This window comes from Nelumbo lutea, chromosome 4, assembly GCF_056320005.1.
Source record: "Nelumbo lutea isolate HS-2025 chromosome 4, American lotus-T2T, whole genome shotgun sequence".
Classification (NCBI taxonomy): Eukaryota; Viridiplantae; Streptophyta; class Magnoliopsida; order Proteales; family Nelumbonaceae; genus Nelumbo; species Nelumbo lutea.
Window position 1 is genome coordinate 100,394,386 of NC_142687.1, and position 144,179 is coordinate 100,538,564.

At 38.2% G+C, this 144,179-nt stretch overlaps 5 protein-coding genes and 2 long non-coding RNA genes across 22 annotated transcripts in view; 4 read left to right on the forward strand and 3 right to left on the reverse strand.

Annotated features, from left to right (window-relative positions):
- Nucleotides 1–4,767, reverse strand: part of LOC148862197 (BTB/POZ domain-containing protein At1g30440-like) — a 7,379-nt gene extending 2,612 nt beyond the window's left edge. Inside the window, exons 1-3 of one of the 5 annotated variants that reach the window (XM_088982052.1) lie at nt 3,326–3,395; nt 1,058–1,127; nt 41–130 (exon numbers count right to left, since the gene is read on the reverse strand). In XM_088982052.1, coding sequence (XP_088838178.1) covers nt 41–85 — 45 coding nt within the window. In that variant the 5' untranslated portion in view covers nt 86–130; nt 1,058–1,127; nt 3,326–3,395. Of the gene's footprint in view, nt 1–40; nt 131–762; nt 892–1,057; nt 1,128–3,325; nt 4,608–4,645 lie in introns of those variants that run through there. The other 4 variants (XM_088982054.1, XM_088982050.1, XM_088982053.1 and 1 more) reach the window with 4 other exon arrangements.
- Nucleotides 4,768–34,577: 29,810 nt separating this feature from the next.
- LOC148862198 (uncharacterized) lies at nt 34,578–35,584 on the reverse strand. The gene is made up of 2 exons (XR_016113217.1): nt 35,202–35,584; nt 34,578–35,079 (listed from the first exon to the last, which is right to left on the reverse strand). It is a non-coding gene; the product is annotated as an uncharacterized LOC148862198 (long non-coding RNA).
- A 5,290-nt stretch (nt 35,585–40,874) lies between these two features.
- On the forward strand, nt 40,875–87,748 carry LOC148862199 (cold-responsive protein kinase 1-like). 5 transcript variants are annotated; one of them, XM_088986813.1, is made up of 9 exons: nt 40,978–41,152; nt 47,853–48,096; nt 58,911–59,008; nt 63,312–63,454; nt 66,229–66,344; nt 66,492–66,702; nt 66,779–67,016; nt 69,030–69,180; nt 87,138–87,748. In XM_088986813.1, exons 4-9 carry the CDS (start codon nt 63,382–63,384, stop codon nt 87,525–87,527), a joined length of 1,179 nt encoding a protein of 392 aa, XP_088842939.1. In that variant the 5' UTR covers nt 40,978–41,152; nt 47,853–48,096; nt 58,911–59,008; nt 63,312–63,381; the 3' UTR covers nt 87,528–87,748. The 5 variants fall into 5 exon arrangements, with proteins under 5 accessions (XP_088842936.1, XP_088842937.1, XP_088842938.1 ...); XM_088986811.1 differs by lacking the exon at nt 47,853–48,096 and having other exon boundaries at nt 40,905–41,152; XM_088986812.1 differs by lacking the exon at nt 58,911–59,008 and having other exon boundaries at nt 40,930–41,152.
- Nucleotides 75,728–76,775, forward strand: LOC148862200 (uncharacterized). The gene is made up of 2 exons (XR_016113447.1): nt 75,728–76,288; nt 76,492–76,775. It is a non-coding gene; the product is annotated as an uncharacterized LOC148862200 (long non-coding RNA).
- A 5,030-nt stretch (nt 87,749–92,778) lies between the features above and the next one.
- Nucleotides 92,779–99,784, reverse strand: GAUT10 (galacturonosyltransferase 10). 3 transcript variants are annotated; one of them, XM_088981927.1, is made up of 4 exons: nt 99,619–99,784; nt 99,355–99,503; nt 96,587–96,794; nt 92,779–94,441 (listed from the first exon to the last, which is right to left on the reverse strand). In XM_088981927.1, exons 3-4 carry the CDS (start codon nt 96,734–96,736, stop codon nt 92,987–92,989), a joined length of 1,605 nt encoding a protein of 534 aa, XP_088838053.1. In that variant the 5' UTR covers nt 96,737–96,794; nt 99,355–99,503; nt 99,619–99,784; the 3' UTR covers nt 92,779–92,986. The 3 variants fall into 3 exon arrangements, with proteins under 3 accessions (XP_088838053.1, XP_088838052.1, XP_088838051.1); XM_088981926.1 differs by having other exon boundaries at nt 99,586–99,722; XM_088981925.1 differs by having other exon boundaries at nt 99,355–99,691.
- Nucleotides 99,785–99,945: 161 nt separating this feature from the next.
- On the forward strand, nt 99,946–105,323 carry LOC148862202 (F-box/LRR-repeat protein At3g03360-like). Of its 3 annotated transcripts, none has more exons than XM_088986729.1 (4): nt 99,946–101,136; nt 102,823–103,963; nt 104,535–104,705; nt 104,814–105,323. In XM_088986729.1, exons 2-4 carry the CDS (start codon nt 103,820–103,822, stop codon nt 105,129–105,131), a joined length of 633 nt encoding a protein of 210 aa, XP_088842855.1. In that variant the 5' UTR covers nt 99,946–101,136; nt 102,823–103,819; the 3' UTR covers nt 105,132–105,323. The 3 variants fall into 2 exon arrangements, 1 of the variants encoding a protein (XP_088842855.1); XR_016113419.1 differs by having other exon boundaries at nt 102,823–104,705.
- Nucleotides 105,324–114,514: 9,191 nt separating this feature from the next.
- Nucleotides 114,515–133,375, forward strand: LOC148862203 (protein FAR1-RELATED SEQUENCE 9-like). Of its 4 annotated transcripts, none has more exons than XM_088986009.1 (8): nt 114,515–116,178; nt 116,394–116,478; nt 129,760–132,166; nt 132,230–132,322; nt 132,390–132,467; nt 132,579–132,620; nt 132,709–132,768; nt 133,021–133,375. In XM_088986009.1, exons 3-8 carry the CDS (start codon nt 129,776–129,778, stop codon nt 133,045–133,047), a joined length of 2,691 nt encoding a protein of 896 aa, XP_088842135.1. In that variant the 5' UTR covers nt 114,515–116,178; nt 116,394–116,478; nt 129,760–129,775; the 3' UTR covers nt 133,048–133,375. The 4 variants fall into 4 exon arrangements, with proteins under 4 accessions (XP_088842135.1, XP_088842136.1, XP_088842137.1 ...); XM_088986010.1 differs by having other exon boundaries at nt 115,963–116,178; nt 132,591–132,620; XM_088986011.1 differs by lacking the exon at nt 132,230–132,322 and having other exon boundaries at nt 115,963–116,178.
- Nucleotides 133,376–144,179: the final 10,804 nt, after the last annotated feature.

Here is a 144,179-nt window from a genome sequence, read left to right on the forward strand (position 1 = left end):
AGAAAATAAGTTTCACATTCACTTTTTCATTCTGTTTTACCTCCTTTATTTCTTCATCCTTGTCTTCTCTTCTTCTCTTGTTCATTTAGCTTTTTTGTGGGGGTGGGGGGAAGTTGAGGGGCCACTGCATCTATCCAGGGATTCAGTACTTGTTAGTTTGGTACAGTGACTAGTATTACTACACATAAAATAGTTTATTCCGAGCACTGCCTAAAGGGTGACAGTATTACTACACATTTTCTACTCCCATAAATTAACAATGGACATGGCACTGCATTACCACCATCCGTTTTCATTTCTGGGCATCTACAATGTGGTTTCTGGTACAGTGCATTACAAACAATGATGTGTTGCATTTGGGCTGTCCCAAGAAAACGGAAGATCAAATTCAATTTTGGTGGCTGTACCTTGGCCCTCGGGAAACCATGGGCACCAGGCATCAATGGGGTGTTTAAAGACTATTTTGCTATGAGCTCCCAGGGCCCCGCAGAAGGAGGAGCTTCACTGAAAGCTGAAATGCTTCCTTAAATACATAGATTCAAGTTAGCCTTCTCGTTTAGCTGGAATATTATTGTAGTTAAGGTGATTTCCAATGTTATTTATTGAATGAATGAAAATGGAAGCTAAACATTAGCTAATTTTTCGAAGAGCTCATTCAGCTGAATACCCAGATCTACAATCTGGCTAATGGTCTTGCAAGGAAAGAAAGTTGATAAGCAGAACTAGATCTTTAAGCACTGAGCATAAGGTCCAAGGACATACCAAAAGGGCTGGTCAGTGTATTTCTTTTTTATGCTTGTTGAATTCTCCATTTTGTCAGCAATTGATGTATTCTATAGTTCAATTGTTCCCTTATCAGCAGGTTTATTCCTCTTTTCATATCAAAAAGTCTATTTGATCAGTGTTAATGATCAAAAACAAATCATGATGTTTGTTGTGCTGCAGCACATGTATCAAGTGTAGTACGTTAATCAATAAATGAATAAGCTAAGCAAAACAGCAATGAATATTATATGTACTAACAATATGGAAATTTTATATTTTATGGTTAAATTACCTTGTGGAGAAGGAAAGACATATCTTCAACTTCAACAACAACATCACTGGGAAGTCCAGTCGTACAGAACCTAGAGTTATTTCACCAAGAAAAGTCAACTTATAGTGTCAACTTATGACATGAGATCTCTTAAATAGATAATGTTGTAATAGTGTTGAAGACGCAAAACACAAAGGAAACACACTGCATATACACATGATAAACTAGAAGCATCATTTGGCATTGCCACCTTTAGGAACAACAGGTCGATTCTACAGACAAACTATATCCAGCACAACCTTAGCAATTAGGTCCATTCATTACAAGAGGCGTGCATACTGTATAGGAAAGAAATGCTTCAAAGCCAACCATCAACACATGCACAAATATGCATTCATAAATACACTATATAGAACATTATGATATGATTGAAGAATTTAAGTATATTCTATTTTATATATATTTCTAATTACAATAACATTCCTAAAAATTGGTTTAGGTGATACCTTAGCAAAAGAAGGGACTTGAGGGAGTGTTTGTACTGGGCAGTGCTGTAATGTATGTTGTTTGTTGTTTCAACTTTCTCTACTAGGGGTTGACTTCTATACTTGAAAAGTTCCTTAATGAAGTTAATGTTTCCAATAAAAAAAAAATCCTAAAAATTGCGAAAGTTTTAGAATAATCAGATGGAATGATAAGACATTAGGTGCAGCATAGTGTTAGCATTTTAAACTTAAGGTAATAAATAATTATTGAAATAAATATTTGTGCCTAGTTTTTAAGATAGGGCCTCCCTATCATTTCAATGGTACATCGGTTTTGTTCATTCTTTTTCATTTTATTTATTGATTGTTTGATGTATAGGGAGCAATTGTAACTTATGATTGTAGTAACATATTATCTTAGGTTATGTCATATGGCAGTTAGTATTCTAAATTGGCATAGACCAAAACAATATAAAGTTTGACCTATTGCTTCACTTCAATTACCGCCAAAATTGAAATGTTTCAGCCGAAATTCAAAACTCTGGTTGGAGAAACCCATAACCATGCACGCTCTCTTCCTAGATATAGGATACAGCAGTTAGGAAATCTGCTAGGATGCCAGCTAGACCATTACCATGTCTGTATGCAGGATTAAACTATTATAACAAAAAAAATAAAAAAGAAAAATAAAGTGTGAATCGACTAGAATATCCAAGTCTTCACATCTATCACTTTATTCATGGTGACACTGTATGTGAATTTCTTGTCATTTGTGTGCCAGTTCAAATTCTGCATTTTTTCATCAATAGATTAATATCATCATCATCATCATCATGAAATATCCAATTAAAATAAAGGATCGCAGGATGCTAAGTTGACCCTAACAATGTTATAATTTGAAGTGATGCAATCCATTAAAAGAGGTATATTGTAGTGATTGAAGGTTGGCAACATTGACAGCCAACTATTTTGACCAACTTAATTATCCAATATGTATCCAAAAGCTGACCGTAGTCACTGTACACTTATGACCAATGATTAAGATTCTTACTGCACTAAACAGAATTGAATGGTGAAACAGGATGCATGTAGCCAACCACATATAGTTGGGACTAGGCTTATAAGGTGATGATGATTAAGATTCTAATTGCATTGCAAGGATTCAAGATGCATCCATCAGATGTTGGATCAAAAAAGATAATCAATTGAAAATACACTCCAGAAAGAATTTGTACCAGATGACATAGAGAAACATCATCTCTCTAATTACAATAAGATTGTTACCAAGAACTACAACATCCTTCACCTTAGGAAAGTTTTTTATTCAATTTGCAATAAGCCTACACAAAGATAAGGTTTGGTGCACCACCAGAGGCTCACCACATTCAGGCTGCATATCTTCAACCACCAGGGATGTAGGTAGGTAGGTAGTAAAGGCAATACACCTAAATAAATGTTGTTAAAACAGAACTCGTTAACAATGTCTGCACTACAGACTACAGAGAACGGTTCCCTCAAGCAGATTCTTATTTTTATTTTATTATTTTTTGGCATTCCCTAAAGGCAACATAAATCTAAAACGGAAATAAAAAACCAAGTTTTAGTTCAACAATATATGAAGTTACTCAAGTCAAACTCAAAACCAAGATCCAAGCTACAGCCAATCCAAATATTTCTTTTAATCTCATTCTGCCCACTTCAAACCCATCTGCATGCCCACCTCAGCTGAATGCACAAACAACAACCTCCTAAGATCATACACAAGACAGAGTTCATAAAAGACTGGAATGCAAAGGGAACATACCAGGCCTGCCCTTGCCGTTGGAATGCATCGGTTTTGGAACCCAGCTTCATACAGGCCATTTCAGGAAAAGGAAAATGGGAAGAAATATAAAGTAAAAGATGGGCTTCGAACAGAGGTTATTTCAAGTGTAGCTAAAACTTCTGCAACTTTTAAATACCTTTAAATAAACCCTCCAATTTTAGGATGCTGAAGCAGAAAACCGCATCCAGAGAGTAAAGAACCTGAGCTATCCTTGGTTCAGAACAGAGTGCAGGAAGACTTGCTCAGAATCACTCCAGAAAAGCTTAAACCCATCCTAAGACCCCGTCGCTTAATCATTCCCTGTACGCTGACAACCAACCCAAGTACATTTCAGGATTTTTAGTCAGAATAACTCAACCACCCTGAACTGCCCCAACGAAATTACAGAAGAACAAAAAGACATCAAAAGAGACAAAGCCACTTATAAACACATCAGCTAAAATCACCAAAAGTTCCAAAATCCCGAAATCAGTCTCTCAAACTTGGGAAAACGACCAAAAATCTCACTTCTTCTTTAGAAGGGAAAACAGATACTTGCGTTCTCACCACAAACACTGCCGAATTCTGAAAATCTAGTTGTAAAAACCACTAATCTCAGGCCAAAACCACCTTAATCTTCAAGGAGATTCAGTACAAACCCACAAAATGTCCCAACAGACCGAAAACTGACTTCAAGGGCATCGAAAAGTCATCAAATTAGCACCTTCAACAATACAAATTTGAACAACCCCCGAAACCTTCGCCCCAAAACAATTACAAGAGGGGAATGAAGACCCACCACAAAAACCACCAATCCCAGTTTGAAACGACACCCCTGAGAAAAAACGCCAGTGATCAAACACCCACTTTAGGCCAAGTCCTCCAATTTCCCCGCTCAAAAACCCGGACCAAAACTGAACAAAAATGAGACAATGAGCGAAAACTCAGAAGTTCTGAACAAAATAAATAACCTTCTGCTGTTCTAAACCCACCACCACTTCCAAGATTCTAAAACTCAACCCCATATAGAACAGAGAGCTTAGACTTCCCAAACCCGTCCAAGGAAAAAACAAAACAGAAGAAAATCTCCACGCTTGGCTCTAACGTCATTACGTAACATTTAACGCATCATAAAGCAAAACCCATCTGTCAAAAAGGACAGAAAAAAGAGCTTGGAAACCATCTCTTTTTCTTTTTAACACTGTACTATGGCTGCAACTCTGTAGACGGAAAACAACCTCGACAGGTGGTGGGTTATTGCCTCTTGACCTTAGACATATAAACATATTCATTTCTTTATAGAACACGATTTTAGAGAACCTTTAAACAAATTGTCTCCTACGAAATCGGATTGGATGCTCGTAAAGACCGTGCCAACACCGTTCGCACAATCCCTTGCAGTAACGATCTCTCCGGTATTTCGAGTTCGGATCTCCTGTTCACGCAAACTCTGCTTACGTCTACCCGCACAACATCGCAGCTATTAGGGATGTCTATGAAAAACCGAAAAATTGAACCAAACCGTAAAATACGATTAACGGAATCGATTGGTTCTTTTGAAAAACTGAAGGATCAGTTTCGTTTTTGGTTAATCAACAAAAAAAATCGATGGTTAATCGAATCGATCGGTATATATATTTTTATGTATATTTTATATATTTTTTTAATATATGTCACATATTTTTTATGTATTATATATAAATATATATTCATTATATATAAAAATATATACTTATATTATATTTATAATGATCTATTTATAAAGATATTATATATATTATATATTTTTCAAATATTTATAATATATTATATATCATTTATTATTTATAATATAATATTATACATATATTTATATAATATATATTATAAATATAAAAAACTGAAAAACTGAAGAACCGAACCAGTCAAAAACCGAAACTGACGGATCAATTAACCGGTGGTACCAGTTCGGTTTTAGTTTGGAGAATTGGAAAAACTAGTACCACCGGTTCGGTTTACAAAAAAGTGCCATGGTTCGATTAACTGAACCGTGGACACCCCTAGCAACCACACATGGAGAACAATAATCGAGTTCGAACCGAGCCGAGTTTGAACTTCTGAGCTTAAGCTCAAGTCTTTAATTGGAACCACACTCAAGCTAGATGACACCTTGACCACTGAGGAAGACTTCGGCTCGGCACCTTGGTCACTAAGGGAGATCTCAGCTCAACACCTCGACAACTGAGGCTGGAAGGAGTACAAATGCAAATATGTAGAGTGCAAAACCTTATATTTTGTATTTTATATGTATTTGCATTTGTACTCTTTCTAAACTAAGCCTGAGGGAGACCTAAGCTCAACACATTGTCAACTAAAGGAGACCTCAACTCGACACGTCGCATATTAGGGAAACATCAACTCGACACTTCAACAACTGAGGGAGACCTCGATTTGGCACATCGGCAATTAAGGGAGACCTCGGTTCAAAATCTCGGCTCGGCACCTCGACTATTTGAGAGACCTACAATCAAAGGTAGTAGAGCTCAAACTTTTGAGCTTTTGAGCTTTTGACTCGAGCCGAGCTCGAGCCTGATAGTTTATGAGCAAGCCCCTACAACGTAGGGCCCCCTTCGCTAGTTCATTTCTTTATAGAACACGACTTTAGAGAATCTTTAACCAAATTGTCTCCTACGAAATCGGATTTAATGCTCATAAGACCGTGCTAATACCATTCACACAATCCCTTGCAGTCTTGCATTAACGATATCTCCTATATTTCGAGTTCGGAACTCTTGTCCACACAACATCGCAGCCGCACATGGAGAACATCTCATCCTCCTAAATAGTATTATGCAGGGGAGATGTTACCAATTCATGGGGGTAGTGTGTTGTGGGTAGACACGGGCAGGAGATCTAGACTCTGAAAAAACATACAAGAATTTGAGACAAAAATAAGTTATGGTGCAACTTGACTCAGTTCAATCAAAACTTTTGTATAAGTTGAGTTTAAGTTTTTGAACTTAAGGCTTGGGCCAAAATATTTGGGCCTAATCTAGGGCCAGGTTGAGCTTGGATTGAGGTCTTGAGTAGCCTGAGGCCAATATGGCCCAATTTGAGATTATCCAACATTTTATGATATACCTATATATATATATATATATGTTTATCAATATACTCTACCTAGAAATTGAATTGAGATGTTGTGTTAAGCTTAGGTTGGTGTTGAGTTGGTAAACCCAGGCTTAACCTTGAATTGGACCAAGCATGAGCTTAGGTTGGGCTTAGGTTGACCCTCAACCTAACCCATGCCACTTGCACCCCAAGAAGGAGAATTTTGACATTCTTATTTGTATTAATTTTTGTTATTTTTAAATGGATTAGGGGATTTTGAATTAATAATAATTAAGTTTAAAACTAATTTTGTTAATCCTTTAATTTTATCACAAATTTGTAATATGATGTTTTTTTCTAAATGAAACTTAAATAGATATCAAATTATAATATTTAACTTTGAAACTAAAATTTTCTTATTTGTTATTTTATTAATAAACATGTTAGGTTTAAGTCAGGTATGTTCACTAAAAAGTTGCTCCTATATGGTTGGGCTAGGTTTAAATTAATATAAGGTCAAATTCGGTTTAAGTTGAGCTAGAGCTACCATAAAAATGTCGAGTTCACTTTTCTTTTTGGAAGGGACTTAGATTTGTAATCCTGGGCTGTGATACATATTCTGATATTTCTTTTTTTTCCCACAATTTTTTTTCCAACCTATAATTTATTTGCTTCTTTTACACATGCTTCATGTTTTGTTGCGTTTACTTTTGCCTATTTGCAAGTTAAATTCATAATTGTTATTTTTTTGTCATTTAATTAGGCTTTTATACTTTAAACATTTCTTAATTGCTTTGTGTTTGTTTCATAGTTGATTTGGGATGACCTTGGCCATTGACAACCCTAATTAGATTCTCTCTTAAGATATTGCATATCCAAGTGAAGAGGATTTGAACCCACTTTGGGGTAGGATCCATACTAAAAAGTGTTTATACAAAAGGCAAGTACAAATGGGTGCTATTAGACCTGTTCATGGGTCGGGCTTGGGCTGGGGTTGGGCCGAGCTTTTACTCTTCATGAATAGAAATTTGTTAGGCTCGAGCCCGAGCCCGGCCCGACCAATGGGCCTACAACTTGGGCCCGAGCCTGGCCCTAATAAAAAGCCCGAAGTCCGACCTAATAAAAAGATTGGGATTTTTCCCTATTCAAATGGACATTATCTATTTTAATTCAGATGGTTTTTTTCTATTCAAATGAGCAACAGGCCTACAAGATGGTTTTTTTTTTCCCCTTTCTTTTACGTTTTAAAGCACAACTTTACATTCTTAAATCAAAAAATCTATTCAAATGGACATAATCCATTTTAATTTCATTATTTTTTTTCTTACAATCAAGTGAATCAACAACCTTCTTTAAGGTTGTTTAATATATTCCTTGTTGTTTGGTTGTTTCTATACAATCAAGGCAAATCTGGAATAAAACATATGATAATCCATTTTTAACTCCTATAAAGATTCCATTTTAATTCCATGTTTTTCTTACAATTAAGTAAATCAACAACATTCTTTAAGGTTGTTTAATATATTACCTGTTGTTTGGTTGTTTCTATACAACAAAGGCAAACCTGAAATAAAACATATGAGACAAGGAAAACCTGAAAATAAAACACATGAGACCAAATCATATAGATTCATATTCCTACAAATAGCATGACACACTAAAACTAAATTCATATAACTTCAAGTTCACTTTCCTCCAAAATCATAAAAAAAAATCAAAATAAGACAAACAAAATCCATAAAACATATTCTCCATCCATTCTTGAATTCACCAACAAGATGGAATATTCCAATTATCAAGTTCTAAGCCATTCTAAAAAATAAAATAAAAAACCACTTCATTGCCCATATCAAACAAAACATGTTTTAGCCATCTCCATTCACTCTTGAATTCACCAACAAGATTGAACAATCCAATTTCCGAGTTCCAAGCCATCCTACAAAAGAAAATAAAAGATAAATTCAGTATCCATGTCACATATGTAATTTGTTATCATGTCAAATGACAAATAAATAACAAAAAATATATGTTATTATAATACCTAAAACATATCATCAAGTTCAACATTTTCATTATCATCATCACTACTATTTGATCCTTCATCCTCTTCTAACAAGCTTGATCCTGAAGAAGCCCCTAACTAGCATGACCCCCCTGCATACAATTGGAAAATCTATTAGAAAAAAATTCAATGAATCATATATTTTAATAAACAATAAATAAAAAAGTTACCTAATACAAAGCCTTGTGCATGGAGCCAATCTTCAAGACAAACCAAAGCTTGAACTGTCTTGGATTTAAGTGAACTTCTCCAATGATTGATCACCTTCTTTCCAATGCTAAATGCAGATTCTGATGCAACTGTGGAAATAGGAATAGCCAAAATATTTTGAGCCATTGATGCCAATTTAGGATACTTAAGTGAACTCTTACTCCAATACTCCAAAACATTAACATCTACCTTGATATCAAGGTTTTGTTCCTCCAAGTAAAGATCCAACTGAGTTTTTTCACTTTGAATCTTTTTTTTTTTTAATTGAAAAATTTCTCATAATCCTCAAACCCATCATCGTCATCATTTCTCTCACTCATGTCAAACTGACTAAAAGATCCAATAAAGGAGGTGGAGGAAATATTTTCTTTGTATTCATCAAACAAATCATGGAGGGTTTTAATTATAGCATTAACATGCTCATTGGCTTCATTCTCATAAAGTTTATCAAAACAATACTCCATTAATCTCATCTTGCAACGAGGATCCAGCACAGCAGCACAAGACAAAATCATACTATATTCAGCCTAATATTTATCAAATTTCTCCTTCATATTTCTAACAATGTCAGTCATAAAATTCTGAGATTCCTTACTCACTAACATTAAAATGTCTGTGAATCATTCACACTTCCTTGAAATAAATGTTTGACGTATGGTACTTAGTGGCAGAAAACATGCAAGTAACATCATAAAAAACCTTTAAGAATTTGTGAAGCTTATCCACCTTTCCCCATTCTTCTTCCGAAAGCATAAACATTTTGAAAATATTATCCCTTTGCCCCCAATGTTATAAGACTTGCTTATAATAAATGGCATGTTCAAGCATCAAATAAGTTGAATTCCATCTCACACACATATCTAACATCAATCTTCTAGATGTGTTTAAGTGAAAACTTTTTTCAACAAGTTCATAAAATCTTTGCTTCCGGGCAGCTAATTTCTTTATATTTTTCACACCATCACGAATCTTAGAAATAACATCATCAACAATGTTCAAACCAGCTTACACAATAAAATTCAAAATATGGATACAACAACGAACTTTGAAAAAATCACCACCACACACCAAAGATTTATGTATTGAATATCTCAATTTCAAAGAGTTAGCCATCACATCATTATAACTAGCATTATCTAATGTGATGCTAAAAATTTTCTGATCAATATTCCATTCGCTTAAGCACATGGCCACCTCATCTGCTAAAAATAGTCCATCAAAAGGAGGTGCCAAAGCTTTATCTAGACATGATATCAGAAGTCCATCAAATAGTCCATCAAAAATAGTCCATCCAATTATCAGAAGTTAAACAAATCCGACCAAGTGTATTAGACAAATCACTTTTCACACCCTCTCTCTCTTTCACATAACTAGACATGATATCTCTTTTAGTAGTATGCCTACTCACATTTTTAAATTTAGGATTTATAGATTGAATAAAGAATCTAAAACCAGGTTCTTCAACAGTAGTAAAATGGTGTTTTTCGCATACAAGAAAAATTGATAATGCCCTACGAGACTCTTGCTGGTCAAACTTGTAGTTTTTAAAAGAAGTACTTCCATCAGTGTTTGATTGATTAGTTATTTTGTATTGTCTAATATCCTGAATTGTACGTGTAGGGCAACGTTCTAAATGACGCTTCAAGTGAGTAGTTCCCTTACTTGTCTTACCTTGTAAGATTTTCTTACAGTGCTTACATCATGCCTTCTCCGATTTAATCTTTTCCATTTGTTCCCACACCTTAGATGTCAATCTTTTCTTAGTGGAAGTCTGGTCAAACTCTTGATAGTTATCGTCAACTATATCTACTTCTGTAGCCGCACTTTCAATTGCCATTGACATGATAGTAATTATTAAATATGAAATAACCTGCATAATTAATTCTAACTTTATCAATAAGACAAGCATATATTAAATAAAAAACTAAAAGAAAAATAATTTATAAAAAAAACTAAAACAAAAATAGAGTCAATTTTATCTACTAAGAAATATATGGGACCAAATCAACAATATATCTGAATTCAATATAAATAAGAATTTATTTACATTAAAAAAAATATATAAATTCTGAATTTGCGAAAAAATAAAAAGGAAAACCAATTGCATATTATTCAATATAAATTCTGAATTCAATAATCAATATAAATCAGAATTTATTTACATTAAAAAAAGAATATAAATTCAATATAAATTCTGAATTCAATAATCAATATAAATCATAATTTATTTACATTAAAAAAAGAATATAAATTCTCAATTTGCAAAAAAAAGGAAAACCAATTACAGATTATTCAATATAAATTCTAAATTCAGTATAAATCAGAATTTATTTACATTAAAAAAAAGAATATAAATTCAATATGAATTCTGAATTTGCAAAAAAATAAATAAAAAGGAAAACCAATTGCAGATTATTCAATATAAATTTTGAATTCAATAATCAATATAAATCAGAATTTATTTATATTAAAAAAAGAATATAAATTCTGAATTTGCAAAAGAAAACCAATTGCAGATTTGCAACATTACCAAAGCCAAATACAATGTTTTTGCTTTAGGAATTAGGATAATCAAATCTAATAGTTTCAACACTTTTAAAAGACAAACTAAGCCAATAAATATGTGTAGTGAATCCCTAATGCATCAGGTTGTTTTTATCATTCTCTAACAAATCTCTAATAGCATTCAGACAAACAATAGCATTCAGATTTTGGACAAACAATAGAATTCGGCTATGTAAACAGTAAACACTAAACACTAAATAATAATTTCGTAATACAATAAAATGGCAAAGAGGACTCACTGCTAGTGACTGTGTTCGTCGGAGCTGAGTTCGCGGTGAGCTGCGATTTTAACAGTGAAAAGTGTATCAGTTCGCATATGAGAGAGAAAGAGAGAGATAGATAGATAGATAGATATAGAGAGAGAGAGAGAGAGAGGGAGAGAGAGGACTTACCGCCGCCGTCAGTGCCTGTATTCGCCGCCTCGCTGGTGTCTAAAATTTGAAAGAGAAGAAGTGAGAAGAGGAACGAGAGAGAGAGAGAGAGAGAGAGAGAGAGAGAGAGAGAGAGAGAGAGAGAGAAGGAGAGGACTCACCACCGGAGTTGTTGCGCCGGTGAATGTTCACCGCCTCGCCGGTTGTGTGGCTACCTAAGAGTGTGAGAACTGAGGAGGATGTGAAGAGAAGAGAGGTTCGATTGAGGGAAAAGAGGTGAAAGAGAAGGGTTTTTACTTTTTAGGATATTAGGGTTTTTTAAGTTTAGTTTATAGGTCGGGCCAGGCCAGGCTATTTTGGAAAATCCCGAGCCCGGCTCGAATTTATTGCGGGGCAGGCTTTTTAGCTCGAGGTTAAGCCTGTGGGCTCATTTGCATGTTCAAGCCCATTCGAGGGCCTGGCCGGGCCGATCCGTCGGGCCACCGGGCCCATGAACAGGTCTACCAATGATAAATTGTATGACAAAATTCTTAAACTACCCTTATGGTTTAGCTAATTGATTAACTCTACTCTTACTATTTATATATTATCTTAAAGTGCCCTTATTGTTTTTGACAATTGTCTAAAACCTCCATTGTCATTAACTTTCCGTCAAACTCCATTCACATGTGGCATTATGTGACTAATAATTTTTTTAATTCCTAAAATACCTTTCCTATGACATATTCATCATTCTCAACCTTGAGACCAAAAGCAGAGCAGCGGTGACAAGAATCCCTTCTCCAATTCTTCTCTATCCTCTCACTATCTCCTTCTTTCCCTTTCTCCCCTCTTCCCTTCCATCTTCCTTTTGTGCCATAGGGCCTTTGTTCATTGTCTTCTATGACGAGAATAGAGGAGTTGCAGCAGTGGTGCACCTCTCTCGTTCTCGATGCTCACCAACCATGCCTACCAGATCTGGCAAAGCGCAGCACCGGATGGTACAATATGATACGACCTGCCTCTAGAGTTGGACACAAGTCGCCTGGAGCCAGAATTCTGAAAGAAGAATTCTAAAATGCCATTAACGAGTATCACAATCAGATATCACCTAGTAGATCTCTGCATCTCAGCATTCCTCAAAAGAGCTTCGAGTACAGATTTCTCAACCTAGCGTCACAACTTAGGTGAATGCTTCTTAGAAGAGCTCAGCAATGAAGAGCTTGGAAACCAAAAATCTCACCTAGATTGCTTCCACTCTTTTATCTTTCCTCTGCCAAAAAAAGGAACAAACCAAAACTTCATACTCACACCTTCTGGAAAACCACCATGACACCTTTACTAGAGAATGGATCAGACACAGCTTCCTGCCTCTCTCTCAACGAAACAAAAACTCTTCGCATTCCCCACCAGCCTTCTTGTTAGAGAATATCAATATATTCAAGGACCTCACCTAATAGCTTAAGATTTTAGGTTGAATGGTTCTTTGAGATGATATCAAAGCCATTTTGACTAAGTGGTCTAGTGTTCAATCCTCACAACCCCCATTATAACTAAATAAATTTCAGCACAAGGTATGGGTGAGCTTGTGCTTGTTCACGCTTCCAGCCCAATAGGCTTTCATGTGAGGGGGTGTATTAGAGAATATCAACCTATTCAACACCTAGCAGCTTAAGCTTTTAGGTTGAATGGTTCTTTGAGACCTCTTCTCTCTCCAATCTAAGAAACCCTTTAACTTCATCAATTAATGTTGTTGATACCCTCCTATTGTACCATACAATCAATTTGCAAACTGAAATCAAGAATAAAAATTCACCTTTTTATTTTTCAAGGTATGAGAAACTAAAATATTGAACCATACATGGTCATTACATCTGTTTCAATTTTATTAGTTCCCATTAATGGTGCATGTGGATTTTGTCTTCGCAAAGACCAGTAGCTCTCTTCTCCAGTATTGTTGCATGTGGATTTTGAGGAAAATAGGTGATGAAGAGAGAGCATCAAGAGAGTGCAAGTGGATAAGGTGGGAGTAGACGGTATTCAATGGCAGCGGTGGGAGTGGATGAGTTGTTGGAGGTGTTGGGACACAAGGTTTGGTTGTCGAAGGTGGCGGAGGTGGCGCAAAAGTTAGAGTAGTTGGATATGGTGTTGCGCAAAAGTTGAATCTTCTTTCATCACCACCCTAGCGCACGAGTGAGCAGTAGTGGCACGCATGAGCCAACCGACACCGCATATGGCATCGAGGAGTCGATCCCCTTGGTTAACATGTAGTAGATTGATTTGATGGCCATCTCTTCACAACGACAGGTAGATGGGCGGATCATAAATCCCCCTTTGGAACCCCTAAACTTGAGAGGTTCTCTTCTTTATTTCTCTCACTCTCTTCTTGCCTCCGTTCTCCTCTGTTCCACCATCCACCAGCAACGGTGTACCTCCAGTATCACCCCTTCCTTCCTTCTCTCCACTAAATCCCCCTCCGAATCCTCTACCAGATTTAATAAAAAAGGAAAACCATAACAAAAAACTAATTCAGTGATTGTTATTATATAGAGGAGTTTGTGACAAACAAACTCGCCAACTGTACATCAAAAAACACACTCAGAAAAAAAAAAAAAGTTGAACATGTGATTGAGTCTACAAGAATAGAAAAGGTGCGTTGCTGCTGCAACTCCTATTGCAGGGTAGGAAGATGGAAGGGAAAATTTTTCATCAATTGGTTTTGATTTTGAAATGTTGAGGAACAGTGGAGGACAAATTTGATATTTAATTTCTTTTCATTAACTAGTGACGTCAATTGTTAGAAATAGTGAAGGTACTTTAAGACAATATTAAACAGTAATGGTAGAATTAGTCAATTAGCTAAATGATAAGGGTAATTTAAGAAATTTGCCCTAAATTATATTTTATTTATAATTAAAAGTTATATTTGTATCTATTTTCATTATTAGCCATTTTGTGTTCTTTTTTATATATTTTTCTAAATTGAATCTCATGTTGATATTTCCAATACTTTGGTTCCTTGTCTTATTTTGCTCTTTCCACTTGCTGAGAGCTTGGTGCAATAGAAACTTATATTTTTTTATTACCGAAATGTTACCTTATTCTAACTAGTGTTTTGTGAGTTTGGAACCAAGGTGCAAATTTTAAATGATTGATCTCATATATTTTTTTCTTAATTACTATGGTTGGTTTCTAGAATTTCTATTGTATGATGAGGATTGCATGAAACACATGGCTTTAAGATGAAACAATTGCCTTTTAGAATGTCTAAAAGGGAGTATGTATAGGTATGATAGGAAGGGGAGTTACCCTTTTCATGGCTCAACATTTTTTATTCAATTTACATCATCTCTAAAAGTCCTCTCATGGTGACATGAGATTTATACAAGGTTTCTTGTAATAATACTTATTTTCTTGAAGAATCTTAAAGCTTGCTTCCTAAATTTGGGTTAATTATAGAAAAGTTTAATTTCAGGATTTTGGGCATGTTGGAATACACCTGCATCAGCCCAGATCCATTTAATAATGGAATATTGGAATATGGATAAGGCTGAATATAATAATGGTCTTTTTCCGTTTGATAACCAAAAGCCAGAAAGATGAGAAGATGCATGCACGAAAAGACTCAAAAAGACCGAAAATGCTGAATTTTGAGGAGCATCAAATGAAGCTTTTCTGGTCTTTTTGTGTGATATATATTCTCTTAATGTGTTTTTAAAAGCTCAGTAGACCAAGCTGCATAGTAAATAGTCTTTGTCTTTAAAGACAAGACCCCAAAAGCTCAATATATCTTTTGACCATCTAAATTATTAGAAGATCTTTCTAAAGATACTTGCCAAACGAAACCAGCCTAATTGAAAATTTGGAGATTGTTCCAATTTGACATAAAACTACCAGTATTAATACTCTATCAAGTGAGCATGTCCAATTTTCCTCTTCTATTTTTTATTGGATTCTAATTCAGCTAGACAAAACACCTTTTTTTTTTTAAGTATTAATACCTTTATAGTTGAAAGTGTTTGTTCGAATGGCTGTCAAGCTCAGATCTCCCTGGATGTCAAGATATTAGATCTCTTTTTGATTAGGTGAGGTGCCTTCTTATATCAAACTCTTATTGGAGATTATTTAAAAAAAAAAAAAATTAAGTCTCGAGATTTCATTATGAGGAGCTCTTCATGTAATTAGGTCTTCATAATTGCACTAATTCATGGTGAAGGAAATAACAAGTTTAGACCAACCACATGATTAACAACACATTTAATGGAATTGGTTTTAATAATCATGTTGGAATTTGTTGATGAATACATAAAGTAATAGTTTGTTTAGAAGAAACTTTTGTACTAGTTTTTGAATAGATTCTATGGTGATGAGGACCATACAAACTAATTAGAGAGATTTGGTATACATTGTCGGCATTAGATGTTGTGTTATTTGTGGTAAGATAAAAGTAAATTAGTAGCCAAATACCAATTATTAGGAATGGCAATGGGGGCGGGGCGGGGATGGGAGCCTCTTCCCATCTCCGTCCCCATGAAAATCCCCATTCTCATCCTCACGGGGATGTTCATTTTCCGTGATTTTTTATAATGTTAATTACTTTGTTTTTATTTTTTAGTTTATTTAAAAAAATAAAAATAAAATAATTAAAATTTATAATCCTATTATAAAAGATTCATACATATTAAACCATATTTTTAAAAATATTAATATATATATATATATAAAACGTATGCATACATATATACATATATATTAGTGGGAACCCTACGAGGCGGGGATCGAAGTCCCCCCATGGGGCAGGGAGTGCTCTCCCCGTTCCCACTAACGGAAATGAAAATTTTCTCATTTCACTCTTGTGGGGGAAAATCATCTCTATCCCTGCCCCATTCAGGGTGGATCCTCATAAGGATCAGGAAAAAAAGAAAAATTTGCCATCCCTACCAATTATTATCTATTTACACAAGAGTTGGTTAATGATGTTAATTAGAGCCACTGATTTGTGATGTCATCAATTCATTTGAATGTTTCTCTGCATCCAAATATAATAAATGTGTTTAAAAATGTTTGTAAAATTAAATAAGAGACAAAGGGAAGAAATATTAGAAATGGGTTTTGTGTTGGTGAAGTTGTACAACGGTAGTATTTACATATTGAGGGAATGAGGGTGGGCTTAGTTCCTGAATCCTGATCACTCAGTGATAGCTTCACCTTCATCTGACATTTTTATGTAATGGATTTGCTTTTGTCATATTTTTGCAAGCATGCAAGAATGGGTGATTTTTTTTCTTTTTCTTCTTAATTTTCAGATGATGGACCTAGTTTACAAGATAACTGGCTTTTTGTGGAGAAGATTACCTAGGCTGTCAATGGATTGGGTCCGATCTGACAAACCCGATAGACCCGAACCGATTGGATTGGTTCCAGGTCTTATATATTATCGGATTATATTATATCAAGTCCTAAACCAATTCAGACCCAGCCGGGGATATATATAATGTTTAATTTATTAAATTAATATATATATAATATTTTTAATAAATTTATTAATAATTACATTCATTGATTCAATTCTGGGTTTAAAAATTACAGATTCTATCAGGTCCAGTTCAGTTACGGGTCCCTTATCGGTGCCAACCCGCAGACAGAACTACTGATTACGCTGTTTTACTTTTACATTATATTGAATGGCAAAATTATCTTTTTCGTTTAAACTTTAAACTGTTTTACATTCTTGAGTATTAGGGGTGTCCACAGTTTAGTTAACCAAATCAGTCCATTTGTCCATTTCTTTAAACCGAAATTAAACTGGTATCATCGGTTAATTGGTCTGTTAGTTTTGTTTTTTAACCGATTTGATTCTTTGGTTTTTTATATTATATAAATATATATAATATTTTATTATAAATAATAAATGATATATTATAAATATTTTAAAAATATATAATATAGATAATATATTTATAAATACCTTATTATAAATATAATATAAGTATATGTTTATATATATAATGAATATGTATTTATATATAATATATAGACATATATTAAAATATATATATATATATATATATATATGTATATACCAGGGTTAATCATTAATTTTTTTATAGATTAACCAAAAATTGTATCGATCCTTCGATTTTTTTAAAATTCCAAACTGAAACTGAATCAATTGGTTTGATTTTCTAGATTCGGTTAGTTTTTTTTTTTTTTTCGTGAACACCCCGAGTACATACATGAACATGAGCCCTGCAAACAATAAACATGCCCGTGCAGTGCTTTAGCACGGACCGAGGAAATAAAAAAACCACTAACCCGTTCGTCCCAGCTTGACCATGTGGAATTCTGGCTTCTTGCTTCCCATTAGAAAACAAAACAATTAATGAAAAATTAAATGCTATCAAATTCTTTTGTGAGAATCGAGAACAAGACTTTTCTTTGAAAAAGAAAAATACAAAAGAAATGGGACCAGCTCGGTATGCTTTGATATTGGAGAAATGACATGTTTCCAATTCTCTGCAGGAAAGCCGAGATCGCAAGAGTATTTCGAGAAATGTAAGACTTTTGTATCTTAATCCAAATTACCATTACATCGGCCGGATTAGGACTGTCAATGGGTCGGGGCCGGTCCGATGGATCCGAATTTATTAGGCCGGTTTTGGTTCTAAGAATGGGAATCGGCAGATTGGCTCTGGATTCTGATATGTGTTTGGATTATTGATTCGGATAAATGTAATAACCAATCAGGTGTTATTTATCAGAATTCATGAGTGGGTTTTGATAGGTCAGAACTCTTTTAATATCATATATTTATCGCATCAGAAATATTAAATAAATTATATATAATATACACATAATATATATAATGTATAATATATGTATATATGTTATATTTAATTTATATTAAATGTGTATATTTATTTATTTACTTATTACAATATATCGGATTAGACCTGATAGTCCCGAGAATCAATCGGTTTGATTCCGGATCAAAAAATTACACACTGCGTCTGATTCGGTTCCGATTCTAGATGATCCTGCCCCAGACCCGAGCTCTAATCGACCCCTTTTCCTTCAATATGAAAATGACGCTTTTGCCCTTTAGTAGACTCGGCCATCATTTTTCTACTGTTTTCTACCCTGTTACTTTCTCTTCCTTTCTGCCAATAGTTCTGTATTAGCAAATAGCAATGAGCATAAAGAGACTCAGAAAGGCGAAACCCCAATTGTGTTGCATGTTTGGATATCCCCACTAATATACCACCCAATTAAGTGGAAGTCATCAACAATCATTCCAATTTATTAAAAAAAATAATCCAATGCCTATTATATCGTAACAATCGTATCGGGACAGAAAACAGAGCAAGAAATTCTCATTCATATGTTTTGTTTACATGTACACAGATATATAGAGAGAGAGAGGTGATGAGTCACCAACTTTGCCCACGTGGCTACGTGGTAGATTACAGCTGTCGGTTGGTTATAACCAACCATAGTATTCTAACACCCCCTCTCAAGTTGGAGCAGCCTGGATGCCCAACTTGGACAAATGAGAAAAAAAAAAAACGATCTGTGGAGATAGCTTTGGTGAAGAGATTTGCTGGTTGTGAGGTGCTAGAAACACGAGTGGTTGTCTATTTGCCCCGTTGGATGAGATCATGGACAAAGTGACAATCAATTTCAATGTGTTTGGTGCATTCATGAAAGACGGGATTGGCAGCAATATGTAATGCGGCTTTGCTGTTACAATGAAGAGTAGGGGGTGTGGAGAGATTGACTTGTAGTTTAGTAAGAATCCTCTTTAACCACACTAACTCAGAAGAAGTAACGGCCATGGCTTTATACTCTGCTTCAGCAGAGGAGCGAGAGACAGTGTGTTGCTTCTTGGATTTCTATGATAGAGGAGAATTTCCAAGTAAAGTCAAATAGCCTGTGGTGGAGCGACAAGTCAAGGGGCAACTGACCCAGTCAGAATCACAGAATCCATGGAGTTGGGGAGGACTAGAGGCTGAGAAGAAAACGCCATAGTGTGACGGTCTGACACAGGCTTAGCCTTGCCTACGCTTGGCAGGCTTACGTTAGGGACATGCCCGTCATTTTCGCCTGTAAGATTTTTGGGAGAATTGATGTCATCTTCAGGCAGACCACCAAAAGCTTAACGTACTCTTTGAGGAGGGGTGGTCGACCTCCTTGGGTGCCTAACCTTGGCACTCCTAGACCATCATCCCCTTGCAGGGCGGCCCTAGTTAACGGCTAGCATGGCTACCAGGGTTCCTCATGGGCGCACACTTGCTCATGGGGACAGTGTTGGACCGGCACTGCGCTTCCGATACTCAAGGGAGGCTTGGCATGCGGGCTTGGCTCAAGCACGTTCCTTCACAACGCCAGTCCCTTGCCCAAGCTGAGTGAGCTACCCCGTTGCCCTTGGCGCACGGGTGTGTTCCGGCCCAAGCGGTTGCCTATCATCATGGCACACAAGTGCCTGTCATCATCGGCTTACAGGAGACCCATCACATCGGTGCCAAGTCACCTCATCGGCGCATGGTCACCTTCCATTATGGTTGTCCCCCTTTGGCACGTAAGCGGCGCCTCCCATGGACCGGTTTGAGCCAGGAGAGTGCCCCGGCCATTGGACTTGAGGTCATGATCCAGTGCTACTGACCTTGGTGGAGCCATCCCATCGGGCAACTCCTAGCCTCTATGCGTTACAAAGGCTTGTTCTGGCCTGCCTTGGCCAGGATGCCGCACGGGTTCTTCCGCTGTAGAACTACCCCCGTGACAGTTGGTATCAGAGCAAGTTGGCCAATTGCAGCCGCAGTTGGTTTTCAGCAGATTAGCCCAGAGCCAGTTGAAGCGGTCCCTAGGCACTTCCACCCAGGATCGAGCAGAATTCAGATCAGGCCTGGAAAGAGGCCATTTCAGTGTTTGTGTCCCTATTCCAATGACACTAAAACAGCTTCCCTTGCGGTTGCAGACACATTGGTTCCTGTCCTCATGCGGGGGCAGACGCGTGAGTTTTGATAGGAATGTGGGTACATTGCCCGAGCATATTGCTTATCAGGCCTAGCAAGAGGCCATTCATTGTTCGCGTTCCCATTCCAATGACCCTAAAACAACTTCCCTTGCGGGTGCAGACGCATTGGTTGTTGTCCTCATGCGGGGGCAGACGCGTGGACCTTGTTAGGAATGTGGTTACGCTGGCTGTTGGAGCATGGCGTCCCTACACCGGCAAAGTTTCAGGTGGACATGCTCAGTTTTCTGGTTGAACACTTGCAGCAGCAGAAGCTCATCACAAGGCGAGTGCATGTTCGGCAACTCATGGGTAAAAGTTGCAACACTCGCACAGGTTGCGGTCAAATCTCCTTGAGGCAGCAGTAGTGGGGCCCCCTCAGAGTGAAGATGTAGCCCGAGTCGGCGAGGCGAAGCGTAGTTTCGAGGGTTAGGAGAGCATAAGCCATGGCTAGGTTTGAGTAACCCGCACAGGGCGGGGTGAAGTCTACAAGCCAGCATGGTGAAAGGGTACCCAGGTCATCGCCAACAGGAGGAGTAGACCTATCAGCATGTTTGGTAGCATCACTGAAAAGCTACCAAGAAGATGGTTGAGCCTTGAGGTAAGATGATACATGGGGCGGACCTCCGCGAAGCACCACACACAATTCTTCGAGGGCCCTTCTTTCACAAATCAACGGCATAGCCATTGCGCGGTTTGAGTAACCTCAACATTGGAGGGGTGAAGTCCAAGCAGGCCGGCAATGGTGAAACGGTTCCGTCCCCATAAATGGACACCAACATAGGCAAGACCCGGGTTGACCAGGTGAGCCCAGGAACTGGTGGAGAAGTGGATGGCGCGGGACACAGACGCGCATTCACATGAAGACCATTGTCGAGGTTGACAATGGATTGAATGGGGGAGCCTGTGACGGTCTGACACAGGCTTAGCCTTGCCTACGCTTGGCAGGCTTACGTTAGGGACATGCCCATCATTTTCGCTTGTAAGATTTTTGGGAGAATTGATGTCATTTTCAGGCAGACCACCAAAAGCTTAACGTACTCTTTGAGGAGGGGTGGTCGACCTCCTTGGGTGCCTAACCTTGGCACTCCTAGACCATCATTCCCTTGCGGGGTGGCCCTAGTTAACGGCTAGCATGGCTACCAGGGTTCCTCATGGGCGCACACTTGCTCATGGGGACAGTGTTGGACCGGAATTGCGCTTCCGATACTCAAGGGAGGCTTGGCATGCGGGCTTGGCTCAAGCACGTCCCTTCACAATGCCAGTCCCTTGCCCAAGCTGAGTGAGCTACCCCGTTGCCCTTGGCGCACGGGTGTGTTCCGGCCCAAGCGGTTGCCTATCATCATGGATTACAGGTGCCTGTCATCATCGGCTTACAGGAGACCCATCACATCGGTGCCAAGTCACCTCATCGGCGCATGGTCGCCTTCCATTATGGTTGTCCCCCTTTAGCACGTAAGCGGCGCCTCCCATGGATCGGTCTGAGCCAGGAGAGTGCCCCGGCCATTGGACTTGAGGTCATGATCCAATGCTACTGACTTTGGTGGAGCCATCCCATCGGGAAACTCCTAGCCTCTATGCGTTACAAAGGTTTGTTCTGGCCTGCCTTGGCCAGAACGCCGCACGGGTTCTTCCACTGTAGAACTACCCCCGTGACAATAGGTCACGGTACCTTTGATGTAGCATACCACTCACAAAACTGCATCAAAATGTTCTTGTTTGGGGTCTTGCATGAATTGACTTAAATAGTTGACAGCAAAACAAATTCCGGTCTTGTTGTTGTTATGTAGATGAGTTGACCTATCAAACATCAATACTGGGCTGGATCTGAATATGCTGGACTGGAGGTGTCGGTGAAATGCCTTTGGGGTTTCATGGGTGTAGAACAAGATTTGCAATCCATCATATTTGTGTCTTGGATGATGTCAAGAGCATATTTCTGTTTACTGAGAAAGATGCCAGCACTTGATCTATATACCTTTAGTCCAAGAAAAAAATTAAGTGGGCCCAAATCTTTGATCCCAAACAGACTATCTAGGTGTCGCAGTGAGAATGCAAGTGGTGTCATCTCCTATGATGATGACATCATCAACATATACCAAAATAGCAACAAAGGAGCATCCAGACTAAGTGTGAAGAGAGAATGATCAGATGGTGATTGCTTGTAACTCAAGGATGACAGTGACAATGTGAATTTCTCAAATCACATTCGGGAGGCTTGCTTGAGGTCGTAGAAAGACTAGTTTAATTTACAAACATGGTTGGGAAAAGCATGCTCAAAGCCTTGCAGAATGGTCATGTAGACTTCTTCATGGAGATCTTCATGAACAAAAGCATTGTTCACGTCTAGCTGATGGAGATCCCAACCTTTGATGGCTGCAATTGCGAGTAAAGGTGTCATGATAATCAAGGCCTTCGATTTGAGTGTAACCTTTTGCAACAAGCCACGCTTTGAAACGCTCTATAGTACCATCAACCTTGTTTTTGATGTAGTAGACCCACTTTGACCCTATGGGTTTTTTGCCAAGAGGTAGTGGTATAATGGACCAAGTGTTGTTTTGTTCTAGGGCTGCAACTTCATCGACCATTGCTTGGAACCATCGCGGATCTTTGGCTGCTTGGGAATAGGTCTTGGGTTCATCTTGAAGGGAAGTGAGATGGGATTGGGCTAGTGAATGAGGAAGTTGATAAATGTAGTCATGGAGATGAACATGGACAGTGGTATTGTGGCATAGGCGGGTGATGGGTGATGATGGAGAGTCCACTGGGTGATGGGTAGTGATTTCAAGTGTGTCAATGTGGCTATGTGGAAGTGGTGCTGGTGGTGTATGATTGATAGCTTGAGTAGGTTTAGTCATGGGAGGTTGGCATGTGTGGGTTTGGTGTTGGGTAGTGTCAATGGAGGTAGGTGGGCTAGGGTAATCACAATCGTCTAGGGTGGTAAAGGAATGACAGATGTGTTGGGTTGGGTAAGTAACGGGCCCATTATTGAATTGGAAAAGATTCTCATAAAAAATGATGTTTCTTGTGGTGAAGATTTTATGGGTTTCTAGGTTGTAAACTCTGTAGCCACGTTGATCATGTGGGTAGCCCACAAAGACACAAGGATGGGTTGAAGGGGCAAATTTGTCATGTGGACGTGGTCGTAATTGGGCATAACAAAGGCAACCAAAAACTTGTAGGTGATGGTAGGATGGGGATTTGTGAAATAAGGCTTCATATGGAGAGACATTAGATAGTAATGGAGTGGGTAGTAGGTTTATGATATAAGCTACAGTGAGTAGACATTCTCCCCAAAAGGCAATGGGAAGGGAGGCTTGAAACATCAATGCCCATGCCACTTCCAATAGATGACGATGGTTTCTTTCTGCCACCCCATTTTGTTGGGGTGTGTCCACACATGAGGTTTGATGTAGTATCCCTTGTGAAGCAAGATAATGTTGAACCGGCCCAAATAAGAATTTAGAGCCATTATCACTACGAATTTGTTTAACAGAAGCATTAAACTGTCTAGTGACCATTGCACAAAAAAAAAATCAAGTACTGACCAACCTTTGACTTGTGCTTTAATAGGTATACCCAAGTACATCTTGTGTTATCATCTACCAAGGTAAGAAGATATCTAGCACCACAATGAGAGGGGGTTTTGTAGCCTCCCCATATATCACAATGTACCAAAGAAAAAGGTTCTTTGCTGCGAGTGCTGCTAATCGGAAATGGCAAAGGAGCTTGTTTGGTCCCACGACATGCATCACAACATAGCTTCTTCAAATCAGAAATGGAGATCCCATGAATGAGAGCTAAACGAGATCGAGAGGCATGCCCCAAACGCATATGCCAAATTGAAGAACTGACAGTGGTGGACTGATGAACACTAATCGAATGACCAATGGTGGTGGAGTGGTGGAATCTGAAATGGGATAACCCATTGTGGAGCTCACCCATCCCAATCATAGTATTGGAGAGTGGTGGAATCTGAAATGGGATAACCCATTGTGGGAAGAAAATGGCAATGCAATTTAGCTGTTGTGTAATCTTGCTTACAGACAAAAGATTGCAATGAAATGTGGGAACATACATAACATTTTGAAGGATATGTGACTCAATGGTGATGGATCCACACAAATTGTGTTTTTATATTATTAAGATTCCTCTTACGGATTCCAACCATAGGAGTCGATGATTTTGATCCTGACACTAACGTCATTCAACCAAATTAATAAAAAAAAATTAGGAAAACAAATTGTTGATTTTATCTTTGGGTTTTGTTCTTAAAAGGTTGATTATTGATATGAGAGTTGATGTGATATTTTTAAAACCTATGTCCATATGGAAGTAGTAAACGGTTTCCAACAAATTCCATCAAATAAATATGTATTTGCCTATATACCTTCCATTTATTTATTATTTGTATTTTGATTTATTTGCAAAATTGAAAAAAATAATAATGAAATCGTGACAATTAGGCGCCATTAAGTACTACATCAAAATAACACTGAATAAATGCTTAATGTTTGGAGGAAGTGTTAAAATGAAACTTCCCTTAATGGTAAGCGTACAGATAAATCAATGCCAACTTTTACAAATCTCTATGCATAAGAATCAGCATAATAGACTAAATGCTGAAGTAGCACCTATTTGACGACATTTATTGAAAAAGCGTCCACAGTTCTAAACACGGACTAAAACAGTTGCAAACCACATTGGGTGTTTTTGTATTATATGCAAACTAAATGGTAGGTTTCAAAAAATACATGAAATAAGAGGAGCCTTAGCAAATGACTCTTTATTTTTTTTTTTTCTTTTTGGGTCAAGAGGAGGAACTATATTAGACTTGGGGCTAATGCTATTCACAAAATAGTTAGAAGTTAGGATTGACCAAACCGACAGGATTTAACCCGATTTGATCAGTTCTAAAAAATGATTAATCGGTTTCAGATTAAAAAAAATGTAGATCAGAGGAGGAGTCGACCGATGTATCACTTTCAAATTTGACATATTAATGGGATGTCAATTACAATTTTTATTATGACACAGGGTCCTCGATGCCACGGTGTCAATTCAATATGTCTTCTACCATTGTTGTTTATCACTTAGGAAATTTGAAGTCCTTATCCATTTATCCCAAAAATAAAAGCAAGTCCCCCATAACAGCAATAAGTGTGAAAAGATATGTAACCGACTAAAATGACAATTCTGTTGAGGAAGATACACTATAATAATAGAAATAAGTGTGAAAAGCAATCCCATAATAACAAGAAATTTTTATTTAAGTTTGTGTGTTAATCAACAATAATAATAATAAATAAATAATTCAGTCAAGTAACAGAAAAATGCAAATAGAAGCCACCATACAATAGAACACCAGAAATTTTATATGAAAAACCTAAAATCGAGGAAAAACCACGAGACCTATGGTCCATAAAAGTTTTCCACTAATTAAAAAATTAGTGGGTACAATAATCTTCTCTAGTTGCAACTAGAGGTTTACAAACATCAAAGAAATAATCCTTGGCTCACAAGTACAACATTAACATCACAAAATGCAAGGTGGATTCAACAAAAATAAAGGTTTGGATCTCACCAAGTTGCTAGTTGTAAATCTGAATTGAGAAGAAGAAGGAAGAATCTACAAATCTGAACCGGAATGGGATTTTTAACTCCAACACTTAATTTCATTAAGAATGAGCTTGAAAACACATCCGAACTTGGCCTTGAATGAACTAGGAATCAGCTCTTTCTTCTCTTCTTCACAAAACTCAAACCCAGAAAACCCTTGGTTCTCCTCTTTCTGTTTCTCCTCCTTCGCGTCTTGCTAGGTGGTTACAAATGAGAGCACACCAAATAAAAAAAAGGTGGGATCCTTTTTGGCTTCCACAATACGACTCCTTTTGAGATCATGAAAAGGTAGGGTGAGCCCCTCATATGGGCGGAACCCACACCCAACAATTCTCCCCCTCCAGCTCATATGGGGGCTTCACCAATCTAATATAACTTAGCCTGGTCCTAGATACAATGCATTTGGACTTGAAGGGATTTTCTCTTCGAGTCCAAATTAGGTTACTAGGTGCTAAGTTGGAGTAAACTTGCAACCGACTAAAGTGACAATTCTCTAAAAGTTTTTTCTTTGTTAGAAAAATAAACATAAATGTAAAGCTTTCAGCCTTGCATTCGAAAATCATTCAGTTTCCGTCTCAACCCTTTTCTCAAATCTGAACTCTCTCTATATGAATCATCACCAAGCATTTGTTAGGATGGACAAATGACCCAATGGCTATGGTTTTCTGAGGAAAATACAGTAAAAAATCATCCCTTGAAAATGGCATTTAAACAATGAAGTGCTAGCAACGAAGAACACTCAATGCTCTTTCCAAACAATGTTAGATTTTGCAAGAATGAAGCTTATATGTTGGTTATTCTTGGTTAAGTTTATCATTCCTGTGCATGTGTCGACAAAGTAATACAAATTTTTTAGGGTAATTTAACTTTTGTTTTCATTCTTTGTTTTCTCTTCTTATTTTTTCTTCTATTTTTTGTTAAAGATCAAGCTGAAATGCATTAATTACTTCAAGGGGATTGTCCATTACATCATCAGAGATATTAACCAAGGGGGGAAGTTGTTAGACTCATTAAAAAGGAAAATGTCTACTTTTGTTCGAGATGTCACCTCATTAGTTATGTTGTTGAACCTTCTTGGAGTAAAGGAAAGCTAAGAGTCTTTGAAATGGTTGGTTCCAGTCAAACACTTGGTGCCAATAACAAAAAGAGGGATGTGGATAGTGTCTACTGCATGTGAAAAATGGTTCCAGTGGCAAGTTTGGCATCAAATTTCACCCAAATTTCTTGTTGTGGCCACTCACCATACTGACCAACTTCTTGTTGTGGTTACAACTTAGGAATAACTCAAGCCATGGCAAGAGCTCTAACATATTACTATAGCACGAATTGCAGTTGGCCTTAAGCCACTAGAAAGGAGGAGAAAGCCAGCTCTGGTTACCCTCATCAAAGTTTTTAAAATCGGCTCAGACAACAAACCAGTTAGGGGTCCTATTCTTGGGCAAACGATTCAACCGTTAGAACTGAACATATGGCCCCCTTTGACAAAAAAAACCGGCCAAACTGTTGAACGGTTCAAATGCTTGGGTTAGCGGTTTTCTAGCCAAATCAACAGTTTTGGGGGAAATAATGGTTCTGGGATAAAACAGAACCGGTCACTAGACTGGTTCCCAGTTTTTTCAGTCCGATCATCCAATCTAGTATGGTTTTGAAAACCACGACCCTCATTATGATCACTTTGAAATCCAGGATGAGGATGATGTACTACATTGTTGCTCTGAAGTAGCAATGTTGAGGTCACTCTGATTGCCCTCGTTCTATTTGTTTTTTTTCTTCTTTTGAGTTTTGAATGTATATATTTTTTCCATAGAAAAAGGGTTTTCATTCAATTGATTGCAGGTGTACTCCAACCCAACATCTAATAATGTGTCAAAATGTGATTGGACTTGAAGAGAAAATCCACTGGATTCGGAGTGACTTAGGCTTGCGTCCTCAATCCTCATCAAATCAATTTCATTTCAGATATGTACAACAAACCTATTGTGTTATTTGAACTTCTTATTTCGATTAAGGGATTAAATTGATCGAGTATATTTAAAAGTTTTATTATTTTATATGTATATCGGTTGGTTTCAGATAATCAAATAAATAAACTGATAGTGTCGATTCGGTTTAATACATGTAAATTAAACGAACCGACCCATGTATAGTCCTACTTAATGCACTCTCTAGCCAAATTTGGTTTCACTTGTTTTACCATATGTTCTTTGGAACCAAAAGTGATCGAAATTGAGTTTTCTAATTGAATGAATTGCCCATGGGTAACAAAGGAGTATAAGAAATAGGGGTCGAGACAGAATCCACAACCTAATGTAGATTTTAGGGGGGGGGGGGGAATAAATATGGATGGGCCATTGGAATAATCAACTATACTTTTTTGGGTAGTTAATACATCTTCTCAATAGGGCATTTTGCATGTTTCAACTATCGTAGTTAATTGGATTAAAAAATTGAAGAAAATTTGAACACCGAGAAGGCGCTAGGGGACATTTAGTTGTTTTCCCTCCATCCAAGTTCTCTTCTCTGGCTATAACCTCCCCACTCACCGCCTTTCTTCTCACCTACCGCCCTGCGGTTGAGTGTAAAACTGATTCCCTTCTTAGCTCTAGCTGGAAAATCTGACCCTTCCAACTCCCCCCCCCCCCCCCCCCCGTCCTATTCTCATCTACATGGAAATGAATGGAAGTATCATGGAAGAAGCGTAAGACCTCCAACTGGGAAATGATGAAAGATTGGATAGTCGATACCTCCTCGTCTGCAAAGTGTTCACCCAAAAGTCAATAAATCACTTTGGAGTGAAGAGCATGCTCTTAAAAGCCTGGGGCCATATCAAAGGTTTTGAGGTCAATAACCAGGTAGGTGACCATTTCTTGGTTTTTTCCCTTAAAAAAAGAAATAGAGAAAGGGTTTTCATCACCTGATACTAACTTGCAAATATGAAGATGGTTTGGGAATAGATGAAGTGCAGCTCCAACACTACACTACTTGGATGCAAATCCATGACTTACCTTTGGACTAGTTGATAGAGTCTATGGCAAGAAAGTTTGGCACCACTACTGGGAAAGTTTTGAAAATCCAAAAAATAAGCAAGACCATCCATGGAAGGATTATTTGAGGGTTCAAATACAATTAGATATTAAATCATCGGTCAAGTCAGGATACTACCTCTGTAGGAAAAATAGAGAACCTCATTGGATAGAGTTTTGGTATGAAAAATTCCCTACTTTCCGTTACCAGTGTGGCTATTTGGGACATGACGAGAAACACTATCAAAGCTCGGTGGACGAACATGAGGAGTTTGATAAAGACTCGGAAAGTGAAGACTTAGGAGGTTTGAAAAGAAGATACTCCCCTAGGAGTTTTGGGCCATGGATGTGTGTTGAGTTCTTCTACAATAAAAAAAAAATTGAGCGGCAATGGTCCGAGAAAGAAAAAGGTGGGATAGAGCACAAAAAACCAAAATAGTGGTAGAAGGCCAAAGACAGCCTTGCAAACAAACTGGCACCGGAGACAAGGATGGAGAGGGGTCATCCTCCAAATCCCCGGGAAGCTTCTACTTTGACCCACCCTCCCTAATAGAGGGCGGTGGGTACAAGACACATGGCAATATGTTGTTGGTCAATGATGGTACACAGGATCACTATAAAGTTGTTAAGGAGAGGTACGTGCTTCAAAATATCCCCCAACAAGAACATGACCACCTATATGGAGGCAAAAGCTACAACATGTTGGTGTGCCCCCTCCCCTCATTAGATTAGTTGCCAGGTCAGGAAATCATTTCTTGCATAGAAAACTTATTTTTCCTTTTGTAAACAACTTTACAACATATCACCTCTAAAGGCCCCGCCAATATGGAACGACGAATGCAAGAAACTCTTCCAACAATAAATGTCTTTACCCCTATAATCCAAAGAAACTCTTCCAACAAAAAATGTCTTTACCCCTATAATCCAAAATCACTTTTCCACTGGCTCAAGCCAAATGGAAGGAAAGCCCAACAGGAAAAGACCCATCCTGGAGGAATCCAACTCAAATAACAAGGAAAGTAAAAGGCAAAAAGTAAACAATTCAAATGAAAAAGGGGCCTAAGGACCTACAAATGGTTAGGCAGGTAATCGAGCAAAGGATAAAGGAAAGCAGATTGCTCCAAAAATAGGCAGACCTCGCTACATGAAGAAAAACTCCTTGATGATGGATGCCAGGAAAAATCAAACAGCGACCCTAGAGGAATAACAGGGTTGCCAGTCACCATGAATCTCTTAATTTGGAATTGCCAGGGTCTGGGGAAAACCTTGGCAATTCAAGCTCTTTGGGACCATTTGTAGACCCACTCCCCACAATTAATTTACCTCATGGAAACAAAAATACTCTTGGAGACTGAAGTGCCCTTTGGAGGCTTATGGTTTTCACCAGCTTATAATAGTGGAACCATATGGTACTTCTAGTGGTTTTATTGTAGCTTGAAAATCTGGTGTAATGGTTCATTCCCTCTCAATGTTAGGAAATATTATCGACACTAAGGTAAATGCAAATGCTATAAAATCATCATGGTGATGCACTTTTGTTTACGAAGCTCCTCTCAAAAGTCAATGACGCCAAGTTTGAAATGAGACTAGAGAAATTGGGTCATCTATAACCTCCCCTTGGCTGGTGGGGAGATTTTAATGAGATACTTCACCTAGAGGAGAACAGGGAGGGCGTTATAAGAATATGGTCTTAGTTTTATCTTTCAGCTCAATGCTAAATGATTGCAACTTGATGGATTTAGGAAGCCATGGAAATCGGTTCACTTGGTCAAACCATCGTTCAGGAGTGGGCCTTATTCAACAAAGATTGGATAGATTCCTTGCAAATTCAGAATGGAGACTAGACTTCCCAGATGCTATAGTGTTTAATGAAACTATAATAGGGTTAGATCATGGCCCTGTAATTCTCCAATACTCTCCCCTCCAGTGGCGTGGTTTCAGACATTTCCGATTTGAAATGGCCTGGACCACCCATCAACAATGTGAAGAAGTCATCCAACAACCTTGGAATGACTGTGATGACAAAACCTTGGGCTATAAATTGGGAGTTTGTCGTCGGAGTCTAAAATAGTGGAACAGAAGCTCTTTGGTCATATTCGTGCAATGATCAGAAACCTCAAGACACAATCACTTGACTAGAGCACTGACAACTCCATGGAAGAGGAACATTTGCTCCGGGAATTAAAGGTGGAGATGCATAGAGAAGAATTCCTGTGGAAACAAAAAGCAAGAAATATATGGCTGAAAGAGGGAGACAGGAATAACAAATTTTTTCATCAATTAGTGATCCTTCGAAGACAGGTAAATTGAATCTACTACTTAAAAATGAACATGGACATTGGGTGAAAAATGAAAAAGACATAGAGGAGGTCATTTATAATTATTTCAAAAGTTTATTCACCTTAGGATCATAACATTTTACACAGCATTATGGATGTTCACCTAAAATGTTTAGATGAAGAAACAATAGATGCTCTGAGTCAACCACTTTCACAAGAGGAAATTCATAAAGCAGTTTTTGAAGTGGGAGCTCTCAAAGCCCTAGGCTCTTATGGTTTCCTAGGAATTTTTTTTCCAAAAATATTGGAGCATTGTAGGAAAGAAGGTGGTGGAATCGATCCAGATCTAGTTTCATACAAGCATTATCCCTGAATCGGTAAATTTCACAAGCATCACCTTGATTCCAAAGTGCAATCACCTTGAGGAGGTAAGTCATTTTTGGCCCATTATTCTTGCAAATGTCACCTATAGGATTCTTGCAAAGTGCATTGTAAATAGGCTGAAAAATGTAATGCCAATGTTAATTGATGAGAACCAAAGTGCTTTTGTGCAAGGTCGAATGATCTCTGACAATACCGTCATGGCACATGAAACTTATCATTTCCTAAAGCAAAAAAGTAAAGGGGAGAGCATGCTATATGGCGATTAAAATAGATCTTAACAAAGCTTATGATCGCCTGGAAAGGGGTAAGATAAAACCTTCTAGAGGCATTAGGCAAGGAGACCCCATCTCCCCTTACATCTTCATCTTGGCCATGTAAGTTCTCTCAGCGACAATTCATGAAGCCACTCAGAATGGAGTTCTCAAAGGAATGCAGATCCGAAGAAGAGCACCTCCTCTATCTCATATGTCTTATGCAGATGATTGCATTATGTTTCTTAAAGCTGATATCCAAAATGCCACTCCTTTTGCAAATCCTTGTGGTAGCTCATAAATTTTAGTAAATCTGAAATTTATTTTAGCAGGAATATTCCCCAAAATTTTAGAAGAATCATATGTCAAGTGATGAAAATAAATGAGAAGAAGCTAAACTCAAAGTATTTGGGCCTTCCCACCATTGTGGGTGCGAACAAGAAGGAAGTTTTCAATACCACGTTTGAAGCAAAGTACAGAATTGGAAAAGCAAGTTGTTATCCCAGGTAGGGAAAGAAACTCTAATCAAAATAGTCGCAACAGCTTCTCCAATGTACTACCTAAGTCACTTTCGAATCCCCACAAAAATGTGTTCACAGTTCAATAGTCTACTCTCCAATTTTTTCTGAGGGTTAGAAAGAAAATGAAAGAAAGCTTCAGTGGATCAGGTGGGAGAGTTTGTGGGGGAAAAGAATATTGGAGGGCTCGGTTTCCAAGATTTTAAATCTTTCAATTGGGCTCTGTTGGCAAAACTAGCATGGTGTCTCATTCAAAATCAGAAGGCACAAATGTTAAAGATGATATACTTCCCAAGAAGCTCCTTCCTCGAGAATCATAGGGAAACCAAGATTCTTGGCTCTGGCATATGAGAGGATCCATGGCTTCCCTCATCTACAGATTTTAAAATCCAATCCCCCCGCCCATCAAACTGTGAGATTTCAAAAGTAAAGGATTTAATACTTGAGAACCCCTGCCAGTGGAACTTGCAATTGATAGAAAGAACTTTCACTAATACAGAAGCCAAGCATATTTGCATGGAAAATAAACAGAGATAGTGGAAGTCATCAGAGATCCACCCATCACCATCGACAGGTTGACCATCAAGTATGGAAAATGATTTGGAGTTTAAAAATTCCATTGAAAATGTGAAATTTCTAACATAGAGTATTGATGTTTAGGTAGCAAACTGATGCAACAATCAAATTTTTCCAAAGGAGGAGAAATTGAAATGGGCAGCACTCTTTGGGATTATCTACTAGAAAATTTGGTTGGCTAGAAATGAATTTATTTTCAGAGGATCTCATCTATGATTGGAACTTTTTCCCCCCTGAAGACAGTCCAAAACACGTCCAAAACACCACTGTAATCCTTAATGTTTAAGGTAAATTGTGATGCAAGCTTTGACAAGTCTTCGGGCTGGGTGGACATAGCTTGTGTCATCAGGAATTCAAATGGGACGTCGTTGGAGCACGGGGTTTAAGAGTCCCGTGTATTTCAGTCCTAGATGCAGAAGTAAGAGCCACAAGACTCGGATGTGCGGAACCGCTTAATCAAGGCAGTGCCAACAGAACATAGGTTCTCCCCCCTACATGCATTGTAGTAGCCTTTCCCGGCATTTTACTCATGTAACTTTCCAGCATTGTAACCGGCGGGCAAACCGTCTGGCTCATGCCATTGCAAAAGCTATGAAGACTTCAGGAGGTAGTGGCATTGAGTCGTTACTTTTCCCCGTTGGTTTGGACCGTTTTGGTGAATCTCTTATGAAGACATGTATCCCCCCATTTGATTTTAAATGAAAAGCTGCTTATCTCCTATTTAGGAAAAAAAAATTATCACAATTAATTGACATATCTTAGATATTTTTGTCTAAAGATTTGAAAACTCTTGTTTCTGCTTTCAACAAGTATTTCTTGATTATTAACTCTTTTTTAACCTAAAAACATCCTAAGAATTAAAACCATTAAATTTTGTAGTTTCTAAGGTTCATTAACACAATCTTATTAAGTATAAATAACTTAGCTCTAATACTTTTTTTGGCCCACAGAAATTTACTAAAGAATGCCGCCAACGAGGCTTCAAAAAATCAAAATACAAACTTCTGGAACCAAACAAAGGTCAAAGGTGAAATAAAGACAAGTATATCTCCAATCCATGGTTGGAATAGATCCGCAAAGAATGGCAAAACTCCACACATAACAATCGTTACTAGAGACAGAAACTGCCATCCATAGCTACCTTCGCCGGAGAACTGTGAACGGAAACTCACAGATAGAGGTATTCAAAGAATGGAACCATTTATTTATTGTTAGGAAAATAATGAGATCGATCAACTTATTTAGGAGTCAACATATATATATTAGCTAGCTCATTTCCACTTTTCATGCCAAGTCGAACTGAATCCACTATAAATTAAATTAATGATGCTGTATTAGGTTCAAATTCTGTTTAAAATTAAAATGAAAATAATCTCATTTCATGTGTCAATTAACAAGAATCATACACAGATAGAGGTATTCCAAGGCGTATCATACACACAGCTATTCATAAGTTGTGAGGCTGAGAGCTGTCTGAACCATTTTCCTTTGTCGGTGATCGAACCACTTTGAGAGAGGATTTGCCTAAGCTTTTATCTCGTCGACGACGACTTCGGTACGAGCTGCTGCCTGAGCTTTTCCTTCGTCAGGGGCTGCCTCAATATTTCCCTTGTCAGGAGGATCTGCCTGAGCTTTTCCCTTGTCGACGACTTGGACTTGGGTAGCGGCAGGAGGATGATCTTCCTGAGATTTTTCCATGTCAGCTGGCGGAGCTTCTTGAATCTTGCTATAAATCGGAGCAAGTGCGGATGCTGCCTTGTCAAGTTGATAGTTTAGACGGTCGAAACCAGGTTGACCGCTTGAGGAATCATCCACCACTTGAGATAACAAACGGAGAAATTAAAAGCGTTCTGAGCTTCGCTTCTGAAACATAAGTTTTAATGGTGTAATGAATAAACAATAACAAATTATGACTACTCAGAGACGTTAATTCCTGTACCTAACATATTCAGCTGGAGCTGATCAACATGAATGTCGACATTCTGGGGTGGAGTTTGACGTTGTGAATTTGAGTTGGGATGGAGATATTTCTTTTTCAGCTTGGAAAAGCATTTCCCCCCACAAATCACACACCATCTTAACGCCGCTGCTGTGAAGGTCAGAATTTCTGCTATCATGACGATACGATACTCTCTACGTCCAATAATCAAATCAAATCAAGTTTGGTCTTTCAATTCCCAAATTCCGTGCCATCAAAAGTTTAAAGCAGAAAGCATGAAAATGAACTGTTTTTTCATCATATCCAGAGAAAAACCAAATTACAGATCTAGAAACAATTACATACCAAATTGCTGAAGTAATTAACAAAATTAATGCAGAGCAATTACTTACCTTGAGGTAATTTGAATCAATGCTCAGCATATATATAGAGAGAGAAATTAACACCAAGTCTTCTATAAATATATATATATATATATATATGTCCTGAACGGACAAAGCTTGCATTCAGACAAATTGGTCACACGGCATCCATAGGTGTTTATATCAAAGCCACGTATTTACAGGCTCTACATGGTATATAGGCAGCTGGGTCTTACCTACTGCAGCTTCACCCCGGCCGGCTTCCAGTTTCAAGCTTCTCACACCCACCAAAACCCAACTGTTCTGATATATGCATGCCAAGCACAAAGAAGAAATTTGGCTTCGATCGACAGACGACCACCTGTGCTGTCAACAGAGGAATCTACCCAGATGACACGTCAGTTCGCACAGTTCGGTGTTGGGATGTATGGGTGAGTGAACAAACGTATACTTGTCATGAATGGGACTATGTGGTATGGGAGGGAGCCTCGCTCGTTGATGATGACTAATGAGTAGGAAGAAGTTTCCAGCAGTAGTATATATGTACGTGGTAGCTTACTGGAACCAACGTGTGGCAGGGTGCATATATGCGCTTTAAAGGACTTAAAGCTCTTCAGTTCAGGTGTACATCGATCTGATGATCTATTGCCTTTTGTAATTAAGGTAAAGGTGGTTAATTTCCCTTTGTGACCGAGTAGACTTTGAACAACTAAACAAAATAAATTGGAATTTTTACTTCTATATAAACTTAAAAAAAGTAAACTTAATTAATTGCAGCTAATTAAATTCAAATAGTTGGGAAGACTTTGTTGAGTTAAATGCAAAACTAATTGTTAGAATATCAAATGCAAAATTAACTATTGGAGCATTGAAAGAAAAATTAGTTGTCAGAACTTATCTTTTAATGAATTAATTGTTACAAATTCACTAACAACTAGCTATATAATTTTATGTTTGTTGGAGCATAATTATGGATTGCATCAAAACACCATGTCAATGAAACACAGTTTTCTCAAAAAAACACCTTTCAAGAAACAACATTGGGTCTAAATACTACCTTAATCTTCCCTTGACTTTAACTCTCACTCATGATATCCCGAATATTCTTATTCTTTTTGTGGATGAACTTGTCCTTTTCATATTAGTTCTTTTGATGATACTTGTAAGGTGCACATGCTTTGCATTCCAAAATTTTTTACGATGATGATGGTGATGATTAGAGGTGCAATTTGGGTGGGTTGCGTCAGGTTGAAGGTCAATCCAGGCCCAACCCTAAAGGTGTGAACCTTGGGCTCAGACCTAGCCCAACCCGAGGTTAAGCCTAATTTTATCAATTGAGACCCAACTTGAGCTTAACTCAACATAATTCAGGTTGGTTTGGGCTTGAGTTGGACAGAGTTGGGTTAGTTGGGCTCGGGTGAGATGGTTGGGTTTAAAAGAATTTATGTACATAATTTTACATATGCATCTTTTAATGGACTTAATAACCCAATTTAAGAGTAGAATTAATTGAAAATATGTACAAATTTCATTTACAAATGTTTGTTTACATACTTCATACATATATTAGTAATTAAAAAAAGATATTTTATATAAATATAATACACACACACACGCTCAGGTTGGGTTGGGTAAGGCCTGAGTTTTCTGGCCCAAGCCCAGCTAGCCTACAACCCAAAAAACTGAAGCCCACCCAATGCAAAAACTAAGGTTGGGTCGGGTTAGGTTTAGGTTGGACCTACCCAAGTTGCACCCTTAATTAATGATGATAGTAAATAATATGTTTTCTAAAATTTTCTACAATTTTTTTAATATTTCTATGTCTATTAAAATTATTTTGATTTGTCACACTTATTTTATTTAATATGATAAATATATGATATTAGAAAGTGCTCAAATGTTTTCTACATTTTTTGTACTTTTTGTATTTTTGTGTATCTTCATATTTTTTATTTTTTATTATTATTTAACTATGACATCAATTGTTGACACATTCTGTTGACTCACAATCAAAAAGGAAAAAAACTCCATTTTTTTGGTTGGTATTTTTTTAATATGATAATTATATAATATTAGAAAGTGCACAAATGTTTTCTACAATTTTTTTGGTATTTTTTATTTTTTGTGCATATTCATATTTTTTTAAAATTTTATTATTATTTAACTATGACACCAAGGGTTGACACATTTTGTTGTCTCACAACTAAACAAGAAAACAACTCCATTTTTAGGTTGTTATTTTTGTCTAATATGATAAATATATGATATTAAAAAATGCACAAATGTTTTCTACAACATTTTTTGTATTTTGTATATTTTTTGTGTATTTTCATTTTTCTAATTATTATTATTATTATTATTATTATTATTATTATTATTATTATTATTATTATTATTATTATTTAACTATGACATCAAGGGTTGACACATTTTGTTGACTCACAACCAAATAGAAAATAACTCCATTTTTTGGTTGGTTTTAAATTTGTATTTTATTTCTATCATTTATAAAAGTATTTATTCTTTGTCACACTTATTTTTTCTTTAATATGATTAATTAATATAGGATTCAATGAAAGAATGGGAGTTAGACCTATTCACGGGCCAAGCTTAAGACCAAAGTTTACACTGTCTCGGTTTTGGGCTTCGAGTTGGGCCCATTAGAATTTTGACAAAAGCCAAGCTTGAGCTTGGCCCATGAACATGTCTAATGGGAGTTAACACCCTAAATGTAAGATTTAATGGGGATTGAATGAGAAGACATGTAGTAGGTCAAATTACATTTTGTGAGATCACAATTAGGGAGGGACGAAATTCAAAAATAGGGGTATTCTAGTCATGAATTGGTTTTAATAAATGCTGGTAGGAGTTTATTTTTTACTGCAATTAAAATTTCAATTTCTAAAAAAGTCAAGGAATACATCAAGAGGAGAAATCCAAATGGATCAATGTTGAATTCCCCTAAACCTTGTAGCCAAATTATGAGAAATCAAATTTAAAGATCTATACACATGAATGAAAGATAAATAATCAAAAAAAGCATCAACGTTCTTAATGTCAGATATAACTGGTTGAGTAACCCATAAAGATGAGAGCACTGTCCCTTGCAAGGCAGTAATCAGGTTGAGATTGTCATTTACCACAAATTTTTTCATGATGAAATGCTGAACAATGCTTTAAAGTAGAGAGAATAGCGCATGCTTCCACACCTTCAACATCACAAAGAGGAAATGGACTAACTCCCGCCTTGATGAACCTATAATTCACGCCAGTAATCACCCACACAGAAGAACTAGATTCGTCTTTGACAGCAGCATCAGTGTAAATAATGACATCCACCTCAATAGGGACAAGTTTGATTTCATATTCCTACGCATGTGTTAAACCCCCACATCCTCATGTGTTGCTTTTTGTTGAATATTATGCCATTCCACATAGAAACTAGGGGTGCAACTTGGGCAGGCCCAACCCGAGCCCAAACCGGCCCAACCTGAAATTTTACACAGGCTGGGCTTGGATTTTTGGTCCTCGAGCTGGGCTCAGGCCCAAGAAGTTGGGCTTTTTTATTTTTCGAGCCGGTGTGTGTGTGTGTGTGTAAATGTTGCATACATATTTACATATATATACATACATATTTGTATATATATTTTGCATACATATTTACATACATACATAAATATATGTACATATATTTGCATAAATACATTTATATATGTATAATTTTAGAGTGGGTTCATCGACCAACCCGAGTGCATCAAATTACAGGGTAGACTAGGCTCGGGTTGGGAAAATCGGGCTTGACCTCAGGCTCGGGCATTAAGCCCAAATTTTAGGGTCGGGCCAGGGTTGACCATAAACCCAACCCAACCCACTCGAGTTGCACCCTAACAGAAACAATACACATTCTGAAGTCCATCCCGAATACCCTTGGAAACTGCATTTGTTACGAGCATCCCGAATCTTCTACAACACAATAGTCGTGAAAATCAGGTTAGACATCATCTCCTCATCATGACGTTGTGCACCAATCACAAAATTCCGAAACCATTCAGCAATAGTTATATTTGGAAGGTTGATTTGGTCTCCATGATAAAGAAGACCCAAACCAAATAGCTCTAGAAAATGAGCAATACCAAAATAAATGCTCTATTGATTCAATGTGGTTACACCCAAAAAGGCATAACGTTTCAAGCCCTACACCAAAAAGCTTATCCCGTGTATACAGTTCTCCATGTAAGATTTTCCATAAAATAGTAAAACCCTTGGGTAAATCTTCAACTTCCAGAACCTCCTTCAAAACACACCATCTTGAGAGTCAATTGAAATAGAGCATAGATGTTTATAGGCAGATTTTATAGAAAAAATGCCTTTACACTCTAACGTCCACACCCAGCCATCATCACCACTTGATCTAGTAGATATAGAGACTTTAAGAATGTTTCGAATTGAAATCGGATCAAAAAATCTGTGAAGAAAATTCAATTTCCATTGTCGGTTAGAATCAAGAAGATCACAAACTTTACAAATGCCATCCAGAACACTTATAGGTGGGATCTGTAATTTGAAATTTGGTTGAGAGGGGACCCATAGATTTAATATAAGACTTAATGAGAGGTATTTGAGTGAGGAGAAAAATAATTGTTTAAATTACATTTTTACCATTACAATTAAAAATGGACAAAATTCAAAAATTAAGGTATTTTAACAAAAAATTCACATTTTTTATAAAAATATTGATCTGGGTTTTAATCAACTTTCTTTCTAAGTGCTTTTGATGCTATTTTTTTCTAGCCGAGTCTTGCTAGGAAGCAGAATTGATGGCCGTCTACCTAGGTCTCAAAGCAGCTGCTGAAAGACACTAGACTAATATTTTGGTTTGCCTAGATGGTCAAGTTGTGCTTCAAGACTTTGAATCTAATTAAGAATGGACTTCCCTTGGCATGCTCTTCATCTTTTGGATCAGATTTGACATTTGTTAGAGCAAATCCAAATTGTTTCTTTTTTGTTATGTAAATAGAGCTATGAACATCCATAAACTAGCACAGTTAATTAAAACTTGGATCCCTTTGTCTTGTATGGACACTATCCTGAAGGATTCCGAATATCCATTTTTCTGTAACTCTTTATTTCGAGTAATATAGTTAACTGAGAAATTTATGATGTATTCCTCTCAAAAACTTTTATTGATTTTCTAAATTTATTGTCTCAAACCCACCAACCCGTTGAATTATATGAATTACTGTCCAGCTGTCTCAATGGTACAACCGTACAAACTCGAAAAAATTTATGAGGTGTACCGAAGTCACTCAACGATAAAAATCCTTTACCCAGAAACAAAAAAGGGAAAAATCGTTGGAAGCAAAAGTATTCCAACACGTCTCAGCAAATTAATCTAATCACCCTCTTAAAACCGTGCGCATTCCTTCGTTGACCGAGTTAAGGACTGTTTCTCTCCCGTAGGATGAAGTCCCCAGCCTCTCTTGTTGTGCGTACCTTGACGAAACCTGCACACCTTACTTTGCTTGCATCCACCTGCCTCTCGAAACCATCATAATATCCATGCTCTGCAACTTCTACCTAGCTTTAAAGGTGAATTCCCATATCTAGGTATCCCAGAATCACGGTGTTTTTCTTTTCTTTTTTACTTTGAATTCTTAGAAGTTCTTTATTTTATTCTGAAGTTCGTGTTCGTTGAAAATTTGTAATTATTGAAGTAGTAGATTGTGGGGCGATTCTAAGCACTGGTTGGATGCCTAATTTATTTGTGTCGTTGAGTTTCTAGCTTGTAGGTGTTGGATGCCGGGTCTCTTTTTTACTAATTTTGTTTCCATTCAGTGCATTGGCTGAATTACACATTTTTATTTTTCCACGGAAGTTTTAAATAATCTAGCTTGTAGTTGTTGAGTTTCTTAATCCAGCTTTTCCTTGAGATTGATATGTGCTCTAGTGTAATTAACAGATTTCGCAACTCTTTTTTTTTTTGGTTATGTAATTTATATATGTCTGTTTTGAAAAAAAAACCATTAGAAAAGCCCATATGGGTTTTTGATAATTGAGATAATTTAGCCTTTTCATTTTGCACTGCTTTGAGGTTGTCAAGTGAGGAATGATATGAGTGAAAAAGATTCCCAGCTCTTTCTTGTTTCAACTCGTACAGAACATCACTTCTACTTTTTATTTTTTAATTTTTTGTCTTCAATCTCAGTTGAGAGTCATAAATGTGACGATATGAAGTGCAGGATCTTCCTACTCATAACAGATTTTCCAGACTTCTTTTGCATAAATCAGTTTTCTTGGTACTAATTCTGTTATTCATTTTTTGATTGCCTAACACCTGAGAAATCTGAGTGATCTAGAATTCAATTGAAGCAGAACACAAAATAGGGATTTGATTACTTTTTCATGTTGTATATAAGTTCTGGGGGTTAAAAGATGAAATGAAAATGTGATACTTATTCTATCCTTCTCTTGGAAGTGATTTTTTGGGCTTTAGGAGATGTACTGGGTTATAAGTGTTGCCAATTAACATTCTATTGTGCTACTAGGGATGGTTGAGAAACTTCAGTCTTCATTTTGTAATCTGTGCTGTTTGAGCCGTTCCCTAAAAGGAATTTATCCATGGATGAGTTCAGGGGTACATCTTTCAACACCTTGCAAAGGAACTTTGAAGAAACCCTTTAGCCTCAGACTAGGGGCCCTCAACCTCCTCCGGTTGATGGTCACATCAAACTCTTCATTGATGTTGTTGACAATTCTATTGGGAACCTAGGTCCATCTAGAAATGGTGGGATCATTACTGATTGTAATCATTCATGGAAAGTGGGAGATGAGAGAGAGAGAGAGAGAGAGAGAGAAGAAAAGGGAGATACGATTGAGAGGGAAAAAAGATACTGCTGGCAGCCGCCAGTTCTCTATTTATTTTAACTTAATAAAAAGAATAGAAATTACAAGTATGCCCCTGGCGGCACACCCTAGAACCAAACTAATAAGAAAAAAAAAGACAACTAACTGACAGTATCTTAAGAAGTCAGCCTACTAATAGCAACTATAAAGTAACAATTAAATAAGCCTTACAACACTCCCCCTCAAGTTGGACTGAATATGTCTATCATGCCCAACTTGTCACATAACTCATTGTGCCGTGAGTATGGAAGCCCCTTTGTGAGGACATTAGCAAGTTGTTCCTTGGAGTTGACATAAGGGATGCAAATTTCTCTTTTTTCCAATTTTTTCCTTATGAAGTGTTTGTCCATCTCAATGTGCTTGGTCCTCTCATGTAGGACAAGGTTGCTGGTGATGTTTATTGCAGCCTTGTTGTCACAGTAAAGAGACATAGGACTATAATAACAACTCCAAGCTCCCCTAGAAGATTCTTTAGCCAAAGGATTTCAGCCACCCCATGTGCCATAGCTCTATATTCAGCTTCAACGCTTGACCTTGCTACCACACTTTGTTTCTTGCTCTTCCAGGTCACTAGATTTCCTCCCACAAATGTGCAATACCCACTTGTGGACTTTCTGTCATCCACAGCTCCTGCTCAATTAGTATCTGTAAAGACTTCCACCTTTAGGTGATTGTGTTTACTGAATAGTAGACCTGTTCCGGGATATTTCTTCAAGTATTTAAGAACTCTCTCCACTGCCTCCATGTGTGGTTTCTTAGGAGAGTGCATGAACTGGCTTAGGACCCCAATGGAATAGGCTAATGTCTGGATGGGTCATGGACAAATAAATCAGCTTTCCCACTAACCTTTGGAACTGTTTCACATCTTTCAAAGGTTCATCAACACAGTCACCTAACTTGTGGTCAACATCCATGGGAGTATCTGCCAGCCTTGCACTTAATTTGCCTGTATCCTATAATAGATCAAGGGTGTATTTTTTTTAGAGATAAAGATACCCTTTTTTGAGCGAGCAACTTCAATCCCAAGGAAATACTTCAGGGGACCTAGATCTTTCACGTCAAATTTAGATGCAAGGAATTGTTTCAATTTTTGTATATCTGAGCTCCAACTTCCTGTAATGATGATATCATCCACATACACTATCAATACAACAACCTGTTCCTGACATCTCTTCATAAAAAGTGTATGATCAAACTAACATTGTTTGAAGCCCATCTGTTGAACCGCCATGTGAAACTTACTGAACCAGGCTCTGGGAGACTGTTTTAAGCCATAAAGAGACTTTTACAGCTTGCACACCTTATTTTCACTTCCCTTGGCATAGAATCCAGGGGGTTGAACCATGTATACTTCCTCCTCTAAGTCACCATTCAGAAAAGCATTCTTTATGTCTAATTGATGCAATTCCCAGTCAAGATTAGCAGCTAAGGACAGGAGAATCCTAATTGAGTTCATCTTAGCTACTGGAGCAAAAGTCTCATCATAGTCAACCCCATATACTTGTGTGTACCCTTTGGCTACTAATCTTGCTTTGTACCTTTCAACTGTTCCGTTCGCCTTGTGCTTAACCGTGAACACCATTTACACCCCACGGGGTCTTTCCCCTTTGGAAGATCCACCAATTCCCAAGTTTGATTTTTGTGAAGAGCATTAATCTCCTCCTTCATGGCATCTGTCCATTCAGGGCATTTTAAGGCTTTTGCAACATTTCTGGGAATAGGGATGCAATCAACTGCAGATAGGAAGGCTCGGTATGAGGGGGAAATGTGATCATAGGAAACAAAACGGATAATGGGGTGTTTGGTAGTGCATGACCTGACTCCCTTTCGTTGAGCAATAGGAATGTCAAGGTCATCCACAGTAGGAGTAGGGTTAGGGAGTGGAATTACCTCCTGGGAGTCTAATGGTGTCGGTTGCTCAGTGTTTGGCTGCTCCACATCTCTATCACATCGCTGATCTCTACGACGTGTACGTTGGAAGACACGGAAGGGAGCAAGGTCCGGAATAGAAGGAAGGGATACCTGAACTTGCTTCTCCTCTTCCACACTACTACTCTCCCCCTGAGGAGAAGCAAGGAAAAATGGCTCAGACTCAAAGAAGGACACGTCCATAGACACAAAAAACTTACGACTAGCGGGATCAAAGCACCAATACCCTTTTTGAGAGGAGGGATACCCCATAAAGACACAAGGAATGGACCGAGGGTCTAACTTACCTCGAGATGGAGACAAATCATGGACAAAGGCACGACAACCAAAGACTCTCATGGGAATGGAAAATAAAGGAGATTGAGAGTACAATAACTGATGAGGGGCCATGTAGTTCAGCACTTTGGAGGGCATGCGATTGATGACATAAGCAGCTGCAAGTATAGCATCCACCCAAAACCTTTTTGGAACATTCATATGTAGCATCATCCCGCGAGGTACCTCAAGGAAGTGTCTATTTTTTCTTTCTGCAACACCATTTTGTTGTGGTATTCTGGCGCATGAGCTCCTATGAATAGATCCGTGGGAGACAAAGAACTCATTGAGCTCCCCATGGAAGTATTCTTTTGCATTGTCGGATTGGAAGATCTGTATTTTAACATGGAATTGCGTAAATACCATCATTTGAAAATCTTTCACAATCTTTGGAACTTCGTCTCTACTACGCATATGAATTACCCATGTATAGCGAGAGTAATCATCAATCAATGTGATAAAGTACTTATATCCACCCTCAGAGATTACATTGGTAGGCCCCCATACATCAGAATACACAATATGAAAATGAACATTTGATTTTTTATTACTTGAGTGAAAAGTTGTTCTACATTGTTTGCTCAACTGACACATTTGACACTGGAACTCTGACACTGAACATGACTTAAATAAAACTGGAAACAAAGACTTTATTATTTCGAAAGAAACATGACCTAAACGACAATGCCACAAAAAAAAATTGACTCTTATTTGACTGACTATGTGACTCTGGGGATGACACCGAGAGACCAGCTTTGTTGTCGAGAATGTAGACACCATTCACTAGGCTCCCTCTACCAATCGTCCTCCCAGAAGTTAGGTCCTGAAAAACACATGAATCAACAAAAAATGTTACACTATAGTTTAAAGAACTTGTAATGCTACTAATTGAAAGCAAATTTATAGGAAGTTGAGGGACATGCAATACACAATTCAGGTTAAGGCCATGGGGAAGAGATATTGATCATTGGCCTACAATGGAGGAAAAAGAACCATCTGCAAGTCTCACTCTATCCCTTCTTGACAAAAGGCTATAAGTTTGAAACAAGTTTGGCTTATCGGTCATGTGGTTGGAGGCCCTTGAGTCAATGATCCAAGGAAAATCCGTGGGAGTGACATGGAATGCAAAAGCCGTATTACCTGAAGTAAATGCAAATGAAGTAGAGGGAGTACCAGTGACTGAGCTGTCCATTTGTCGCAAAGCCCTACCATAAGATTCCAGGTGCTCTCTGAAGGAATTCATTATATCTTCCTTGGGGTCAAACATATTAGGGTGGTCCCGGGTACTACCGGCAACCTGAGTATCTTGGGTTGCCACATGTGCTGCATTTTGTGTTGTGTTCATCTTTTTCTGACCTTGACTTTTACCCTGTTCTTGATTCTTCACTGCCCACTTGGGTTTCCCGTGGATGTCCCAACAAGTGTCACGTGTATGCCGTGAATGCCGACAGTGGTTACAGAACAACTTATCTTTATCACCAGTCTTCTTAGTGTCACTTTTCTTCCCCGTGGAGTTATTATTCATTGCAGCCAAAGCAACTTGTTGCTCCCCCTCAGCTGTAACCATCACATTCCGCCTGCTTTCGTCCGATTGAACAAGGGAGTATACCTCGTGAACCGTTGGCAACTCTTTGCTTCCTAGGATATGAACCTTCAACGATTCATATGCAGGGTTCAGTCCCAACAAGAAGGCAAACACACGTTGCTGAGAGACCAACTTCTTGTAGGCCTTAGCATCATCATCATGTTTCCATTCTATAGCCTAATAATGATCCAATTCTTTCCATATGGAGGTAAGGGCTGAATAATATGAAGACAAACTACGGTTTCCCTGTTTATAGGTTGAAGATTCAGGTTGTAACTAGTAAACCTTGGCATAATGCCTTTGCTCAGAATAGGTAGTTTTGGCCTGTTCCCAGATCTCACTAGCGGTGTCTGTTCACATAAAGTTCTTCTTCACATCAGGTTCCATGGCTGCGAGGAGCCAAGACATCACCATACTGTTTTCTTGGTCCCACCTATCATGTTCAGCTGTCTCACCCTTGGGTTCTTTCACCCTTCCATTAATGTAACTAGCTTTACCCCTTGCTGTTACATAGAGTTTTACGCTTTTAGCCCCCTCCAGGTAGTTCAGACCATTTAAAGGGGTAATTGGCATGGGAAAAATCATGTTTTCCCCTCCCATACCAGTTGTGCTGCGGGTTGGTGTAACCCCCGATGCGGTTGATTCATAATTCGCCATAGGATATTGCTGAAAAACAGTCCAAACACGACACAACTACATAGCAGCCATAAACAGAATACCAACCCTCAAGGAATTTACTTCTAGGATGCGAGGAAGAGAACAAGACACTGCTGAAATAAACTCTGAGATGGTTCAGTCATTAAATCAGCCCGGTAATCAGATCAACACAACCAAGGCAGACATTACTATCAGTCCTACTGCAGCTCATACAGTCTAACAATCCAACATCCAAACAAGTATATATAACCAAGGAGTAAGCCCTTCATACCATTGGCCAAAGAAGACAAAAGCAAGAACACACCTGTCTAGCACCTGTACGAAGGTGCCAACCTGAAATTGACTTCACAGGATCGAGCAGAGAAGGAAGAGAGTCTCTATCAGCATCGCCCTTCTCCGACTAGGGTTTCCTTGTTATTACAACCAAGGAAAAAACACAGGAAGTGCCGCCAGAAATCTGCTAGGGCTTCCGCCAATAACCTACTTGGGTTTCTCTATCTTCCATGTCCAAGAATTTAAAGAAGGAAACCTTGCTCAAAACAGGAGGGAACATAGGTCTTTTACAGCCCAGAAAACCTGCTCTGATACCATGTAATCATTCATGGAGAGTGGGAGATGAGAGAGAGAGAGAGAAAGAGAAGAAAAGGGAGATACGATTGAGAGGGAGAAAAGATACTGCTGGCTGCCGCCAGTTCTCTATTTATATTAACTTAATAAAAAGAATAGAAAATACAAGTATGCCCCTGGCGGCACACCCTAGAACCAAACTAATAAGAAAAAAGAGACAAGTAACTAACTGACAATATCTTAAGAAGTCAGCCTACTAACAGCAACTATAAAGTAACAATTAAATAAGCCTTACAACACTAATTACAATGGCTCTTTGATTTGATTCTGTAGTGGGCACATTGGGGACTCTAGTATTGTCAAGTCTGAGGTTCTAGAATTGGGAAAAGATCACAGCTCCCCACATTGTCACTGATGTGTAACTCAAGTAAAATGATGAGGTCCATGGATGCTGGCACAGTACCTGAATGAGACAAGCACGATTCTTAACTTATAATGAAAATCTGCGGTGGATTCCTATAGATCTTTACTTGGTGGCTGATGGATTAGCTAGAAGAAGCATGCGAAAGATCTTTTTGTAAGCAACAAATCCATATCCTACTAATTTCTTTTTTCTTCTTCCGTTTTTTTTGGTCCAAAGATGGATCTGCAAGTTTTCATCTTATATTCATGTGGACACCTCTCATCTGCATCTTTTCTTTATTTCCATCATGAAAGCCTTTTCTTCAATAAAAGTTGGACCACTGCCCACAACAATTGGTTGGTATTAGTCCATTCAATTGGTGGCATTATATCCTTTGATGTAGTTATTATTATGGATGCTTGAATCTCAATGGCTGGTTGGTTGTCACTGTTTTTTATTTTTTTTATTTTATGAATTCTTGTTGATACACTTTGTACAATATATTTAGTTCTAAATAAATCCGACGTGGGAGTATTTACATTTTTATATTGGAATAGTTTGACCTTTTAGTATATAAATAAATGTATAGATGGGGTGTAAGGTGCATGGGGGGGCCGGGGGGGTGCTATTGAATTTTTTTGAGAAAGATAGAGTATTAATTAAAAGAAGCTGAAAAAGCATACAAGTCATATACTAGAGGAGGTGCCAAGAGCTAGCTCAGCAACCTAAAGGCAAAAAGACAGCCAGAAACAAAACCCAAAAAAACACAGCCTGGGCCCACCAAAACAGACCACAAAATGGAGGGACAACTTTGACCACAAAGGTCGAACAAAAAAACACACGAACAAACCATCACAAAAGCTAAACCAGGAGCAAGGATTTTCCTCTCCCTCTTCATGCTACGAGCACCCCTATAAACGTGTGTAGCTATTATTACATCGTAAAAGTCTGCAATGTTTTTGGACCTCCTACACCCTGGTAGATAATCCAGACTATCAACAGAAACATCAGAGCCAGCCTCTGAGCTAGACCCGCCAATCGGACACTGCACTTGGGACCTCTGAGAAGCGCTTTCCCTAAGGTAAATACATTGGGTCAAGACAATAGAGATATTCAGTATTTTTTCAGTGGATGGCATAGTGAGAGGGTGGGGAGTGGTCACAGTCTCTTCCATTTTGAAGATAAAGATTCAAAAACAACTGGGTCCTTCATGAAGAAATAGAATAAAGATGAACTTTGGTGGCAGCTCACTTTGGCAATCTAGGACCTTTGGGCATTAGGGGAGTCTTTAGGAATGGACATGGAGCAGTTCTTTCTCTATTCTCAAGCCAAATAAGATATTAGATATGGAGACTTGCTTAAGTCAGAAATCTCAGTTCTATTGTAAGGACTAAGAACGACTAAACCTTAGGCACATGGAGGTTGAAGAGGATTCCATGCTAGTGGTGGGGTGGATGAATAATAAACTGCATGTATAGGCAGGTTTTGAGAGAGATCAGGATGCTAGCAAGGAGGTAGAGGCATCTTTTAGATGGGTTGACAGATCTGCAAATGAGTTGGCTAAGTCACTAGCCAAGCAAGGGGTTTCAAGGGAGAATTTATTTGGAGCTTCTTTGTTTGGTGGATGGGGTCTGGGAATAGATCTATGGGAGCTAGTTGATGTATAATCCTTTTTTTGAGCTTATTAGTTAATAAAATTCCTTTGTAACTAATAAAAAAAGTATAAATACAAAGGATAATAAGAGTCTTATGTTGTGGACACTTTGGAAAAACTAGAAAGGATAGGATCAAAAATGAAACCATCTGTAGAAACCTAGGGGTAGCTCCAATAACTGATAAAATGAGAGAGAGAATGGACTACGATGGTTTGGTCACGTGCATAGGAGACTGCTAATAGCTCCAATTAGAAGAAGTGATTTGTTACAAGTGGAAGGGGGCTAGAAGAGCTAGGGGTAGACCAAAAAGGACATGGGTAGAAGTAGTAAGGAATGATTTAAGCACTAATAATTTAACAGTGGATATGGCTTCAAATAGAACGGAATGGTGAAACAGGATTCATGTAGTCGACCCCATATAGTTGGAACAATGTATGGATGATGCTGATGATGATGGTGGACACTTCAATTGTTGTGGGAGTGCTATTCTTTGGAAACTTCACTTGAAGAAACTCCATTTATCTCTAATATGAGGTGTTTCTACTGTTGCTACAGTAGTTCGAACCAGTAAGGAGAAGAAGAATGAGAAGGAGAAGAAGAAGAAGAAGAAGAAGAGAAGAAGAAGAAGATGAAAGAACTGTCGAACCTAATAGCTCAACCCTATCAGTCGACCTCTTAATAGTGATTAGGCTTCTAATTAAGTGTACAAGGACTAAACTGCCCCTACTTAAGTATGGGACAGAGAACCTCTAATAAGGCTGCCACATAAGCTCATAACTTAACCAAGGTGAGTTGACTAATCTACCCTTATTCGGCTAACTCTAACACTCCCCCTCAAGCTGGAGAATATATGTCATATAATCCCAGCTTGTTACATATATAGTTCACTCTCCCTGAGCTTAAGGCTTTTGTAAACAAATCTGCCCACTGATCACTTGAGCTTACATGTTCTGTGCTTATCTCTCCAGTAAGAACCTTCTCCCTCACAAAGTGGCAATCAATCTCTATGTGCTTTGTTCTCTCATGAAAAACAAGGTTGGATGAGATATGGAGCGCAGCTTGATTGTCACAATACAACTTCATAGGTTTATCCATGTGGAACCCGATTTCTTGTAGGAGATTCCTCAACCACACTAATTCACATGTAGTGTGTGCCATGGCTCTGTACTCGGCTTCAGCACTACTTCTAGCCACAACCGTCTGCATTTTACTCTTCCACGTCACAAGATTTCCTCCAAGAAATGTGTAGTAACCTATAGTAGATCTTCTATCAGACACAGAGCCCGCCCAACCTGCATCCGTGTACCCAACTACTTCAAGTTTTCCTCCTGGTTTATACAATAGCCCACGGCCCAGAGCTCCCTTCAAATATCTTACAATTCTAAGAATTGCATCCCAGTGAGATATACGAGGTTCTGCATAAATTGGCTCACCACACTGACTGCAAAGGAGATGTCTGGTCTCGTGATAGTCAAATAGTTCAGCTTCCCCACTAGTCGTCTATACCTTCCAGGATCATCAAATATTTCCCCTGTATCACTACTCAACTTAACATTTGGTTCCATAGGAGTCTCAGCCGGTTTTGCACCTAACAGTCCTGTTTCGTCCAATAGATCGAGAACATATTTTCTTTGGCACAGGTTTACACATTGTCTTGATCTAGCAACTTCTATACCCAAGAAATACTTCAATGTCCCAAGATCTTTTGTTTGAAAATGATTTTGCAGAAAAACCTTGAGTTTGCTTGTCACTGCTAGTTATGACAATATCATCCACATAGACCACTAATAAAATCTTTTCAGCTTCTGAGTCATAGCTGAACACTGAGTGATCAACCTGGCATTGTTTCATTCCAAAATTCTTCACCACTTCACTAAACTTCCCGAACCAAGCACGAGGCAATTGTTTCAACCCATAAATTGCCTTTTTCAGTCTGCACACCTTACCAGCTTCCCCCTGAGCAACAAACCCAGGTGGTTGCTCCATATATACATCCTCTATAAGGTCACCATGAAGGAAGGCATTTTTTATGTCAAGTTGAAATAAGGGCCAATCATACATAACTGCCAGTGAAATTAACACACAGACAAAGATAATCTTAGCCACTAGAGAGAAGGTCTCCATATAGTCCACTCCATACAACTGTGAATACCCTTTAGCAACAAGTCTGGCTTTCAGATGCTCCACACTACCATCTGGCAAGTATTTAACAGTATACACCCATTTACAACCCACAACATGCTTACCAAGAGGAAGAGTAGTGAGCTCCCACATGTGAGTATGCTGAAGAGCAGAGAGCTCCTCCTCCATTGCCTGCCGCCACCCAGGTGAACTAAGAGCCTCTTGGACGTTGTTAGGTATGGAAATAGATGACAATAGTGAAACAAACTGGCGATGTGAGGTGGAAAGGCGAGATACTGAAACAAAATTGGAAATGGGATGGAGAGTAGAACTACGTTTACCTTTCCGTAAGGCAATGGGTAGGTCAAGTCCTGAGGGTTTAGCAACAGGCGCAACGACAGGATCCGCGGACAAGGTAGAAGCTGAAGGAGGGGCCGGTGTTGTTCAATGTGTATACACTTGCCGAATTGGTGGTCGTTCAGTAGGGATTTGCACTGGATGAGGTGACGAGTCAACTCCAACAGGAACACCCGGAACGGGATCACTGACCGGAAGAGGAAGAGGAAGTAAAGGTGGAGACGAAGATGCTTCAGTTCCTGAGAAGAAGGGAACATACTGAAAAAAGGTGACATTAGGACAGACATAGCACTTTCGAGTAATGGGATTGTAACACTCGTACCCTTTTTGAGTCCGAGAGTAGCCAAGAAAGACACACTTAATGGAGCATGCATCCAACTTTTCTATTCCAGGACTCAGATTGTGAACAAAGCACACATAGCCAAAGATACGAGGTGTTAATGGAAAGGGAGACAAGGTGGGGAACAAGATAGAGAAGGGAAACCGACCATGAAGAATAAAGGAGGGCATCCGATTAATAAGGAAACACGTAGTAAGTACAACATCACTCCAAAACCGTTTAGGAACACTCATATGATGAAGAATAGACCGAGTTGTTTCAAGGAGATGACGGTTCTTCCGTTCAGCCACCCCATTTTGTTGAAGAGTGGATGCACAAGAAGTTTGATGAATGATGCCATGTTGTTCTAAATACTGTTGAAAAGAAGTTAGAAAATATTCATGACCATTATTTGAGCGAAGAACTTTGATTGGAACACCAAATTGTGTACGCATTTTAGCATGGAATTTTTGAAAAATGGAAAATAATTCACTCCTTTCTTTCATTAAATAAATCCATATCATTCTTGAACAATCATCAATAAAAGTGAAAAAATACTTGTAACCATTATAAGACTCTATTTTGATCGGGCCCCAAACATCTGAATGAACCAAAGCAAAAGGACTCAACATACGACTTTCAACTCTAGGACTGAAGGAAACGCGGCGATGTTTCCTAAACTGACACGACTCACACTGTAACACTGACAAATGACTCAAAGACGGAACTAGTATCTTGAGTGCCTTGAGAGAAGGATGTCCCAGTCGACAATGCCACTGTAGAGGAATGAGTGAAGTCTGAAGTGCAACTGACGATCCACCACCGTCAAGATAATACAATCCACCAGCTTCATGCCCCCCACCAATCTTCTTCCTTGTCTTGAGATCCTAAAAAACACAAGAGGAAGGGAAAAAGGTAACAGAACAGTTAAGAGTCTTGGTTAATTTACTAACAGACATAAGATTGAATGGAAACTTAGGGACATATAGAACAAATGATAAAGAAAGAGAAGCCATGTCAACATTGCCAACACCACAGATGGGAGAGGAGGAACCATTGGCAAGGGTAACAGTTTGAGATGTGGAAGTTTCAGGGAGAGAAGAGAACACACCTGGAGTCCCGATCATTTGATCAAAGGCTCTAGAGTCAATAATCCAAGGAGAGGTTTTAGATGATAGGCAAGCTATACCTGAGTGGGCAAGAGTAGCAGTAGTGTGCTGTGAAGTGGATTGAAGGAACCGCTCATACTCATCACGCGGTACACTCACTATCTCCCTTCCGGAAACAGATGTAGATGTGGAAGGAGTTAGGTCTGCCTGTTGATTATCACTGACATCAACCCCACTAGCAACAGCATGATTGGGCCATTTAGAGGGAGGGCGACTACCACCACGACCTTGTAGAGCTGCCTTTTTTCTTTGCCACGGCCTCCCCCTGAGTCACGACTACCACCACGACCTCCTCGGGAGGCATGTCCTCCCCCTTTTGTACCACGTCCACCTCCTCTAGCTATCACAAAAGCTGATCTATCATACTGTGTGGGATTCTCTGTTTGTCCCAAAGAAATCCTGCGAAGCCGAGCAAACACTTCCTCAAGTGTAGGAAGGGTAGAGCCCCCCAATATTTGGGCCCTAACTGGTTCATACTCTGATTTCAACTCCACTAAGAACCTCGTGACATCTAGTTGTTCCCTCTGTTGTTGCTGAACCTTAACATCTGGAGTGAGAGGATGATAGACATTGAGTTCATTTTTGAGGTTCTTCATACTGGCATAGTACTCTTCTAGGGTTTTATTTCCTTGTTGCAGACCAAAGTACTCTTGATAGAGCTGATATACCCTTGTAGTATTATCTTGCCCAGAATACAACTTCTTGGCATGTTCCCATATGTCCTTAGCTGTATCTAAGAACATGAAGTTGGCACTTATTTTGGGTTCCATACTGTTCCATAGCCATGTCATGATTTGAGCATCCTCCTGTTCCCAATCATCAAACCTTGGAGAGTCAGCCGGTGGTTTATCTTCTTTCACATGCTTCACTTTTTTCTTTGCCTTGAGAAAAACTTCCACCGACTTGGCCCATGGAACATAGTTCTCACCATTCAGTTTAATTGAGGTCATCTGTACACCTAAATAGTCGGAGGAAACCACCACACTAGGTTTCTGATCACTACAACCATCTCCCATTGCTGCCATGATACTCTTTCAATGCTGCCTCTAATCTTAATTCCCAATCACCAACTAAGTGTTGCTATCAATAGTTTGATGTTCCAGAACCTACAGCAGTCCCTAAAGACAATGATAGATACACACGCCTTTGTTCTTATCCACACCACTACTGATTTCTCAAAAAAACATAGACTACACCGACATTAATTCAGCACTTACTAACCACATGCAAGCTCTCTTACAACTACTCAACAGAGTTTGTGCATCACAAGCACCACCACACAGCCATAGCTGTCACACACAATACAGACCTGCTTTAACTCTTTTAAGAGGGCACCACAAGACCAACAAAAACTCAACTAGTACCATTGCATTACACATTGCACCATTCAGCCACCTACAGTAGCAGCCCTTACACCATTTGGTCATTGTAAAAACAGCCTGTTCTTGGAATTTTTCCAAGAACCAGGGCAACAACCAACCTAGTTCTCTAGGTTCTGATCAGTCCTCTCAAGTTCTTGAAGATTTTCAACCCAGAAATACCAACAGCACACAGAGGAGAGATAACCAACATTCGTTTGAGAGCTTCAGCCAACCATTCACTGCTGAAGTTGTTTTCTTAGGAAAGGAGGTTCTGTGCACCAGAAAAAAGAAGAGCTGTGATGTTTCAGGCCTGGGACGAACCACTTTTCTCCATTGACAGCCCAGAGAAGAAAAGGAGAGAACTGAAGCACGAACTGAAGTTGTCACGAACTGAAACAGGTCACAAACTGAAGTTGTCACGCTCTGATACCATGTTTCTACTGTTGCTACAGTAGTCCGAACCAGTAAGGAGAAGAAGAAAGAGAAGGAGAAGAAGAAGAAGAAGAGAAGAAGAAGAGAAGAAGAAGAAGATGAAAGAACTGTCGAACCTAATAGCTCAACCCTATCAGTCGACCTCTTAATAGTGATTAGGCTTCTAATTAAATGTACAAGGACTAAACTGCTCCGGCTAACTCTAACATGAGGTTTCCTGTCCTTTCCAGAGTTCTGTTGGGAACAAATATTACACTCAGATTTGTGTGTTGGAGTTCTTATATTTTGGAGACAATTATCTTTATAACTAATTTATTGCCATTGCTTAGTGCATTCGTAAAACCTCAGGCTGTAAGTGGTCCATATCCGGTCTACTCTTTCCCAAGGTTTTAAAAACTGACCTGGAGACAGAACCGTTTTTGTCACTGGTTTCCGGTTCAGCGGTTTGACCATCTGGGTCGAACGGTTCAGATGGTTTGGTACATTTAACCCTTAGATTGGAATATTGGGGTATATGTATCATTAGTCTTTTGTGAGAAAAGAGAGGGAGTTGGCTGTCGTCTGAGAAAGGAAAGGAAAGGAAAGAAAGAAAGAAAGAAAACGAAAGGAAGGAGGGAAGGAAGGAAGGAAGAAGAAAGGTAAAGCTCACCGGTGATGACGACGGCAGCACGGACGGCAACAGATTTGAGATCTCTCTCTTTGATCTCAAATCTCAAATCTCAAATCTCTCTCTCTCTCTCTCTCAGTGATCTCAGATCTAAGATCTCATTTGAGTCCCTTCCTCATCTCTTGATCTCATCTTGTTAGTCTTCCCAACAAAAAAAAAATCATTAATCCATGAACCACTGCCCAGGTCGAACGATTCAGCAGTTCAACCGTACGGGTCAGCGGTTCTCTGATCAAATCAATGTTTTTTTTTTTCCAAAAAATCAGTTCGGACTAAAACCGGACCCGGAGATACGAATGGTTCCCAGGTCAAAAGGTCCAATCGTCAGGTTCGGTTTGGTTTTCAAAACAATGCTCTTTGCAATACCCAAGGTACCTGAGACCATAATTGGGTAATGACCCTACAATCATTTCCATATAGGAAATTTTGGTTTTGGCATTCTCATGTTAAGGAATTCACTGCTAAGGGTGAATGTGCAAATCCTTTTGCATGTTATGTCAGATTGTCTATACTATCATGTAGGATGGGGTAGGAGAGGGAGGGAGGAATTTACTAAACTAAACTTTATGTCATTTGTAAAGATGTAGAACATCAATGTGGTCTCCACTACTGTTTGTCTATTTATGTTAGTGGTAGTTGGTAGTTATTTTCTGTTTTCTATTATTTATTATTTCTTTGCTTATGTAATCAGTAGGGGTAATTCTGGTTTTTACCCTATTTAAATTATTAATATAAATAGCTGAGTGGGGCGATAATCCATGTCATAACCCACACTCTTTTTGACTTTCTCTCTCCGTCTTCTCCTTCTCTTCTTCTCTTTCTTCTTCTTCTCTCATTCTCAAACCTTTTTTTTCTTGTTTATTGTACATTACAACTAGGACTGATTGCAGTCCTACTAGACAACTTGGTATCAGAGCCAACCTAGGGCTTCTCATGTGAGTCTAATCAGGCCGACTACATGAGAACTTCCTAGGGTTGGAAGTTTCAGCCAAGATAAGACAATCGGCTGATTCTTGGAGATTGTTGGCAGTGCGCAGCAGATGCCCAAGGGATCATAGAGCCTTGGAGGATGTCCAGTGATCAGGAAGAATCAGGAGGGAAGAAACCTCAAGATTAGGGTTCAGACTGTGGTTTGGAAGTGGCGGCTAGACTTTTCTGAGTAAGTTGGTGTTTGTTCTTGAGATCGACCTTAATCAAAACCTTTTTTGAATAATCTAGGAGGTGCAGCTGGGAGTTTTCTATTTTTCTCCTGATTTTTTAGGGTTTTTTCTTGACCTACGCCCAGTTCTCATTTTAAAACCCTAAGTTTATGACTGTTGCCAATTCTTCGGCAATAGTTAGACCCGTTACAGTATTCCAGATTGAGCAATATTGCTTTCTAGGAAACTATTAGACCTATTCCAATATTTCTGGGTGATTGCCAAACCTATTTCATCTTTCTAGGTCGGCTGTTAGCAAGTTTTGGGTGCAATTACACCTGTTTCAGCACTAAAAAGGGTCTTTTTTTATCAATATCTTGAAAGGGCTGACAGGAATGGAGTTTAAGAATCAAGGGGAAAGTGTTTTGGGGGCTGGTGATTCTGGTAACATGACTGAGAACACATTTCAGATTACCACTGTCAAATTGATGGATCAAATTGCTTGGAATGGGCACAGTCAGCCATGACGGCTATTGGTGGTAGAGGAAAACTGAACTATTTGTTGGGGGATGTGAAGGAACCAACCAAGGAGGACCCAACTTATGCCAAATGGGTTCAGGAGAACTATTTGGTTATGACTTGTCTGTGCAACTCCATGCAGCCTCACATCAGCTGAAACTATTTGTGGGCAAAAACTGCTAAGGAGATTTGGGACACCATGAAAGAAACCCACTCCCAACCACTTAATGCTGTTAGGTCCTATGAGCTGAAATGTGAAGTAAACAACCTTAAGCAAGGAGAGAAACCAGTCTCAGTTTGCTTCTCCACTTTGAAATCCTTGTGGCATGAGCTTGACCACCTAGAGACAATTGAATGGGAAAGTCAGAGGGATGCACAAACTTACAGAAAACAAGTTGAAACCAATAGGGTATTTGAATTCCTAGCTGGTTTGAATTCTGAATATGATATTGTGAGACAACAACTCCTCACTAGAGAAAGCGTGACCTTGTCACAAGCCTACTCTTTAATGCATAATGAAGAAAGTAAGAGAAAGGTTATGTTGCAGCATCATCCTTTTGAATCAGCCTTAGCAGTAGTGAAACCAAAGTTTGGGGGTGATAAGGAGTGGGATATGAAGAAAGAAGATAAGAGGGAGCTAGTATATGAACATTGCAAGACAGCAAAGCATACTAAAGACACTTGTTGGAAGTTACATCCTCATATAATTCCAACAAAGCTTAGAAACAAAAGGGAAAATGCCAATGTGGCTGTTACTACTACTGGTGCATCCTCATCTAGCACAAGAGCCACATCCCTAGACACCTTAGCTGCTGTCCGGGCTGCTCTAACTCAGTTGGAGAATGAAGTTGGAAACTCAACACCATTATCTCAGCCATTAGTCACAACATTTGCTACTCCCACTTCAGCATTTGCTTATTCAGGTACACGGGCTTCAACATATCATGCCTCAGCCCCAGGTAACACTGAACCTTGTTGGGTGATAGATTCAGGTGCATCTGACCACATGACTTGCTTGTCCTCACTGTTTACTACTTATCACTTATCCTCTGGTAGAGACAAAGTGTTTATTGCTGATGGCTCCTTTGTTCCCATTTCTAGCAAGGGAGACATCAAATTGTCTAATGCCATCTCTCTGTCCTCAGTTTTACATGTTCCTAAAATTAGTACTAATTTGCTTTCAGTTAGTAGCATCACTAAAACCCAAAATTGTTCAGTGACATTTTTTCCTGATCGATGTGTTTTTCAGGATTTGGAGACAAGATAGGTGATCAGGATTGGTCGTGAGATGAATGAAATCTACCTGCTTGGAGGGAGCTCACATGGGGAAGATAGTGAAGTTGGGAGGTCTTTTGTTTCTTAATCTGTTAGTTAGGTTATGCTTTGGCATAATCAGTTAGGTCATTGAAGAGTTTGTTTCTTAGTTTGTTTGAGTTAGTCCATATGTCTAATTTGAAATGTGAAAGTTGTGAGCTTGCAAAGCATTGTAGAAAATTTATCCCTTGATTAATAAAAGAAGCAGTATTCCTTTTGAAATTGTGCATACTGATGTTTGGGGACCTTATAACATCACTGCTATGGGGGGATACAGATATTTCTTGTTGTTTGTTGATGACTATACTTGTTTTTCATGGGTTTACCTTATGCATTCTCGAGATGAGGTTCCTACCTTAACTCGGATATTTCATCAGATGGTTTTGACCCAGTTTAGGGTCAAAATCAAAATTTTCAAATCTAATAATGCAAAAGAGTATTTTGTAAAACCGTTAGCCTCATATTTCCTTGACCATGGAATTATCCATCAGAGCATCTGTCCCCATACACCTCAGCAAAATGGGGTTGTTGAGAGGAAGAATAGACACATTGGAGGTGGTTAGAAGCATTATGCTTAACTCCAATGTGCTTATACGTTTTTGGGGAGATGCTATTCATACAACTGTGTATCTCATCAACCGAGTTCCTTCATAGATTCTTGACATGAAAGTTCCATTCACCCTTTTATATCCTAATAAAAAGTTGTTTACCATTCCCCTTAAAGACCTTTTGATGTACTTGCTTTGTTCAGATTCTTGGACCTCATCGTTCTAAATTTGATCCTAAAGCCTCAAAATGCATTTTCCTTGGTTATGCACAAACTCAAAAGGGATATTGCTACTATGAACCTACTTCTAGAAGGCGATTTGTTTCTATGGATGTCACTTTCTTTGAGGATGTACCTTATTATCCTAGGGTTTCTTCTTAGGGGGAGAGTAGTGAGGTGGGGACTCTTTCATCAGAAACTCCATTACTTGTCCCAATCACTGAAGGGGAGTGTAGTGAGGAGGGTTATTAGAGGTGTCGGGATTTGAGGGTATATCACATGTGGTGGAGGTAGGTTGATTTCAGTCATCAACAGTCCAGGCCAGCTCCAATTCCTTCTACGGATCCAGATCCAGGTACCACAGTTCCTTTATCTTCCATTACAGATGAGATACCTTCCATTGTTGAGCCTTCACCTCTGTTGGATGATCTTGACCTTCTCATTGCAATCCGTAAAGGGGAACGCCATTGTACCTCATCTATAGCTCATTGTATTTCCCAGTTCTTGTCTTATGATCATTTGTCTCCATCTTATACGTTTTTTTTCGCATCCATTGCTGATATTCCCATTCCCAGAATAGTGCAGGAAGCCTTGTCAGTACCTGAGTGGAAGGATGCAATAAAGGTAGAAATGGATGCTCTTCTGAAGAACAATACATGGGAGTTAGTTAATCAACCTAAAGGGAAGAAACCGGTTGGGTGTCGATGGGTGTTTATAGTGAAGCATAATGCTGATGGTTCTATTGAAAGATATAAGGCCAAATTAGTTGCAAAGGGGTTTACTCAGACATATGGCATAGACTACTTAGAGACTTTTGTACCAGTAGCAAAGATGAACACTATCAAAGTTTTACTATCTCTTGCAACCAATTTCTCATGGCCATTATTTTAGATGGATGTCAAAAATGCCTTCCTCAATGGTGACTTGCAAGAAGAGGTGTATATGCAGTTGCCTCCTGGATTTTATAGTGCAGAAGCAGGAAATAAGGTTTACCGGCTTAATAAGGCCTTATATGGACTAAAATAGTCTCCCAGAGCCTGGTTTGATAGATTTAGACAAGTTCATGAAAATTTTGGTTACGTGCAAGCCCATTCAAATCACACTCTTTTTATTAAGAAAGTGGATTCCTCCTTAACACTTCTTGCTGTATATGTGGATGATATTATGGTGATAGAGAGTGATACCCGTGAGATTGACTCTCTTAAGCAACTCCTTCACCAAGAATTTGAGGTCAAAGACTTGGAAGAGCTACGGTATTTCCTGGGTATTGAGGTAGCACGGTCTAAACATGGGATTTTTGTTTCCCAAAGGAAGTATGTTCTTGATCTGTTGAAAGAAACTAGGAAGCTAGGTGTTAAACCTGCTAATACACCTTTTGAACAAAATCACAAGATCAATGCAGAAGGTGGAGAGCCCCTTGAATATAAAGTTATGTTCCAACGGTTGGTTGGAAAACTTTCTATCTTTGTCCCACGCAACCAGACATCTCTTATGCAGTCAATGTTGTTTGTCAGTATATGCATTCTCCTAGAACCACTCACCTACTTGTAGTTGAGAGGATACTGGCGTATTTGAAGAGATGTCCAGGCAAAGGTATACTCTTTAAAGATAATGGTCACGTGAAAATAGAAATTTACACAGATGCTGATTGGGTTGGATGTGTTGATGATAGGAGGTCTACCTCTGGGTATTGTGCTTTTGTAGGGGGTAATCTTGCTTCTTGGAGGAGTAAGAAACAAAATGTTGTTGCTCGCTCCAGTGCTAAAGCTGAATATAGGTCGATGGTGAATGGTGTAGTTGAAGTTTTATGGTTGAAATCCCTATTTGAGAAGTTGGATATTGCTTATGAAAAGCCCCTAATGCTGTATTTGATAATCAGGTTGCTATTAACATTGCCCATAATCCGGTACAACATGACAAAACTAAGCATATTAAAGTGGATCGACACTTTATCAAAGAGAGAGTTGCTTCCCAAGAAGCGTGTCTTCCATATATCACCTCCAACATGCAACTTGCAGATCTCTTCACTAAGGCAGTTTCAAAGACAAAGTTAGAGGCTGATCTATGCAAGTTGGGAATGACTAATATCTATTCCCAACTTGAGGGGGAGTGTAGAGATGTAGAACATTAATGTAGTCCCCACTACTGTTTGTCTATTTATGTTAGTGGTAGTTGGTAGTTATTTTCTGTTTTCTATTATTTATTATTTCTTTGCTTATGTAAGCAGAAGGGGTAATTCTGGTTTTTACCCTATTTAAACTATTAATATAAATAGCTGAGTGAGGCGACAATCCATGTCATAACCCACACTCTTTTTGACTTTCTCTCTTCGTCTTCTCCTTCTCTTCTCTTTCTTCTTCTTCTCTCATTCTCAAACCTTTTTTTCTTGTTTATTGTACATTACAATTAGGGCTGATTGCAGTCCTACTAGACAACTTCATTAAATCAACTCATTGCAATTATAATGATTCTATTTATAGACTAAACATATGAACTTGGATGTCCCTTTATGGACTCCAATTTGGAGTAGGAAACTGACCCAAAAAATATTTTCTAACCACTTTAAAACTAAGACAAATCTACAAATAACCCATGGTGACACTTAAATAAGGGCTCTAACTCCTAAACAATTCTATTAACTCTTTCCTACTCCTACTGAGATCAACTTAATGTAAAGACACCAGAAGTTACTAAAAATAGTAATTACAGGAATTACTATAATCAGTAAGCCCAAAGTTACCATAAATAGTAACTTTGAAATAGTACATTTCTGGAAAACTTAAAAGTTGCATCTTAAGTAGATCCCGCTTTTAGTTCTCACCAATTCTTCTCCTGTGAAATTCCTTCGGCTATGTTTGGTTTGAAGGAAAAGGTATGGAAAGGAAAGAAAAGGAAGGGAAACCTTTACAAATCTTGTATAGGTTTCCCTGCATTTTCCTTCCTTTCCCTACCTTTTCCTTCAAACCAAACATAGCCTTTGAGATGAGCATGAGGTCAAAAAGACTTTTTCAGAGCATTTCTTCCTTCTCTTTAGATCTGTTAGATTCTTTTTGGGATTCCAGAGAGACTCAAACTGATCTAACCAAATGCATGTTGCTGCGTCAACTATCTTGATTGGTTCTTATGTAATCTACTGCAACAGGGGACAACCCATAATTTTCTTTTTCATCCAATAAGTTAAAGTCCTTGTTTGTTGTAATAGAAAAAGCAAGTTCTCTGTCTTTAGTCTCTAGAATATCTTCGAAGGGTATTCCTTCTGTGGTGCTCAATCTTCAGAATTTCCTTAGTCTTGCTTGACAGAAATGAAATTAGTGCTTTGATCATATATCCTGGCATACAAAGAATTGAAGATAGAATACTAGAAACATGGTTTGTATGTGAGTGGACAATTGCCGATGAAATAATTAGCATGGCTATTCATTTCTTTGAGCTTATGCATAATTAACATAGTTTTCCTTTCCAAAGGGATTATGTTTCAGCCTTTCAGACTTTCAGCTATTATATTGCAGTAAGATGAAATTATTGAGAATATTTTATAACATTTGCTGTTCTAATGGCTCATATTGGCAGGCTGAGTTTTGATTTATATACAAACTTTGTCGTGATATAGAAAGGCTTTTTGGTGGTGTAGCATATAGTAATGACTTGTTTTGCCTTTATATTTGGAAAAAAGGGAGCTTCTCCATCCAGACAACCTGTGGAAGTCAGTGAAGGTAATCGACAAGAAGGCTAAAAATTTAACTGGTGTTTATGTTTTGATGAATAATAATTATTGCTTGCAATTTACTTGAAGCTTGTTTCATTTTCTCAATTTTGTTAATATATTCATATGCTAAAGTGATCTCTTACAAGTTGAAGGGTCTAGAAAAGCTAGGAGCAAACCAAAAAGGTTGAGTAGTAAGAAATGATTTGAGGGCCCAACTTTTAACGATAGATATGAAACTGAACAAAATGGAAAGGCAGAACAGTTTTCACATTGCTGAGCCCATCCAGTTGGGAGTTGGGACAAGGCTTAGTTGAGTTGAATTTATATGTTATCTAAGTAATGAATTTATGCCACAGGTACACACTTGGAATTCTGTTTATGCATGTAGACTATGGTACTTGAGATGGAAGCTCAAAATGGGTCCATGTGGGTTTCAGCATTACACTTGTACTATTTAGCAACTTTCAGCCAATTGCCCCCTTTATGTAATCTTTTTCCACCTTTGACTATATGAAAAAAAGAAGTCAAGAAAGTTCAAGGGCTGTTGTTTATGGAAGAAAATGGGGAAATTTCACTAAATATCATCAAATATTGCGAACCATGGTTGTATGGAACTAACTAGAATTGACATTTTTCGATTAATTAATTATCCATGACATAACCATTAAGTTTTTTATTCCCATTTGGAGAACATTGGATCATCTTAGAAGGGCTTCACTTCTTTCTTTGTGAGATATCCTACTTTTCATGGCCTCCCACATCATTGACCACTCAAGAAAATTATTCCTATCAAGTTTAATTGTAGTGATCTAAAGATTTGAAATATCATTAGTTCCCATAGTATATCCAAGTCTACTCTTATTATCTGAGTATCCAACCATTGAACTAATCCTACTATAATTACACTTCATGAAGTCAACAATAAAAATAGGGAAGTTCCATACATGCTGGACTGTTGGAGAGATTTTTAGGCCTTGGCATGCAATACACAATACTGTTATGCACTCACATGCATATCCTAGCAATAGCAACCATCTTACAATCAGCTTAACAGCATTCACAAGGGAGAAACAAGGTCTAGACAGTTATGGACTGGAAAAACTAGTTCAGAACCCTTGAAACTCAACGAAATCATTCAAGACCACCTTCAGTGGTCTCTAAAATATCAGGTGAATCAAGCACTTGAAGTTCCATTCACAAACCCTCCATCAATCGGATGCAGTCAATTAAAAACTCAAACCTATTAACTTTTTCTTTATTATACCTAGAAAAATCCAAAAAATGGTGTAATAGCATCAAAAAACCCTTGTTCATACACTTGCTAAACAAGGGGTGGAAAGAAATGATATATTTTGGGCTGTGTTGTAATTTCTCTGGTGGGGAGGGCTAAGAGTGTTTATCCCTCCCCCCTCTTATTGTACTAATTTTCCTCATTTTAATGAAATTGATTCTGTTATTGATAAAAAAGAGCATCAAACGGCATGAAACTTAAACAATCACTTGAAATCATGCTTGATCTGGATCTAGGGTTTACTCCATGTGGGGATCTGATAGACCATACAACCTGCTGATATCAGCTAATAGAGATGATGATGTCAACAGCCGACCAGGGAAACAGTGGCTAAAACTCAATCTAGAGTTTTCTCTAATAGCAAATTATCAATATACTTGGTGATTTCTAGTTAGATTAAGATATGGAGAAGTAGAAGAAGAAAGAAAGAAGTTTGAGGAAGTGCTTGGGATGTCAAAGTGTCTTCAACATGCCCCATTTCATTATTATTTTTGGTAAGTTCATAAGCTACACTTAAACCCTTCATTAGCACAGACTAAACTACCAATACAATATTAAGTATACTTTCAACAGTGCCTACACAAATGCTTATTGGGTTGTGACTGGTAAGAGGTTCACTTCAGATTATAGCACTATTGTTAACAGCAATATTGTCACATGGAGGAGTAAGAAGCATAATGGTGGCAAGGGTATAGAGACATGGCACATGGAACTTGTGAGCTGTTATGGTTCAAAGCTCATATTAGCAAACTGGGTGTCTAATAGTAGGAGCAATGGACCTTTATTTTAGCAAAAATATTGCAATTAGTAATTCTCATAATCTGGTTCAAAATGATTAGAAAAACACATAGAGATGGATGAAAATTTCATCTTAGAGAAGGTTTCCATGAAGGAGATGTACTATTTTTTTCCAATATGGAGAATCAGCTTGCAGATGTTTCCATTAAATCAGTTGTGAAGTCCCAATTGTATACTATTCTAAGCAAGCTGAGCATGTATGACAGTTATTCACCAGTTTGAGGGGTACTGTTGTAAGATGCTGGGACTATAGGAGTTAATAGAGTAATGGTTTATGGTCATAAAAGTAATATTGTAGTTTCCTCGTTACAGTTTAGAGGTTGACATTATCTCTTACTCCATCCCTTTGATTCTCTATTTCTTTCGTTCAACTATCTATTTCATGCTTCTCTTACAATATCTGCTATTATTTAAAATTAAAACTGAATGCAAGTGTTTTCACCCCTTAAAATGAAGAAACAGGAAGAGAGACCTGTTTCCATAAACAATGCACTGTTACCATCCCTAATATTTCTTACTTGTATAGCTGTTTAGAGCTGGAAAGTATAGAAAGACATTGGGAAGAATGTTATTTTTATTTATCGGTTGGAACTACTACACATCTTTAAAATGCACATCATGGATCCATTAACCATTGGCTTATGTATGTTTATAAACTTATAAAGTTCTAATGAGATTCAAACTGACTACAGAGGCTTCAAGCATCAACAATGTTTACCTCTTCACATACAGAGAACTGAAAAATGCCACTGATGATTTTAGTCCAGTGAATAAAATTGGCGAGGGGGGTTTTGGTTCTGTATACAAGGTAATTTCATAATGGATTTGTATATGCTTGTTAAGTAATGAGACTGGATTGTTACTTGAAGACCTGACTAAAGTTGTTCAAACGGAAAACTGAACTATTCTTATTTGTAATGATTGGTGCCTCCTTTTGATATTCTTCTGTGTTCAGGGAAAACTTAGGGATGGTCGAATTGCAGCTATAAAGGTTCTCTCAGAAGAGTCGAGGCAAGGAGCACAGGAGTTCTTGACAGAAATAAATGTGATCTCTGATATAGAGCATGAAAACCTTGTTAAGTTGTATGGTTGCTGTATAGAAGGAAATCACAGAATTTTGGTGTATAACTACCTTGAGAACAATAGTCTTGCACAGACTCTACTTGGTATCAATTTTCAAATTTTATTTGCAAATTATTGGGTCTAATTTTCTCAATAATGACTTACTCTGTCTACCATCAGGTGGAGGTCATAGTAGCATCCAGTTTAGTTGGAGAACACGGTATAAAATTTGCACTGGCATTGCACGTGGACTTGCATTCCTGCATGAGGAGGTCATGCCACACATTGTTCATAGAGATATAAAAGCAAGTAATATCCTCCTTGATAAAGACCTCAACCCCAAAATTTCAGATTTTGGCCTTGCAAAACTTATCCCACCCAGCATGACTCATGTCAGTACACGCGTTGCTGGAACAATGTAAGTATAAAATATCCCATTAGGTTTCTTATGAACTGCATATTTCATTTCAGCATCATTTTGACTTGGAAACTTAACAGGAGTAATTCTATAGTTTAGGCTCAGTTTGGGAAGAGTCATCATCATCATCATCATCATCATCTATGTCTTGTCCCAACTAAATGGGGTCAGCTACGTGAATCCTGTTTTACCATTCTGTTCTATTCAACACCATGTCCACTGTTAAATCATTAATGTTAAAATAAGTAATTACTTCTTCTATCCGTGTTTTTTGGTCTACCTTGAGCTCTTCTAGTTCAATGTGTAATAAATCGCTTATTTTATCTGGTGCGGTTGGTGGTCTTTTATGTACGTGCCTAAACCATCTTAGTCTACTCTCATGTTATCACCTATTGGAGCTACTCCTAGGTTCCTACATTACTTCATTCCTAATCCCACACTTTTTAGTTTTCCTACTCATCCATCTTAATATTCGGATTTCTGTCTCATTTATTTTCTGGACATCATGTTTTCTCTGCTCCATACAACATTAGCTGGCCTTACAACTGTTTAATAGAAATTTTCCTTTAATCTAAGTGGTATTCGCCTATCAAATAAAAGTCCAGATCCACCTCTCCATTTTTCCCAATTCCCATCTAGCTCTAATTCTTTCGGTGATATCCTCCTAATTCTCTCCCTTGTTATAAATTACTGAACCAAGGTACCGGAAATGGTCACTTTGAGCTATCTCTTGGTCTCCAATCCTATGTTTATCTTGATTTACACTCTTATTACTAAATTTACATGTCATATACTCTGTTTTAGTTTGACTTATTTTAAAACCTATTCTTTCTAAGGAATTTGTCCATAATCTTAATTTTTCATTTAACCTTTCATTAGTTTCATCAATTAAAACAATGTCATCCTCTAACAACATGCACAATTTGCCTTGCGACCCCAGGTCAGGTGGGGCCACCCACTAAATTTAAGCATATCAATAAGTGGAGGAAAAGTTAGGGAAGAGTTCAAATACAAATAGGTTCAGTGCAAACCCTTGTATACAGCATTTCTAAACTTTGTATTTTCACTGTGCATATTTATATTTTTAGTCTTCCAAAATGAGCCTTATGTACATGAAAATACAAAAGCAGGTATGCTTACTAGTGTTCATTGTCTTGGCTTGACAATCAGTGCCAACATACTATAGTGGCAATGATTAATGGTGTGACAACTGAAGGCGAGAAATAGAATATCTTGATGCATGAACTCAAAGTGTTAAAGAAAAATAAATTTAACTCAAAGCCTCATTATTCCTGTTCTCTTAAGCTCTTGAATGCATTCAGTGGCTATTAAAATTTGGTTTTTGATAAAAGCTCCTTGGAACTGCAAAATTATTGATTGGTGGACCTCTTTTAACCTCAACTCAAAGCAAGAATTTTAACTATGATTTTAGACTTCCTACTCAGCTAATTGACCTAAAATCATTTTGGGAGGTATATGTCAGAATTTCCTTGGGTAAGAGCTATAGAGGTTACATTTACTCTGAGACTAATTAATCATCTTTCATGAAATTCAACAAATATCTCCATTGGGTCACCTTTAAGAATCACACAACATTTCTAGAAAAAGATTTTGAAAAGCTATCTGGTCCTAGACTCCTAGTGCTTTAGATCTATCCATGCAAAAAACTACCCCTACCACTATAGTGGATAAGGGCTAATTATACCCTCTACCACAACTCTTGTGGATAAGGCTAGTTATAGATGGATTTAAAATACGTGTCTTGAATTCAGCAATAAAAGCAGAATTGAAACATGAAATGATGATTAATGAAAGAAGAAAGAATCAGAAAATAAAAATAAGAAGAGAAGCCAGTAAAATAATCAAGATAGAACAATCCAATTGTGGACAATAAACTGTTCACTAATTTTGATATGGACTAACTATAATCATGCCTATCCCAATGTACTTCAATTCTCCATTTCCTCTGCAAGGTTTAATATATTTATGTGGCTTTTCTTTGCCTTTTTCTAGAGGTTATTTGGCACCTGAGTATGCGATACGAGGACAATTGACACGCAAGGCAGATATATATAGCTTTGGTGTTCTCCTCATGGAAATAGTCAGTGGGAGATGCAACAAAAACACACGGTTACCCCTTGAAGAACAATATCTTCTTGAAAGGGTAAGGATCTTTTGAACACTCAAGATATCCATGGTGTTTTAACCAGTGTTTAGAAAACTGGACCAGATTGGCTGGTTGAACTAGTTGAACTGTGACCCGGGTCCCTAGCCAATTCGGTCATACCCTAAACTGGAATTCATTAAAAAACTGATCAAGACCGGTTGACTGGCTGGTTTAATCAGAGAACCAGATAAGCAGTCCTGGTTCATGGAATTGCTTGAGTCACTAAATAAAGGAAGTTTCAAAATTCTTATGGCAACACTTGACCTCTTATTTATGTGCATTGCTCATTTAAAATTAACCCATTTCCTTATTTGTGTTAATTAATGACTCATTATTGTATTACTTCATTACACGTATTTTAAAGAACATGTGAGTTAAGAGGCTTGAACCCTGGTCATCTGCTTTAAAAATTAAGAAATTTTCCATCTATCGACCACATTCAAGTATTATATAATTTGTAAAACATATTATGTAGTATTTATATGACCCACAATATATACTATTGTGCAAAACCCAAAAATGCAGATTCGAATGGCACCCAAAATTGAAATAAAAGAGATAAAGAGAAGCAAGCAAAGAGGACACAGATTTTTTTTTTGAAGATAAATAAAGAAAAAAACTTTATTACTGAAAGGTGTTTACAGCACTTGTCACTCCCAGAAACAACCAGAAGAAACAAACAAAACAGACTTAAAAGCAAAATACATCAGAAACCCAGAAAGTTGAGCATTCAAAGAGCTCCAGAAGTCTGCCCCAAAATCTTCTTTCTTTATTCCTCGAAAATCTAGCAGAATTAATACCCAACCAATGACTAATGAACTGATCCAAGCCACCACCTCTTCCCAAGTTTTCTTTTTATTCTCGAAGATTTTTTTTTTTTTTGTTTCTTTCCTTCGGAACTTCCCGGCACACTGCAAATGTAATGCAACTCCACATCAGCTTGACCTTAGAACCACCCTGAACTCTTGGCCAAAGTCCAAAGATTTCAGCCTGATCTGAGATTGACCACCGATCCACTTTAAACAGCTTGAAAAAATGGAACCATATGGGGCAAACGAAGCTGCACCTGTAGAACAAATGCATGATGTTTTCTTCTCTAGATAAGCATAGGGCACACCAGCTTGGGAATTGAAATCCTTGACTCTTTATGTTGTCCTGAGTCAAAATACACCCCTTGGCTAACAACCATGCAAATACATGGTTCGGCTTATAGCCTATGTCCATGGGCGAAGGAGGAGAAGAAATCCACTATGTAATCTGTAATGGAGAGGAATACAGAGTTGTGCACTCACAACCACACTCACAAAAAATCCTAAACCCCAAATACACCCAGTCTCACTCTTCTCTCGCAAAGAATTCCAGGCACAACCATAACAAATCTCCACTTTGGCTTGAATTCTCTCAAGCATTACAAAATAGAAATCTCCCTTCACCTTCTCCAACAAAACCCCAATGGGTAAACTCAAATGCTGCAAACACCAATCAAGTCACAAGGTTCCAACAGGCTGGTTAGTAGGGTTTCCTGTTGGTTGTAGGCTTGTAGCAGAGACTTGGGATCGAAGCCTGCTTGCACATGGGTTGGAGGGTTTATGGGTTTGGGGGATGGGCTACCCCCCATTGTGTAGCCCCTTGGAGCAAAAAAAATCAAATAATTGGAAATTTTAGAAAACAAAAAAAACCATTTAAGTCAAAACACCAATCAAGTCCAAGCAATGCTTGAACTTAGCCCCAAAAAGAGGCTTTGTTAACATATTGGTTAGGTTATCTACAATACCAGTCTTCTTCACAATGATATCTCCTTGTTCCACAACATCACGAACAAAATAGTACCTCAAATCAATGTGTTTTGTCCTCTCATGGTACATTTGATCCTTAGATGAATAGCACTTTGACTAGCACAATAGACAACAGTCACCTTTGGTCCCAAACTAAGTTCACCAAACAAACCTTTCAATCAAATAGCTTCTTTAACTGCATCAATCACTACCTTGTACATAGCCTCAGTAGTAAATAGTGCAACTGTAGACTGTAAAGTGGCTTCCCAACTAATAGCACAACCACCAATAGAAAACACATAACCTGTGAGTGATCTTCTCCTGTCAAAAGATCACCTGCATAATCCATCAAACTGAGTTCACCATGTCATCACATTTTGACCTTGGGTTTGACCTCGGTTGAACCCCTGACCCATGAACCTCTTTCCTTTTCTGGTTTTATGGTTGGTCTGGTTCTCTAAACATTGGTTTTAACCCTAAATGGTGTTTGTTCTAACAAAATTATACACTAAGTATTATGCAGGGTTCCTATAAATATGATGTCAAATCACTAGAATGACACCTTATTATGTATCCACACTTTATTTTTGATCGAGCAAGGGACTGCACTTACTAGGCTAGGGGTCAACCAAGATGGGATGCATCTTTTAGGTTGGCAATCCCTTCTGTGTGCAGTAGGAACTTTTGTTCGAGGCATGATAGGGGTTTTCTTCTCAATCCTTGGGTTTGAATTTGGAAACTCCCACTTAGAAGTTGGTGTCTAACAATTGGAGGTAGAAGTCACTGGAGTCATTGCTATGTTAAGATTTCGTTGAGATTGTCATATTCTTTTGTGCATCTAAATGCTTATAGATTGGATGCTGCAATCACCAGTGTTTTGGATTCTTGGCCAGAAGACCTGGATGGATGCAGTAGATGTTCTACTCACTTCTCCAACCTTCTTTTTCACAACTGAATCCTTTGTTCATCATGTTTGCCTCCTATTGGTGATAGTATTCTCAGGCAATAGGTTTTATTTATTTCTCGAGAGCATATAAGATGTTTCCAGAATTTAAAACATAATAAAATCATAAGAATTCAACAGAATGAAATCCTAAACCTCATTGTGAGATTGTTCTACAATTATGTAAATATCTGAAAGAAAATAGGACAGAAAGAGCAATGTCTTCTTGAAGGTGCCATCAAGCTTGGTAAAATTGAAAGGAAAAATTGCTCACTTTTTATTTCTTTTCCCTTTTGTGATGAGAGTTGCAGCTGTCATTGTTTGCAGCACCATTATATTTCTTAATATGATGATGCAACACACCTAAGTTCTATGTAACTTAATGTGGAATCTGTGTTGGCTATAAGTGCCTGTTTAGGTAAGAGGTGTTATAAAAACATATAAAACTGGAATACTGGATGGATGCTTCTCCAAATACTTACTGGTTACATTTTGTGATAACTTGATTTGTTTTTAGTGCTTGCTTTGTTCATCATGCTTTGTTTGCAGATTATTGATGAATGCTCTTAGTTGAGCAGTTTCTTTTTATCTAATAAACCCATACCATTCACAAGCCTAGAAGGAAAAAGCAGCTTGGTTGATTGAAATTGACTGGTGGAATTGTCAACGTGATGTTTTGAAAGCTTACCTTCTAATAAGTAAAAACTTCAAGTTTTTTTCCCTGACCAGTAACTCATCAGAAAAAATCATCAAAAAAGGTTTGGAAAGAACCAAAAGAGGAAAAAGTCACAGTCCCTCAACAAATAAGCAGATCTGAGATCTAGCCGCACTTCTACTCTACCCCAACACATATATCCCAATTCCCAACAGCCTCTCTGTACATGCCGGGGCAAGGCTGCATCCATCTATCCCTCCCCAGACCCCACATTGGCGGGAGACTTGTGCACTGGGCTGCCCTTTATGCCTTTCGCAAGTGATTCAATAGAAGCATATGCAGATAGTTGGACCCAGCTGAATGTGGAGTTCAAGCTAATGGCCAAGGATCTGGCTTCCTGAATGAAATTTCATAGCTGCCAACGGCCTAAATCTCTATTTCTTATTCATTGTATCCATTTATGTGTATCCTTCCACTTCTAGATTATCATATTACAAAGAGCATCCCTATTTCAATCCTTGGTGTAAGTAATGAAGCTCAGCTGCATGGTACTCTGATGGTGCCTCCATAGACCAGAAAGGAAAACTTAAGTTCCCTGCAAGAATAGATTTTAATTATAGCTTGATTCTTTAGTCAGCAACCTAGTCAGAATAAGAGTTCAACTGCATGTGATTACAGTGAGTGTTCCATGGCCACGAACACAGGAGTTATATAGCTTTTAAATATACATTTCTTGGTTCTTGTAATCAGCAAACAGGTTAGAATAAGGAATTCAACTGCATGTAGTTGTAACATGGGCATGGAAACGAGACATAATCTGATACATATCCACAAATTGACTCAGCAAGATGGAAAAACGTGGAGGAATTGGGGACACATTTAATATTAGAATACCATTTAGAATAGGTTAATCTGGTGCTGTTTATTATATGTATTTAGGAACAAAGGTAATCTGGTCCTTTTATGTTAACACTCTCTAATAGAATAGGGTGATATGGGCGCCACCAAGATTCTTTCTCCTCTAACTCTCTATTTTTCTTTCTTTTCTTCTTACTTCCTCTCTTAATTTTCTTCTCTTACAATTTTTCTGTGGGGTCCAATGATAGGGTCTAACTTGTCTATTTATAGTTTGTTTATGTTCAAAATTTCAGTCATTGTATAAGTAGGATTAGAGTTATTGAGTCTTCTTTGAATTGAAATAGGATATGACAGCTAAGTTGGAGTCCTACTAGGATTATGGAGTCTAACAGTTTGACTCCTAGGACTATTATGAGTCTTGACAGTTTGACTCCTAGGATTATTATGAGTTTAGAGTCTATAATATGTATGGACGTTGTACACAGAGCAATGGAGTTTATTGAGTTTTCTTCAGTTTATTCTAATTATGGTCAGTGATTCCCATACCGTAGAGTGATTCTTGGCACCCCGTGAGTGATTCTGGATATTTTCTCCCTTCTTTCTCTCCCTATTTTCTTTCTTCTTCCTTCAAGAAGCCATTATAGTGGTTCAGTGGTTCTGGACATCAGAAGTTTCTTTGTAAGTCTTCCATTGAATAGTGGTTCAGTGGTTCTCCTTCCATTCCCAAGGGGAATTGGAAGGGAAAGGGAAGAGGGTATTTGCGGAGGAGGAGACTAGTGGGAAGATGGGAGAGTTTGTGGAGGTAGGCCATTGGAAAAAATCTTTGAAGATTGAAGCTAAGGAGCTTCTATTTGAGGAACTGAGATTAAATGGTCAGCTGAGCTTGAAAATCAGGGAAGCAAAGAGAGGGATGGTGCTGTTAGAAGGTTTGGGGGTAATTGAAGGGTTCAAGGAGTTTGTGGAAGGTGCAAGTAACAAAGGCAAACAAAATAGCTGGAAAGAGTTTCTCTCAAAAACTAGAAGAAGGTTTGTTGTAGAGTGTAAGAGAAACTTTAAAGGTTCTTTTATTTCTTTGACAGAATTTTTTGGCAAGGGTAGGAAGCAGATGGTCTGTTTCCAGAGGGAAGGAAGAGTCAGGGCTGGAAGGCCCATGGTCTGTTTCCCATGGGGTCTTATGTGAACTGCTGCAACGTTTGGGTGCTAAAAGAGGAGTAACAGTAAAAAGGAAGATAAGTAGTTCTACTAGTTCGGTGAGCAATAATAAGCAAGAGACTCTTATAGTGACAGCTAGGGTAGGTAAATACAGAATGGGAGTAAACATACAGAGAGGAGATTGGGAAAGTAAACTGATAGTTAAAGCTTCAGCTCACATTCTAGATTGGAGGAAAGTTGCAGATCTGTTAACAGCAAGCTTGAAGTTGAAGAGTACGTTTATTTTAACACCTTTTGAGAAAGACAAGGCTTTGCTGGACTTGCTTGAGAATAGAGTAGAAATTGAGGCACTAAATATCCAAGCTGAACTTGGAAATCTCACATTATCAAGATGATGCCAGGATCAAACTCCAAAGATTTCTTTGTTGAAGATGGAGTGCTGGTGCGTCTCTTAGGCCTTCCCTTTCACTTGTGGAAGCAAGAAACTGCTTAAGCCATTGCGCTGATGTGTGGAGGATCACTAGGGGGTGTCTTTTGGGGAGACCTTTTTTCAGCTTCCATTTTATTGAATGGAGTAAAACCTTAGGAGATTCCTCGGAAGATAGAGGTGCTAGTAAAACCTTTGGAAAGAAGCTCGTAGGAGGGAGATGAGAAGGTTGAAGAAGAAGAACTGGGTGGCAAGAAAGGATTGGATGATTCAAACAAGAAAAACACTTTCACTAAAATGAAAAAACAAATGCTGGAGAAACAAAAAGGTAGCATTCAGGGGGTGGGTCTTATGCGTGTGGAAGCAGCGTACAGTCTAGAGGGTGGTAGGTCTTTCGCACAGGTTGTAACTGGTGCCAATCTGACTTTCTTAAACAAGGAACAGGGGTTGGTCCAGGGAAGAACTGAACCTAGACCTGATAAAAGCAAACCAAATCTGGGGTTGGACGTGCGTGACCCTTTTAAAAGTCACGTTGCGTGACCCTTTTAAAAGTCACGTGAGGTCGCGGTTTATTAAGAATTGGCCAAAGCCAAAGCCCATGTGGAATGATACTGTTGTTAATAAAGGCCCAAATGGGTCAGCGGGCCGACCCAGTCATTTAAAAATCCGCGTGAGCCTTTAAAGAGTCACGTGACTGGGGTTATTACTAAGGTAGACAACAGAAACTGTCTATTGTCGTCTTCCTCAAGCTCTTTGACTTCTGAGAAGAGTTCTTCCCAGGCCGCTGTTTCGAAGATGCCTTCTCAGTCGGCTAGCTCTCTACAGTGGCGTCCAGTGAAAAGAGCTCAGCAATTTTCTCCTGATTGTCGTAATCCGCGCTCTGTCAAAAGCAGCAACCCAGAGAAATGTAACCTGAATCTCTCGTCTGATGAGGAGGATTGCTATGTTTCTGATTCTGAAACTAAGGATACTTTGAGCCTTGGCAGCATCGACCTCTCTCAAACAAAGGACCCCTTTGAAGATGACAGTCTAAACACTGAAGTGTTGTTCCTAGAGGAAGACGGTTGTGGCTCTTTGTTAGGATTTCAAGCGGCAGCTCCCTCCCCCCGACAGGGTGTACTTCACATAAGGTTTGTTTGGGTTCAACGGCTGTTACAGAAGTTGCACAGGGGACATCTACTCCAACAAACAAATCCACTTGTCAGCTGCAACATGCTCAAGTTATCTATCTAGGGGATTAGAACTCATTACTGTCGTTCGATGCAGAATCACCGATTAGGTGGCAACCCTCGAAGGTAGCTTCGGCTTGCATTGGTTAATTCAAATTTGGTTGAACCTAAACAACTTCCAAAGATCAATCAACCAGGGGAACTAGACCTAGATTCGATACCTCCAATAGCACATTCTGCTCCTGTTCCCACTCTGCCAGTTCCCTTTGAGTCAGGTATGCCTGTGGATTTGTTTTCTGGTACTAACAAGGGTCCTATGCTTGCAACAGGTACTTCGGCCTCTCAGCCAGAAAGAATGGCCAATGGAGGGGAGAGTGGGAATGTGGCTAAGGATTGTGGAGAAGAGGAGGGGGAGTCTTTATCAAAAAGGAAGCAGGAAGAAGAATTAGAGAGAATATGGGAGCGGATTTGTGCTCTCTTGGAGGATTATAAAGAGAAAGAAGAGCAAATGGAGGTTACCCCTGTTAGACAGTTTTGTATGCCCTTAGCTTCAATCAAAATTGATGTACTTTATGAGTTTATTGTAAATGAATAAAAGTACATATTTGATTCATGTTCTCTTGGTATGTTTCTGTGTAATACCCTTAAACTGGACACTTATTGAGACTCGTGTTAGTTTAGAATGTTCACAGCCAGTGGGTCGGTCTGGGGAGACCTATCCTGACAAGGCTGACACTATGGTGCCACCAAGTCGGTTGGGGTGGCTTGTCTCAGCTACCGGGGTGAGACCCTAGGCACATACAGTGTGGGATTAATTGAATCTTTGAACTGGACCAGATTTCCAGTATTGCCCTGGACCTTGGAGATTGATGGGCAAAACTGGAAAGTTACACCCAACCCCTAGACTCGATTATGATACTGCACTAGGTGTCGGATCGGGCTGTCTTTGATGTACCAATCAGTGAGATCCTTAGCGGGGGTCAAAACCTGGGTATGTTGGGACAATCCGAGAATTCATCTGAGTGGGTGATCATAGTGACAAGATCAGCCCCTTTGTCGGACAAAGGTAATGATCGGGGATGCGCTCTCACTGTTGGAAACCAAGACTGCCGGCAGCCGATTTCAACCGTTGAGATTTGTTTTGCAAAGTATATTTTATATGAGATATAAAAGTATATATATTATGGTTTCTAAAATGTTTGCAAATGGTTTTAATTCCCGGGATCCATATAAGTGGAAAGTGCAACACTGTTCCTTGCAGCCGAGGGAGAGGTCCTCTCTTGTCGGGCAGTGTATGATCATTATGGGCTGAGAGGTTAAGTGTAAGACCATTGAGGATAATACCTGATGGGCTAATCTTGCATCTGCCCACAGTCCCTGGGTGTTACAAGATGGCTTGGCCCAGGGACCACTTAGGGTAAGTGTTGGGCCCATAGAGCCCATTCGATGGGTTTCAAGGGGTGCACTGTCTTAACAGTGTATTCGACCAAGCCTTGTAACAAAGGCTGGGCCGAACCCATGTGGCTGATGTGTAGATCAATGCTTGGGTCCCACGCCATACAAGGAAGCCCAATTGGGCAGCAGTTAGGAAGGTTAAGTGAGCACATAAGCTTGATGGGCTTGAAGCCCATTTTGAACTGGGCTATTAATTTAGTTAATTAAAGGGGCGAATTCTGAGATGGATTAGCAGTTAGGATAGGGTCTTAATCCTATCCACTCAGAGAGTCCAGATCTGAATGTGATTCAGATCTAGAAACCTCCTAATAAGATTAGGATAAAGCTAATCTAATCTGCAGATAAGATAAGGGTTTATCCTTATCATTAGAAGAGAAGGTTGATCCAAATATGATTTGGATAAGCACCTCCTAATGGGATTAGGAGCTGATCTTTTCAAGTTAACAAAAGGAAGGAGGGGGCGGCAGCCTTGAGAGAGTAAAAGAAACACATCAGATCCTCTTTAGTGCTGAAATCAAGAAGAGAGAATTCTGCACCCTGCGAATACTCTCTTGCCACCTCCCTGCTCTTGCCGCCCTGTTTGCCAGTTCGATCTCCAACTATGGGAGAAGTCAAGATTGGATCTTGACATCAATTCTTTGAGAAAGGATTGAAAAGGAAGCTGTGCTCACGTTCCATCCTGCTGTTCTTGCGAAGGACAGAGTTCTTGGGGAAGAACACTGCTGATTCTGCTCCATCCTGCACTGCGCCATCTTCAGTGGGAGCAGTCTTTGGATCCTTCCTTGGGCGTGAACACCTTCGTTAGGAGATATTGCTTCTCCGTATCAGGTATCTTTCTCTCCCATTCCTTTTGGTTCAGATCTGGTTCAGTTTAAGGTTCAAGATTTATCCTTGAAAATGTGATTTTCTAAATAGGGAATGTGATTCCCAGTTGAAGGGAGAGAAAAATTTTTGAAATTCGCCCCTTATTCCGCAATCTTTGGGCGTCCATGTGATGGATCTCTCAACCCTTCAACCCCTACAAGATTGGAACAGAAGGAGGGGAATAGCGAGAGCTTTAGAAGTGCTAGAGTAGATAAAAGTAGGAAAAAAAAAGAAAAGATCAGAGGTGGAAAGGCTAATCTCAGATATCGAGGGTGATATTGAGTTTAATGGCCAAGGGGAGAGAAGAAAGGGTCTCAAGTAAAGGGGGGTAAGGGTGTTTGGGAGGGAGTTCTACTATTTCCTAATGAAAATCATAAGCTGGAATGTGAGGGGCTTAGGAAGTGCAAGGAAGAGAAGACCAATAAAAGAAATGCTTAGAAGGGAAAGGCCTGATGTGGTTATGCTACAAGAGACAAAATTAGAAGGGATGGATAAAAGGTGGGCAGGAAGTGTGTGGAAATCAAGAGGGATTAGTTGGGCTTCAACTCCCTCTTGGGGAGCTTCATGGGAGATAATTACCTTGTGGAAAGAAGATGTGGTAGAAGCAGTTGAGGAATTAGTAGGTAACTTCTCTATGTCTCTGAAATTCAAAATGGTGGAGGGTGATTTTACTTGGCTACTAACCAATGTGTATGGGCCCAATAATTATAGAGAGAGGAATGAATTGTGGGAGGAGTTGTATGGCATTCAAGGGTTATGGGAAGGTCCTTGGTGCTTAGGTGGAGATTTCAATGTTATTCGGCTCACAACAGAGTCAAATAACCCTCATCAATCCATCACTACTAGCATGAGGAAATTCAGTGATTTTATTAACTCTTGTGAGCTGAAGGAGATTCCTCTTTTGCAAGCCAATTTTACTTGTCCAACTTTCAAGAGAACCCAACATGTTCGAAGCTAGATAGATTCTTGTTCAATGAAGCCTGGGAGAATCAATGGAGGGGGTTGATGGCTAAAGGGTTACCTAGAGTTACTTCGGATCACTACCCTATTCAGTTAGGAGAGGAACCATTAGACTCTGGACCTAGACCCTTTAGATTTGAGAATATGTGGTTGACTCACCCAAACTTTGTAAAAAATATTGAGAGCTGGTGGAGTGAAGAGCTAAGGGGGGTGAACTGGAAAGGAGTTAGTTTTCATAGAAAACTATGGAACTTGAGAACAAAATTGAAAGCCTAGAACAGGGGCCAATTTGGGAGGTTAGAGGATTTAAAATCTTCCTTGTTGACTCAGATTGAAGAATTGGACAAAAAGGAGTCCCAAAGGACTATGAATGCACAAGAACGGGAGTTGAGATGGAATTTAAAGAAGGAATTAGAAGAGGTCCTACTGCGAGAAGAGATTTCATGGAGGCAAAAGTCAAGGTTTAAATGGATCAAGGAAGGAGATGGGAACACAAAATTTTTTCATGCGATGGCTAATGGGAGGAGAAAAAATTTTGTAGGACAACTTGAGATTGATGGAGAGGAAATCTCCTCTCAAGAAGAGATAGTCAGATGCTTTGTAGATCATTTTAAGTCAATTCTAAGAAGACCTCTTGATTGTAGGGTGGAAGTGGATGGTCTAGATTGGCTACGTCTTTATGAGAAGGAGAGGGGATGGTTGGAAAGAAATTTTGAGGAGGAAGAGATCAGACAAGCAGTTTTCCTAATGGATAGATCTAAGGCTCCTGTGCCAGAGGATTCATGATGGCCTTTTATCAAGATTGTTGGGACATAGTTAAAAATGATTTATTTGAGGCCTTCAGGGAGTTTGAGGATAATCATATTGTTAGCCCTGGAGTCAATGCTACTTTTGTAGCTCTTGTTCCCAAGAAGGTTGTTGCTAAACATCCTAAGGACTTCAAACCAATCAGCTTGGTGACTAGTGTTTACAAAATTTTAGCTAAGGTCTTATCCTTGAGGATTAAAGTGGCACTTCCCTCTCTAATTAGTCAAGCTCAAGGTGCGTTTGTACAAGGCAAACAAATAGTAGATCAGATTTTAATAGCTAATGAATGTGTGGAGGAGATGAAAAGATCAGGTAAAAAGGGCTTTGTTTGCAAATTGGATCTTGAAAAAGCCTACGATATGGTATAATGGAGCTTCCTCTTAGAGGTGCTAAGTAAGTGTGGATTTGGGGAAAGATGGTGCAAGTGGATCAAGGGTTGTCTCACTTCTTGCCATTATTCTATCATTGTCAATGGAGTAGTTAAGGATTTCTTCCCAGCTTGTAGAGGCCTAAGACAAGGTGATCTACTCTCCCCCTTTTTATTCACTCTTGTTGTTGATGTGTTAAGTAGATTGATATCGAAAGCAGACAGGGAGGAGGTTGTGAGTGGTTGGAGAATAGGAAGAAATAGTGTGTCTATGACTCACCTTTAGTTTGCAGATGATACTATAATCTTTTGTGAAGGAAGCGATTTGAGGAAGGTTTGGAACCTTAAGAATTTAATTAATTTTTTTGAAAAGGCCTCAAATCTAAAAATCAATTTTGAAAAAAGTTGTGTGGTGGGAGTTAATATGAATGCTCAAGAAATAGAGGCTATTGCAGGTTGCTTGGAGTGCTCCACCTCTTCCTGGCCCTTAACTTATCTAGGTCTTCCCCTAGGAGGTAACCCAAAGGAAAGCCGCTTTTGGATCCCTGTTGTGGAAAAGTTTGGTAAGAAGTTGGCAAGTTGGAAAATTAATTATATCTCTGTGGGGGGTAGAGTGACTTTGATCAAATCCACACTTGCTAATCTGCCGGTCTATTTTTTGTCTGTCTTTAAGATTCCTGCTAGGGAAGCTAAAGAGGTTAGAGAAAATGATGAAGGACTTCTTGTGGGAGCCGAGGCAAGAGAAGAAGGATCATCTGGTTAGATGGGAGATAGTTAGTCAAAGTAAGGAGGAAGGAAGATTAGGAATAGGGAATATCACTTTCAAGAATGTAGCCCTTCTAGGTAAGTGGTTGTGGAGGTGGTCGTTAGAGAGTGAGAGGTTATGGCATGAAGTGGTGGCAAGTATCCATGGCTATTCTGGAAATGGTTGGGATGTAGGGGTATCCAGATGGGCAACTCTTGCAACACCTTGGAAGGCAATTCATGGCATCCTCCCATAGTTCCTACGCTTTGTAAGGCATGATACTTGCTCTGGGACTCGTATTCTTTTCTGGGAAGACACTTGGGTGGGAAATTTGCCCCTTAAGGATCTATTCCCTTCTCTCTTCTCTATTTCCCTTTATAAAAAAGAACATGTGTCTACCTTGGATTCCGTAGAGGGTTGAGGGATGAGGAATCCTTATCAGTTTCTAAGCTCCTACTATTACTTGATTCTGCTTGCCTAGACCCACTAAATCCTGATAGGAGGATTTGGACTTTGACTCCGAAAGGGCTGTTTACTTGTGCATCTTTCTTTAATTCCCTCTGCTCTAGTTCTTCTCCTCGGGCTTTCCCAGTTAAGGAAGTTTGGTCTAGGCCTATTCCCCCAAAAATTGTTGTATTTTGTTGGGAAGTTTACTTGGGAAAATCAATAGGATGGATAACCTACAGAAGAAAAGACCTTTTTTGTGTTTATCTCCTAACTGGTGTATTTTGTGCAAAGTGCAGAATGAGGACTGTTACCACTTATTGATTTTTTGTCCTTTTGCTGCAGCCATTTGGAATTGGGTATTTGATTTGTTTGAGTGTAGGTGGAACTTGCCAGCTGAGGTAAATTTGCTGTTTTGCCCTTCTACCTTTGTGTGAACCACAAGAAGAGGGAGAGTCATGTTGAAGTGTATAAGAGCAGCATTCTTGAGGTCAAAGAGTGTATTGTTACAAGGATTATTTTGTGGCTGAAATCCTTAAAGCTCTTTGAAGATTATTCCTTTGAGGATTTAATGAGGAACTGGTCTGCAATTGCCCTCACTTCCTCTATGAAGCCTAGAGTCCAAGTTGGACTCCGCCGATGGAGGGTTTTATTAAGCTGAACTTTGACGGAAGTAGTCAGGGTAACCCAGGACCGTCTAGGATTGGTGGTGTACTGAGAGATGAGAACAGCAACATTATTGCCTTTTTTTCAGGACCGGTGGGAATAGGAGACTCTGTGAGGGCTGAACTCCTAGCTGCGGCACAGGGGGTACAGATTGCCTATCAACTCGGAGTGCAAAACTTAATAATTGAAGGAGACTCCAAGGTGGTAGTAGGATGGTTGGCTGACCCCGGTACTGTCACTTGGAACTTTAAGGATATTTTAAAAAAGGTTAAATGGCTATCGAGGAGTATGACAGTTAGAGTTCAGTGGCTGGGTAGATCGGCTAATGCCTTGGCTGATTATCTTGCTAAACAAGGGGCTACTCGGGTTTCATTGCATTGGGCTTCATTGTAATTTTCTTTTTCCTTTGTTATGTTCTTTAACTAAAGGGTTGATGGTTTCTTCCATCTCCCCTCTTTAAAGGGGAGGTAGCATCTCATGCCTCTCCCTAAGTTGTACTATCTTTGACCTTGATTTAATAAATCTGAATATTCACTGATAAAAAAAAAAAAAAAGAAGAAGCCATTATAGCTGTCAACAGCCATAAACTTTTGATCAAAGAAGACCGTTCAACATTCTCTAAGGACCAGCATTCTAGTCCTTAGAGAATGTTGAATGGTCTTCTCTGATTAGAAATTTATGGCTGTTGACGGGTGTAATGGCTTCTTGAAGGAATAAGAAAAAAAAAATGAGAGATAGAAGAGAGAAAATACTCAGAATCACTCAGCCTAAGTTTCTGGAAGTGGTGGACTGATTGTTGCTTTATATAATGTCTTCACTCTTCAGAGGGTTCTATTCATCAGCCACTTTTGGAGGGAGATCTTTTACCATTGGAGGAATGGATAATAGTAAGAAGTTTCCCATATTTATTGTTTTGATGGGTTGAATTACTTGGAGTGGTCTAAGGGTGTGAAAATGTGCATTGGAGGAAAGGGAAATTTGGGATGCCTCATTGGAAGGACAAAGGAACTTGATGGTGATGGGGATCATGAGAAGTGGGAGCAAGAAAACTACATGATAATGTCTTGGCTGACTTCTACCATTCAGCCTTCTCTAAGAAAAAACTTCATGTGATATGCAACAGCCAAAGAAATTTGGGATCAAGCCAAGGCAACATATTCAGAACAAAGGCATTTTTCTTGTATCTACCAAATTAAGTTGAGCCATCAACCTACAAATAAGGTGGCAAGTCCCTTGCAGCTTACTACTCTCTCACCTCAATGCAGAAAGAATTAGATTACTACCAAACCATTAATTGGATGAACGAGGAGGATGATTCAGCCTATAGGAAGCTGATTTTTTAGGAGAGGGTGTTTGCTTTCCTAGCAGGTCTGAATCCAATCTATGAGCTTATCCATGTCCAAATTTTGAGTGGTAAGGAACCTTCAAAAGGCTTATGCTTTAGTTCAGTTCAAGGAAAGTAGTAGGATAGCCATGAATCCACCTAAGGGGTAGCAGGTTGCTTTCTTGTCTAAGGGTGAAAGTAGAAAGAGTGATAGACAGAAGAAGAATGAGGATGATAAGGATAAACTTTGGTGCAGCCATTGTATGAGGTCTAGACACACCAAGGAAACTTGTTGGGACTTGGTTGGTAGACCCAAGAAGTTCCAGGGGAAGTACAACAAGAAGTACAATGCAGCAAATGTTGCCTTCCCATAACTAGCCAAGAAAATCAGTAGCAGTCCAATCAAAATAGCACTCCCCTAGTTCAGCCTATGGGTTTTGCACCTAAGGAGGGTCCCCTAAGTATTGTGCATGATCCGTTTGAAGAGTTTGGGTGTGTTCTCAGATGGTTGGAGAAAACCTTTATTACTCCACTTCATATGTTGCAAATTCAGGCGACCAAGCTCATGGTCTTCATGTTTTGTTTCCATATTTGTTCAAGTCAATGCTTTTGTCATCATTGGAGTTTCCTACGTGTTGATTGAGCAAACATTGTAGAAGTTCATACCCTTCTATTAATAAAAGATCTAATTTTCCATTTCATATTGTGCACTTTGATGTTTGGGGCCCATGTTCCATAGTAGCAAAAGGAGGATATAGATACTTCATCAGTTTTATTGATGATTCACACTATACTTGGATATATATGCTATGGTTAAGGGATGAAGTTCAATTGTGAAAAATTTTCATCCTAGGGTGTTTACATAGTTTCATATTGATACTTAGATTTTGCACTTCAACAATGCGAAGGAATATATTTACTAATGATGTCAATGGGTATCTTCAACAGAATGGTGTGTTACATCAAAGTTCTTGCCCACACACACCACAACAAAATGGTATTGTTATGCACAAGAATAGGCATTTATTGGAGATGGCTTGTGGCTTGTTATTGCAAACAAACGTTCCAAAGTGCTTTTGGGCTGATGCGGTTCTCAGGACAACCTATTTGATTAACCACATGCTTTCTTGACAATTGCAGTTCAAGACTTCAAGGCCCTTTGCCTTATTTCCCTACTGTTCTCCATTCCCATTTGTGTATTTGGGTGTCAATGCTTTTGTAAGAACCTGTCTCCTTGCTCGAGTAAGATAGACCCTTGTGCCACTTCTTGGGTTATCCTTCTTCTCAAAGGAGTTATGAATGTTATGATCCTTTGTCCAAAAAGTGTATATTTCCATGGACATCACCTTGTTTGAGTGTTCCTATTCTTAAAAGTGTTGCAAAGGTTTTAGAATTACATGAATTGAAGAAGGATATGTGAGAAGAGATCCATTCCCTTTATGGTAAAAAACAATCTCCCAAGGCATGGTTTGAGAGGTTTAACATGGTAGTCCAATAGGTCAGTTTTGCACAAGTTAGGCTGATCACACTCTATTTGTCAAGAGGAAAAGTGGCTTTGTTGTTATTCTGATTATGTATGTAGATGAATTGTCATTATAGGGAATTAGGAGGAAGAAATTTAGAGGTTGAAGGATTTCTTATCCTCACAATTTGAAGTTAAAGATCTTGGCCTCTGAAATACTTTCTCAGTATTGAAGAATTGAAGTTGCAAGGTCAGATATATTAATTTTCATCTTTCAATGGAAGTATATCCTTGGCTTACTAGAGGATACTAGAAAACTAGGGTGTAACGCAGCAGACACCCCTATGGATCTAAATCATAGTTGAAAATTACACCTGCAGTAATATAAAAGAAGAAAGAGAGAAAGAGAAAGAAGAAGAAAGAAGTTTCAGCAATAGGTTGTGGAAGAAGAGAAGGGAAGAGAAAAAAGAAGAGTTTGAACCTCTCTCTCTAGCCCCCCTTCACCACTTTTATTAACTTAATTCTAAGATTAAGTACAATTACTTGGATGCCCTTAATGGGGCGGCCAGCACAAAAGAAATAATTAAAGAAAACAAAAGAAGGCCCATAATTAACAAACATAACTTTAAACACTACTTGAAAGAAATAAAGAACACTAAGGCCCATTTGGCCCATTCTCACTACAATCATAAACTTGGAGACTGTGAGGGGGAGGGATTTACTTGATGTTTAACAGTATTAGAGACTCATTGGTAGACGATTTTACTTGTCCATGACCTGTGCAGATATTGCATTTGTAGTGTCTTAAGCCAGTATATGCATTTACCTAAAACATCTCATCTGAGGGCTGTAGAGAGAATGCTACTTGAAGAAATATCCTGGCAAGGGTTTTATCTTCATCGAACATGGTCACTCTAGAGTGGAGGGTTATACTATGCTGACTGGGCAGGTTCTATAGATGATAGGAGGTTCACCATTGGGTATTGTACATTTGTTGGAGGTAACTTGGTCACATGGAAGAGTAAGTAGACAATGGTAGCCAAATCAAGTTCAAAAGCTAAGTATGGAGCAATGTCTCAAGGGTAGCAGAACTCTTACCATTAAAGAATCTCATCACAGAATTGCATCTCTGGAATTCTGGCCCCCGTGTCCTTGTATTGTGATAACAGTGATGCCATTAGCATTGCACATAACCTTGTTCTACATGAGAGAACCAAGCACATTGGGGTTGATAAGCACCTTATCCATGAATGGCTTGGAAGGGGAAAAATTTGTGTACCATTTCTTGGTTCAAAATATACAACAGCTGATGTATTTACAAATAGTATTTCAATCTTGCACCATAGTTGCATGTATTTACATACAATCCAACTTGAGGGGAGTGTCGTGAGGTGCTATTTATTATATGTATTTAGGTGCAATGGTAGTATGGTCCTTTTTTACATTATTTTGTAACTCACCTAAGATTCTTTCTCTAACTCTCAGCTTTTCTCTCTTATGCTCTTACTTCCTCTCCTACTTTTCTCTTGTTCTAGTACTTCTGTGAAAGATTAAAATTGCAAGAAAAGTTTATCCTTCTTACCTAGACACATTCTATAACAAGAAATGGATTTTATTGTGTATGTTCATTTACGTCAAGCAAACAAGAAGTAATGTATGGTAGTGTGCCCTTAAGAATATGTGCAATGTCGTGTGACTAAAAATCATTCTGCATCCTTTTTAGTTGGTTTTGCTGGTAAATTTTCTTAAGGAAAACGTTATTTAAGGAGATAGCTTATTAAGTCAATGGTGGTTTGTTTATCTCAGCTTATTAATTTGTTGTTGTAAGATTTCCAGTTTAGTGGTGGTTTTGACAACATTTTGGTGACTATTGCATTGCAGGTGTGGGTAATGCATGAAAGGAGAGAGCTGGAGCAGCTAGTGGACACAGCGTTGAGTGATGACTTTGATGTTGAGGAAGCTTGTAAGTTCTTGAAGATTGGCCTTCTGTGCACTCAAGACATGCCAAAACTCCGGCCATCCATGTCAATCGTGGTGAAGATGATGACAGGAGAAATAGATGTGGATGACAAAATTATTACGAAGCCGGGCCTGATCTCTGATTTAATGGATCTCAAAGTTAAAAGTGGCCAGAAACAGAAAAACAAAAATACATCAACCTATGGTTCCTTTGGTTCAGACAAGCAAAATAGCTCTTTCTTGTCATCAGAAAACACCACAAACACAAATGCCACCATGACCTTCACGGCCATAGATGACCGGAGCAATTGAGAAAAGTAATCTGATGAAAACAGCTGTATCGTATTATTTTATTTCATTTGTTTGTAAGGTTCTTTCTTATGTAAATTTTTGTAACCATTATTTTCTTTTTGATTTTTTTTTTTTTTTTGTTCTTTCACAAGGATTTTTGGCATGTCAGAAATGTTTTAGGGGGTTCAAGGATGAATGTTATCTCATAATTTGACTTTTTCATTGTTACTTTTTCCTTTAAATGAGGCCAGCTATGTTGTATATGTCCCAGAAAACCCCTCCATGTGTCTTCGTGCATCATGGCTTCAGTATTGATGGTTAAGACAAATGAATAATTTCCTAGACAACCGAACGTGGCTATCATGTAATAATTAGAAATGTTAGCACAACCCATTGCAACTAATAGACTAGGATGCAATGAGAACCACTCATCGCATCATACCACCAAGTCAATATTGCATCATCGTATCTAATCTGCTATCATCCTCCATAGTAGTGGCCTCTCTACGATGGCCAGTCCAAGAGCACAAGAGCATCAGCAAGTTTGAGAATCTGTTAGATCCCTTCACCTTAGATGGGGATCTGAAGGTAATTCTCTTATGAGTCCAACTTAATCTTGATTTGTTAACTTGGTCTCAGGAAGCATTGATTCTTAACAAGAGCTAATAGAAAAATTTGTTGGCAAATGGTTCATCATGGAACGAAGAATGACAATGGCCAACCTCAGAAATGTGGAGCAGAGATTTGAAGCAGCCTTGGTACAAAGCTGTGTTGGAAAACTAGAGCTGTCGAGAGCGTCTCCAAATTGTTAATTGTGGGCATGTCTCAAGTGCACTAGGAGAACTATAAAGAGACCACAACCCAGGAAGTCTATGCAGTTGACAAAAGGCAGCAACCCAATCTTAGACTAGATGTGGACTCTACACCTGGTTGCAAGCTATTGAGGATAAGGATAATGATACGAAAAGGATACGTGACTCAGCTCATCACGTAACCAAGGATACACAGAAGTGGAGACAAATCTTTACAAGGTACAAACAATACATCTTTAGATTGAATCATTTTAAGTGTGCCTTTGCGGTAGAATTAAGCAAGTTCTTGGATTATAAGGTCGACCAGGCAAGAATCCACCACCCTGATGATGCTAATACTAGAGCTTCCTTGCCCAAAAATGAGTCTTAGCTGAAAACCTTCTTGGGTAAAGTGTTCTACCTCAGGACATTCATCCCGGGCCTAGCACTAGTAGCAACATGGTTTTCAAAACCGAACTGGACCGGACGGTCGGACCGGAAAAACTGGAAACCAGTCAGGTGACCAGTTCCGTTTTTCCCAAAACTATTGATTTTGATCAGTGAACCGCTGAACCAGGTGGTTAGCCGTTCAAACGGTTTTAACCGTTTTTTATTTTTTTGAATTTTTTGTCAGAATGGGCCGAACATTCAATTTGAATGATCGGACCGTTCGACCTGGTAACCGGACTCCTGACCAATTCGATCACCAAGTCGGTTTTAAAAACCATGAGTAGCAACATCCTTACTGAAGCTAAAGTAGAAAAGCAATGTTGCAATGGACAAAAGAGCATAATAGGTCCTTCGAGAAAATAAAATAGGCCTTAGCTAAAGAATCAACCATGTTCCCACCTCAAGAAAACAAATATTCAATCTATATATCGCAATCGATAGAGTCTGTGGGATGCTTGATCACACGGTACAGCACAAAGGGCCAGGAGTGCCCAATTTATTATGCCACCTTGAAGCAAGCAGAGAAAAGCTACTCCCCCAATGGAACAATACTATTTGGCCTTAATTTTGCAGGAAAAAAAATGTTTAGACACTATATCCATGGCTAGAGGGTTACCCTTGTTACAAAAAGTGACATAGTGAAGTGCTCTTTTAACAAACATCCCCTCTCTAGGTGACTAGGGATATAAAATGATAGGTAGTAGTAGATCTTTTAGCAGCCTTTCCCATGAAGTATCCATTAGAAATCAATCATAGAAGATATCCTAGGCGATCTCTCTTATGGAAGTAGTTGAGGACGTTGAACAGAAAATTACCTTTGATGGAAGTTGCACACAATCATTAGTAGGAGCTACTGTTACACTTACTTCATCCTCTAGAAGAACTACAAGCTATTCTTTCAAACTCAATTCCCTTATTCACACAACATGGCCAAGTATAAGGCATTGGTACTAGCTAGGACTGACCTTTGCAAGAGACATTGATGCAAAGAAGATCACAGTGCTAGGTGATTGGGTCCCTATAGAACTTTAGTCTAGAAACTCACCAAGGACCTTGATATCTCTTATCAGCACCTCAATTGGTCCAAAAATCGCCATGCATAGCAACTCTAGGCTCAAAAGTCTAGCCCAGCGATGAAAATCAAATGATTATAGTGAAAATTCAAGGCCAACTCTCAATAGATAGGATGACTCATTGGGTAAAAATATAGAATAAAATAAAATAAAAGACAATTGGAGATGCTCAGTGGTACAAGAACTTAAAAATCCTACTGCCTCACAATAGGACAATAAAGTACTCCTACGATACCAACTAGTAAACAATGTCTTCTATTACAAAATGGCTAGTGGAGTCCACGCTCGGCGTTTGGGCTAAGCCGAGAGTGCAATGATCCTAAATGAAGTACATGAAGCTTATTGTGGGAATATAGCTTCAGCACTGTATTGAATACTTCAACGGCTAAAGAGTGCTTAGTTATAGATGTCCTAGACTGGAGTGAAGTATCTTTGCTTATACTTGAAACTTGACCTTTGGAACACTTTCTCATGACAGAGTTCTTAGGAAAAGACTATAAAATAGAGCCAAATGGTTCTATTTCTATTTGCAGGATGGGATACTTTATTGCAAATCCTATCGTGGAAAACCCCTATGATGCCTAGCTAGGGGTGAAATAGAAAGCATATTGGAAATAGCCCATACCCAGGGGCTAGCAACCCACTAGGGTCAAACTACGCTTTGTGACAACATTCTTCATCTAGGGTTGTACTAGCTTAGAATGATAGGAAATAGTGCAAAACATGTAAAGCACTTCCATACCTATTAGTTATATGTGCCAAAGATTCACCAGCTAGCCTAAAGATTGCATCTTATAATCACACCTTGGCCTTACTACACATGGGGCATAGACTTGATTGCAAAGATCAACCCATCTTCTAAAGGGTATTGCTTCATTCTAGCATACTGATTATTCCATAAGTGAATAGAAGTTGTACCATTAAAGAGGATAGTCGTCTCCAATTCATAAGATAGCACATTGCCCATTGCTTCAATGTACCCATGAGAATGTTGGACAAATAATGGCCTGTCGACTAAAAATCTAGAAGGGATTTATTAGGCCTTTATGGTGTGTGATTGGTCACTTTTACTACCCACTACCGACAAAGAAATGGTCAATTAGAAGCAACAAATAAGACCCTTCTAAAAATGTTGAGCAAAACAATAGCTGACCACCAGAGACTGGGCTTATAAACTATCTAGCCACACTTGCGCCTATAGAACTTTTATTAGAAAAGCACAAAAGCAACACCTAATTCCCTTGCCTGCATTCATGAACCTATTTTATCAGTAGAAATACAAATAGTGTCTACCAGAGTGGCTCATGGGATGGGTAAGACTCATAAAACTAGAGATATGAATAAAAAATTGTATAACGGAGAAAATACCCTTGATGAGATTCATGATCAGAGACTTCAAAAATAGATCAAGTTCAAATAGATAATGGCCTCAAATTTAAATGAGATGGTGAACCTTATGTCTTCAAAAGAAGGTTACTGTTAGATAGTGTATGCCCTTAGCTCTATCAAACTGATGTATACTAACATTTATTGTTGAAAAAATCAATGCATTATTATTTCATGTGTAATTATGGTGTGTTTCTATGAATTACCCCTTAGCTAAACATATATGAGACTGATGTAAGCTTAAATGTTTTTAACTGAATGATGAACTTGGTAAGTTTACCATATCAAGGTTGACACTCTTATACTATCAAATTGGTGGAACAGTCTGTATTAATTGCTAGGGTTATACTTAAGGTACAGTGAGTGGGTGTTTAAAAAACATTCGACATGATCATCTCTAGTTTAACCCTGGACTTTAGGCTGTGTTTGGTTTGAAGGAAAAGGTAAGGAAAAGAAGGGAAAGACAGAGAAACCAATACAAGGTTTGTACATGTTTTCCTTCCTATCCTTTTCCTTCAAACCAAACATAGCCTTCAAGATAGAGGGATAATTGGAAAGTTGAATTCAATCCCTAACTTGATGGTGATATTGCATGTGTGAAAAGCATCCCCCCCCCCCAAGCATGTGAACAGAATGTATATTGTATTTTCCTCTTATGGGTCTGTACCTATAAGAATAGCAAGTTATAAGATAAATTTCATCTCTTTTCCCAAGCAATGTAAAACAAGTTACTTTCACATACTTCAAAAGGTTAAGACAAGAAATGAAGACAAAATACATAAAAGACAAACCAATAAAAATAAAACCTTAATATAAGAGGGGGAGTTCAAATTGATGTATTTTGAATTTTCCCTCCAAAATATATAAAACCGACAATAAATCAATCACCATTGTGCCGCGACTGGATCATTTCTAGTTATAAACTTAGAATTTTCTTCACAATGACCTAAACTGCCACAACTATAGCAGAAAATCAGGAGTCTCATATTGAAAGGGGTTCCAAGCTTCTTCCCCATTCTGTTTATAACTTCGAGCACCTTTCACCGGCAAGTTGTTTACATTGATTCTAGGTTTCTAACTTTAATCTTCAAGTATTCACCCCATTCAATCAGGCTCATTTGGAACACTTTTCTCGTCTTCCTCCAAAGGTACCGGTATTCCTACTTCCTTAACCAGGACCTCTGCCATAGCCCTTGTCTCTGGTGAAACATTAAGCATTCTAATGGTGATACTCATCTCTGGAGGATAACAAAGAACCAGCCACGGCACATTTCATAGAACTCGGGTTACATCTTTTTCCGTTTGAAATAAAACCACAGCACATCTCCCTCCACGCATGCAATCTACTTCGTAGCCTTTTGTTCTTTTCTTCCACGTGTTTCGAAGTCTAGCCATCACTCCACAGGACCCACACCCTACAGAATTCGGTTTCTAGCTGAATTCCATGTTTCTAGTTTCTACACTACATTTTTTTATTGTTTTTCTACTTATATTAGATGTTATCTGATGATATACTTCTAGAGTAAATTATTTAGAGACTATAAGACTTAGAGAGAGAGAGAGAGAGAGAGATTTGTTTTCACGGAAAGTGGAATGGATAAAAATGATGTGGGGAAAAGAAAACACACTATACTACAACAGGAAAGAAGGAAAACGTACACTAAATACTAATGTCCCCACCATTAGTTTCAATTCCTATCTGCAAATCTTACAAGCATTTCCCAAAGTACAAAATTTTTGTTGCTTTGTCAAAAATCAAACCACCAAGCTCCATTCAAAGTCAATGGAAATTACACTGCTGCAACGAAGGATGAGAGTAATTGACATACTTTTCCCACAGTGGTTTGTACTTTTCAATCCCAATTTTTAACCAAGGTTTTGAATTTCCATTGAAATGCAACACAGCCCCCTTCTCTATCAACTGAGGATCAACATTCGTGTATCCCAATCCCAACACATGCCACTTGGGATCCAAAGGCTCGGTCAGCCCATAGAAAGTTAATAATCCAGGTGGTAATGTCCCAAGTTTCCACAATGTCCTATCAATATTTCTCTCCTGCCAGTAATGGTAAATGCCAGTCACATTCTTTTTCCTCCACTCAACCAAATCAAAAATGTTCATCCCAAATGCCCACCCACAGGCATCAGGATCAAAATGCGAACGTATAAGGGGGTGAGAATAATTCAAGTACTTGTGATATCTGTGGAATGTCTCCATGCATGTCTCAACGGCTCCGTTAACATTTCCCTTAAGGTCTATGGAGAATAGTGGTGATAGGTCTTTCTGAACTACAACATCATCATCAAGAAATACTACCTTGTTCAGTGCAGGGAAAACTTCTGGAATGTAGAACCTGAGGTGGTTAAGCATAGACAGGTATTTAGGGTTCCGGTATTTGATTGGAGTCTTGCCATCATCATTGTTTCCTGAGAAGTAATAATTCTGAGTGTCTGAATCTTGTAACTGCTTCAAGACGGGGACATAAGAAGCATTGAGCCAGCCAAAGTCTTCAAACTTCTGAACCTCAACGGTTACTCCTCGAAAACTATTCATGGAGAACCAGGCCTTCATTGGAGCATAGTTGATTTCATCAGTTACAATGTGGAAGACAACCATATTTGGATGTTTAGAATTCAGTGCAGTTGAATTGACCACAACAGAAGTTGCAAGAATGTTGTCAGAAAAAACACAGAAATGATAGAGATTGTTGTCCATGAGTTTCTCTGCTATCCTTTTTCCTTCTGAGAGTTTCCTTTGTAAATTTGAATTTCTAAACCATTCAACTGTTAACCTGACACCAAAGCAGTATAGGCTTTTAGGGACTTCCTCGGCAGCTATTTGCCCATATTTTGAGCTCTTCTCACTCACAGAATTTGTTTGTTCTTCAAGAGACTGAATTTTGGCTTTCAGCTTCATAATCATGGTTGCACTGTCATAATGGAGTTGTTGTTGAGCTTGATACAGAAAAAGTGCCATATCACGTATTGCAGTTTCTGATTCTTTGGCACTCAATGGAGTTTGTCTTGTTGCTGCATTTGAGAGTAGGATCTGTGAGTTGCGGATCTGGGCACTTAATTCCCATGCAAATTGGAGGTTGTTACTTTCTTTTGCTATCATAACAATAGCTTTCGCAAGAGAAATCTGATCATTTAGTTGCCTTGTGATTGAATGTGGACTAAGCATTTCTTCAGTAATGTTAAGGCCTTCTGTAATCCTGTTGTGCTTGTAAGATCTCTGTGGAACATTATGAAGATTCAGAGTTTTTTAATTGCACAGAAATGGTTGAATCAGGAAATGAAAAGTATCAACAGTCTCAATTTGCAATTTTCATGCTTCTTAAGTTCAATGTGAAAAACCTACATAACATGGTATCCAAAAAAAATGCAACTAATTTCATTTTGGTAACTTTAATAAAACAACAGATCAAACCCCAGTCAATAGCAACTGCTAGATATCTATTATGCTCCAGATTACAGATATAGAGCACAGTTTTAAAAATTTGGAGAAAATATATTGATTATAATGAGTATATATTCAATCAACTCTATACTAAAACCATACAAAAACAATAAAAAAACACTATATAATCAAACAAAAGTCAAATTAATCTCAAAATGATTGCTCCAGCAGTTGCTACAAACTACAAGAAACCCTCATGTAGATGCCGCAACAAACAACAAGCCTAGATAGTTTAATCTGAACCCACTTTGATGGATGAACTAGAGTTTCTGGCATTGTAGATAAAGTGAGGGAGGTGTCCAACTGTTGATTGACTGTATCAATTCCCTTTTATGATCTTAATAAAAATGGCAAATGTATCCTTACAGTATCTCTCTGCTATTAATAGTGGTTCATATCATTCCTAATTCTATATTTACTAAAATTCCAATCCATATATTTTATTTTGTTTGACTTAACTTCAGACCTTAGAAATATACTACACCCATTCACAATTCAAGTTTGGCACTTACCTCCACATCATCTTCAAGATATCAAACCAGCAAATTTTATCAAACAGGAAATCAGAAATAAATAATTAATTAATTAATAAGCAGAAGTGCAGAAGTGAAATGAGCAAGTGGAAAGGCTGGAAAAGTCAAATGATGTGCATTGATAAGAACCTAAGAGTAGCTCCAATTTTTGAGGCAGCAACTCGCGCCTCCTGAGAGATCGCAGCTTTGTGTGAATTTGTCTGCTTACTTTTATTATTATTAAAAAAAATACTTAATTATCCATAAAAAATATAAAAAAACATGTACAAAGAGGACCAACTGAAACACATCAGTTGGTGTTGGGGGGCTGTAAATTGGAGGTTCTACATGAGAAATGGAGAAGGCCCAAAAGGGTAAAGTTAAATTTTGATGGAAGTTCCATGGGTAATCCAGGACCCTCGGGAGCTGGGGGAGTTTTTAGGGATGGGGAGGGCAAAATGGTGGTGCTATACTCTGGTCCCATAGGAGTGGGAGACTCTATGAGAACTGAAATTTTGGCTCTCCTACATGGCCCGAGATTTGCCAAGCAATGGGAATTTCAGAACTTGGACGTGGAAGGGGATTCTAAATTGTTGATAGGGTGGCTGAAAACAGAGAAGTTGGGTGTATGGAAGTATAGACAGCAAATAAAGGAAATAATTTGCTTGGCAAGTTGGAGTAACATTCAAATGGGTAAGGAGATCAGCAAACTCTGTGGCAGATAGCTTGGCAAAACAGGGGACAGTCGGGGCAAACATTTTTTGGGCTATACTGTAACTCTTGATGTTATGTTGGGGTCAACACTCTTTGTCTGAGTGGTTGACAGTGTAAGATGTTTATTTGATATCCTTAATGAAAGTTACCATTTCCAATAAAAAAAAATGGAGAAGGCCCAAAAGCAAAAGGATTAAAGCAGGGGGAAAAAGGAAATTTGCTGAATGCCCCTGATTCTTTATTGTCAAAGCAGAATCAAGAACTGAAACCAGAAAGATGAAATTCTATCTTGATCTGGTTTCATAAGTTTAATTGATCTTGTTCTCCATGGCACTGAATCACAAAATTTTACTACCACATTTTTTTTATAAATTTTGTTTTTTTGCTGCCCAAGCATGTTTTGGTAGCCTAACTATAACTTACCAACTGAAAGTCTTTTCCAAAGAAGATATATAACATTTTGTCGTTATTTTGAATTAGATATTGCTGACCTAAAAACACTGACTACATCTCTCTCCATATATAGTGATGTTATGTACCATCAACATTCTAAAACCACAACATATTTGCTTTCGCAACAAAGTACAATGCCAAGTTGAAGAAAGAATTCATACATCAATGCAATGCAAATCTGAATAAATTGAAGAATGAAAATAATTAAAAGCAGAAATTTACTAATAGAAAACGGTCTTACCTGAACAATTGTAGGTCTGGAACTTGGCTGCTTGTCCTGGCTGGAAAGCACAATAAATAACAGAATTATCAACCCACAAAATGTCAACCAGAAGAGCTTCGAAAATCTTCTCTTCACTGGCCGTCGAAAATCAGTAGGTCTACGCCTCATTTTGCCCGAACCAAATTACGTCCAATTGGATCTAAAGATGAATTATGTTCTTGTACATCTGGTTTCAATTCAGGAAAAAAAACATAAAAAGGCCATAAGCTACAAGAGAAAAGGAAAAGAAAAAAGAATAAGAATGAAGGACTAATTTGAAACAACAGAAATAGGAAACAAGGAAACAAAGGACATAAATCATTAAATGCCTTCACTAGGATCTGTGAAGGAAAATTCAAATCAAGGAGAGGGGCTAATCAGCTGAAAACTCCAAAGTTTAGGAACCAAGATGCAAAAGAGATCTAGAAGCTCAGCTAGAGATCTTAATTGTTGAGCTTTCTCTTCAATTTCATGAATGATGAATTAGGGTTCTTGACCCATCACTCTGTCGAGTTCTACAGCAGCAGCTACACTGAAACAACAGAATGATCTGCCAATTTTTTGTTTCTTTTTCCTCCTCTTTTTCCAGCTGGCCTTTGCTCATTTATGCTGAATTAATAAATAAAAATTGGCCTATTTCATTGGATTGGCAAGAGAAAAAGCAACAATTAACAGCACCAGCGCAGAACCTCTTATGTCCTATCCATTTAAAAAAGAGAAGAACAAGAATATCTATAAATTAGATTGGAAAAAAGAAAATCAGCTCCCAAAGATTCATAAGGCTGCGTTTGTCTGCAGTGTAAATAAACACTCCAATCCGTATTTGTCGGCGTTTGGATGGAGTGTAGTTAAACATCGAAAATCGATATAAAACTCCCTCACGTCGAGTTTTACATTGATAATTGATGTAAATACAACTTTGATAAAAATGATGCAAATATTAACATCAGTAATCGCTTTTTCCTATTAATGTGGTGTAAATACGGCCCGGTGTAAATAAACACTCCAATCCGTATTTGTCGGCGTCAGTAATCACTTTTTCCTATTTATGCAGTGTAAATATGGACCGATGTAAATAAACACTCCAATCCGTATTTGTCGGCGTTTGGATGGAGTGTAGTTAAACATCGAAAATCGATATAAAACTCCACTCACATCGAGTTTTACATTGATAATTGAAGTAAATGCAACTTTGATAAAAACGATGTAAATATTAACATCAGTAATCACTTTTTCCTATTTACAACGGTCCATAATTTTAAACCGATCAGTGTACAACTCCACCGGTGTACTTCTACTTTTACACCGCATTCAAACGCAGCCTAAATATTTTCTTGTTCCAGGCACTATGCCACCATCAGTGGAAGTTCATCTTATTGCAACATTCTTCTACTTGTTTTCTCTCCTGCCACTTGCACCTAGCCTAGGCTCTAGCAGAGTCAAAATATAGGTTCAACCAAGGAAGCTCCTTGTCTGTTGAGAAAGAAAATGATTTCTTGATTTCACCAAAGGGTTCAAAACAAAGACTAATGTTAAATTATGATGGGATCTTGAGAACGTATACCCTAGATGAGTCAACCAGACTTTGGAAAATTTCATGGTTACCCAGTAGTGTCAAAGCATGCCAAATTCATGGACTAGGTGGATTAAATGTTATCTGTAGTTATACCTCATTTCCTACTTGCAAATGTCCATAAGGCTTCAACATGGTTGACCCTTCACATTGGGCCAAAAGCAGCTCTCCTCTATTTAACCTGCACTCCAATCCAGCTGAGTCGGATTTCATGGAACTTCATCACACCAATTACCATGGGTATGACTTAAGCAGCTATTGAATTAATATTACCTTTGAAGCATGCAAGAATGCCTGCTTGAGTGACATTAAATGCAAAGGTTTTGGATATACATCAAATGGACAAGGGCAAAGATTCCCCAAAAGCATTTTCTTAAATAGGTTTCATATGCCAAACACTGCCATCACCACGTAAATAAAGATCCCAAGAAGAATGAAGATCACTAGTTAGACCCTGAAATCTTAAAAATATCATACATGAAATACTTAATTGGGTGTGTTGTTACTCTTGCAATTGTAGAAACTGCTCGTATGGATCTAGGGTGGTGGTATGTTCAGCAAAAAAAATAGCAACTATGAAGAAACTAAATTAGCTATAGACAACTAGGAACTTCCAAGAAGAGATAGGCATGGGAGGCTTTAGCACTGTATATAAAGGAGTCCTAGTAAAAGGGTTGAACAGGAAAACAGAGTAGTGAGAAGGTATCTCCGAACAGAACCTACCGTTATACTGTTATAGTTAAAAATTTTCCCTCTAAATCTAAATCAACCAACGAACTAGTCGCAGCCATTGAGATTGGATAACATCAGAGACACGAAATCTTAGAAGGAAAACAAAAATGAGCAAACAAAAACCAATCACATGTGAAACGGTCCTTGCTTCACGCTTGCTTTATACGCATAAAATAAATAAAAATAAAGAAATAACAACATTGGATAACAACAGATTAAGCAGAAAGTAATTGAACGAAATCTTAACACGAAATGAAGGACCAAACAAATCTAGTCCCTTTAAATCTTACCACGAAAAAACACAAGATAATATACAAATACCAAAAATTGCAAGATCCATACATGCAAAAATCAGATCTCTAACAAATTGAATGGGCAATCCAAATTGATCACAGACCCAAATATAAAACCACTCCCATGACAAAACGACGCATGCACATACCTGATCTAATTTTTTGCCCGAAACAAATCAATATTAACCCAAATACTCAAATCTGCAAGATGATGATTCGAACACTTCTCCTTAAATCTCCTAGACCTCTGGCGTCTGAAGGTTCGTTTGCTGGAGAGATTTTCTCAGTTCTCTTCAACCTGCAAGAACACCCCTGATTCAGCTTCGATCAAGAATGAAAATGGAACCAACACGCTCCTCTGGCTCAGCTTCGAACAATACCGAATAACAATAATAGGCGATCGAAGGTTATACCCAATTAGCTGCCACTGGTGTTGAACTACAGTCTCCTTAACGAAGCAAAACCCAACGAGAAAGCAAATAGTGTGTCGAAAATTTGGAAGGAAACTTTGCTTCCATTTCCGATTGGCAAATTTCTTAAATACCCCTTTCCTTTAGTAAATTCACTAACTCTATCCTTATTATTTACTTATTGTCTTATTCTCTTAAAGTATCCTTAAATTTCTCACAGTTGTCTAAATTGCGACAAGTGGCCCAATACAAGGAATCAATGGAGACGACGAACTCAAGAATTGAAAGCCTAGAGAGAGAGAGCTCAATAGCTCATGAACGGAACAGGAAGAAGCTATTGTGGGAATCAGAGAATAAGAGAGAAACATTGAAATCAGGTCAATCAGCAAGCTTTAGCTTCAGCTCAGAGAAAAAGGTTGGAAAGGGGGAGAGAGAGTCTCCTCCACCAGCTTTTGGTTCAGTGATGAAGGAGAGAGAGAGCCCGAGAGGGGGGTCTTCTTCTTCCTCTTCCGATAGATCCTGTGATGAGAATAATTTGGGAAGCAGCAAAAAGAGTTTAGGCTGGAGGTTGATGAACAGGTTGAAGAGAGCATTCCGAACATCGTCATCATCGGTAAAACCTGAATCCGATGGTTGGGTTTCAAGCAAAGAGGAAGAGATTGTGATGGAGATGGAGGCGAAGAAATGGTCGTGATCAAGAAGGAACGGTCGCTTTATCACCGAAGGAATCTTTCCCTGGTGTAAAGTTAGATCATCTTGTAGTCGTTATTTGTTCAATTTTGGTTGAAAATACCGTAAGTGAGTACTAACCTTACGATTAGAGAGAATGTTGTGCTTAACATGAAAGTCTCTTCTGTCATGGCTCATTCTGCTGCAGTAGCAATATGCATGCCAATAGGTTTGTGGTTCTCTCACTCTCTCACTCTCTCTCTCTCTCTCTCTCGCGCGCGCGCGCGCGCTCGCTCGCTCACGCTCTCTGCAACTATTAAGAGCACACCTCTACATAAGCTACAAAGACAGAAAGTTCAAAGTGGATTGAAAATGATATTCTGTCATTCTATATGAAGCTACGGTGATGCATGATGGATGAACGGGGAGAGAGAGAGAGAGAGAGAGGGTGGAGGAAAAATGGAATTGAGTGGAATAAAACTTCAACTCTTTAAGTCTATAGGAAGAGCAGATCTATGGACTTGTATCACTACATTGGACTGGAGTAATCAAGCAACAACGATCATCATCGCCCTGGATCCTGTATTCGCAAATGGGTTCACATAAATTTTCAGATTTCTCATTTCTCCAATCCAGAAGGAAAATGGGTTCATACAAAGCTTCCCCAACTCAGTCCTCTGCAAATGGGCTCATACGAAGCAACAGTGGTCACGGCACTGACCCTCCATCGATACAGCCCGAGCCAAGATTGCTGAGATTGAAGCAAGGTTGTACAAGCAGCTTGAAGATATCATCTTAACACCCCGATTAGAAAGTAGACCGTGCAAGAAATAAATCAAAAACCAAGAATAGGTAAATTCCATACTTCATTTTTTTTATGTTAGTGCTTAACGACAATATGGCTAGGCCTTGTCTCAAATTGTCGTAAGATTCCTTTACTTAGGGACGAATATTTATAGCCTAACCTGGTTAGGCCTACGAATATTTGAGCTTATTATGTAACTATCTTTTTCTCAGCTAAGTCTAGCTCAAATCTGAAACCATACTTAATGTGGGCAGGCACAATTCAAGCTAACTAACTCTTAAGCCCGACTTAAAAGTTATATAGATATATGATAAATATTATTATATAATGTTTAGATAATAAATTTTATATTGATACATAGAGAGAGAGAGAGATTTTATATATTTTCTAATATATATTTAAATTAAATAAAAGTTTAATTTATAAAAAAACATAGTTTTATAATTAACACTGGCAAGCATGTGCCAATTCCATGCCTAGACAAATATTATTACACTTGGAATATGGGTAAAGCCGAACCATGCAACCTTAAAACTTGTAAATATATCTTCTTCTTTTTTTTTGTTCATTGGGTCAAGTTGAACCATGCTCCTTCAACTATAAATATTAATATTTTTTAGGGAGAATGACCGATACCCCCAATGTCAGAATTTGTAGGTTCAATGTACGGTCGGGGTAGGTGTCAACTCGGAATTGATGTCAATTCATGGGCGGGCATGGGTGCATAGTGTGGATATCGGTCCATTTGAATGTTTTATAGCCTTGGAGTGTAAATCAGAAATCTGCATTGGGCAAATCCATACTTTTTTGTATTTTTTATCTATAAATAGTTAAAAACCCAAAATTAATGCATGAATGGGTTGTACTCGGTTCAGTTCAGTGCAATTACGAATGTCACATTTAAACTTCAAGCTCATGCTTAGTTTAATTTAATTATGACTATAACTTAATTTTATCTATTTACTAATATTTAAATAATATTTACAAAAAAAAGTAACATGTATTCATTAAAAAAGTAAAATAAATAAAATAAAACACTAAAATATAATATGAAAAAAATAATTATTTTATTAAATAATTAGAAGCAGTTTAATATTTTTGTTAAAATCATTAATATAATTAATCCAAACTACTAAATTACTAAATCATTTTTACAAAAAATTACTAAAATAAAAATTAATTATTTTAAACTATTCCTCTTTATAGTAGTTATGATTTTATGTTATTGTTTCACTCTCCTGGTCTCCCTAGACAAGTCTCATTTATCGCAAGTCCTCGCTATTTAATTCACAATTCAAACATGGAAATCGAAATGAGACATTGAAATCTTCTTCTCTTGAGATTTCTTGCCCTTTTCTTCATCTCTTTGATTTGAATTTGTATAAATAGCCGCAGGAAACACATTTGATACAAGTTAACCCAATGAAACAACCAAGTCTGACATTTGAACTTGTAATAATTGCATTAAGAGATATATTGGTATTGGTGAAATTTTTTTCAAACTTTGAAGAATGTTATTCTGAATTTTGAAAACAATCAAATATCCATTTTAACCTCATAATGAGAGTTTTGTTTGTTTTTTTGTGGTATTATTATAAAACAAAAAATTGCATAATTGCAATTAAAATAAGAGATAAGAGAAATAATCAATTTTCTCTTAAATTAAAAAGATTCGTGTTAAGATATAAGAGTTGAGGAAACAGGCAGTAACTCTACTTCTCCCTCGTTCGAAGGAACACTGTTTGATACATGTCAACGGTGAATTACCCGATTCGCATGTCGACAGCTCTTGGGATTCTCGATTGGTGCTCGTGTCCTCTTTAAACTATGGGGGTTGTAAGAAGAGAAGATGTTGCAGAAGGGGGTAGTTGTAAGATGCAGAAGGCTGATGAGCAAGGCCACGATATGATCAGCAAATTGCCGGACTCGGTCCTAATTCACATCCTTTCGTTTTTGCCAATAGCGGATGCCGTGAAGACTATCCTGCTCCGAAGATTCAAGCATCTATGGACTTCGATTCCAAATCTAGATTTCTGTGAGAGAACATACGCTCATATCATTGACGAAGATGGGTATTACAACGTGAAATGTCTCAAGTGGTTTGTCAATTTCGTCAACAATGCTCTCATCCTTCAGGAACGCTCCACCATCCACAAATTTCGTCTCTCTCTTAAATTCTATTTCGATAATTCCTTTGAAGAGGATATGCATATGATTGGCGGAGATGAAGTTATAAGAAAAGCAAAGAAAATCTCCGGTCAAATAAGGGACGTAGCAATTCAGATTGATACTTGGATCCGTTTTGCTATCAGGAGAGAAGTGAAAGTGCTTGATCTGGACTTCTTGGGAGGTTGTGGAGATTCTTCTGCTTCCGATTTCCCTTACACATTGCCGTTCTATGTTTTCAACAATAATTTGTTAACAGAAATGAAGTTGGTATACTGTGGTATCGAACCATCTTGGCACTTCTATATGGGATCACTCAAAAGTCTTTCTTTGAAATACATTCGCTTGCCTAACGAAACCATCGATTGTATTTTATCTGGTTGTCCAATGCTTGAAGATTTGACTCTGATACGTTGCTATGACCTTACAAAGCTGAGATTTACTTCCCCAAATCTTAAAAAATTGATCATTTACCATTTTGCTTATGAGAAATCGATGCTAGAAATATGTTGCCTCAATCTCTTGTCTTTAAGAATCTCTGAGTGAATAGATTGGGTTCATTTAATGAATGTATCATCAGTGGTTGATGCAGCCCTTGAATTCTCATTCCATTTCAAATTCGTTCCTTCTGAGTTTTCTGAGTTCAGAATGCTTCTTGAGAAGCTTCGGCATTCTAAGGTTCTTACCATGTGTACATGGTGTGTTTTGGTATGATTTCTTTCTACATTTTCCATTAACTTCTCTTTTATGCTTTATGGTTTTATTTCTCTTGACATTTTTAATTGGTTTCTTCTCACTTTAGCAAAAAAGAATCACCAGCTTACATGATTACTTGAGCCCAAATTATGAAAGCTGACATATCTTAGTGTTGGATCTCTTAATACTGTTTGACCCTTCATGAAAGCATGCTTACTATACTGTTTGCGTATGTGTGAGTTCCATCTAAGCACCAAATCTTAGCTAGGGCATCTACAGCCACCAAATCAATTCAGCTGGATGTCTAATCCAATCATCATGAGCTAAAAATTATATGGTCTAACTGGTTAGGACTTCTTTCCTCTTATATTTTCTGGAATGCAATGAAAAGAATTAACCTCTAATTGCTGTATCAGGCTAGAAAAATTTATAGACCATTTAGAAGATATTGAATAAAACATGCTCAGTTAACATGACCTCTTTTTTGTAGGAAATTTTCTTTATGGTGAGTGGGGTAGCAGAAAATTTCACAAGTCAATTTTTTGTTCAAACTTTCTAGTACTTTTCGTTGTGATGTTCTTAGGTATTCGCCATATGGGAGGCTGCAAATATACCTTTTCCATTGTCCAACTGGAAGCATGTAGTACTCAAGACAATGCTGAGCAAGTGGCATCTCTTAGGAATAGCAAGTTTACTAAGAAGTGCTCCCAATCTGGAGATACTTACCATACACATCTGCGCTGGTGGATCTTCTGTGGGTGCATCAAATCCATGATATCCCTTTCGTTTCTACAAGTTTTTGGTCATTGATTTAACATGATGCATTTTACCATGACGGCTTCTTTTTTTTTTTGTATTTTAGTTGGATAGGCAACAGATTGGATCATATGATCTTGATGGAGGAAGCTATTGGAATGAACAAGAATCAACTTGCCATTGTCTGACAAACCACCTTAAGACTGTCACTATATTTGGCTTCAGCCCAGTGCCCTGTGCGATGCAATTAGTGGAGTTTCTACTTCAGAATGCAGTGGTCTTGGAGAGGATAATGATCTACACAAAAAGGAATAAACAAACTGATCAGCACAACCAGTTTTCTGCAGATGAATTACTGGAATTTACAAAGAAATTGCTAAATTTTCCGAGAGCCTCTAAACATGCAGTGATTCTGTTTAGTTGACAAAAATGTTTACAGTTGAAGTAAATACACAGCCTGTTTGGTTTATCCAATGGCTTTGAGTTTGTGACTGTTGTTTTTGGTTTATTATTAATGGCTGTTGCAGTTATTTCCATTTGGTTCTTTTTTATGTTGACTGATATTTTTTAAGCTAGTTCTTTGTCTTGCCAATAAATCATCTTATACATTTTTAGTTACACTTTAGCAAACTGTATCTAACACAAGTCTCATCTCCCATGGTTGCATCTATGTTTTGTGACTATGGATGTTACCTATTGTATATTGACAGAACATATTATCAATTTGAATCAAGTTCAACTCCAGAGTTCCTTGACATGTAAATCTCAGTAGTACAGAATTAGGTTATTGCAATCATGGCTAGAGCTTGATCCTTGTGGATAGATTTGTCTCATCAATAGAATCTAGGGAGAATGACCGATCAGCCCTGGGTTGGAATTTGTAGGCTCAAAATACTGTCGGCGTAGGTGCCAGTTCGGAATTGATGCCAATTCATGGGCGGGCGTTGGTGCATAGAGTGTGGGTTGTTGACCTTTTGAATGTTTATAGCTCTCCGTACTTTTCCGTAGATTCTATGATGCTGGAAAGGTATGATTCCAGAACTTTGACCAATGAGGCCCCCTCCCCCATGAATTTTGATGAATACCAGCTGATGGTTACCACTTTTATGATATACCGGTTGATTGGCTACAAGTTTTTCCAGTATGATGCCTTTCAGGTATCAAAATCAGACCCTTGTACTCATTTGCCTTATCATCCATTCTTTTTTATTTCTTTTAATTTGATTGGATTTGAATGAATGGTATGAGGTAACTGGTGAAGAAATTAACACACTTTCTTTTCGCACTTTCGTGTAATTTTCATAGTTAATCAATGCAGTTATTCTAGCATTCTCTGAGATTTAATTGTTATAAGCAAAATAATTCAAAATATGAATTCAACTGAAAATGTAACCACGAAGGAACTATTCAAAACCTACTTCAAGAAATATAAATTCCGTCTGCTAAAAGCACCACCTTTGATAATACAATGAAATCTAAGAGCAGAATAGCTAGTCTGATTTCTATTTTTTTATTTTTCTTTTGGAGAAACTGCTTTCAAGTCATTATAACAAAAGCATATGCAGTTTTTTTTATCAATGATATACAGTTATAATTGGGCCAGAGCCATTTTTTAGTTATTCTATGTGATTATTAATAATACAACAAGATCTAATGGTTTTCTTGTATTTTTTGTTATATTTTATGTCTAGAAAGGTAGCTTCATACAGTATATATATAAGATGATTTTAGTTAAAAAAAACACTTGTTTTATTAACATATAAACAACATGCTATTTATTGTCATTTTTATTAAGGTTATATTATCAAAAATGAAGTTCCCAGTTGTCATTATTGTGAAGTACATAATTGGGTCAAATTGCACTAGACCTAGTTAAAAAAAGAGTCCACATTTGCTCCTCGCATTAACCTCACAACACATCCCATCCATGCATTGGGAAGGTCTCTGCATGAGTGACAACATACAAGTATAGGAGATGTTTCCAATTCACAACTGCAATGTGAGTGAGGTTGATGTAATGAGTGATATGTGAGGAGCAAATCCAATTTCTTGGAAAAATTGGGTCTAATGGAATGTTCTATTTGTTAAAAGAAGTATAATTGTCAAAAACATAGGGATATGGAATCTTACAAGGGTAGGATCAGCCAATTTCCTAAAACATAAGAGTAATTTAAACATTTTATTTTATTCAAATCCAAAAACAGGACTTTAAAAAAAACAAAAAACAAAAAGGAATGGCATCTTTAAACTGAAATCCAACTTTAGTCCCGCCTTAGCAACCACATGAGCAGCTCCTCCATTTTCTTCACGAGGAATCTATTGGACTTTGAAAGCTTTCCATGCACAATGTTTTTTGATATCTTTGCATATATAAAAAATTTGATGTCTTGGATCCCTAAGAAGTTGCTAACTAAAATTAGACGATTATCAAACAAAAGACATAGCTCCAAAAAGGGCCTTAGCTTTTGCTACTAGCGGGAAACATGAGTTCTGTAGCTCAAGAATTTTGGCACGGCGAGATCTTTAAGTAGTCTATCTAATATAAGACACCATTTCCTTCTGATTCAGGGAAGACAGAGAATTCTATATACAATTTCTTAAGTAGCTGAGCAGTAATTCCTAGAGGCGTTCAACCTTGACAACCGCTTATACCCAACACGTGGAAAATCTTAAAGAAGCAACAGAAGAATAAGCAACACAAGAGGATATATACCTCAGAAGAAGCAACAATGGAGGAAGAGGTAGAAGATGCCAGATAAGGAAATATGTCGTAATGTCATTCTACGTATCATTTCTTTAGACGGTACCTACACGGCCACCCTAGTTCCAAAAGGAAATAGATAACAACCTCGTTGAATTCAAAACTCAAATCACTCATTCATCACAGGGTCTTAAGATCTTGAAACTCCAACTACAAATCTCTTCTTGTTTTGGTAGGTGGATACACTTTGCCATACAAAAGGGAGTTGAAAAACTCGATATGAATTTCTAAGGATATTCTTATAGCATCAAATATACACTTTGATGTTGAAGTTCTAAATCAATGCATGTAAATATCTGTGAAAGCTCAAACTCTATGAACAGCAATCGATGATTATGATTTAATTTTGTTTTGAGTTATTATGGGTTTTGTTGATATATACACTTTGATTAACGTTCTAAAGACAGTGTTTTCAGACGCGCCTCAAAGCTTATCCTCCAAAGTTTTCAGTGACCCAATTTTTTCAAAAATTTTAAAATGTTATTCTGCAATAGAGGCAGAAACAAGCATGACTTCGATCAAGATGATGAACCAAGATCTTGTTCGATTGGACTAGTTCGATGGAGCAAACTTTAGCCGGTGGCAAGACAAAATGATCTTCTTTCTGGCCACACTAAAACTGTACTATCACCTGGATCCGAATCTGCAATCACTTCCTGAACCCACTAACAAATCAGAAAAATTGAAGAATGAAAGAGCAAAACGAGAAGAGAATTCACTTCTGTGCCGAGGACACATACCGAATGCCTTTTCAGATCAGCTCTACAACTTCTACAAGGAACTTACATCCCCAAAAGAAATCTGGATGGCTCTGGAATTCAAATATAAGGGGCAAAAACTAGGTATGAATAAGTATCTTATCGTAGAATACTTTAACTTCACCATGAACGACTATAAACCCATACTGGAGCAAGTTCATGAACTACAGGTGATAATCAACAAAATTCGATCCCTTGATATCATCCTTCCCGATTTTTTCCAAGTGGGAGCAATTATTGCCAAACTACCGCCCTCTTGGAAGGATTACAGGAATAAGCTTCTACATAAGGCTAAAGAACTTACCTTGGAGTAAATTCAGCAACACATTTGTATTGAAAAATAGTCTCGAATTAGAGATAGTAGGGATAAGACCTTGGCTGGTATGTTGAACTCTAAGGTAAATTTTGTGGAAAATTGATTGAAGAAGACTAATCTTGCATTATAAGTAAAAAAAAAAAAAGATGGGAACTTCAAGAAGAGCAACAACAAGAGGGATCCTGCTATGTTTGTGGAAAAAATGGGCATTATGCCCGAGTCTGCCGATATCGGAAAGGTGGAATCAAGTCCGCAAATATGGTGGAAGACAATCTGGTGGCCATGATTACTTAAGTAAATATGGCAGAATCGTCTTCTGGATGGTGGTTTGATTTAGGCACCACAGTCCATGTTTGCAAGGACAAGTCCTTGTTCAAGACATATGAAGAAGTAACTGATGGCTAGGAGGTACAAATGGGAAATCAAATATGTGCCAAAGTTTCCGGAAGAGGCAACGTGGAATTGAACTTCACTTCTGAAAAGACACTAACTCTCCTAAATATTCTCCATGTTTCTAACATTAAAAAGAACTTGGTCTCAGTAAACCTTGTCTGTAAGAGGGGATTCAAAGTTGTTTTTGAATCCAACAAACTAATCCTATCTAAGAATATGATTTTTTTTGAAAGAGATATGGTTGTAATGGTATGTTCAGATTAAGTATTAATGAAGGAAAAGTTTCTACTTATATTGTTGCTTTTTTCTCTTTATGGCATGATAGATTAGCACACTTGAATTTTAAATCCATAAAGAACATGAGCAAACTTGGTATATTTGCTTATAGTAATGAATCAACTAAAAAATATGAAATATGTGTAAAATCTAAAATGGCTAAGAAACATTTCCCTAGTGTTGAGAGGGATTCTCAACTTCTAGAACTAATTCATTCTGACATCTGTGAACTCAATGATGTATTAACTAGAGGAGGTAAGAGATACTTTATAATATTTATAGATGATTTTTCTAGGTACACCTATGTCTATCTTATGAGAACTAAGGATGATGCGTTTGACATGTTTAAACTATACAAGACTAAAGTTTAAAATCAACTAGAAAAGAAAATTAAAATCCTTAGAAGTGATAGGAGTGTTGAATACTTTAAAAATGAGTTTAATTATTTCTGTGAATAATTTGGAATAATACATCAGTGTTTTGTTCCCTATATCCCTCAACAGAATGGCCTAGCCGAAAGAAAAAATAGAACACTTACAGAAATGATAAACTGCATGTTGTTAAAAGCTAATGCACATTTAAACCTGTGGGGGGGAAGCACTCCTAACAGCCTGTCATCTACATAATAGAATTGTTTCTAGAGTTAATAACAAATGCCCATATGAATTATGGACAGGAAGAAAACCTAATTTAGCATATCTAAAAGTGTGGGGGTGCTTAGCATATTATAGAGTTTTAGATCCTAAAAGAATCAAGTTAGGACTCAGAGTTAAGAGAAGTATATTTGTTGGATATGCAAAACATAGCAAGGCCTATAGGCTTCTAGACTTAGAGTCCAACATAATAAGTGAAACTAGAGATGTTGAATTCTTTGAGAACAGACTATATTCTGAATCTATAAAAAATGAATCCATAGAAAATGACAGAAAACTTGAAAGAAAAACTCAAATCTCAATAACTATTGGTAATAATGAGACTAAAAGAAGAAATGACACAACTATAACACTTACAATAGAACCTAGAAGAAGTCAAAGACAAAGAACAAAGAAACACTTAGGTTTAAATTTTATCTCTACTCAGTTAATTGTATTTTTTTGTTGAGACTGATAGAGAGAAGATTTTAAATAAGATACTCATTGTCCTAAACATTGAAAATGATCTAAAAACCTATAGTGAAGCCATGACCTCTAGAGATGATGCCTTTTGGAAGAAAGCTATAAATGATGAAATTGATTCAATAATGTCAAATAACACATGAGTACTATTAGACCTGCCTCCATGATCAAAACCAATCAAATGTAAATGGGTGTTTAGAAGAAAATACAACCATGATGGAATTGTACAAACTTTTTAAGGTTAGATTGGTAGTCAAAGAATTCAATCAAAAGGAATGGATTGATTACTTTAACACCTATGCACCAGTGGCTATAACAACTTCTATTAGAACACTCATAGCATTAGCATCCATTTTATCACTTATCTTTTCATCAAATGGATGTTAAAACTGCTTTCTTAAATGGTGATTTAAATGAAGAGGCTTATATGAAACAACCAAAAGGATTTGTTCTTCATAGAAATGAGAAGAAAGTTTATAAACTAGTTAAATCACTATATGGATTAAAACAATCACCTAAACAATGGCATGAGAAATTTGATTCTTTCATTTTATCTTTTGATTTTAAACGTAATAGTGCTGATAGATGCATTTACTCAAAATTCACTGAAAATTATGGTGTAGTTGTATGTCTTTATGTTGATGATATGCTTATTGTGGGTACAAATATGGTTGGCATAAATGAAACTAAAAACTATTTATCCTCTATTTTCAAAATGAAATATTTAGGAGAAATAATACCATCTTGGGAATGAAAGTTAAAAAGCATAGTAGGGGTTATACATTAAGCCAATCACATTATATTGAGAAAGTACTTAAGAAATTTAAGCATTTAGGATTTAAAGAATATAGCACGCTATATGATTCTAGTATAAAGCTAGTAGAAAATACTAATAGAGCAATTGCACAACTTGAGTATGCTAGTGCAATAGGAAGTTTGATTTATGCTATGCTGTGTACTAGACCTGATATTGCATTTGCAGTAAATGAACTTAGTCGGTTTACAAATAATCCCATTGTAGAGCACTGAAAGGCAATTGAGAGAGTTCTTGTGTATCTCAAAAGAACATTGGAACTTGTCTTGTTTTATTGTGATTATCCAGTTGTACTAGAAGGATACACTGATGCGAGTTGAATTACTGGTAATTGAGATAACAAGTCCACCTCTAGATGGATTTTGGTGCGATCTCTTGGGCATCTAAGAGATAAACTTGTATATCTCACTCAACCATGTAATCTGAATTCATAAACTTGGTGGCTGTTGGAAAAGAGGCTGAATGGATTAGGAATTTGTTGTTTGATATAAAACTTTGGCCTAGTCATATGCCTCCAATTTCCATTTATTGTGATAGTGAGGCAACTCTTCAAGAGCCTATAGTGGTACATACAATGGTAAGTCCAGACATACAAGTCCGAGACATGAATTTGTTAGGCAATTGATTCAAGATAAAGTCATCACTATAACCTATGTGAGGTCAAATAAAAACTTGGTTGATCCTCTTACCAAGGGCTTGGCCAGAGAATTAGTAAGAACGATAAGCAAAAATATGAGATTAAAACCCTTTACTTAGTCACCTGTAATGGTAACCCGACCTAAACTGAAAACCATCAGTATTAGGTTTAATGGGTAACAACAAGTTACAACAATGTGATTGTTAGCACTGACATTGAAAAATTTTCCATCACAACATAAAAAGTGTTGTCCGTTATGATGAGAAATTGAGTTAAACTCTTAATGAAGTTTTGAAATGTGTCAAATAACGAAGCACATAGTAGAACTTCATATGTGAACATAGAAGTGGTGCCACTTCTCATAAGAGTTTGGGTTTGCTCTCGGGATTGTTCATGAAACCAGGAAAGAAGCACATGGCCATAACAGTGTTGAGCAAAACTTGAAACTCTTGCAAAGATTGGACATTTTTGTGTGCATGAGTATCTCCGGTCTATCTTGAGAGTAATTGATTTAAGGTCTTACCACCAATAACTTTGACAAGGCTCTGAGATATTTATACTAACAAAATGTTTAAGTTGATAAACACCTTTTGTATGCATAATTGTGCCATAATAGTTTGGATTGAGAGAGAACTATGCAATTGATCAATCAATGTGGGGGATTGTTGGATTTTAATCTCATAAGAGATTGAATCCAATGGGTTTGATTGGTCAATTACATGAGAAGTCACACCTGCACATTTGTTTGGAAAATTAGCTTTTCTCTTACAAAACCTAGTTTTGAACTTATCCCACATTGGAAAATTATAAGGTTTGTTTTTAATATTTTAATAAGAGTTGATTTACACTCCTTAGAAACAGTAGAGGAGAGTATGAAGGCTTGATATTGCGCAGCACGTGCACACGCATGGTGCTTTAGAAACGTACTTTGCTCGCACTTTGCGCGCACCCGCATGGCTCGCGAAGGGCAGCTTGTCACGATTTGATCAGGTGTGATCAAGAGGCACAATTCAAATTTAACAATCATTAACTGTTAATTACCTTTTAAATAGTCACAATGTTTGAAATTGTGACTGTTCAAGGTGCCTTCTCTGAACCAGTACCTACCTTTTCTTCATACCTCTTCATAAATTATTTAAGGAGCATGAATCAGACTTCTAAAACACACATTTTTCGAAATTCACTTTCTCTCTCTCTCTTTCTCTCTCTGTCCGACCTGCTACGGTCTCACATAAGGTTTCTTCGGAAACTCTTTAACTTTGCTGGTCGTAGATTCTCACCCAAGGCTCTGTTGTATCCTAGGAACGAATTTGCCTATAACCCAATAGCAAACTCAGTGAAACTGAGTGGGGGCAAATAACATTCTAAAGACAGTATCTTCAGACGTGCCTTAGAGCTTCTCCTCCAAAGTTTTCAGTGACCCCACTTTTCCAAAATAAGCAACACAAGAGGATATATACCTCAGAAGAAGCAACAATGGAGGAAGAGGTAGAAGATGTCAGATAAGAAAAGATGTCGTAATGTCATTCTATGTATCATTTCTTTAGACGATACCTACATGGTCGCCCTAGTTCCAAAAAGAAATAGATAACAACCTCATTGAATTCAAAACTCAAATCACTCATTCATCACAGGGGTCTTAAGATCTTGAAACTCCAACTACGAATCTCTTCTTGTTTCGATAGGTGGATACACTTTGCCATACAAAAGGGAGTTGAAGAACTCGATATGAATTTCTGAGGATATTCTTATAGCATCAAACATACATTTTGTTGTTGAAGTTCTAAATCAGTGCATGCAAATATCTGTGAAAGCTCAAACTCTATGAACATCGACCGATGATTATGATTTAATTTTGTTTTGAGTTATTATGGGTTTTGTTGACATATACACTTTGATTAACAATAGAGTTTTTGATGCCTACTAATATATGGCCCTGTTCTGTGTCGGTTATTTATAAGCCTAACAGCATGTATTTTCTGTTTGGTTGGGAGAAGATCTAGCTGTTGAAAGATTGAATCCTAAAAAAGTGCAAGAAGCCCATTTTGGGCTAAATTCGAGAAACTCCAATTGAAGCTTTTCAACTTTTTTTTTGTCTCATTTTTGGGCGGAAAGACATGTTTCCAACCAAACGATCTATGGGCTGCCAAAATCTTTATGTCAAAGCCCACTACGTCTTTTGGCTATTAGAGCTTCGGGCACCGTTGTTTTAAGGGAAATTTTCTAATTAGTATCCTGTATTTTGGGCCTAGTCCCACTTTGATCCCTAAACTTAAATGCGAAAATTCAATACCCTAACTTTTGAAACGTGCCAATATAGTAGAATCCGTTAACTAATCATTAAGTGACATTTGAAAAGACAAAAGTACCCTTTGAGTCATCTAATTCTCTATTTAAGAAAGTTGAGGAGAGTATATTTTTGTAACCTCAACTTTATTAAATAGAAAAGGCAAGGATTTGATTCATTTTTTTATTAAATCTATTAAAGTACCCCTAAGGATTTGATTCATTTTTTTATCAACACATTAATGATTTATAAAAAAAGTAAATAACATTTGAAGGACATTTTTATCTTTTCAAACACCACTTTGGATAAATCTCTTAACCCCTACTGTTTAACTATTTTCTTGGGATACCCTTAAGTTTTTTTTGACAATTGTCATTGCCTTAAGTGTTAACCGAAGGAAACGAAACATCAAATTTGCCCTCTTCTTCCTCTTTCTTCCTCTTCAATGGAGCATGTCTGTTTTAATTCCACTGAGACGCGTGCCGTTACCCGGCAGCAGCAATGACAACGGCAACGATGTTCACAGAAATTACAGAGACAGAGAGAGAGATGGGGTTTGAACTGTTGCTTCTAAAAATGGTGCTTCTGTGCTCTGCAGCTAATTACAGTCCAGTCCAAGCTGGATTCTGTGTCTCTCCCTTCTGATCTCGCCTCAGTCGCTTCAGCCCAAGCCAGTTTGTTGCAAGCCACCAACTCTGTGTTGGGTTCAAGGTTGTTTACAAGGCGAACATCGGCACCGGTAATGTTTTCAAACAACGCAGATCTGCTTCAGCACCGCCTGCGTTGCAAGCCACCAACGCAGACCTGCTTCAACGTTGTTTGAAAAGACGAAGCGCATCCGTGCACTCGACTTCCCCAGATTCATCGAGGCTATTTATACAAAGATGGAGGCTCTCAAACAACGCAGATCTGCTTCAACACCGCCTACGTTGCAAGCCACCAACGCAGACATGCTTCAGCGTTGTTTGAAAAGACGGCGACGTCATACCGTCGGGTGGGTGCAGAGAAGGCGGTGGTTGCTCTTTCTCCCCTTCGTCAATGGCTACCGTCACTTGCGGCGAGCCCTTCTGGTGTAGCTTTGGATTCTTGGTTTGTAGCTACAAACCCATCAGTGCCTGCAAACGCAAAATCCATCCATCACAGGCGACGGTGGCCACTAGCGAATGGCTCCCCCCTCTCTTTCTCTCTTCCTCCTCTCTCTCTCTCTCTCTCTTTCTCCCCCATTCCCTCTCGCCCCTGTTTCATCACCGCCACTGCAAGTTGTAGCAGCGGCGGTGATGAAAGAGGGGCGAGAGAACAAAGGGGACGAAGGGAAGGAAGAGAGAAAGGGAGGGAGGGAGCCCTTCGCTAGTGGTCGTGGGGACCTCTTGGGTGGTCTCTCTCTCTCCCCCATTCTCTCTCACCCCTGTTTTATCATCGCCGTTGCTGCCACTTGCAGCAGCAGCGGTGATGAAAGAGGGGCGAGAGAACGAAGGGGAGGAAGAGAGAAAGAGAGGAAAGGAGCCCTTCGCTAGTGGCTGCCATCGCCTGCGAGGGCTTCGCCGAGAGGGAGAGAGAACGAAGGGCTGCGGCAGTTTCGAAGAAAACGAGAGGGGTGCCAACCTCTGCAGTTTCGGAGAAGAGCAGCGATTCTGGAGGTGAGCACCGGAGAAAAGTGGCAGTTCTGAGTTCTGGAGAAGAGCGATGACACCACGACTAACGCAACCGTCGAATAACGACGGGGTACGCAAGACAATAGCTAAACAATAAATGTACCGTGTGTCATTACGCTAAAGAGTAGGAATAATTTAAGAGATTTACTTTTTTTTTTTTTTTTAATATCACCACTACTGGATTAACGCGTTTTAAAAGCTCGCTAACCCAAGCTATAATAGCAAAGTCACTAGAGCCAAAAATCCGTTCTTCAAGTAGAGCGAACACGCGTCATCAAATGACACGTGATAGAAGGGGCAGTAGCGTAGTTTCTCGCAAGAAAACATAACATCACGCGAAAATCCCTAGCGCCCCTCTCATTCTTTCGTCCTTCTTCGTTCTCACTCTTCTGCTCAACGTCTCTCCCTCTGCTTAACGGCACAACAACCAATTGCATTCTTCGTCGGTGGTCGATCTCTCGGGTAATCTTTTTATTTTTTGTCAGTGAAAAACAGTTCCATCTATGTTAAGTGTGACAAGAAGCCCTTTCGTCTCTCTGTTGAGTGTGAGATGAAAGGGGCTTTTTTCCTTGCTTGTAATTTCTTGATGTAGGTTCTTTATGTAATTTTTTTTTCGTTCTTCTGTAATTTTTTTCGTCTCTCTGATTAACGGCACACGTTGTAATTTCTTGGTGTAGGTCCTTTATTTTTATTTTTTTTCTAATTCCTTGAACCATCACTGCCTCAATTCAACTTGTCGTTTCAAAAGGCCTCCTCTCCAAGGTAAACTTTTTCTCCTTGCTTCTCTTTCCATATTTCTTGATTTCTTCGTTACTTCAATGGATCATCTCTTTCGTTGTTTCAACTTTCATGATCCTACACAGTTGTAGAACTTTTAAAATGAGTTTGCTCAAGGCCCAGTAACCTTCCTTCCTCCCACCATTAAACCGTGCGAAAATAGGAATCTCAGTCAATTCAAAGTTTTGAACGAGTAGAGTTGAGAACTTTTCAAAGATATAAATAGGATTTGGAATATGGTTTTCAAGTTGCATATTCATGGAGAGCTTTCATAACTTATATGAATACGTTAGTTGTCAAATTATCCATGTCATAATGAGATTCATGTATAAAAAACTAACTTCTACAATGAAAAACGAGCTCAAACAACAGATTCTAATGGACGACATAACCATTAAGACTAATAAAATCTCAATCTAGATTGGATTATAGACTGTAAAATCTCAATTTGGTGTGTTTTGTGGCAGATCCAAACCCTTTTACATATCTGTTGGATCAAATACACATTGTAAATGGTAGATCCTACTATATCTGATTTGACATGGGAAGTATTTGTAACGTATTCATATAACTTCTTTCTTTGATTAGTTCTCATAAGCAGAAAGTTGGGCTCCTCACAAAAGTGGCTCAAAAATTTATATCATCTGTTAATCAGGTTGAATGGTTGTTAACTGATTTATCTAGATAAGTTAGTTATTTGTAAAAGATTTTGTGACTATGATTCTATGCCGGCTTGTGATTGTCTTCTTAGTAGCTGCATGAGATGAAGGCACTGACAATTTCAGCATCTTAGGCATCCACAAGCTTTGATTCAGCTCTTCTCCATTTCAAATCTAAGGTCTGTTAGGAGGACTAATGCAAAATGTGGAACCCATTCCTGAAATGAGAACAAACAAAATATAGGAGACAACCATGGTTTATAAATTGACTTCACAATCTGCTAAATTATACTTATTCTTCCCTCTAGTTTTTTGACCTCTCTCTAGGTTTTGGTCCAATACATTATATCATTTTTTTTATTGGTAAAATTTTGTTAAAATTTCATTGAAATAAATAAAGATAAGCGACTGTACAAGCATCTTAGAAGGAGGTGTGAGGTGCAGCCTCACTCTTAAAGAAAAAGACAGCATAAGAATTACAATTGAGTCCAAACAACTGATCCCTAACCCTTGCTTAGCTAAATAATCAGCCAAAGCATTAGCCTCCCTCCCCATCCATTGTATAACCAGGCATTGATCTAAAAATCGTAATTGTAGACAAAGTTGAATTGAATTGAATTATAAATCATATTGTAAATTAGGATTATTTCTATTTTTTACAAGCTTGTCAAAAATTAAATATAGGTATGCTAAAAGACAAAATATATATAGAAGTGTTATTTTAAGTCATATCTACCATATATGGACCTAATAGAATAGAACTTACCACTTATACAATAGAAATCTAAGATGATATAATTGAGTTTGACTTGAAACTCAAATAATCCACATACAATGGCTCTTTATCCAACACATGATAGAAAATAAACTCAATATATAGTCTTAAATTACATAAATAAATCAATTTCTAGTAAGGTCTTTAAAACAAATCACCCTTGACAAAACTAAATATAAACAAAACAAAATGACAAAGTAGAGAACCAATTTTTAATTGAATTGATTTGAATCATAATAATTTGCATTAATCGTATAAATCGTAAGATTTATGAATCAAATCGTATGATTATGATTTTTTGCAAAAATCGTATGAATCCAACTTTTCTTCTCTCTCTCTCTCTCATCTTCATCCATGTTCAAGAGGTTGGGTCTCCCTCAAAGAGACTCCTGGAGGTGAACAGTATCTCATCAACTGGTATCAGAGCTTGAGTGACCAACTTGAAAGATCAAAAATGACCAACACCCGCTCAATGACCTTGGACGAGAGGGTGGACAAGATCGAAGTCGATCTCCACCAAGTGGTCGCGGGGCTTAAGGAGATTAAAGAGGTAGTGTTGGTGATAGCGTCACAGGAGGAGAAAGCTACCCCCGCCACATGCCGAGATAGTGATAATGAAGAGTCTAGCCAGGGCAGTAGTCGGGGGGGGGGGGGAACTACGCACCTGGGAGAGTCACCAAACTGGACTTTCCTACATTGTATGGAGGAGATCCAATCCCCTGGATCTTCAAGGCCGAGAAGTACTTCGAATATCACGACGTATAAGGACTCCAACGCATGACCATTGCTTCCTTCATTTGGAAGGGGGGAGATTCTATGGTTCTAGTGGTTCAGGCACTCTCGTCCCCAAATTTCATGGCAAGAGTTCACGGAGGCATTGTGCATTCGATTTATGCCTACCGGGACTACCAAGTCGAGTTTGAACGACTTGCCACCAGAGTATATGGATGGCCGGAGAAGGTGCTGGTTGGTTGCTTTGTCGGAGGGTTGAGAGATGACATTAAGGTTGAGGTAAAGGCCCTTCAGCCCACTTCTCTGGCTGCGACTGCAAGGCTAGCAAGGTTGCAGGAGAAGCGGCTGGATCGATTGAGGAAGGTGACCTGTCCGTCTGGGCCCCTATTGAAAACACCGTCTCACCAAGATGGGCTTCTCCTGCTTTGTTAGAGGGTTGAGAGATGACATTAAGGTTGAGGTAAAGGCCCTTCAACCCACTTCTTTGGCTGCGGCTGCAAGGCTAGCAAGGTTGTAGGAGAAGCGGCTGGATTGATTGAGGAAGGTGTTTTGCCCGTCCGGGCCCCTATTGAAAACACCGTCGGGCCAAGATGGGCTTCTCCCTAGGCCCATGACAAAGCTTGTTTGACCTGTTGCAGAGACCAATCGGCCCACCCAAGGACCCACACCTCCGACTAGGAGCTCAATTCCCTTCAAACACCTCTCCTAGGCTGAAATGCAGGCCCAGCGTGAGAAGGGCCTGTGCTACAATTATGATGAAAAAATTGGGCCTGGCCACCGGCGCAAGACCTAGAGGATGTTCTTGCTGCAATGGGAGGAAACTGGAGGTGAAGATGACGAGGAGCTAGCTGAGGAGGAGAAGGAGCCTAACAGTACTCTGTATGGCAATCCCGAAATATCTCTTCAAGCCTTGACAAGGCTGGCGTCCCCCAAATCTATGAGAGTTGAAGGGAAGCTCAGGGGCCGCCGAGTGACCGTTCTCATAGATAGTGGGAGCACACTAAATTTTGTCACACAAGCCTTGGCTTGCCAACTAGGTATGACGGTCCTCTACACCTCTCCATTTGCTGTTAGAGTCGCGGATGGTAACCATATTGAGTGTGAAAGTATTTGTAAAAATGAAAAGCTGGTGATCCAAGGTCACACTTTCATCGTGGACCTGCATCCATTGGATCAGTGGGGCGGATGTAGTATTGGGTGTACAATGGTTGAGCCAATTGGGCCTGGTCCTTTGTGATTGGGGACACATGACCATGGACTTTTATTGTGATGGGCTCCGCTGCCATCTACAAGGTCAGGTGATACCCGACCCATTAGTGGAGAGTCTACACTCCATGCTTAAGGGGGGTTTTGGGAGAGAACATTTATTGTTGATGCAGACGGGTCCAGTGCCTATCAGGCCCGTACTAAAGCTGGAAAATGAAGTCCAACCATCTGAGAAAGACCTATGTGATATACAAAGGGTGATAGACCAGTTTCCAGAAGTCTTTAAAGACCTGGACCAACTTCCCCCAACTTGGTTCCAAGACCATCACATACCCCTAACCTCGGGGGCAGCCCCTACTAATGTTTGGCCCTACAGATACCCGCACTTCCAAAAGACTGAGATTGAGAGGCTTGTGATTTTGTGAAGGAGCTCCTGCACAAGGGATGGATTCAGCCTAACACAAGCCCATTCTCGTCCCCGGTATTCCTTGTTAAAAAAAAGATGGGTCTTGGTGTTTCTGTGTAGATTACTGGGCTCTAAATCAAATTACCGTCAAGGATAAGTTCTTGATTGCGGTCGTGGATGAGCTGTTAGATGAGTTGGGGCAAGCCAGGTATTTCTCCAAAATGGATTTTCGATCCGGTTATCACCAAGTCCAGGTCCACCTCGAAGATGTATACAAAATGGCCTTTCGAACCCATGATGGACACTATGAATTTCTAGTTATGCCATTTGGGCTGTCCAACACCCCCTCTAACTCTACCTTCCAAGCCATCATGAATGATGTCTTCAGGCCCTATCTCAAACGTTTTATTTTGGTCTTCTTTGACCACATCCTTGTATACAACAAGGATTGGGATTCCCTCCTTCAGCACTTGAAACAGACTTGAGCTTGCTTAAACAACATCACTTGTATGCCAAACTTTCAAAGTGTGTTTTCGGACAGACTGAGGTCCATTATTTGGGCCATGTGGTTGCAGGAGGTCGGATCATGGCTGACCCAGAAAAAATGGTTTTTATACAGGATTGGCTCACTCCAAGTCAATCAAAGCCCTACGCGGGTTTTTGGGCCTTATTGGCTACTATTGAAGGTTCATATGCAATTATGGATTGCTAGCAGCCCCATTAACTAGGCTTCTCAAGAAAGACTGCTTCGTTTGGACGGAGCAGGCCCAACAAGCTTTTGACTCCCTCAAGCAAGCCATGACCAGCCCACCAGTCCTAACCTTGCCGAATTTCAAGGAGACCTTTGTGGTTGAATGTGATGCATCAGGAGTAGGGATTGGAGCGGTGCTCATGCAAAATGGGAAGCCCATGTCTTACTTCAGCAAGGTCCTCTCTACAAGGGATCGAAACCAGTCCACACACACTAAGGAGCTGATGGCAATCGTGTTGGCAGTCCATAAATGGCGACCATACTTGTTGGGCCGAAGATTCATTATCTGGACTGATCAAAGAAGCCTAAGGTTTATACTGGACCAAAAAGCCCTCACCCCGGATCAGCAAAAATGGGTAATGAAGTTAATGGGTTTTGATTTTGTAATCAAATATAAGCCTGGAGCCACCAACCAGACTGTGGATGCACTGTCCCGGAAAGCTGAGTTGTCCTTGTTAGTGAGCTCTCAGCCTCATTATCCCCTATTTGAAGCATTATGGGAGGCGGCCAGAAGCTGAGTTGTCCTCTTGTCTCACTTCCTGTGTTCCTTGTACTTGCTGAGAGTTTGGAGGTAATTTTCAATAATAGGAGAGGGGGCAACTTGTTCAACTTCAACTAAGTGCACTGCCTGTCCAACATCCTTTGCTTCATTTTGAGGAATTGGGTTCTCTTCTTTTCCTCCTAGGAATCGTTCTTCTATGTTGAAACTCTCTACTTCATTCATATATATATATTTTTTTGATAAATGAGAGTAGTTTTATTAAATCAAATAACAAAAATACAATCAGCCTCGGAGGAGGCACGAGATGTTACCCCCCTAGGACTGAACCATTTACACCAAACCTGCCCAAGCCTGAGACACAATTACAAAGTAGCCCAAAATAGATATCCCCTTCACACCCCTTGCTTGGCTAGAGAATTAGCCATTGCATTTGCTGATCTTCTGACCCACTGAAACCTGAGACACCCATTGTCATCCATTTAACTTTCTTTTAACAGATCCCTGTAGCCCCAACAAGCTATTTCTGGGCTAATTAGCCAGCCTACTACTACCTTGGAATCCCCTTCTATTAACAGATTGGTCACTCCAATTTGACTAGCCATCTGTATACCTTGTACCGCTGCTAGTAGCTCTGCTCTTACTGAATCACCTTCACCCACTGGTCCTGAAAATATAGACAACATATTGCTGTCTTTGTCTCTCAGAATCCCACCAATTCCCGATGGCCCTGGGTTACCTTGGCAGCTTCCATCAAAATTCAATTTTACCACACCATCCGGTGGGGGAATCCATTCAGCTTGTGATTTGATCTTGGTGGAGACTGTAGCAGCCACTGCAGCCCAATTTCTCCTTAAGTCATCAAAGGAGTAATCTGCCAACAAGTGTGAAGATTTTAACCATGAGATAGTCCTTGTCAATATGCATCCCTTGATTTCAGCAAGACTTCTTTCCTGTTCTTGAAATATTCTAGCATTTCTCTCCTCCCATACAGTCCACAACATAGCAGCTCTGATACATTTCCACATTAGCTTTCCTCTTTTTGTCAATCTCCCAAAAGCAGTCGGAGTGAACAGCAGCTTTACTTCAGAGGGCAAATTCCACCAGCACCCAAATAATGAAACAACCCAGTTCCAAATATTGGTAGCAAAGGAGCATGATATCAGCAAATGGTTACAGTCCTCACCCTTCACTTTACACAGAAAGCACCAGTTAGGGGACAAACACATAAAAGGTTTCTTCTTTTGCAAATTTTCCACAGTATTGATCTTACCATAGTAGGCTTCCCAACAGAACACTGCTATTTTGGAGGGAATTGGTCTTGACCATACCTCTTTAACAGAGAAGACCTGAGAGGAGGGGTTGGAGCAAAAGGCTTTAAAGAAAGAAGCACAAATGAATGAGCCAACCGGGGTTAGGGACTAGACTCTTTTATCCGGGTTAGGAGGGGTCCAAACACACCGAATCTAGAAGCAACAACAGCTCTGAAACGCAAAGAAATTCTTCATCCCTTAACCTTCTTTGAAACCCAAAATCCCAATTTAAGGTCAAAGGGCAAACCGGGGGGAAAGGAACCAAGAAATTGATTTCTTTTTAAAGAGGGAGATGGAATAGAGAGAAGGGAAACAGTCTTTTAGGGATTGAGAGCTCACCCGAGTATCTTCCCAAAAAAGAATGGAGTTTCCAGAGCAAGCATACCTTACAAAACCGAGGAACTTAGGGAGAATGCCAGAGATAGCCTTCCAAGGTGTTGTAAGCAAAAGCCCTTTGGGATACTCCTGCATCCCAACCTGATTCGGAAAAGCCATGGATACTTTTCACTACTTAATGGCACAACCTCTCTACTTCATTCATATTGAGCCTCAAAGTTCGATCGGTGCTGCCTATGCTCGAATATTTAGAGGAAATTGGATCGCAGTCGCTTCTGTGACCATTGAACTCTGAGTCTTCATCTTGAAGTCCCTCTATTTCTTTGCTACTGCATTTGTTAAACCTTGGGTTACACTTTTCAGGAGACCCAATCATCTTCCCTTTACTAGGTACCCATTGCATTGAAGTTTGCCACCCCATCTCATTTCGGACTCCATGGACCCCTGATTTGAATGAAGAGTAAGATGATAGACAAACATTGTTGTTCATCCTTGGGCCTTCCTTAGTAGTCACATGCCCTCTAAACAGGTCATGTGCTGAGACAACTCGGTTGTTTTTCACCTGTGGGCCTCAAAGAAACAGACCCAAGCCCAATTTTCATTCTCATTTACTTAAGTACCACATGATTGGTTTAGATTATTTGACCCCAATACCTTAGTCCGGTTCAAGGTTGAACCTCTGATAGACTAACCCACATTCTTTTTCAATTTTCTAAATTGGGCCTCGGATCTGCTACCCACACACTACCCATTGAGAATATCTTCCTTGTCATTCACGGGGAGATGTTCCCAATACAGGGTGGTGGTGTTCCATGGGTATGGATGTGGGTAGCAGATCCAGAGTGCTGCTGCACATGCTGAGGTCCTCCAGTCAGCACCTCAGGGTAAGACCAGCCACATGCCAAATCCCCTCCTTTCTTTGGATTATATGTTTCTTCCCCTATAACCTCGCCTTTTCCTCTACCTAGTATTTGTTTTGCCATTTCAGTGTAATTTCCAATCGCCTTTACTTCATCCATTTGGCTCCTACCACCTAGAAAATCATCTTCAAACCTTTTGTCATCTTCCCTTCTAGAAGCTCTCCACATTGCAGCTTAAATGGCGGTTGTCAACCAGGCTGAGTAAACCAGTTGATTGTCTGCAACTAGTATTTTCCTTGGGATTTCCTCAGGACTAACCCCACTCAAGCAAATAGCTGCCGAGTGAAGATCAATTGCAAAAGTGCTATCCAACTTCACATTGCATAATGAAGCAATTGACTTGAAGATTTCTTCCTTCCATAGGTGGAAGGGGAGACCAAGAATATGAACAATTTCCACCAAGAGTATGAAGATTTCTTCCTTCCATCTTGCCACTGTGAAGCTGCTAGATTTTTTTGATAAATAACAGAAAACTTTCATTAAATAATAAAGAAATAATTACAAAGCAGAAGGGGAGAGGTAAAACCTCTTAACCCTCCCCTTGAGAGAAACAAATAATTTACAATATAGCCCAAAACAGATGTTCCCTTCCCACCCCTTGTTTAGCAAGAGTATCTGCAAAGGAGTTGGCACTTCTCTTTACCCACTATAACTGAATTTCCAGGTCTGTGCTAACTGATTAAACAATCTTTTTTTCATTGGCATACTTCCATAGACCACTATCTTCTTTTTGCAGCCAGCCAATAATCAGTTTTGAATCCCCTTCAACAATAAGCTTGCGGCAATTCAACTCCTTAGCCTTGTTTATTCCTTCCATTACTGCCAAGATCTCAGCCTGAAGTGAGTCACCAACACCAACAGAACCAGAAAATAGAGCAACGACTTTTCCTTTGTCGTCTCCATAGGCTCCACCTATGCCAGATGGCCCCAGGTTACCTTCACCACTGCATTCAAAGTTCAGTTTAACGAATCCAGGGGCTGGTGGAGACCAAAAGGGGGTAATTTTGGTCTTTTCAGGGGCTGAATCAGCCATATCCTTCCAGTTCCTTCTGATCATATCTGTGGACATACCTTCAAACAACTCCATAGACTGCACCCACTATACCACTCTAATGGTAACTGCCTCAATAATGGCCTCCTTACTCCTTTCTTTACCTGAAAAAATTCTTGAGTTCCTTTCCTCCCAGACTATCCAGCATATAGCAGCCCTAACACACCTCCATAGAGTTCTACCCCTTACCCCTCTTCTTTGGCCATCTGAAGAAAGAAGAGGCAAACAAGCTTTGTATATCCAGTGGGGGGTGGGGGGGTCCACTTGCAATCAGATTAGGAGAGAAACCAAACCCAAGTATCTGAAACAAAGGGGCAAGATATTTACAGGTGAAAGCAGCTCTCACCATTAGCCTTACAAAGGATACACGAATTGGGAGGTAAGCACTAGTTAAGTCTTTTTCTTTGGAGCAAGTCACAAGTGTTACACCTTCCCAGAAAGGCTTCCCAACAAAAAAGCCCCAATCCTAGGAGGAATCAGTTACCCCAAACTTCAAGGACTGGAAAATTATTTCCAAGACTATCAGAAGGCTGCATTAAGGCTTTGAAAAAAGAGGCACAAGAAAACACACCAAAATAAGTCAAAGTCCAAATCTTTCTATCCCCTTGCCCCGGATCCAAAACCACCGCAGCCAATAATTATATAAGCGCTGAAACAGAATGGATTTCAAAGTCCCTAAAACCCGTTCTAAAATCTGCAAGGTGTCAACTAGCTGGTTGGTAAGGTCTCTGCTGGTGGTAGTGGAGACTTGGGGATCGAATCTCGCTTGCACTTGGATTGGGGGGTTATGGGTTGGGGGATGGGCTACTCCCCGTTGTGTAGCCCTTCAAATGATATAAAAAATCCCTTCTAAAAATGAAGTCCCAATCAAAAACAGAACTTCAGTCAGAAGGGACCAAAAAATTGGACATTGGCTCCAAATCCTGCTATCCCCTCTCCCAGGATCCAAAACCACCCCAGCCAATAATTAAATTAGAGCTGAAACAGAATGGATTTCAAAGTCCCTAAAACCCGCAAGGTGCCAACCAGCTGGTTGGTAAGGTCTCCTGTTGGTGGTAGCGGAGACTTGGGATCGAATCTCGCCTACACCTGGATTGGGGGGTTATGGGTTGGGGGATGGGCTACTCCCCATTGTGTAGCCCTTCAAATGATATAAAAAGTCCCTTCTAAAATTGAAGTCCCAATCAACTAATGTTATGCATCTTTATTCTTTTTAATATAAAAGATTTTTATTAAAAATAAAGAAAAAATGAGATCCCCCCTTCCTCCTCCTAACCCCCTACTCTTAAGGAGGTTTACGCCTCCTTGTGTTTGGGAGGCTTACGCCTCTTGCGTTCTGAATTACGCCTCTAGGTAGTGGAACGCCTCGCATCACGCTTCCGCATTTTAAAACATTGGCCAGGACTCCAACATCCCAACTATCAGTTGTTTGCCCTTGAATACTTACAATCACCTTAACCCAAAGTTTGTTTCTTTCCTTTTGTAGTCTTCATAGCCACTTCCCCGAAAGAGCCTCATTCCTTTTCCTGGATGCTCCCTATACCTAGACCGCCGTTATTCTTGCCTCTAGTAACCACTCCCCATCCAACTCTATGATCACTTTTTTCCTCACCTGTCTCCCATAAAAAAAATCTCTCATTAACTTTTTTTCATTAGCTTATCTCTCATTAACTTCTCCAGTATTCTTACTCACAATTGCCAGGATTCTAAAGACAGACAACAAATAAATATGCAAGTTGGTCAAGGTAGGCATAATCAAAGTGATCTGACCCCCCAAAGACATATAATTCTTCTTCCAAGTGGCTAGCCTCTTATTCATCTGCAAAATTCATTGCGGCTACATCCACCACATCTTCTACTAAGGCTAAGTTTAGGAGTGCTTAAAAATAAGTGCTTATTCAAATAAGCACTTAATTTGGTCCAGGACCACACCAATAAACACTTATTTGCATTTGGGAAATAAGCCCAAAATAAGTGCTTATTTGAGAAGCCCAAGTTTTGGGCTTATTTCCTTTTCTGGCCTATCTTCGCCCTCCATGTCATTTTGAAAATACCTATATTGCCCCTGTTTAAAATAAGCACTTTTTCACCAAATACTGATAAGTGCTTATTAGAATAAGAACTTTTTTTTTTCCAAATAAGCACTCCCAAACTTAGCCTAATTCAAGCAAAGCCTTTTGCTTTTCAAAGGGAGTTATTATTACCATCCCCTTGAGCTTCAAGCCCTTGATTATAGTTTCTACTATTTTCTTCCAATCTCGTGGCTATTCTTTTGTCTGGACTACTAGCTTCTTTTCCCACTCTCCTCTCTCTTAACTTGCTATCATTCTGAATAGACGTCTTTTCCTGTCATTAGCCCATAGTTTTTCATTATCTTCCTCTTCCTTCAATTCATTAGTCTTCATTTTTTTCTGCCCTTTTGTCTTCCTCTGCCTTCTTCTCTTCCTGCTTTAAAAATTCCTGCAATATCTTAAGGATCTCCTTCTAACTTTCCCCTCTTTTTCCTTTTGGAAAGCAGACAGCCTGCTTCTTTCCTTGACCAAAATGTTCATAAATAGTTATGTACCTGCCTTTAACATTCTCTTTTCTTTCTGCATTGTAGGTTCTTTCCTCCACTACCTTCGATTCTTTGAACACAATTTCTGCCTGACTGTAAAGCATAGTTGTCAAGGCGACGCCTAGGCAACAAGGCACCCTTGAAGGTTCACCTCACCTAATCGCCTAGCAGTTTTGTATGTTGTCTTATAAAATACTTTTATATTTTTAATTTTTTGACATTATAATTATAAAAGACATTATTAAACTAAAATATTAATTTTGTGTGTTTATATTCTAATTTCTTTTATTATTTTCTTATTTATTAGGGTTTAATCACCACAGACATTGCTAACTGCTGCATTGAACCCTCAAAGACTTCAAAACCTGAACCAATAAGTAAGGAAGAATTTAAAATTTTGTCTAATCAACACTTCTTCTTCTTCTTCAAAACCCGACCTTTTCTTCTTTTCCTATAACACAAATAGGGGTTCAGCCCCTATATTTTTTGGATTTTCTTTTCTTTCTTCATTTTCTTTTCATGAATATGCTTATTTCTATACTTTAATATGAAGCTTATACTTTTCTTATGGAAATTATGGATTATTATTAAGGAAATGTGGTTATGGAACCTAGCGAACTACCCTAGGACATGTTTTTTACTTAAAAAGATCCATCGCCTAGGTGATGCATAGGCACCTCCCTAGGCAACTAGACAACAAGGCGCCCCTCTGTAACCTAGCCTCACCTTGGTGCCTTGAAAACTATGCTGTAAAGCTCCTTCCATAAATGCCATGAACCATTCAATCACCTCCTAATCTACCAACAATACCATCACCATTGTTAGTTTCCCTAACCTTCAAAGCTGTATTCCCTTTGGATAACTCTCGAGCAGAAAGTTCTTTGCTTCTCTCTTCATTACTCTTCTCCAATGCGCACAGCATGAACAAACCTCTCCTCCATCGTGCAGTCGCCCTCTAATCCAGGATCACCAACAATAATTAGATAGATGTCTCCTCTCACTAGGATTTTGTTCCTATCCAATGAATGCTTTTGTACACCTCCAAACATGGCTAGTGTTATCCCCATTGTTGAACAAATTCCGGAAAGTCAGGATAGTAGCGCCACCTTTTCAAGAATCCACCCTTTCTTCACAAATATATATATTTTTTTTGAGCTGTAATTTTTTCACAATATATCATTAACCACCCCTTGGATTTACCTAATAACCTATACCTCTTTATTTTGACCACCAAAATATAGGAGAACCATGGGTATTCATGTTCTACCTTTGTTTATGGTTGTTGGTCCAAGTCCAACGGTGACCTTGAAATGTGAGTGTAATTGGATCTTTTAAACATGCTATTATAATGGACTTATAAAGGGATTAGTAGTTGATGTATAGGAGATATCATAAAGGTAGGTCTTTGTTGGTAGGTTCTTAAGAAGAGAAAGGGAGAAAGGGAGGTTTTACTTTGCAATTTTTATCTGCATACTTCAATTCTAATAGTTGTTTGATTATGCTTTATTGCATGGCTACTGTGATCATTTTCAATTCATGTCCCATCATTTGACTTAATTGCTGTTTCGGTGGGAAGAATTATAATGTCTTGTAATTCCACAAGTGTTAACCTTATGACTAAATGAGAAGGGAAGGACAGGATAATCTTCAGTCTTGCGTGAATGATCAAAGGAGGATAAACAAGCTGAACATGCTTCTATTGCTCCATACAACTTGCCTATACAAGTTTTGAACTAGATGTAGTAGTAGGAAACCATGTTTTGAACTAGAGTTTTATTTTCATGTGACTATACAAGTTGCCTATGAGGATTTTAATATTAGACTGTTTGAGAGGATGGTATGTAAGCTTATCGTCTTCATATGATCAGTTATGGATTTTCAGTAGATGTAGGAAACCATTGTTGCGGTTAGATGATTAATTGAACCTATTTTTAATCTATAACATAGTGGATTCCCAACTTACTCTATTGCTATTTTCATTATATTGATTTTAGCTTTTTTTTCTCTTTTTTAGATGTTTTAATGTTTTAATAGTTGGTTAAAATTTGTTATGTGTAACAGGATAATCAAACAAAGAATGGAGGATACCTCACACTCCATTCAAAGGTTGAATTTTGAACTTGATACAGACAAACGCGGACATACTAACACTACCAATAATTCAAATGAGGTAAATCCTTCACCTAACATAGGTGAACCAGCCAAACCTAATGATGATTTGCCTACTTCTGAAGAAGCAAGAGGCTTTGATACAAGTATACAAAATAAACTCAAGGAAAAATCAAGTCCTATTCCTGAAGAGTGGATCCCAAAGATTGGCATGATTTTTAAAACTGTAGACGAAGCATATGAGTTTTATAATACATATGCTAGAAGGGTGGGATTTAGTACTCGAAAGGATAATAGGGTATTATGCAAGCAAACTTGCCAAATAAGATACAGCAAGTTTTGTTGTTCTAAAGAAGGGAAGCGGCGTGATACAGATAAACGAAGGCTCAATGTCAAGAATCGCCGAGAAGAGACAAGATGTGGTTGTATGGCAGCTATGAAGATAAGCCGTTGTAAGGATGGTTGTTATCGCATCATTGATTTTAATGATGTTCATAATCATATAATCGCGGCTCCTAGCAAGTCACATATGTTGAGATCACAAAGAACGACTAGTAAGGTAAAAGGTAATCAAGCTAAAATGGCAAATGATGCAGTGATAGCTTCAAAAGCATCAATAGAATTGGTCGCCATTGAAGCTGGTGCTTGTGAAAATGTTGAGTTTACGTCTACAAATTTAAAGAATTACTTAAATACATACCGGACAAGGAAAATGGAGAAGGGGGAGGCAGGTGGTATTCTACAATATTTTGAAGATAGGCGGTCAAAAGATCCATCCTTTGTTTATGCAATACAACTTGATCAAGCTGAGTTAGTTACAAATTTGTTTTGGGCAGATGCACAAATGATAGTAGATTATGCTCATTTTGGTGACGTGGTATGCTTCGATACAACATTTAGAATGAATAAGGAGAATAGACCATTTGCAGTATTTTGGGGGGTGAATAATTATAAGAAAATAATTATTTTTGGTGCTGCATTGTTATATGATGAAACTTTAGATACATTTGAATGGTTGTTTAATGTGTTTCTCAAAACAATGGGAGGAAAAAAACCAAATACAATTCTAACTGATGATGATGTAGCTGTGGAAAAAGCGATTAATTTGGTATTGCCAGAATCACATCATCGGTTATGTGTTTGTCATATCTTCCAAAATGCTGCAATACACCTTAGTGGTGTATTTGAGAAGTTCAAGACATTTTCTAAGGATTTTAGTAATTGTCTATATGATTGTGAAAATGTTGATGAATTTGAAAATGCATGGGAGAGCATGATCAATATGTATGGACTTCAAGAGAATGATTGGTTGCAAAGGTTGTATGGTAAAAGGCATAAATGGGCATTAGCATTTCAACGACAAATATTTTTTGCTGACATAAGCACAACACAGAGAAGCGAAAGTTTTAATAGTTGCTTTAAGAAATATCTTAATATCAAGTATGATTTGTTAATATTCCTTCGGCATTTTGAGAGAGTGGTTGCTGTTAGGCGGTATGAGGAGTTAAAAGCTGAGTTTGCATCAACACAAAGCACTCCAACCATGGCAGCACATGTGAGGATATTAGATTTTACTGCTCATGTGTATACACCCCCAATTTTTTCTCTGTTTCATAATGAGGTGTTGCAACAATTGAATTGCAAAATTGAAGAAGATCATGTTGTGTCTGAAACAATAGTTGAATATACAATTTCTGCGTATGGGGTGAATCGTCGATTCGAAGTGATTTATGATTCAAAAAATGATTCAGTCAATTGTAGTTGCAAAAAGTTTGAATTTGTTGGGATCTTATGTAGGCATGCATTGAAAATACTTGATTATAGACGTGTGCAGATGCTACCATCACGCTATATATTGAAAAGATGGACTATCGGTGCAAAAGCGTCTAGCAGTGAAGCATCTCATGGCTCTAATTTGTATTTTGATCAAGCTACAAAAGTAGCAACATATAGGAAAGAGATGTCTCATTTGCTCATCCAAATAGTAAATAAAGCTGCACCTAGTGGTGATGCTTATAAGATGGTTATGCAGGTAGGAGAAAAGCTGTTGGAAGATGTGACAAGGTGTTTGAAACAGACAACATTTGATCAATCATCTGCAGCATTTGAGAGTATGCAGGTTGAAAATGATAACATTGGGTCTCCTTGCATAGATCTTAATGGCACACATGTTGAAAGTGATAGCATTGGTAGCACTGGTGGAAGATCTGTGGAAAGCGGGTTTTCAAAACAAGTGAAAGGATTTAAAGACAGGGTTTCTACTGTACGCTCTTCTAAAAGGCCAAAAAATGCCTTGGAAAAAGCAATAGCTAAGAGGAAAAGACAGGGGGACCAATCTATTGAAAAATGCTCTACACAGGTATTTTTTAACTTATCTAAAAAAATTATTTAAATAATATTAATTGATTCTTTTATGATTCAGGAATGTAGAGATGAGGGGAATCTCAATCTTGTAGCCAAGAAGATGATAATCACAAATGCACAAGAATTTGACCACTCTCTCACCTACACACAGGTATTAAGGTTTGATAATTTTTGTATTAAGTTTTGATATATATTGTATTGAAACTCTTATAATACAGGGTTCAAGTTTTGGAGAAAGTATTCAAACTGTTACAAATAGAAGTGATCCGCAAAACACCATTTCAAATCATGTTCATGTAAGACATTTGGACAACTCTATTAATTATTTGACGAACTTTATTTTTTCTCTTCTAATTTGATTTTACAACCCTTAAAATTAATTTCTTCTAACATGGGTTACACTGAAGTTGGATTTGCAGAATTTTCACACCATGTCCCCGCAATTCCAGGTAGTTGTTTCAAACCATATATCCCTAAGAGACTTTAATTTTAAGATAATAACATTTCTAATATTTTTATTATGTATTTGTGTCACAGCCCCCATATTGTTTCATGTATAATCATTCCAGCTCATTTGTTAATAATCTTCACATACAAGTAAGTGGTAGTGGATGTGGACTTTTTTAGTACTTCATAAAATCATTTGGATGTAACACTATTTGGTTGGCATGGAAAAAAGAACCTAGGTTGGCATCAACGGGTATTTCAGAGTTAATTCCTTGAGTTGGTACTGCTTTGTTGAGTTTCACTCTGTTGATGCTTTTACTCACAACACCTTGGCTTGAAATATTAAGTGATGAATCCATTATCTGTGAATTCATTCCTGGGGAACTACTTTGATCATTTCAGGATACTGGAGATGGGCCTCCCACTTGAGCCATATGAAAGGTACCTTGGTCTAAGGCGTTATGGGACCGTCAAACACAGTGGATTTGGCATAGGCTTTGAGTGCATGGTTCTGTTTGCCACTTGCATTGACTTAGAATGTGATCCTTTCCCCAGATAATCCGGGGAGGGGGCAGAGTTTTGGCGTTCTCTTCAAGCATCTGAATGCAACATGCTTGAAAATGTTTACTTTATTATTTAATATGCACATTTAGAGTTCTGTTATTGTTTTAATATATTAATATTTAGAGTGTATATATTGAACCTCTTGTAATTCATCTTTACTTATTGATGGAAAAGAAAAAAGGTTCTCTCCCAACATTGACTGTCCAAAACATTCTAATGCCTCAGTTTATTGAACTGAACTGTAATAGCTTCAAATTTGGGTGGAAGTTACACGAGTTGTTAAAAGATTATCTGGCAAAACCTAGTCATCCAGATGATCATAACCACTTAGAGGCATGTAGCCCTAGACATTAAGATGATTAACAGATTATTTGCTGTTCTTAAATGGGAAATGTGAGGAAATGTTTAACCAAATTATATCTACTTAACAGGAGGCATTATGGGGATTTCCATATAAAGCTTCTAAGATATGAGATACTAATAAAAAAGCGCTTAAGCTACTCTAGATGCAACCTCGGACGTGAAATATCTAGTAGACGGCTGCATCGCCAGCAGCACAAAGAATCAGTTGTATTGGGGACAAACACCTGGGGCAGATCAAACTTCAAAGCATTCAGGCCATTCATTATTTGATGTGTCTTGAGGCAAAAGGCCACTACCCAGGCCTACATATGGAACTAACCTGACATTTATTTTCGTTTGCAAAAGTAGTTCATAAACTTGATCCCGTGTTCTCACGCTTGTCAGCTTAGCACTTTATCAAGCAATAAACCATGGCCCCTCGGGTTCTTCCCATCCCATCCACCAAATAGGAGTATAGGACTCTCACTCTGTCACCCCCCCTCCCCCCCCCCCCCCCCCCAAAAAAAAAAAAAAAAACAGAACTCTTGTTCTGTTGTCTTCGCCTAAGTGGTGATATCTGTGGAGCTATGTTGATGATGATGAAGGGGGATGAAGTTGCTATATGAAAGGGAAGTTTCCTTGACTAAATTCTGATGTTTTTATCTCTTTAAGTTGTGCTATGTGTGGTAGTTATGCATGTTAGTCCTGTAGCTAGATCTCTAGTTACTAGATAGTATAACAATGCTATGCCCAAGGTAGTTTTTTTTTCTACTTTATTTGGGATTTGAGTTTGAATGAGTTATTTTTATTAGTTTTACGTTTGCTTCATTTCTAAGTTGATCTGCTGGAGGTGTGTGTGCCGTGCTTGCTTGTGTGTTTTTCTTTGCAGATGGCGGTGCTTTGTTTTTGGCTTCCTCTGGATTTGTAAGTTTGCTTTTATCCTTATTCTAGTTTGTCTATTATTTTTTTTTGGATAAATTGCTAAAACCTCCCTTGAAGTTTTGGAATGTTGTGAAAACCTCTCTTGAAGTTTGGTAATCACAATCACCTCCTTTAAACTTTCTGACACAGTTGCAAGTAGACCCCTTTGTTAGAATCCTCCTCTAAAAAGAGGCATGGAAATGTCCAAAAATTAAGAAAACAAAAAAAGAGATTGGTATAAAGAGGCTGGAAATGTCCAAAAAGAGGCTGGTTTCTCCAGAAAAAAAACAATACAAACTTTAAGAAAACAAAAAAAAAAAGAGAATTTAAGGTTGCAACTTTACCTTTGAGTGATTGATATAAAGGGCAATTTAGAAAATAAAACAATTTCAGAAAAGAGATTGGAAGGGTTTGGCTATTTATATATAGAGAAAACTTGGAAAATAAAGATTTTGGTCAAAGTAACTGTATGGGTATTTTGGATATTTTCATTCCTCTTTTTAGAAGATTTTAATGAGGGGTCTCTTTGCAACTATGTCAAAAAAGTTAAAAAGTTTAGAGGAGGTGATTGCAAATACCAAACCTCATGGGAAGTTTAACAACAATCAAAAAATTAGTTGAAAGATGGAAGGTAGACTTGCAGTAGACAATACGAGTTTGGTTGGAAAAGTGGTGGGTAAGGATTTTGAGGTGAAGAAGTTAGAAGAGTGGGCCATGTAGAATACGGAAGAGAGAAGGTGATGGGGGTGAGAAATCTGAGCTCTGGGTCATTGTTGTTTATTCTTTTACAGCAGACAATATGTAGAATGGATGGTAGAAACAGAGAAAGCAATTAAAAAAGAGGCTTTGATTTAAGGTTGGGTCTGTGGTATATCCGATGGCTGGAGAAGTAACCACGAAAAAAAAAAAAAACACTGTGGTGTAGAATGTAGATTGGAGTGGTTGGCATCCTACTGCATGCTTTGTGTATCCTAGACTTTCGAACAAATTGCCAATTATTGTTGTAGATTTTTGAAACTCGATGAGAGAGACAAAACCTGGGAGAAGCTTGACATGGCAAGAGTTATGGTAGACGTTGAGGATATTGCTACAACCCAAGATATAGGTTAAAGTTGTTGTTTGTAGGGGAAAGATACGACCTGAGATTATTCATTGAAGGAGAGATGAGGAGACACAAAGGGCCTTGTAAAAAGCATAGGGAGGGTGGGAGAAGATAAGGTTAGAGTGGATATTGATTCTTTTATCAAAAGATAGGTGGAAATTGAGAAATCTCTTGACATCTTCTTGGGGAGGGGGTAAGGGTAGTGAGAAAAGCAATCAAACAGTTTGAAAAGAGTAAAAAGGAAGAATATAATTAAAAGAAAATAGTATGAGAAGGGGGAGAAAAGTGGAGGGAGGAAAGAAGATATTCTAGATAAAGAGTAGAGGGGAATATCAACAAGGAGCAATGGAAGGGGGTAGAGGTGGAAGCAGAGGAATTTTTTTAAAGCTGGTGTCTTGGAATGTGAGAGGCCTAAGAGAAGAACTATAGTGAAAAATGTCTTGAAAAAACACAATCTACATATGTCATGTTGTAAGAGACAAAGTGTTGGGGTTCCAATGGCGTAATATGAAAAACTTTATGATAAGCTTGAAATTTTCTAGTTGTATTTTGGCTGTATTCATGTTTTATGGTGATGTCTTATCACCTGAAAGGATGTACTCCAATCCGATGGCTGGAGAAGTAACCACGAGAAAAAAAAAACACTGTGGTGTAGAATGTAGATTGGAGTGGTTGGCATCCTACTGCATGCTTTGTGTATCCTAGACTTTCGAACAAATCGCCAATTATTGTTGTAGATTTTTGAAACTCGATGAGAGAGACAAAACCTGGGAGAAGCTTGACATGGCAAGAGTTATGGTAGACGTTGAAGATATTGCTACAACCCAAGATATAGGTTAAAGTTGTTGTTTGTAGGGGAAAGATACGACCTGAGATTATTCATTGAAGGAGAGATGAGGAGACACAAAGGGCCTTGTAAAAAGCATAGGGAGGGTGGGAGAAGATAAGGTTAGAGTGGATATTGATTCTTTTATCAAAAGATAGGTGGAAATTGAGAAATCTCTTGACATCTTCTTGGGGAGGGGGTAAGGGTAGTGAGAAAAGCAATCAAACAGTTTGAAAAGAGTAAAAAGGAAGAATATAATTAAAAGAAAATAGTATGAGAAGGGGGAGAAAAGTGGAGGGAGGAAAGAAGATATTCTAGATGAAGAGTAGAGGGGAATATCAACAAGGAGCAATGGAAGGGGGTAGAGGTGGAAGCAGAGGAATTTTTTTAAAGCTGGTGTCTTGGAATGTGAGAGGCCTAAGAGAAGAACTATAGTGAAAAATGTCTTGAAAAAACACAATCTACATGTCATGTTGTAAGAGACAAAGTGTTGGGGTTCCAATGGCGTAATATGAAAAACTTTATGAGAAGCTTGAAATTTTCTAGTTGTATTTTGGCTGTATTCATGTTTTATGGTGATGTCTTATCACCTGAAAGGATGTACTCCATTTTTCTTTTAATCAAAATTTTATTTTACCACACAAAAAATAGGTTATTATAGGTTAAGGTTTCGGTATCAAGATGATTATGATAATGTAAGGGATAATGGGTCTTGTTTCATTTATGATTAAAATGTTGTTCAAATGGCAAGAGAGGAGGGATCAGAGGAGTTCTAAAATCACGTAGGCGGAGGTCTAGTTGCAGGTTAATAATCTACATCTACCTTTTGAAATTTGAACTAGTAAACTTGGAGAGAGGTTAGCGAATTAGGGGTCGTTTGGCAAGTCTTTTTTGAAAAATCTTTTGGAAGTTTTGACGATCAAAAGAGTAGTGAACTTTCGCATCAAGATCTTGATAGCCTGAAAACCATTTGATTAAGGTGTGTTTTTGTGTGCAAAGATGAGCTTAAAAAAAAGAACTGGAAATCTCTATTTAGAGCTTCTTGAAAATAGCCCAAAAACGTCTTATGACAGTTAGATCTCCTCCGAACCAAATGAAAAAAAACACCACAATGCAATCTGTCAAGCTTCTAAATAGTCAATAGACTGCATGAAAAGACACACCAAATGACCGGGGCTGGCAAGGTTGTGGTATCCTTGGGAAATTATTTATGCTTGAGATACCTTTGAGGGTGGGATGTTTTGATAGCTCGATGGTGTGGGCTAGTTATAGATATGAAAATCTCCCTAGTGTTTTTTTTTTTTTTTTTCTCATTTGTGAAAAGGTTGGTCATAGTTTCAGAAGGTGTAATTTTGAAATCACAGTGCACGGAGACTCGTATGCTTATTTTGCTTCCCATCCAATGCATTCTCCTGGAAATTGGTTGAAGATTGACAATCGATTTCGTTTTGGCTGTTTTGGGAGCCTATGCACATGATACCTTAGCTAATTCAAGTCCTCATTTGTCTTTTCAACTGAAATTATTGAGTGTAAAGAGACCGGATCTGCTCCTCACAAAGGGTGCCTCACACTGACCTCATAGATACATCCCACTGGGCATTGGGAACATCTTCCATGCTTATGTGTTATTATTTACAGGAGATGTTTTCGAATGCACAGTAGGATGTGCCTTAAGTCATTGTGAGAAGCCTTGTGTAAGGAGCAGATTCCAATTCGAGTGTAAATATTTTTTTATCCACACTGATTATGAGATGCCATTCACAATAGTCTACCAAAATAGCACATGTTTATTACAAACAACCAAAGTTTTTCCTTGACAATCAACGGAGGGATGAGTGGATTAGACCAACTCTTTGGGAGTACATGCCACGTGGCAGATAATAAGAATTGACAAGAGGTTGATTCTCTGAGATCCTCAAGTTTAAGTAGGCTAAGAGGATAGCAGATCAATTAAGGTGGGTGACTGACACATCAAGGTTGGAGGTTATCCAAGTTTATTTCTTTTCGTCTTGACTCCTGAGGTGGGGGTTCAAAGTAGGTTGGGTTCGGATTCCAGATCAGGTATTCCTCGTGGTGTCGGGTCAAGCAACTTATTGGGTCTGGGTCCTAAATACTCGTAAAGACAATTTGAAGAGAGCCGGGTCTAGTTTCTAGGAGTCTGGTTAACAACCAATCAGATCAGGAACAAGCTGGGGGATAAAACCCCATATTTCTTATGGTTACCCGATTACCCTTTTGTTGATTGTTGACGGCCTAGATGGGGAACCGGGAAGCTATAATTGAGAAAATGAGAACCTGTTGATTTCGCCTAGTAGAAGGGCAGTCTGCATCTTAGAGAGAAGGGAGTCTTAGCCAAGGTCATAATTAGCGAAGGATAATGATTAGGGAAGGTCACCAGGTGTTCAGGTAATTCAACCAATAGATGAAGGGAAATTATCTATTTTTCTTTTATTAGAATTGTAGTGGGCCAGTAGGAAAGTCCTTTTGCAAAATATGGAAAATATGAGATAAAGGACTAGAGCCAGAATTTAGAGGTGAAAGAGGGCGTGAGGGTTTGGGTCGATTACAAAAGGTTTTGTTTTTAATGAAAAAATAAGACCTTTTTTTTTTATTTTGGAAAACTATGCTTTGATGATTTTATTGTTTAATATTAAAGTGTAGTTTTAAAGAAGAGGAAAATATGCTTTTCAAAAAAATAATAATAATAAACGAAAACAAGAGGTAGGAATGGAAAGGGATAGGGTATTCGTGCAAATTTCCCTATCCATTTCTTAACCTGTCGATGTATCCCTGATTTTAAATTTGTCTAACTTTTCCTCTCAGTTTCCCAAATCCGTTAAATCTTTTCCGACCCGTTCCACCTATTAAACCCCTTAACCAAACGTTTTCTACTAAAATAAAGTTTCTTAATGCTTATAATGTGACTTAAACCCAGATCAATTAATGTTAGCGCCAAATCTCTTAGCATTACTTTAAGCCACTAAGTCATCTCACCTTTTGTGTTATTTAATGAAATAAAATAAATTTTATTAACTTTTGTATTCATCAAAGCAATCAATACATATATATGATTAACAATTCCAACTAAGAATTAAAAGAAATAATATTTAAAATTAGCATTTTATAACTAAATGAAATAAACAATCTATCAAATCCAAATTTACATCAAATGATGACTTTAATCCTAAGAAATTTATACAAATAAAATATTAATAATAGAATAATTATCTTAGTACTTAAAATTTATAAATTTATGCATGATATATAATATAATAGGTTCATATTTATGCATCCCAAGTATCAGGTATTAGATACCCTAAAGTAAAAATCCAAACCTGTCCCAAACCCTATAGGGTTTTGATAAACATGTCAGATATTAAAAAATTCCCATGAAAATGCCATCCCTAACAAGAGGGAAGCATTAGTCACTCGTCTCCTACTTTTTACGTGTTGTAAGCTTGGGGGGCCAACTTATTACGTGGCCCCACTAGCATGATAGTCTTCATGGCTCATTTTTATTGATAATGATTGAAGTTGAATAAAAGAATATTAAAGATTTTTTTTTTTTCCAATTTCTAATAATAAAGGTGAGGCCATTGAGAAGTGCTTACTTAATTGGGGTATTGAAAAGGTTATGACTATTACAATTGACAAAGAAAGTTCTAATGATGTTGCCATTGCATATTAAAAAAAAAAAAAAACAATTATTGGAAAGGGAATGCCTTAAAAGGAGAGTTTGTACATGAGGTGTATTGCACGTATCATGAGTTTTGTTGTAAATGATGATTTAAATCTATTGAGTAACTTTGGCTATTTGAGTTCAAAATGTTGTGAAATATGTGAAGCAATTTCGATCTATATTAAAAAAAGTTTAAATTATATATTGAGGAGGAAAAATACAAAACAAGAGTCAATTGTGCTTCTATGTTGTTAAGAGATCGAATTCAACTAATTTGATGATAGAGATTGCCCAATAATTTCAAAAAGTTTTTGAAAGATTATAGGAGTATGACCAAGAGGGAATGTTTTAGATAAGGATTAGGAGAAGGTTAAGCACCTAACAGAACTGTTTGAGAGTGTGTAATATCTTACTTTAGTCTATATATGCATGTTTGAGGTGGTTCATCATATGTCACTTCTAATGTAATGTTGATTTCTTAATGAAAGATTGGTGCCAAAGTGATGATGTTGGTTTTAATTCTATGACTTGGAAAATAAAGGACAAGTGTTATAAATATTGGGTGAATTTAGACAAACTTAATGTGAAATTGTTTATGTCAGTGGCGTTTAATCCCAATAAGCTTGAGTATGTAGAATTTGGAATTTCTCAAATGTATAAATGAGTGAAGAGACTCTTGTATGCTTTGTTGGAGGAATGCAAAAATTTGTACTCTCATTCAAGAAGTGGATCCTCAAGAAGTAGTTCACAAAGTGAAGGGTCAAACAAGGTTAATGTGGAATAGCCATTAAAAAAAATACAACAACGAATCAACGATCCATTTTTTATATAAGAAACACAAGGCCGGAAGAGAACGTGGGAAAAGTAAATTGGAGTTGGATAAGTGCTTAGAAAATTGGACTGGACCGGCCGATCAAACTGGTTGAATCGTGACCCGAGGCCCTGACCGGTTCAGCCACACCCCAATAATCGGACTTGCTCAAAACTCGTTGAAAGCTGGTTGATCGGCCGGTTTAACCAGAAAACTAGTGAACCGGTCCCAGTTTCATGAAACCGCCCGGGTCTATACATAAGTGAAATTTTAAAATGTTGTTAACAAGCCCAAGACCTCTTATTTTCACAGATTATTTAATTACTACTAATCCACCTTTTTACTTATGTTAATTAATGATTATTTGTTGTACATATTACATTATTATGCACGCATTTTAAAGAAAATGTAAGTTAAAAGGCATGAACCATAGCCATTTGTTTTAAAAAATTAAAAAGCTTACCATCCATCCACCATATTTAAATGCATTATAAGTTGTAAAATATATTATATATAGTATTTATATGACTCGTAGTACATATATGTATATACCACATTATCACAGTTTGACCTCCGGTTCAACCCCGGTCAAACATCTGACCCGTGAACCTCTCTCTTCTCCGATTCTATGCCCGGTCCAGTTCTGTGAACATTGGTTTAGATGAAAATGCTGAAGAGTGTATTGATTCATTTGATATCTCCGGGTGGTGGAAAATCAAGAGCTTATGATTTTTTATCCTCTCACAACACTAGAGGTTATATAGTTGGTTCCTTTAGGGAGTTCATTGACTCCTAAGGTGTGGAGGCATTCTTCAATTTTCAAGATTGGCTTTAGACACCCCCACACCCTCTTAATATTGATAAGAAGGTTGGATGACATTGAAAAATTATAGATAATAATATTTTGTCTTCTTTCTGGTTTTATGTTGTTGATTTTACAGGTCTTAGCAATCTGATACCATTGATATTCAATGATTAATGAAATATGTTTTCTCCATGATTTTAAGTATGTTAATCAATTAATGTGATTCCTGTAAGAGTTTATTTTTGTTGTTTGTTTCAATTTTTAACTAATAATTTGATGCCCAAGCTTTGATAAATTATGAATGCAATTTATATAGGATAGGAATAGGTGGCACTTATTAATTAATATTTCAATTTTATATTTAAAAGGTATTATATTATTTGAGCTTTCTAATTGGGTTTAAGCCCAATAGAATGACAAACTGAACCAAATTATAATAAAAAGGTTTGATCTAATTTGGTTTGGTATGAGAGTTTCTTAAACCATAAACTGGTTTGGTTTGAGATCTTTTCCAACCCATAAACATCTCCCTGGTCTCCACCAAATATATTTTTCAAAGAAATCATTTAAAAATTAGGAACAAAGCATTCCTTTTTTAGGGTTAAAACTATCAATCACTTAGAGAAGTCTCTCAAATTTCTGTTATGGGGAAAGAAAAAACAAAAGGAAGAACAACTTTTCTTTAAATATTTACACTTTTGATGGCAGAGCTTTATGGCTATAGCACAAGAGAGCAAAGTCCAAAACTATGTTAATTACAAGAATATAAAATATAATAGAATTAATGAAGAGTGTGGCTATAAAGTGAATGTTCTTTCTTCTTAGCCTTGCTAACCATGTGGAATTCGCGTGCCTTGCCTTAATTTGAACAGGGTCGTATGTTCTAGTGAAATAAAATAATGTCTCATTCTGTCTCGGGTGCGACTACCGATGAACACAAGCCGAGTTTAACGCTGTTAGACTCTCGTTATTTTCGTTAAATCAATCGACATATTAAAAATCTAATTATTTTTTATTAATTCACATTTTAATAGTTCAACCCACAATATTTTTAACATGAGATTAAAAAAAAAAAAAGATAAATAATGCAAGAACCCGGCAACATACCAAACGGGTCAGGTGAGTCAACTATTCAACTGGATGGACCAATGAGACCAAATCAATGATTTGGCTTGGAGGTTGATTCAAAACCAGTTAGCATGTTACTGATCCAATTGGATTATATGCTTAGGAATGATAAATTTTTTCCATTCCTGTCGGATACACGGGTCATGGCCATTCCTTAGATATGCTTAACAAGTCATCGTCTTTGCGTATTATTTTATGATTATTAAACCAGGGACCAATTGATCCGAAGGAGGAAACAGTTCAACCTTCGGTCAAGTCCGGTTGGGTTTTAAGACGCTGGATAATTATCTAATTATTATTAATAAGTTATTTCAGCAATGTCAAATACCCCTGCTTTATATATCAATATCCGCCTTTGCATTTGCATTAATTCCGCACTCGGGTCTAAATATTCTGACGCTGGGCTGAAAATCTTTATTCTCCCAAATATTTTCTTTATAACGCCTCTTAAACTATATAAAAAATAATATAAAATAAAAACAGTTATATACCCTTATTTCTAATTTCCTTTCTTAAACCGTCCATGCCACGTATCATGTATGTACTTATTTTATTTAAAAAAGGTGAATGAGGTTATTCTTCGAAATAAATAAATAAATAAATGAGGTCATGCATGAGGTCGAATCCTCGGGATCCGATGCGGAAGATCGTCGATGAGATGCAGATTCCACCTCAATCCAACGGCTCCGATCTCGTGTCAAAAGACGTTGAGCAGGCACGTGCTCCACATTTTAATAAATAGCGTGGGATTCGCCCTCATTGTGCGAGAACCAATGAGGGCTCCGGCTTATGTCACTTATTCTCTTGAAGTCGGTAGCCACAGAACTGCCAACTCGTGACCATCATTGTCCTTAACTAAAGGACCCAAGATATGATACCCTACCACATATTATATCGACATCGATGTTGCTGCCTCCATCTTGATCCTCTACGGGTGGACCAGCTCACCAATTACAATCACTGATGAAATTGGACGGTTTAGATTGAGTTTTTTTTTTTTTTTTTTTTTTTTCTTTTGGTATTGAATTTGTGAATGCTGGGCCATTATGTAAAATCCCTAAAAAAATGATAATAAAATAATAAACAACTCCGAGTTATTCTTTGGGGAGATCGAGATCAGTAGTTTAGTGCTAAGATGACTTTCTGTTGTTCAAACATCAAAAGTTGCCTTTTTTCTTGCTTGAGTCAATGACTGATTAGCAAACTCAAATCCAACCGCATGATCTGTGATCAAGAATTCAAGATGGTCCAGTGGCAAATTAATCTGAACCGTTCAGTTGGGTTTTAATAGGTATAAATATATCTCAACTGGTTAAACATGGTATTCAGTTTAGATCAGCTTTAGCCTCCAATATCGACTAAAATACACTGAACCGGATGAAC

Excerpts from the sequence above, each read along its gene's own strand:
- LOC148862199 (XM_088986810.1), top strand. The coding sequence starts at position 63,382 with ATGACTTGTTTTGCCTTTATATTTGGAAAAAAGGGAGCTTCTCCATCC. Across the intron at positions 66,345-66,491 it reads GTTTTGGTTCTGTATACAAG|GGAAAACTTAGGGATGGTCG; the intron begins GTAATTTCATAA and ends TTCTGTGTTCAG. Across the intron at positions 69,181-87,137 it reads AACAATATCTTCTTGAAAGG|GTGTGGGTAATGCATGAAAG; the intron begins GTAAGGATCTTT and ends ATTGCATTGCAG.
- GAUT10 (XM_088981927.1), bottom strand. The coding sequence starts at position 96,736 with ATGAGGCGTAGACCTACTGATTTTCGACGGCCAGTGAAGAGAAGATTT. Across the intron at positions 94,442-96,586 it reads CCAGACCTACAATTGTTCAG|AGATCTTACAAGCACAACAG; the intron begins GTAAGACCGTTT and ends AATGTTCCACAG.
- LOC148862203 (XM_088986009.1), top strand. The coding sequence starts at position 129,776 with ATGGAGGATACCTCACACTCCATTCAAAGGTTGAATTTTGAACTTGAT. Across the intron at positions 132,167-132,229 it reads TTGAAAAATGCTCTACACAG|GAATGTAGAGATGAGGGGAA; the intron begins GTATTTTTTAAC and ends TTTATGATTCAG. Across the intron at positions 132,323-132,389 it reads ACTCTCTCACCTACACACAG|GGTTCAAGTTTTGGAGAAAG; the intron begins GTATTAAGGTTT and ends CTTATAATACAG.
- LOC148862202 (XM_088986729.1), top strand. The coding sequence starts at position 103,820 with ATGAATGTATCATCAGTGGTTGATGCAGCCCTTGAATTCTCATTCCAT. Across the intron at positions 103,964-104,534 it reads TGTGTACATGGTGTGTTTTG|GTATTCGCCATATGGGAGGC; the intron begins GTATGATTTCTT and ends TGATGTTCTTAG. Across the intron at positions 104,706-104,813 it reads TCTGCGCTGGTGGATCTTCT|TTGGATAGGCAACAGATTGG; the intron begins GTGGGTGCATCA and ends TTTGTATTTTAG.